Source organism: Ammospiza caudacuta, chromosome Z (assembly GCF_027887145.1).
Source record: "Ammospiza caudacuta isolate bAmmCau1 chromosome Z, bAmmCau1.pri, whole genome shotgun sequence".
In the NCBI taxonomy this organism is placed as follows: domain Eukaryota; kingdom Metazoa; phylum Chordata; class Aves; order Passeriformes; family Passerellidae; genus Ammospiza; species Ammospiza caudacuta.
The window spans coordinates 29,898,651-30,036,504 of NC_080632.1; the positions used below are offsets into that span (position 1 = coordinate 29,898,651).

A 137,854-nucleotide genomic window follows, 5' to 3' on the forward strand; every position below is an offset into this window, starting at 1 on the left:
TGAGGCTTTTGTGGTTCTCTGAGTGACACAGAGAATGAGCAAACCATGATAGGGGAGGAAGGATAAGCTCTGCTGCCCTTACTTGACTAGATAACTATTTTATTCACAGGCATGTAAGTTGCCAGTTGCAAGTTAAGAATTAGAGAACTTAAGAGTTACAAACGTCATTAATGAAGCAATGAATGAGTGAATTAATATATTAGACTAGTCTACAAAGGGGATAGAGCCCTTATTTAACATATTTGTACGTTTCTTTCCTAGAAAAAATTTCTAATTTATGGAATACCTTTGTATCTAAATTTGAGATACAAATGGACTGTGACAGCTGTTATGATTTTCTAGAACTGCTTCTATAACTGTTCTATATGTCTGTGAAAATATTTCCTGAAGTATTTAGAATCATAGAACCATACCACATCTCAAGTTTTAAGGAATCCATAAGTACCATCAAGTCCAACACCCTGCTCCTCACACCACTACCTAACAGTAAATTGTACTACCAAGAGTGTTGTCTAGACTCTCCTTGAACTCTGACAGGCTTGGTGCCATGACCTCTTCCCTGTGCAGCCTGTTCCTGCCTCTTCTTCAGGCAAAGAATCTCTCCCTAATGTCCAGTCTAAACTTCCCCTGAGTCATATTTGTTCCATTTTCTCTTGACTTACTGCTGGTGGCTACAGAGAGGAAAATCACCACCTCTCACTCCACCGCCCCTCTGAGGAAGCTGTAGACTGCAATGGGATCACTCCTCAGCCATCTCTTCAAGCTGAATGATGCAAGTGACCTCAGCTGCTCCTCATAAGTCTTGCCTCTAGACCTTTGCAGTGCCTCAGTCACCCTCCTCTGGACATAGTTTTATTTCTTTATATTGTGACACTCACAGTTGCCCCCAACACTCCAGGTTAGGCCACCCCAATGCAGAGCAGAGCAGGACAATCCCCTCCCTTGCCCAGCTGTGATGCTGTGCCTGATGCACCCCAGGACAGGGCTGGCCCTCCTGGCTGCCAGGACACTGCTGACCCACGTTCAACTTGTCATCAACCCAGGATCTCTTTCCCTGGGGCTGCCCTTTAGCCTCTGATCCCTCAGTTTGTATTTCCAAAATATAATGAAGATTCCTCCACCCCAGGTGGAGGATCCAACACTTGTTAAATTGCATTCAGTTACTGATTACACATACCTTTTTTCTATCCAATTCTCTCCACCCTCAATGGAGTCTATAGATCTTCCTAAATTAGTATCACTGGCAACCTTACTTAATGTACATTCAATTCTGTCATTTATAGAAACTCTGGGGAGCACTGCCCCTAAACTCAAGCTCTGAGGAACTCCACTGGTGACTTCACCACAAGCCCATTGAAACTTCCTTCACTAAAACATTTTGGACCAGACCTGTTCACCAATAGTTCAACCATTCTGTTATAGACTTGTCTGTTTTATGTGCTTTGTGAGACAGTATCAAAAGCTTTGCTAAAATCCCAAACTACCAATCTACTGGCTTCCCTTGGCCAGCTAGATGGGTGGCCTAGTCACAAGGAAATTATGTTGGTTCAGTAAGACTTTCCCTTTGTGAGCCTGTGCCGTCTATGACCACTGAAGACTGCATTGTCTCTCAAATGTATATCTATAAATCTCAGGAAAACCTTCTCCCTAATTTTGCCATGCAATAAAGTGAAACGGGCAGGAGTGTATTTACCAGGGTCTTCCTTCTTATGCTTATACTTCTTGCTTGAAAATTGGGACACTTTATAGAATCATAGAACTATAGAATGGTCCTGACTGAAAGGATCCTAAAATCATCTAGTCCAAAATCCCTGCCATGGACAGGGGCATCTTCCACTCAAGCAGGCTGCCCAAAGCCCCATCCAGCCAGACCTTAAACACTTCCAGGGATGGGGCATCCACCACTTCTCTTGGCAACATGTTCCAGTGCCTCACCACCTCTACAGCTACCTCACATTTGCCAGCTGAGCCTTCAGACTGTTGAAAAGCAGCGGAGAGAGGTCTTCTGATGACATCAGCCAGGTCTGTCAGTACCCTGGGATGAGTTCCATCAGGCTCCATAGACTTATGTGCATCCAGCTGGATCAGCAAGTCACAAACAAGTTCAGATTTAACTGGGAGTTTATATTTCCTCCGGTTATTACCTTCTGGGTCTCCCAGCTCTGGGACCCAGGGGATGTTAATGCTGTTGAAGACAGGGGCAAAGAAGGTGTTAAACCTCTCTGCTTTGTCCACATCCCAATTTGTGAGGTGATCAGCCTCATCAAGTAATGTGTCAGAGTTATCTTTGCTTCTCTCACTGTTAACATGCATTAAAAAGCTATTGTTTTTGTCCTTCACTGTGCCAGCCAGCTGTAACCCTAACTGAGCTTTGGCCTCATGCATTTTCTCCCTACAGTGGCAAACAACATCTCAGTAGTCCTCCCATGTTGCCTGTCCTGGTGGGCCAGTGTCCATACACTTTCATTCTCCTCCTAAGTTCTAGAAGATTCCTCCTGGCCCAAACCAGCCTCATGGCCCTCTTGCTTGATTTCCGATATTTTGGAATTACCTGTTTCTGCACTCTTAATACAGGGCTCTTAAAAAGTTGCCAGCATTCGTGGACTCCAACACTTTCAATCTTTAGTTGTTGTGCCGTGCCTTTTGAGTATCCTTTGGCAGGGCAGGAAGAGCATTTTGAACGAATGTGGGTCTTTATACCCAGTATGTGTGTACACTAGTGGGATCTGTAGGATGGAGGTGGAGTTTCCACGACCACGGCCTGCAATCTGTGTGGACCCCTCATACCATGCTCTGACAATCAGAGTGGTGTTCATGTTAACAGTAAAGTTCCTGTTGACGTCATTTGTGTCCAAGCATGTCCAGTAAAACCTGCCTGGCTGCTGGATGGCATTTCACGCAGACTATTGCCAGGAGCAGCCCAGTGGTGGTAGCCAGGACAAGACCCTGCAGCAGACCTCCCTGCTGAATCTTCTGAGCTTGAACTTGGTCCTGTCATGGACAAGGTGAAATCAGCTGCAACAGGTCTGGCTTCTCAGAGAATATGGTGAGATGTTTGTCCTTCACCAAGGCCTTGTCTTCTCCAGACCTGGTTAATCTGATTCCTCCTGTGGAGTCGCCTGGCACAGACCTAAGGTAGAGCTCCTGAAGTCGAGCATTTTTTCTCTCCTCACACAAAATTCTCCTGAGTACAAAAAAATACAGTTTTGCCACGCTTCCAAACATACAATTACCTAGTAATTAATGAAAGACTGGTTTTCTCATGTTGGCCTTCAAACTGAGTGAGTAATTAACTCTCCTTCTTTTGCTAAAAGGAGTATTTTCTCAGCTTCAAGTCAGACTCCAGACTGTGATTCATTTAGGGTTTTCACAAGAAGCCAGTGAGAAAAGAAGGATCCTAGAGTCACTGTAAATACATTTCCCAGATGTCTTACACTTCAGTTGGGATTTGTACAAATGGCCTTTGAGACTAAACGAACCCCACTTATCTGCAGTGCAAAGCTGCCTCTATTGCAATTTTCTGTTTGTTACCACAAGCAGTAGGATGACAGTTTGATTACGTTTATGATGTTTAAGGAGCCAGGACTTCCCTTCTGTTACCAGAATAAGAGAAATCACTTGCTTTGAAACAAAAGAGCCTGTAAGTTCATTTTTTGAGCCTTAATCAATACCTCTTCATGAATGTTTTATTTTAGAGATTAGAGGAAATTATCTCAGGCTAAAGGTATGTGGTTATGCATTACCATGAAAAAAAAGTTGTATTCCACACTAGCACACCATTCAAGGACTGCAGTTAAAACCAAAAAGAGTAAATGTCACCAAGCCGTAATTTCTGTTCACAACTGCAAACTGATTGAAATGCATGACCTTCTTGTACTACAAGTAAGAGTCAGCCTTTCTCCAGAGGACAGAGCAAATCCAAGCAGTAAGACTCACATAGCATGTAATTCGAGAAAGAAGTAATGAACTTAAAAGGAAATGTAATTCAAATAATGGCTGCAGTGTATTTTAAAATTAGAGTCTGCCTTCACTGCAGTTTCAGAGCTCCCACTGAAGTCTCTAAAGTGGGCAGTAAATAACAGAAGTATGGGGCTTGATCTTCAAGTGACTGCTACAGAAGACACAGAACCTCTAACTAAATTCGTAATGACGTGGGTATGTTCAGCAGGATCTTTTCTGGAGAATGAATGACAAAGCATGTCATTTTGTACTGATTTTAAGTGGTTAATCATATCAATAATTCTATTAAATAGTCCTTCTGCTTATCAATCAGATTAATAATTTTTGGTAAAAAGAATAAGTTCTGCTGGAATCAAAACAAAAATTCTCATCAGGAGAGGTAAGGCTGTGTCCTTTAATAGCTTAATCCAGACAACCCTATCCATTTTATTTAGTATTTGTAGCCCCATGTCAAAATTTCTTCATGTCTGTGAGAAGAGAGGTAAGGGTTGGAGAGGACTATGGAGGAGACAATCTTTATGAAAGATTCTTGAATCTTTTCCTCATTTAATAAATCCAGCAGTGTCATCTCATAATGTCCTTTACTTTAAAATGTCTTTCAGGGTTTATCAAGCTGTTCGTGATGGATGCACTCTTTCTGAGCATATTAAAATTATATACACATATTAAAATGCAGTTTAGTTATGATGTAATTCCCAGAGCAGGTAAGAATTTATTTGGTAATACCAGTGACATCGGTCTACTTATTTCCTCTTTTAATTTAACTCACAAAGTACTCCTTCCTTCAGAATTCATGAATGAGTGTTCAGCAGTTTAGTACTTATTTTATTAAGCAAAATAGTTTCTTAATAAAGAAGAAGAGTTAGTACTTCTAATTAGTTCAATTAGTTTCTAATTGGAATTAGTTTCAATTGTGATAAAACTTCAGATCTCCAAAAAAAGGCTCCCTTACAATAAAGTCCTTTAAAAACTTTTAAAATTTTTTAAAGACAATGGCAATTTATCCTGTTTTACATTGTCAAGAGTAGAGAGGTGAAGAGAACTTGCAAAGGTACATCAGTTATACGTTAACCTAATTTTGGTTTCTGCAGTCCCTGGGTCTACTTAAGCCAGTTGTCTACTGGCGTAAGTAGGGATAGGTATCAGACATTCATGGGTATCTTAGCAAATATAGACTTACATATTTGAATGAAATATAATAATATAATAATTATATATCTAAATATATTACATATACGGTTATATATGTAAATATTGTTTCTGTAATGAAAAAATATATAAAACATTGTAAGAGAAAAAACTCAGGTTTTCTTGGAAATTGTGAGGCAATGCTGCTGCTTCTTCAGGCAAAAGCAAAGAAGGCAATATGCAATAATTCTTTATTTTATATTTTTGCACATATTTTCATTTGAATCTCAAGTAACTAACTATTGCAAATCTATCTATTTCTAATGCCATTATTTTAATTTTCAGAGGTACTATTTTTTTTTCTTTGACTTATTTCCAAGCAAAAAGAAGCAGGATTAAAACCATCATTACTTCCATGTGCAAATAATTGCCTCTGTTTCATATTTCAACTCCCTTTGAAGGTTAATTTATTATTTCCAAGATTGTCTATTTTAAAGATAATGAAGTATATGATAAGAGATTACTTTGGATTTAGCAACAGATAGTCTCTACCAGATCTAATTGTGCAAGTTAAAGATGACTTCTCCTTTTTTACCCTCTGTTTTATCCTAACAGGTTTTGCCAGAATTTACCAAATGTGGCAAATGTCAGCAGCCAAGCTATCAGCACCACCCCCTCATTTCCCCACCAACAGGGTCAGGGGGAGAACTGGAAGGGTAAATGCCTTTGTGGGCTGAGATAAATACAGTTTAACAAAGAAAGCAAAAGCCATGCAAACAGGCAAAGTAAAACAAGGAATTAATTCAGTGCTTCCCATGGACAGGCAGGTGTTCAGCCGTCTCCAGAGAGCAGGGCCCCACCACACATAACAGTGCCTTGGGAAAATGAATGCCATCATTCCAAATGTTCCCCATTTCTTCTTCATTCCCTCAGCTTTATAACCTGAGCATGATGTCATACAGTCTGGAATATCCCTCTGGTCAGTCCAGGTCACCTGTCCTGGCTGTGTCCCCTCCCAGCTGCCTCACCATTGTTGTAGCACAAAAAGCAGAAAAGGCCTTGGCTCTGTGTGAGCCCTGCCGTGCTCAGCAACAACAAAAACATCTCTCCATTATCAACCCTCTGTCCAGCACAAATCCAAAACTCAGTCCCATGCCATCCACTGAGAAGGTTAACGCTACCCCAGCTCAAAACAACACATGTCCTTAGTCTATTCTGGGCAAAACCAGGCAGATAAACACCACCAGTTTATGAAAACTTGGCAAATAGGTGGTAGTGAAGAATGTGAGATTATTATCATCACTTGAAACTGTTGTTTGTGAAATGAGTATTCAACCAGGAAATGAGAAAAAGAAAAGGTTTAATATGTTTAAAGAAAAATGTTGTGAACACAAAATCTTGCAATGATGCATTTTCTGTCCTGCAAAATGCATGCATGGCTTAGTGAAATTTAGCTCCTGCGTTTTGCTGTGCCATATGAAAAAGCAGGCACTACAGTATCTCAGCAAATACAAAGCATCATAAATTGTGTGTATAACTTGGGTTATCATAATAAAATTTTGACATGATATCAACATAAATAATATCCAATAAAGCAATCTTCCTGAGATGTGCTAAACTGTTGTCCTTATTGCACAGTGTATGAGTAGTCACATTTTTCTACTCAGAGTTCAAGTGTCTTTTTTCTTAATGGCCATGCCAAAATCAATGACAGTTGCCTTCTATTTTCTAATGTTTTTAAATTTTATTTCAAGATATTAAAATATTTTATAAAATAGGTACAAACTGTGATTAGTTGAGTTTTTTATTTATTCAGTAATAAATCACACATTAAGGGTTTTTTGTGGGTTTTTTGCTATTCTAGTTAGTTTCAGTTAGTTCATATCACATTGTTACAGGTCCCAGATTATTTGAGCCTGCAGCAATATTACTGACAAGCATACTTAAAATTCCAAATGTAAATGCTCATCTCCATAAGTAGCTATGAATGAGACTTAAAAAGTTATTCTTTTGGACTAACGTAAGTTAGTTATGTGAGTGATAATAGTAGGTAATAGAGACGAAGGGGAGATAATATAGACCTAAAGTAGGAGTTGCATGGTTTTATCAACCATTTATTTCAGTACAGTAGAACTATATGGTTATTTTAGAAACATTTGCTCCTTGTTCTTAGAATTGACAACTCTATATAAGGACAATCTGCAAAAAGGAAAAGTCAATCTGCAGTTAAGGAACATTGCCTTGAGCATGCAGGGTTGATGCTATTCCTGATTATGAGCCACAGCTCAGAGCTGGCTTGTAGAGTGGTTGCTGGCAAGGGGTGACAAAGAGAGATGCTGTAGCAACTTTGTCAGTGCAAAAGTAAAGCAGGAGAAAAAATCTGGGTAACATCCTGTGAAACTTGCTTTGGGCAGGCTAAACTGAATGATCTCCAAAGCCCCCTTATAACCTGAATTACTCTGTGCTGCTGTGAATGTGCAAAACAAGCAGCAGTAGCCTTCCTCAAAACTATTCTAGACAATTTTACAGCAGAGCATTCTTCATTCCAACTGTTTTTGTCAGCAGGGAGGTTTTGTTCTTTGAAAACTTTTTGTGTTTGAAGTTGCTTTTTTAGCCAAATTCAACTTTCTGTTTTGCAAGCTCCATTCCTTGAGGATATCACAGTAACCCTTTTAAAGGGTAAAACATTCTTAAAAGCTTCCCCAAAAGTGTTTCTAATTACAGCATGCAGCAAGTAACTTGAACATGTGTATTATAATCTCACTGAACTTTAAACAACAGAACCGTTCAGAAGGTGAGAGTTAAAACCATATTTAGGTGTTAGGTTTGGATTACAGTTCAGGAAGGCAAAGGGAAACAGTATCATTGGCCCCTTTTTGAGTCTGAGGAATTGCAGTCTTTATTGTAAGGTAAACAGTTTGGCAATCTTAATACCTGAAAGTTTGGTAGTCACAGACTAGAAGTCCAGAAAGAGTCAAGAGGAACTTCTGAAAGGTTCTCTGAATAAGATACAGCTCTTTGCCCTCAAAGATATGAGCTTTCCAAGCCACCAGGAGAACTAGGCATGAAACTGTATTAGAAATCTTGTTGAATTAACTAAGTGAAAGAAAAAATTTACACTGCTAATACAATGACCTAAAATACAAGTTTACAGTATCCTAAGACAAGAATGGAACTTGTAACCAGGAAATTAAATGAAAAAGACAGGCTGAAAGATGATGTAAGTCCTCAGTGAATCCTTAAAATTTGAACAAATAAGATTAGGCCTGTGAACAGCCTTATCTGGAATCATACAGCTCACATGCCTACAGTGGTACAGAAAGTAATTCAGAGAGCTGAAGTAGGATGTAATGTTTTGGGGAATGTGGCAATCAAAAGCCCCAACTCACCCTTCCTCAAGAGGAAAGGTAGGACAGACTGTATTCACACAAAGTATTATTGTTTATTAGACTATCAAATTGTCTAAAAGGAACACGGCTCTAGAGAAATTAACAGTGTTGTAAGCAGTTAATCCCAGCAGGTCCCAAACTGCTGTTATGCCAGAAAGAGTAGAACTATGACAGAGGTTTAGCAGTCTTCTGGTTAATCTCCTCAACATTTCTGAGTGAGCAGTTGTTTTGTTTCCATCTGATGAGGGCAGAAAGTTGTTGGTTTTCACACTCTAAATAGGTTATCAATAAGACAGAGGATTTCCTGGGAAGGCTGAGGAGCAAGACTGGGAGTCCAGATTTGGTGTCACTGGATGCAGGATCGAAGGAGAACTTTGGGGTCTCTGGAAGGCCTGTGACCACTCAAAGGTTCAATAGGGATGGGTTTGGTCATTCAGCATCTCATAACAAAATGTCTGCCTGTCCATCTTCAGTCTTGGACCACGGTGAAGGTTAGACACCATATGTAGGAGAAAATCTAGGCTACAATTCCTGAATTTTTACAAACATGGTTTTCACTTATAGACATATCAAAACTTCTTTTTCTTGAATTTAATCTCCCACTTCTACATGAATAAAGGAAAACAGAAAGGAAAAGAAAAAGGAAAAATTTCAGCTCACATAGCATCCACATGGCAAAAACCCATCTGGCATTTATCTTTATTATTGATTGACTTCACAGCTAAAGACTTGAAAGAGGAGCTGTGTGGGAACTGGTAATAATGTTATTTCAAAATTTGTTTTCATTTAAACTCAAATCAATGTGCTATATTTAGAAATTTTGTATAAAAATGGAGTTAAATAAATAATTTCAGTCTCGTAGCATTACTTTAAAAGGCTATCAAAACAGTCCTTAAGTTTGATAGGTTTCTTCTGTTTTCTTGTTTAGTTGCTGAAGTCTGTTTCAAATGGACTTTCAAGTTTCTATTTAAAGAAAAAAAAATCAGAATAATCTCTTCAGACTTTTGAAATATTTTATACCAGCTTATTTCATTCTTCCTTCCCAGTCATTACCTTCCCATGTTTCAGGGCAAACTTTTCTCTTTCAGTGAAAAATTTTGTGAGATCTGTCTACAAGGAATCAGCTTTCTAGAGGGTGCTGTCAAACACAAATCTCTGATAAAATAAAGATAAATTCTAGAGATATTAGTCTGGACAATTATCTCTAGATATTTGTGCTGATTTATGCCTCATCTTTATTGGTTGATATCACCACAATTTCTTGTCCATATCCTGTGGGTGTTCCATCTGATCTGCGTTCCTGCCTGCTCAGTTATATCTTCCTTAGGCACAAGTGATTCTGTCCTGCCAGTTTCTTTGAATGTGGTTGTACGTTATCTACAAAATATATCTTATTTTGAAATGTGCTCAAAAGGTGATAGTATACACATAGCTTGCTTTTGTAAGCTTGCCTTTACTAAAGTAGGCTAGTACTGCTTGTTTTCATTGCTTTTTTCTCATTTTGTTTCAGAAAGTCAAAACATGCCATTTTAATAATAACAACCTTCACTTCCAAACGTCAAATTTTTAAAAATATGTATTTCCTAGGGAATTTTTGCTTTTACAAGGAAAGAAAAAAAACTTCTTGAAGGAAAATATAAAAATTTCCAGGTCATAGCTTTACTGGAAGTTAGAACATGCAAAATTGCATTAGAAGTTACTGTGCATTTTCAACCTTAGTGGAAGCATTGCATTGCAACTGCAAAATTCAAACATTTTATGTGATGCAGTGTTATTATACAGTAAATTTTATGCTTTCCACTTTACAGATTTGAAATTTAAAAAATTAGATTCCAGTTTGTTCCTGTGACAAGAATTACTCACAGAGCTTCTAGAAGTGTATTTCACATGTGTCTGTGATGCATGCCAGAAACAGTAAATGAATGTCATTTATGGTGGCTGTGTTGTTATCTACAGTTACAGAGACCAGAGGATGAAGCTGTGTTTTTGAAAGTTTGTGAAAGGCATACTTATCGTTAAAGTTCTGTTTTAGCTAGAAGGGGAAGGATAAGGAACAGGTAACCCATGAGAGATTTTACAGGACTGGGATGTAAATGTAAGCTAGAATTCAGAAAGAAAAAGCTTCAAAGGATTGCAGCCTGTACAGTAGCTGTTGCCAATACTGTGGTATATAAACCCACACTGATACACAAACCTAGATTTTCAAGAGACTGCCCAAGTTTGGGACTACATTTTTTACATCATCTGATCCCAACTGTCAGCATCACACGGGCAAAAATCTGGCCCCATGGCAAGGAGGCAGCACACACACCACTCTGTTTATACTTAACTGCAGCTCCCAGATTAATTGATAGTAGGGCGTTCGGTTGTGATTATGCAGATCACACTCATTTTTAGCAAAAGTTAAGAAAAAAGATGCTAGGAAAATCCAGCTGAGTCCCAGTGAATGTCTGAGGGCAGTGGTCACAGCAAATGCGGGTGGGCAGTGGCAAGCTGTTTATGTATGCTGGCCAAGAGACACCACCAGGAGTGCCAGCTGCTGGAACCCAGATGAGAAGGCACAGCCAGCTCTGTGGCACAGGAAGTGTTTTCTCTGAAAAAAAACATTACAAGAAAAAGATACAGGTCAAAGTCCTTTCATATGTAACACTTTTAGACCTTTCCTGTACTTTTGACAGACTGCTTTCAAAAAATATGATTTGTTCCAAATTGTAGCGATTAACAAAATAGCTACAGTGCAGCTCAGTACCAAAGTAGCATAAATGGGGATTGGGGGAAGTCTCCCATTATTTTAAAATGTGCTCATAAAATCTTAGGGAAGAAAGGCTAAAGGAGCTGTTTCTGGGGCTAACACATTTCACAATGTTTTTGAGTTGCTAACTTTTTCTCATACACTTCTTCAAAGAAAAAGGGGAGGGGCAGAAAATCTCATTGAAACTGTGTATTTCTTCACGAAAAAAGTAAATAACAAAACTTTTCTCAGAATTCACATGAAACCAACTCCAATTGGGCATCTTTGAAAATTTCTTCTCTGGCTAATTAGGCATGAAGAAAGGAAGTGAGCCAGCATTCTTTTGTTGATAGCATACCCATGCGGATGAGAGCTGCAGCCCCCAGTCAAAGGCAGCTCTCTGGAAAAAGGACTCACAGGAGGGGACAAAGAACAAGGGATGGGTAGGAATTTACTCTGTCACAGTACTTACACACTGGTATTTTGGTTCTGACATTAACATAAAGCTAAACTTTCTAGAGAACAGGAGAGATAAAAGGAAATCTATCTCCAGGATGTTAAGATTGCAGTCATAGTTGAATTTATTATTTGACAAAAAAGTGAGGTTTATTTCTTTTTTTTTTTTTCTGTTTTCTTTTCCTTTCTGTGGGATGATGTTGAATGGTTAAGGATTGAGAATCAGAAAGGAAGACATATTGGTGGAGTCAAACTCTGGCCTCCCTGAGACAGGAGCAGCCACCAGAAATGGAGTGACTTGCTCAGAGGACAAGGAAAGGATTACAGATATAATTTATCAGCACTTCTGTAAAGTCTTTGACATGGTTGCCCACAACCACCTCCTTTGTAAATCAAAGAGAGATGGATTTGGTGGGTAGACTCTTAGATGGAGAAATTGGGTGGATGGTCACATGCAGAGGGTAGCGGTCAACAGCTCTGACTGCTTGTGGACACCAGTGACAAGTGGTCCCCCCACAGGTCTGTAGTGGGACCAGTGGCATTTAATATCTTCATTGATGACAGACAAAGGGATCAAGTGCACCCTCAGCAAATCTGCAGGCGACCTCCATTTTAAGTGGTGCTATTGACACACCTGAAGGACAGGATGTCATCCAGAGGGACACATGAAAAAGCTTGGCAAGCGAGCCCATGTGAATCTCCTGAGGTTTTGCAAGACCAAGTTCCAGGTGCTGCACATGGGTTGGGGCAATGCCCAGCACCAGCACAGGCTGGGGATGAGCAGAGGGAGAGCAGCCCTGTGAGAAGGACTTGGGGGTGCTGGTGGGTGAGAGGCTGGACATGACCCAGCCATGGGCACTCCCAGCCCAGAGAGCCAAACGTGTCCTGGGCTGCATCCAGAGCAGCGTGGGCAGCAGGGGAGGGAGGGGATTCTGCCCCTCTGCTCTGCTCTGGGGAGAGCCCACCTGGAACCTGCATCCAGCTCTGGGCTCCCAGCACAGGGAGGACGTGGACCTGTTGGAGTGGTTATCCAGAGGAAAATCCAAGATGATTAGAGGCATCTAGCACCTCTTCTGTGAGGAAAGGCTGGGAGAATTGGGATTGTTCATCCTGGAAAAGAGAAGGCTTTGGGGTGAACCAATTGTAGCCTTACAGTTCCTGAAGGGAGCCTTCAAGAAAGCCTACAAGGGCATCCAGTGACAGGACAAGGAGCAATGGCATCAAACTGAGAGTAGATTTAGATTAGATATTAGGGAGAAATAATCTTCTATGGGAATGCTCAGGCATTGGAATAGGTTGCCTAGAGAAGTTGTGCCCCATCTCTGGGAGCTGAGCCCCATCCCTGGGAGTGTTTAAAGCCAGTTTGTATGGAGGTCTGAGGAACCTGGTCTAGTGGGAGGTGTCTCTGTCTACACCAGTGAGGTTGGAACTAAATTATCTTTAAGATCCTTCCATCTCAAGTCATTCTATGATCCTAAGTTCCGAAGGGAAGGGAAGGGAAGGGAAGGGAAGGGAAGGGAAGGGAAGGGAAGGGAAGGGAAGGGAAGGGAAGGGAAGGGAAGGGAAGGGAAGGGAAGGGAAGGGAAGGGAAGGGAAGGGAAGGGAAGGGAAGGGAAGGGAAGGGAAGGGAAGGGAAGGGAAGGGAAGGGAAGGGAAGGGAAGGGAAGGGAAGGGAAGGGAAGGGAAGGGAAGGGAAGGGAAGGGAAGGGAAGGGAAGGGAAGGGAAGGGAAGGGAAGGGAAGGGAAGGGAAGGGAAGGGAAGGGAAGGGAAGGGAAGGGAAGGGAAGGGAAGGGAAGATGTATTTTTTCATAGGTGATATAATGTTTATATTGGATCTATATCAATATACATTTTAAGCTAGGATGATTCTAGTAGACAGTGGCTTCAGATTAGCTTAAAACTATTCCTCATCTCCTCTCTCTTTGCCTTTAAAAGTAATCATTGGTAACAAAAAGTTCTACTTGCAGAACCTGAGCTCCTGTTCTGGCTGAAATTCTGTGCAAGATAGCTGATTTGGCTAATGCAAGACCAAAAAACATATTTATCTGTGCTGATGCTGCAGTGGTAGTTGCAGTAAAATGAAAGAGGGAAAGTTTTCCTCAAAAAAGCAAATACATATTTCCTGAAGCACTTACTAGATAACCAGATACATTAAATTAAGAATATTTTTACTTTCTTAATATCAAAAATCTCCTTAATTTCCATTATTCTACAGCCACATTTTGTTCATTTTAAAGAAACATTATATTCACAAAAGATAAATTATATTAAGGAGTTATAGGGAAACAGAACAAACAGAACTCTGCAATTCTGAACACAAAAAAGCTGAAGTGGACTTCTACACCCAGGCAAGAGTAGAATCATCCTGTATCACCAAAATGTGCATCAATGGCATTTCTTCTGGTGGCTTATTGTCTCAGGCTAATGTAAGCAGTTATGCCACCATCGTGCATTTACAAATTGGGCTATGAATAAATAACAATTAAACTGTTTTGGAGAACTACTTTCTCAAAGTAGACCTGCCTTATAAGTACTGTGGTCAGTCCTCACAGCCTAATGAGCTGTTTTGCAATAAAATAGGTACTTTCAAATTATAAGGCATACCAGGATTGGTGTGTGTGCAAAATGGCGATGAAAGAGTAAAGATGCTGTGAAGATGACCATAGCAGGATGTTAATCACCTATCATAGCAGCAGTTGAAGTCTCAGTGAAAGTCTGATGGAGACCACCAAGGGGAGAGGAAAAAGAATTGTTCTTGATGAAAACTTAATGGAAATAGTAGAGAACATATTTAATTTATAGTGATTGGAGATAGGATGAATTGAAATACTAATATTTACTACATTAACTTTTGTAAACAGCAATAAAACATCACAACAGGGGTTCGACAAAGCCTGCATATTTTATTTTGCCTTTAAAAAGAGTATAGTAATTTTATATTTGTTTATATTTTCATTTGTAGAAAAAGGCTTTAACAAGAGACAGACTTTAATCTTCCATAATTCTGGAAGCAAGACATTCTTTGACAAGCAGCGGGTTTTCCCCCTTAATATTCTTATTCTTTAAAAATGTAGCAAAAAAAATTAATTGTGGGAGTATCTGCAATGATAAACATAAGAGGTCTACAGGGAAAAAATTTTGCTCAATCATTCTTTTTCTTCAATCTTAAACCAAATGCTTGCTTGTGAACACCAGGTAGGAAGACTAGCCTAGATCCAGTGCATGGAAGTCATCTTTCTAGAAACTTCAAGGAACACTGAATTCTGAAGAAACATCACAAGCCTCCAGCAAAAGTCTGGACCTTGTTTCATCACCAAAACCCAACAAGAGTAGTCTAATTTGAGGCAAACAGCAAGCCCCCTCATAGCCTCTTACCCATAGGAATAATTCATGCTCTGGAACGTGGAATCACTCCACAGCCACTAACTGTGAATCTAACCAAAGATGCTGCGAGTGCAATTTGGCTAGAGATGCAGTTCTGCAGGCAGAATGTGCCGTTGGAACCAGGAGTGAAACATAAGATGAATGTCCTTGTGCCAAAGGCTGACAAGGGAATAAGCCAAGCTGAGGGAAGACCATGGAGAGCTGAGTGGTGGCTGTTAGGATGAGAAAGGTGGGAAGGGTGAAATTCATTGTGTGGTCTTTAAGAAGGAGTTGCCTCTGTCCTGTGGAGGGTTACCCCTTGACTCAGACCTCTCTTGCAGCCACAGAAGTTCTTAATTACATTTTAAAGACTCAGAATTAATCTAAATTGCTCTTTCACTGCTCTTTGCTATCTGCTACAGTGGACTGTTGCCTGGTTTTCTTAAAACCAGGTGTTATTTTCTTAAAACTGGGCATTTTTGTAAATTCACAACACTCTGATTCATTACAAGATGACACTGCAGAATGATGTCCATCTGCTCCTTTATTTTTGAAATAAAGGTTTAAAGAAGCATGATCTGTCTTCTAAAGTCTTCTCATGGAGACCCAGGGGCTTGCCCTCATGGAATGGTTGCCTGCTTGCATCACACAACAGAATCTACTGCTGTTGGATCTGATACATGAACCTGGTGTCTGCATCAGTCTTTCTGTTCAGAAAAATAATGAAATGTAGCCACACCCCTGCCATAGTGACAGGGCTTTGCCTATTTTCAATAGCGATGTCCAGGACAAAGTAGATTTTTAATTGCATAAGACTTCCATGCTGGGTAAAAGATAGTGAGGTATTTAATATGAGGTTTACATGAGACTAGAATATTACCAACATTTTGGTAATAGTTCTAAGCAACATATTTTTCTAATGTCCTTGATATTAGCAATCATGCACATTTATGTGTGATTCCATGTTGATTAAAAGCAACACTACACATATCAGTGGGTCATTTTCTTTCCCTTCCTCTTTAGATGCTCTTCATAGAGACTTCAATTAATTAAAAGTTCAAAGTATTGTCAAATTACTTAAAATGCACAGCCACATAGGTAATTTCCTCTCTTTTGAGTAATTGTCAATAGCAGCACTTTTTTCCTAATTTTATATGAGATAGATAGTATATTGTAATTATTTAGCCAGAAGTTAACATTGTTGCCAAGATGGTGTTACTGTCATACATCACTTCCACATCTCCCTGCTGGAAATGCTCCCACAAGGACAGTGCTTGGACCGAACCTGTCCAGCCCAAAAGATTCAGATGTTTAACAATGTGAGCAGAAGTCAGACTTCTACCATTTACCAGTCAATTAGATGTATCTCTATTACACACAGTGACACAAAGATAGTGTAGATTTATTTGTACTAATTCAGTAGAATTCAAACCTCAGGAATACTAAGGTACAAACAAAGTACTGATTCAGTTCTGAAACAGTAGTATTAAAGAGAAAATATTGCAGTCTCACAATAAGCTGAAGGTGATCCCAAGAAAGAAATTTGTTTAAAAATAGATGTATCATTAAAAATGATAGGCAGATAATTATTTCAAAGGACCCCAAAACCTGAATTTCAGGTTAAGCACAAGCTTAAACTTTTATCTAAGAGTTACCTCACACAAAGCTGATTTAATAATTTGAAATATATAGTGTACACATCTCATACAAAGTGATACCATATCTCATATATAGCAATAGCACATATATTCAAGCATGCATGAATCATTTTAAACCACACACCAATATTGTAAAACTCTGTTCTATCATACTCTTCTTTAAGTTTGCTTATATGTGAGAATAATAAGATCCCAGAGTCTCCGTTTTAAATTACACTGCAAGTAAAATGTTGGTTTAAAAGATGTTATAATGAAATGAGATGTAAATCTACAGTTACAAAAATCTAAACATTAATTCACTGAAGAAAAATCACAGCATTATCTGGGATCAGAGAGGGCTTTGAATGTACAGTAGTTCATTTGTTAATGAATGCAGAATAGCCAGGAAATAAGAGACCTGTTTCATTATGGCTGCCCCACAGTTACTCAAACCCTTATATTGCAAGAGCATGAAGAGAATAAAAACTTCTTAAGCTGGTTGTCCTTTACTCTGAGACAGGATAATCTTTGAGAAACATTTTACGGTGCATCTTTTGAAGAAAAGTGCATTAGTCTTTACTGAAAAAACATTTGGTTGACCTCAAAAATAAAGCATTCATGAGAAGTATGAGCAGAAGTTTTCATTATTCCTTAAGCCCTCCCTTCAGAGAGACAAAAAATTCCTCCCTCCATTGCAGCTCCACAATACCCAGTTGCCAAGCAACTGATCTTTTATGGTGGGTCTCCATGACAACAGATGTAAACAAAATCATAAATCCCATTACCTAACTAATGCTAAGGCTGTGCTATAAAAGGAGAAAGAATCATGCTGAAGTTTAAAGACATGATATGTAAGAGTGACAATGAGATTAAAAAAAAAAGCTGTTGCTGAAATTACAGTTAATATGATTCTTCTTACCAAACTTTCTCATTTTGCAGTTTTCTGAAAGCCATTCCAAATAAATTTAGTCCAAACTTAGTAAGTGCATTTTCAGCATAATTGTGCTGCATGAGGAAACCACTACATTTGACAGGTAAACCTGCAGCTGCCATTAAGACCAACCTGCGCATGGTAGAATTGCGCTAACGTTGTTATAGTGAGTTGAAGAGCCTTTAGGTAGATAAAACAAAGCTGATGTTGACTGGCAAGCCAGAGTGGCTAAGCAGGTTCCACCATTCTTGCCTGTGAGAAAATCAAAATAGAAGTTAGAACGCAAAGTTTGTCTTAGCTGGTCAGAACCAGGTCAGACCTGAACACAGGTGCCTGGACTCTTCCGAAGAGTCTTGCAGCTACGGCAAAAAGACCAGGACAAGGCAAAGACCTGAACTATTCACGCAGCATTTTCTTTGTCTCAGTGGTTGTAGGACCCACTTGGACACCCTCATCAACAAGTCATTTTAGCAGAGTCCTTTAAAGTCAGAAACAATGAAATTTTGTCTCTTTGAGTGGAAATAAGCTTCATTTGCATTTCTTTGTTCTACTTAGTCTCTATTTATATGTTTTCCCTGTATATCACAGACAGCAAATGTCTGGGGCTTTTCTCTTCTTAAAGACCTCTTTCTGGATAGACTCTGTCTTTTAAATATCAGTTGGGCATGTGCACTCACAATCTCCCCTAAGACAGAATCTAGCTAGATCCCTAACTTTGGTTACAAGTCCTGCATCTAAAAAATGATCTTTTTTAGATAGCTGGCACTTTTGTGACTGATTCTACTTTTAAATATAATCAGCTTGCAATACATACATTCAGATATGTGTATTCTCCTTTAAATCGGATCATAGCACTTCCTTCTTGAGCAGTGTGTGTTCAAGTTATGCTTCCAAGAAAGAAAGAAATTTTTGTACCCAAAATAAGCATCACACTTTTCTTATCTGAATCTATAGTGCAGATGAACTGTTCAATTTTAGAAACAAGTATATGATTTCTGTTACATATTTAACAAATTTTTTAAGTATGCAAACTAATAATAGTGGCAAGGGTGTTACAGTTTTGAGTATATACAAATTATTCTAAAGTACTGTGTGAACACTTTTAGTCTTTTAAAAACTACAGCCCACATTAAAGGATTTTGCATGGAGCAAGCAATAAAAAAAAAGGAAAATTGTTATTTATAGACACCTTCACTGGAAGAATTTGTGGATTTCTTCTGTCCCTTATCAGCTCAAAGCAGTATCTTTTAAAATTAATTACTGAATACTGAAGCAAGGATTGAAGAACCCGTATGTTGAACCTTAGGTGTGTATAGTCTAGGTCAAACAATATACTTTTCAGATACATGTTACTGTATTATGGCATTCCACAGTTCAAATAGGACTAACCGATACATTTCTTTTAGGAAAAAAAAAGAGTTATATACCTGTCATTGAACGTTTCTTTTAGAGACAAAAGCCCTTTCAGAAATGTTAAGTGAAATTCACAATAGTCCTTGTCAATGATAATAAAATCCTTTAGCAACTCTCTAGCCTCTAAAAACTTGTTTTGATAGTAAGACAAACATACCTGAGATTCCCCAAAGTACCTCTCTATGTCTGCCTGAGAACCTCGAGAAGAATGAAGAATCTGGGTCTTTTTTGTTAGAATGTTGTGGACTTTATCAGTTAAATTACCCTCTAATTGCTCCACAAATACAGTTTGAGCTAGAAAAGGATTGGAACAGCAAATCCTTGGAATCATAGAAAAATAGGATCACAGAAACATAGAATGAGAGAATGGTTTGTGTTGAAAGGGACAGGAAAGATCATGTAGTTCCAGCCCTCCTGCCAGGGGCAGGGACACCTTCCATTAGATCAGGTGGCTCAGAGTCCTCTGCAGCCTGGACTTGAACACCTCCAATGATGGGGAGCCCACAGCCTCCCTGGATAACCTGTTGCAATGCCTCACTACCCTCACTGTAAGGAATTTCTTCTTAATAGTAATCTAAAACTGCCCTCTTTCAGCCTTAGGCCATTCCCCTTTTCCTTATCACTGCATGCTCTTGTGAAAAATTCCTCTCCAGCCACCTTCTAGGACACTTTTAGATTTTGGAAGGCTGCCACAAGGTCTTCCTGGAGCTCTCTCTTCTACAGACTGCATGACCCCAACTGTCTCAACCTGCCTCCACTGTCCAAGTGGATACCAGTGATGAGTGGTGTCCTCAGGGGTCAGTATTGGGACTGGGACTGCTCCACATCTCTGTTGGTGACATGGACAGTGGGGTCAGGTGCACTCCCAGCAAGTTTGCTGATGACACCAAGCAGAGTGGTGCAGTCAACACACTCAAGGGAAAGGATGTCATCCAGAGGGACCCTGACAGACTTGAGAGATGGGCCCATGCAAACCTCATGAGGTTCAGAAAGGCCAAGTGCTGGGTTCTGCCCCTGTGCTAGGGCTATCCTAAGCCTAGGCTGGGCTGAGAATGGCTCGAGAGCAGTCCTTGTGCTGCTTGTGGAGGAAAAGCTCAATATAATTTGGGCATTGGCACTTACAGCCCAGAAAGCCAATTGTATCATGGGCTGCATCCAAAGCAGTGCGATCAGCAGTGTGAGGGAGGGGACCCCCCCCTTTGTTGTGCTCTGCTGAGACCCCACCTGGAGTGCTGTGCCCAATTCAGGGGCCCCCAACACAAAAATGACAACAGCCTGTTGCAAGGAGTCCAGAGGAGGCCACTAAGCTGATCAGAGGGCTGGATCACATCTCCTGTGAAGACAGGCTGAGAGAGTTGTGGTTGTTTAGCTTGGAATAGAGCAAGTCTGTGGAGACCTTACAGCAGCCTTACAGTTAACTGGAACTCTTTGAATATGACATCTAGCAAATTACTAATTGACTAAGTGGTCCACCCAACAAATCCACATTTTTCCATTTTAGAGTAAAGGATGAAATGTGGGACAATGCCCAGTGCTTAGATCAAGACCAGGTAGATAACATCCTGTTGCCCTTCTTTCTTCCATCATTGATGTAACCCTGTCATAGAAGGCCACCAAATTTGTCAGGACATGTTGGCTGTCACCTTCTTATTTTTCATGTGTTCTTATTGCTTTTTTAAAATTGGGCTTATATTTCCCCCTTTTAAAGTCAATGGGAACTTCATCAAATCGCCATGACTCTTCAACTATGATGGGCAGTAGTTTAGCCACTTTCTTGGCCAGTTCTCTCAAGATCCTCAGATGAATCTTATCAGGTCCCATGGATTTGTGCACGTTCAGGTTGCTTAGATGTCCTCGAGCCTGATCTGCTCCTGCACAGGGCTCTTCGTTTTCCCAATCTCTGCTCTCCCCTTCTGTGACTTGGGCAGTGTGCATGGAGCACTTGCTGGTGAAGACTGAGGTGAAAAAGTAATTGACTACCTCTGCCTTCTCCATATCTTGGGCAACCAGGTCTCCCGTATCCTTCCTGAGAAGATTCGCATTTTCCCCAGCCTTTCTTTTATTGCTAATATAGCTAAAGAATGTTTTTTTTATTAACCTTGACTTTCTTGGCCAGATTTACATCTGCCAGTGGTTTAGCTCTCCTAAATATCTCCATGGCTGTTCAGACAATTTCTTTGTATTGCTCCCAGGCTACCTTGCCTTGTTTTCATACTCAATAATCTACCTGTTTGTGTTTAAATTTGTCCAAGGTCTCTTTGCTCATTGTCCAGGCCTTTTGCCTGATTCTCTCTTTGTAGGGATGCATTGCTCACAAGCTTGGAAGCTCCAATATCATACAGCTCTCTTGGGCCCCTCTTCCTTTCCAGGCTCTGTCCAATAGCACACTATCAAGGAGATCCTTCAAGAGGCCAGATGACAGCCTTTCTTGTTCAGGTGTTATAATTAAGCAAAATTACCACAGTTAAGTATAAGTAATTACACTACTTTTTGGTTAGGAAGTCTATCAGCTTCCCTGCTTCTTCTCAAACTTGCTGGAGGAATACTGGTACACAAGGTTTTGTCTACATTTTCCACCTGTAGCATGTCATATAGTGAGATAAGACCTTTTTCTTTAGTCTTCTATGAAGAAAACCTCTCTCTATGCTAAGAAGAAACAAAGTATATTGACTAGACTCATCTTAAGCGCATACATCTCATATCAACATTTTAATATGATTTTAAGTTTAAGAGAGAAGCCCTAAATAATTGACTATTCAGTAAATTACACCTCTGTACTTGCTTTCAAATGCTTTTAAGGGCAAGAATCTTTGCTTCTCTACCCCTCTTGCGTAGTTCTGTAGTGGGAGAAATGTTGGGATATGGCAGAATAATAATTGAGCATGAGGCTAAGAGCTTAGCAGGATTTAAGAAAGGATTATACATTTACATGGATAATCAGACCATCCAAAGTAATTTTAAACAATGCCAAAATTAAAGGAATATATCTTAATGCTTAATTTCTGACAGCAACACGTCCCTACTAAAGACCCATGTAAAGGTTTTTACCCATAATAAGGTTACAGCAGAGTTGTGTAGCTGTAGGTTACAGCCTGCTATTGCAGCAATGCAATTCCTATATTCCTTTATGGCTGTGCAATCAGGCCTGCTTTAGTTCCACCAGTGCCTGACTGCAGTTTGCCACCTAAAAAAAAAAGGATACAATTCTACCTTGAATAGTTGTCATACTTCGGAACTACTAAACCAGTAAAGTTTTCTGCAGAAAAAGTGGCAAAAATGAATATGATATGTATACTGCAGATATAACAATACTTGCATTTCTTGCAAAGGAAAATGAGTCCTTCTGACATTTTTGGTGTTAAATTCTAAAAGCCTCCTGTTTTCTTTTATAAACCGTCAGATTATAAATAGGATAAAAAATAAAACAAGCAACAGAGTTAAGAGAAATTCAGTGTGGAAAGGAATTATACTCTTTCTCAGAGTCATAAACAACAATAAATATTTGGTGTTTTTTTCAAAAATAGTTCTGCTTCAAAGATGTTCTGTGATTTCTGACTGTTGAAACAAAATTACATTGCAAAATCTTTTTTATTTTTCTGTACTCCTTCTGTAAAGAAGAGGGAAGCCAGAACAAATGAAAACACAAGTCACAACTACCTCCAAAAAATGCTTGTGTAAGGCTTACTTATCTTTTAACTAACATTTGTTAGCCATGGATTAGTGGAACAGCCTCTTGTAATTATGGTTGCTGTTCCATTTGTGGCTATCTTCATGAGGCCAGTGAATCTTTAAATTACAGGCTGACCACCCGGGAGCACAAGTATTGAATCAGCCACGTCCCCATAGGCACCACATTTGGATGATTATCCCGAAAGATGACATGCTAACACACACATACACAACAAAGAAGGTTTATGCTCACAGCTTCAGAGTCACTTTCAGTCCCTGTAGTGGCTTTGAGTTCAATAAAACCAGGGTGGCCCCTGACATAATGTGTTCCAATTTAGTATGGGGGAAATCGCTGTTGAAGATAGTCTTTGTTAAACACCCGGCATTCTGACAGCTATCACAGCATCCTTCAGCTATAACTCACACACTGAGCTGCAGTGGGAGTTAGGAAGCTGGACCAAAGAAAAGAGGTTTGTTTGCTTAAAGGTTTGTTGTACACATTTAATTTGCTGTATACATTTGAAAGACACTTGAAAGACACATACATTTATATTTCTTGTATACACATGTAGATATACACATACACAAACATATACACAAATGTATCAATTAGAGAGAGAAAAAGAAATCTTTTTTGTTCCTAGGAGTCCGTATAGTCAAAGAAATTTTAATGTATGTTTGTTGTTTTCTTTATTAATGCTTCAGGTCTTCCTATTCAAATCAAGACTTCCAAGACAAAAGACTTCATGATCTTTACTGCATGGAAATTCATCTTTCAGCCTTAATCTGTAGTCTCTTAGGATCAGATCACAAATCTAGTTCTCAAAAATCTGAGTCCAGCCAGCAAAGAACATCAAGAGACTGTGGTGAGCCAGCCTTCTTTTCTCTCATATCTCCACAGAGTTGTGCTGGCTTCAGAGATGCACCCAGATGTTGCCTGAAGGACTTATAAAGAATGTTGTTCCATCTTAAACTGAAATTTATGACGGCCACTTTGTAAATGCACTCAAATTCTTGACTGAAGGCCTTTCTGCAAGCTGTACAGCAGATCTGGATACTTTGCTTTTGCCCAGAGTATAATTATAGGCAGATAAGCAACATCATTCAAAACCAGCTCTCCTCTTCCAGAAAATTTGTTCTCATATATTCATTGTCCACTAAATAATTCCTTTTGAATAAAATGTCAGAAAGAGACCCAGCATCCTTCCAAAATCCCACCTCATGCTAACAGAAGCAAGAAATCTGGCTTTTACTTAGTTTTTCATTCCTTGTTTACTATATTAATGATATGTATGCAATATATACACACTTATAGATATATTTTGGTGGCATCTAAGAATTCAAAGAGTATTTGGCTCCCCCTTGTAGAAGTCACCATAGAAACACTCTTTTATAAGGTGGTCCTTTCCCCAGAGACCTTGCAAAATAGTGCTAGGCCAATGGATGCTTCTTTGTCTGTGCAAAGTCAGTCACCAAGCAACTGCCAAATTACATATGAGCAATGCACATCTGAACCAAAAATGTTTCAGTGTGGAGAGTTCCAGGTAGAAAGTGTAGACCTGCTCTTATTTTGGAACTGCAACTTGTATTCCAAATTACTTCTGGAATGAGTAAAATTTGTCTGCTGAACTTTAAACAGAATCGTCTGTACTGTGAGTGAGGATTTGGCTCTTTGGTTAGCTAGTGTTTCTCCTATTGAAGGGGGTAGGAAGGGGAGTCTGTTTGTTTTGCTGTGCAAAAACTGTCACAGGAACACAAAACCTAGGGTGACTCTACATAATGTAGAGTAGATCACCCACAGCGTGTAGGGTAAAACTTGCCCAGAGCACACCTCCTGTTTGCCTCCTCACTCTGCATCAGCTTGGGACCTGAGTGTGTTCATACAACACCGTACACCCAGGCTCTCTTTGGAATGAAAACCTAGGTGGGAAACAGACCTAGTTCACCTCAGTGGTTCCTCTGGTTTGGCATTCCTTTAGCAGCAGAGGTTTAGTCAGGTCACAGTTTCCTTTCAGCTGGAGGGCTGCGCACTTGGAATCAACTGCCCCAGGGGCAGAAACGCAGCCCCACCATTTGCCATGGATCGATCCAGACTGCACTGGAAAAGGATGAGGCTCCAGAACACTTGGAGTACATTGATGGCATCGCAGTATGGGGCAGCACAGCAGAGGAAGTTTTTGAGAAAGGAGAGAAAATAGTCCAAAAGGCTGGTTTTGCCATAAAACAGAGTAGGGTCAAGGGACCTGCCCAGGAAATTCAGTTTTCAGGAGTAAAATGGCAAATTGTACATTGCCAGATGGTATGGTCAACAAAATAGCAGCTATGTCCCCACCAACCTGCAAGAAGGAAAAACAGCTTTCCTAGGCACTGTGGGTTTTTGGAGGATGTGTATTCCAGATTACAGTCAAATTGTAAACCCTCTCCGTCATATGAAACAGAAGAAAAATGGTAACCCCTGGGTCAGTCAGGACAGGACAAGATGAGAAAAATATGCCCTACACTGTAGACAGGGAGGACAGGACAGTCCTTCCTGGAGCCACTGGAAAAATTACCCAGGGAGACGCAAGGATGACTCCCAGGATTCTGCAGCTGGGGATACAAAGAATCCAAGGCTTGCTGCACCCCAAGAGAAAAAGAGATACAGTTTATGAAGGGGTTTGATCTCTTCCAGAAGTGATTGATACCCAAGTGCTTCCTGGCATCCTGACTTCCAATGTTGGGCTGGATGCTCAAAGAGAAAGTACCCTTCAAAAATCATGACACTGATAATATGGGAAGTAAGAGGGATCACTCTGATCACATAGTGAGCTTGAATAGGAAACCCAAACCCAAAACCAGGGATCTTGTAGATCATCACTAACTGGCCCATAGGTCAACATTTCAAATCATTGTCAGAGGAGAAGGAGGAGGAAAAGGCAACATGCTGAGAAGATCCCACAATATAGCCAGGTACTGGCTTGTGGATGGTGTCAGATGCTCTGTGGACGTGGCTACAAGGATGAAAAAAGACCAGTTGGGAGTGCAGAGACAAACCCACCTGAGCTGCTGAACTGTGGCAAGATGTCACTGCCTGGATAGAGAAATTGGCTGTAGAAGTTCATAATGAGATGTACATGAGATGCACAACTCATGTGCCCAAGAGTTGGGCTGCTGAAGAACATCACAACAATGGACAGGTGGATTGAGCTGCCAAGATTAAAATGTCTCAGGAGAAGCTGGACTGGCACCATAAGGGTGAATTATTTCTGACTTGGTGGGCCCATGATGCCCCATCAGGGAAGAGATGCAACACCCAGATGGGCTTGTGATGAAAGGATGGGCTCTTTATCCCAGGTTGTCCATAACTGTGAAATGTGCTGGGATCAAGTAGGCCAAGAAAAACCTCTGTGGTACGGTAGACAGTGGTCAAAGCAGAAATGAGGCCTGGCAGATGAGTTACCTCACACTCCTGCAGGCCTGCCAAGGCAAGTGCTATGTGCTCTTGGAAACAACCACTGGATGGCTGGAGAAGTATCCTGTGCCTTGCACTGCCTGGAACACCACCCTGGGCCTTGGAAAGCAAGTCCTGTGGTGACCTGGCACCCCTGAGACAACTGAGTCAGACAAGGGGACTCATTTCCAAAACAACCTCCTGGACAACCAGGCCAAGGAACGCAGTATTAAGCAGCTGTATCATGTTCCCTATCACTCACCAGCCTCTGGGAAGATTGAACAGTGCAGTTAAAAACCACATTGAAAGCAAGGGGGCCTTCAGCCACTGGGACCTACGTTTAGCCAAGGCCACCTTGTTTAGTTAACACACCAGGCTTTACCAGTGGGGCTGTCCCTGCCCTATCAAAACCTCCATGTACTGAAGAAGGGGATAAAGTCCCTATAATTCATACAAGAAAAGTGTTAGGGAATGCAGTTTGGATTAGTCCTGCCTCAAGCAAAGGAAAACCCATCCTTGGGATTATTTTTGCTCAAGGACCTGAGTGCACTTGGTGAGTAATGCAGAGGGAGCAGGAAACATGATGTGTACCTCAAGGGGATTTGATTTTGGGGTGAGGAGAATGTGTAATATTGAATTGTATAATACTGGTTGCTGAATGACACTGCCAGTGTACGCCAGAACTAGCACGGACAATGAGTATGGACTGCTCCAGCAGCCATGAGCTCCTGATGCAGACTGCAACCCCAACAGTACACCAGCTCTCCTGCCCTGGAAGACATCTAGGATGGATAGAATCCACAATTATGGACTAAATGAACTCAATAGACAACTTGGAGCGATGGGTCTTGACTACAGAAATTATACCTGTTCTTATGTTTGTGTGTATACATATTTGAAAGGTGTGGGTCTGAGCAGGATGTGTATGGTATAGAATAAAAGGTGAATAATATTCTGGTTTTCAGCCAGGATGAAGTTAATTTTTTTGCAGTAAGAGTGAGAGAGGGGAGCCTGGAGCCACACAGGTGTGTCAATGCATTGGGTTGTTATTTTATACCACCTCATGTCATTGCTGGGGGCAGAAGTATGGGACTCTTGCTTCCAGGAAGACAGTGGCTTGTGGCCAGGTGAAATTGTGATGGCCAGAGGGCCTCTATTCCAATGTTTGTCATTGTCCTGGGCTTTGCTGAGCATTTGTGCATGTAAATCACCCTCTCCTTGAACACTTTTGTTATTAGTATTATGTTATTATTACATTGCTCTTACTGTCAATTTCCTTATCTCATTGCTGTTTCCAGTAAATTGTTCTTATCTCAATCCATAATTTCTGCCTTTTTTTTCTCTCTTACCATAGCAAGGAGGAGAGCAACTCCTAGTTATCTCTCTAGCCAAAGTGCTAAATTTGAGAATACTGTTCCTAAACCACAACATCCAGGACCTTCAAGAGCATAGCAGAACTTGCCATGGTTATTCAGCAGATTACAGCCATCATTTTACTCACTGGCTGTTTTCCCGAGGGCAGCAGGGATGTAACGGGCAGCAATGAGAATTTGGTTCTCCAGAAGAATTGGCTTCCCTTCTTCTCCTTACTCCCATTGACCAGTCTGTGAAAACGTTGATGTGAAATGTCACTGCCTGTTCCCTCATCTCATGTCAAGAGTGCACAAAGATACAAAATAGTAATAGTAATAGTAATAGTAATTCCTCTAATTTGTCCTCTGCTACCATTATAATTGCATTCCACCTGCCTGCTTCTCTGAACTTTTGGATCTGGGTTCAGGGTGCAGTCATTCACAAGTCATATCTCAATTTCTACATGACCTCCCTTTAGAACAGATTTGTTGGCAGTTAGTAAACAAAATATTGAGGCTCACAACTTCATCCTGTTTATTCCTTGGTCTGTGTAGCCACAAGCATATTTATCTAGCAAGAATGTTACTTCTTAGACTGTTTCACTCTGGCAACAAAATTAGGTGTATGGAGAAGAGCTCATTCTATTGTTTCCCTATCCAAAATAATTTGAGGGAGGGACAAAATATGTGGAACAGTTACAAGATGAGACAGCCATAGCTGTAATTGTGCAGTAGTCTTTTAAGGCTGATGCAATATTTAAAAGTAGTTTGCTTTGGATACCAAAAAGGTTGAAAAGCATTATCATGGCATAATTTACACCAAAAATTACTTCTGTCTAACAGGAGAGATTAACTAAGAAGAGCCAAAACTAAGGTTGCAATTAGGGACAGAGGGGAGTTCATCATATCAGTGGATGAGAAATTAACTGTCCCATTTATAAAAATGCATTTGAGCATATTGGTGCTTTGACATGGTCAAAATATCTTTCAGCATGATTCAAAGGCAGTTTCCTTATCTTTTTTGTCATGTGAGAGTGCCCAAATGTATTAGTGTCACAGATTCACCCATACTAAAGCTACAGTTTGGACTATGGCCAAAGACCTAGCAAAAAAAACCACCACATTTTAATATTCCAGTGTTGTTGCTGTAAATATTTTATCAGATAACTGAAAACCTGGACTAGTATCCATCTGCCATTAAAGTAGCAGGAGAAGCTGCATCCTATTAACTTTTCATGTTGAATTGGGAATGGACAATCACATACAGTAAAATATGAAAAATCTGTATTTTCTGGAGTGTGTCGTGTCCAGCCTTGGTGGTGTAGGGAGTCTCAAAAGCCAGAGTACATCCCTGAGTCTCAGTGAGGTAGTGGTGTGGGTAAGCAGGAGAGAAGCTGTTTGTGGAAGGGTATTTTCTGCTCTGCTTGTTCCCCATTTTGTAACTGAGAGAAGGATGGTTTGAGTGTCAGCAACTGGCAACTGCTCTGAAGTTGAAGCTTGAACTAAAATTAATCTTAGAACCACAAACTGTTTCATAACATCTTTCATAATAACAACAATTTATTGCCTTATGATGCTAAGTCCTTCCCTGTTTCTCCACTCTGCAAAACCTCTATTGTACTGGTTTCTTCCTGTTTCATTGAAGGGAACAGCTTGAATGAATCAGTGATGAACCACTCTCCAGAGTTATGAATACCCAGCTATCACTCTCTGTCTTGACTGTCCAGAAAGGCCAGAGCTGCATCTTCAAACATCTTTCCATTCTTCCACTCTTTTCCCTCTGTGTAAGGGAGACATGGCTGAAACCAGGGCGTTAGCCAAGCCTGCCTGCAACGGAGATTCAGGCTTCCTAATGGCATCAGGACCACATAGCTGTCAGTGTGGGCTCTATAGTCTGTTAAAAGCCATTTCTGCTTGTAGTGTTTTTGAATTCCTTTGAAAGAAAATTGAATTCCCTGTTGAAGACAGGGTGTAGTTGAGACACCCTTACCCAACCACGGGATTTTTCACTGAAACTTTAAGGATCATCTGAAGATACCATTAAGTCTTGCAATACACAAACATCAAAGATATGAACTTAACATCTCAAGAAACAAATGGAAAAGTAAGCTGATAACAAAAATTGTATCACTTATGACCTACTAGTCTTCTAAGAGATTACTCAGTCTGTTTCCAGACTTCCTGGTTCATAAGTACTCTGGAAAATTTTGTCTGGTTTAGCAATGTTCCTAAATTCTTCAGTTCCTTCTTAGGTGGTGCAGAACCTCCTGTTAGGCCTCTTTGGCTCTTACCATAACCATTGTTTTCACAACCAAACTGAAAGAGCTAATGAGTGAACCTTATAGCTTAGCATAAATATGCAATTTAGAGCATGTATGTATAAAAAAAATGTAACTCATTACTAACAGTGCTTTTCCACTCAAACCAAAGTAAAACCAAAAATGTTAAAGAGAGAATATGACAAGCTCATCTACAGAGCTTTCACAGTTGGTTAGAGCCTAATACAAAGAGCAAAGCATTTGTTACGTGCAGTGCTGGACAGTGTAGTGTTTCATTGTGAATCTGCAAGAGAATGACTGTTCAGCACTTGGATGGAGTACATAGCCAACTAAGATTACCATCCCAGAAAACATGGGACATGAGAAGAATATTGTTTTCTGACCATGAAAAGACCACACACAGAGTTAATGTGGAATGCACACTGGACCATCTTCAAAAACACAGAAGTTGCATTCTTTGTTATGCTCACAGACTGGTTTAATTAAATATAGGCATTAGGCAGTGAATGTGTTGGCAGTTTCACACTGAAATGCTGCTGTTCTACAAGTGCTGTTCTACTTCCTCACTATAGTTTATTATTTTAAAATGGTACCACATTTTTTCATTTTGCTTAAGACTGTAGAGGCTTGCAAGGAAACATATTTCTGTAAATCAGAATCTTTAAAAACACAGCATGAAAATAATTAATTTGTTAATTTAATTAATAAATGCTTAAAACTTAAGTAATCAAAAACATAGGTGTTTACAAGGCTTGAGCTTCAAAAAGAGTTATGGGTAATATTATAAATTCAAGTGTTTATTGTTTTATATTTCAACAATTAACTTTCTGAGAGTAGGATTTTCTCATTTATGCTATTACTTTTATATATGTGTATATGTTTGTCTGTATACTTACACAAATATAATTTATGTTCTATTCAGTTTACAGTATCAAAGCTAGACTGTGCCTGAATAACTTAGGTTAAAATATCTGTGACCAAAAATGTAGCTAATAAAAACTTAATAGATGAGCTTTTCAGAACAGCTTTTCAAACCTGAGCTACTTGACAGTGCATGAGTTTTTAGTCTTGAAAAATCAAGATGTTTATTGATAACACTGATTTTGTTCTCTCAAAGCATCCTTCCAGGGATAAAAGGAATCACTGCTAATAGCTTTTCCTTCTAAGGTACTTTTTCTCATTGCAAATTAGATATTTGCCTTGCACACTGCTACAAAGTCATGATCTCTACAGCTTGTTAACTTGTATAGCTGCAAGTTTAAAATTATGTCAATCCTGTTTTGCATAAGCATTTAGAAAGGGTTTATGAAGGTAATTTTTTCCATTTTATCCCCATTAAAAGCAGGAGATACAAAACCTGACTGATAGATGTGTGCAGACTAAGGCCACAATCACGAGCTGGGTTGCCCATTGAAATGATGCCTTGCCTTGAGAAACCTTAAACTCTGCATTTTGAAGCTGCTGTTATGTATGCACATCCTCATCACCTAAGCTCACAGATTCCAGTAAGATCAATAAAGTTATATCTGGCTCATGGACTCAGGAAGCAGCAAACTTCAGGCTAGAAAAACTCCTTTTATTCCTGTTTTAACCTGCCTGCAAAGATTGAATAGGCTATATTTTATGGGTGTATATTAGCATGAGCTAGGCAACAACACACTGCTGGAGAGATGTAGGCACCAGGAAAGTGATTATGCACAAGAAAAGATTTGACATGATCAGGGATGGAAGGCTTTCAGGGCCCTGAATCAGTTTATAAACCCTGTAATGCAGGTAGTGCCCACTGAGCTGTGGAGTAGGAGAAATTATAATTTCTTCTATTCTTTCTTCACCCTTGCCATTTGTAACCAAGGAGTTTATCTGTGGGATGAAGTATTGACAGGAGAGATCTTCCCTAGTTATGTAGTTATGTGTTCTTCTAATAGCAAATTTCTGTACAGCTTCTCTTTTGATATTTTCATTTGGACACCTAACCTCTGAATTTGGGTCGGGTCTTGCTAGTAACCTGAACAACAGCTAGCAGCCCTCAGCTTCTACAAGCAACATTCACAGGTGGTTTGGCTTGTTTTCTCTGTAGTTGAGGTTGTAAGTGTTTTGTAAGGCATATGACTTAGGAGGGCAGGAAGAAGACACAGTTAGTTATGTGTTATTTGTATTGTTCTCACTTCACTAGCTCTACTGTGGTTTTAAAACTTGGAATAAAAGTCTCCTAAATTCACTCTTTTTAAGCTGCTTCTTTTGAGACAATTCCTATTAATTCCATGTGGTTGCCAAATCGTATCCAATACACATCCAGTGTGTCTTCACTAGGGATACATCTCTCTGACTTCCACTATATACACGAGGTGACATCCTGTGGGCTGTGGACTGGTGTTAATTCTACAGACTCAGCCCCTCCTTAGTGTATCCCAGAGATCCTGAACCTGTCATGAAAGACACCAGTGTGCCTAATAACGTGTTTCCAGGCTACACTGGTAGATCAACACATTGTGCAGTGCAGTTGGTGTGTAAGCAACTAAGGTACAGCTACGGTACCAGTGCTGGTCTCAATGAGACATTCACCCTCCAGGTGACTGCGGATATACATCACTGTGTAAATAAGTGCTCCTCAGAAGGCACAGCACTGTTTGCTCCTGTTTTGAGGAAAAAGGTTATTTAAATAGATGGCAGAGATGGAGCCAAAATATTTTGAGGAATGGAATGACTATTTCAGTCTTTACAACTTCAGTTGCACCTCTCCTGCAGATCGCTGATCACAGTTTGCATAGTCCTTGGGTCAAGGTGTCCACTGTTTTTTGTGATGATCAGGGACAGGGCCATAGCATAATCAGCCTTTTTCACTATTTGACAGCAATATATTTTTCCTGTTTTGAGCCTGCATCCATGCAGATGTCAAGTCAGCATTTAGTATTGAAAACATATGTTGTTTTAATCTGCTTTATGTCTTGTATCAGTAATAACAGCAACAATATAACCCATTTATTTTGCCTGAATGAAAGAAGCCAAAAGCCACTCTTTTAATGATTTTTCCATTCCTGCTGTTTATATTTTTATAGTGCCTATTAATTGGAAACTATTAGTAAAACAATACTGTGTACACTGTTTAGGAGGCACGGATAAAAAGAACTCATTAGCTGACAAGTTGTTACAGAGAAATACTTTGGAGTTTAAAATAAATAAATAAATAAGTGCATGCACTCCAGCCCAGTCCTCAGTGGCTGACATTGAAAGGATTTCCCCCATTTTCTGAAAGCCCTTCCATGGGGGAGAGTGAGCTTACTTCCTAAGGAAATTACTCTAGAGGTGTCTGTAAGAGAAAACCAGGCACCACTTTGCAGCTCTACAATTGCAATGAGAGTAATCATGAATGAACCCTGAGCCAAAAGAGTGATGCATGTTTACATTATGCTTACTATATTAAGCCTGCAAATGCATAAAAATGTAGCTGCCATGAACGACTGCCATGTATAGCACTTAGTATTCAGGAAAGCATTTGGTTCTGGATATGGGCCTCTGTGTTGACCTTCTGCTTTAAAAAATCCTCCTCCAGTCATTTGCAAGCTTGGAGAGGTGAATGCTCTGAAATGTAGTGCACGCAGCAGCAGATGAGCAGTGCCTGTGGGTGTGTTTCATTTAAAGAAACCCCACTGGCTCTTACACTGTTCTGGGACTTCCAAAGGAGCCAAGTTTGCTCCATGCCAGGCAGTTGCTTTGCCCTGCCCCAGTGGCACCCGTGGCCAGGGAGCAGGGGAGCCAATGGACTGCATGTGTGTTTCTCTTGGCATCTGGAGAGGTTCCGCCTCCTCCCTCCGGCCTCATCTGGCACAGGTTATGCTGGTGCTACTCTTTGTGGGACTGTATGAGTGAAATGAGTCAATGACTGTGTCAAGTTGAAAATTACCCTTAAAAAAACAAAAACAAAACAGTGTTTTTAACCTGGCTGTAGTACCTGATTACTTTATCTCATGGCTCCATGAGCACTTGAACTGACATCACTAAAAGGACAGAAAAATGAGCAAGTGGAAAATGCTTACATGACTTGGCCACTGAGAAACAGGCATGTGTAAACCATACCCATAGTGTGGAAAAGAAAATCAATACACTAGTATTTGTTTTGTGATTTTTTCGGGATAAGTTAATGTTTAGGGTTTTTTATATAGTGAATTCTCTTATTCCTTCTAGCAAGAAGTTCTCAGAGCAATACATTTAGAAGGGCTAAAGAATCTTTAAAAGTTGGTTTAGATGGTTGCTAAAGAATCAAACACATTTACAATTCCTTTCAAGGAATTAACAAATCAGCCTCATAAGGTTGAGGTTGTGCTACCAATCCTGATCCTGTAATACATGGGAATATTAGAGACTATTAAAAGCAGATGAGTTTTGAGAATAATAGTGTCTTCATCTAGTTGATCTTGAAGAAAAAATATTTTCACCATCAATTCCTGCATTCTTTTTTGCACATTCACTTCTTGATTAGTGTATTAGTGTTCCAACATTCATTACACAGAAAATGCACTGATGCATAAATAGGACCAAAAATGCAAGTTGATTAAATTCCTTTGAATTCCCTGACAAGAAAACAACTATTATGAAAGGGTGCTGAAATGAAATTGTTCAAGTAGTGCTGCATTCACGATCTAATTACTTAGGCCTGCCTTCTTCCTTTGGACTTACTTTTAAAACCCTTCCAGTATCCCATGTAGGCTCATAGAGAACAAATTATCCTGAGTGTGAAAATAGATGGCATTCAATCAGACCTGTAAGTCCTGGCACAGGTAGTTCACCTACTGTGAAGGTGGTCAGCAAAATAAGGGTCTGCAGGCAAACAGGAGCTTGGTAAGTGCTGTGCCTAATTTCTGTAACCATTTTGCAACTTGACTGGTCAAGTGCTAACAGCATCCTGTGCTACTGCCCAGGCACAAATCCCTCCATCCACTGATGGCACTGTGGTGGAGGGAAAGGAAAAGCAAAAGAAATAACAGCTTCTGCCTGCACCAAAACCTAACTTAATGCCTGGTATGTAAAACTTAGTTATGTTATACCATACTCCCAAAAAAACCTTCAATTTTTCCAATATTCTGTATTTGCATCTTGTAGCTAATTGTAGACTGAATACATGTATCAAGTGATTTTCAAATATTAGTATTTTGCACCTAGCTGATATGTATGATTTTTAGCAAGTCTCACTGACTTTGTGTAGAAATTCAGAAAGAAATCATTGTAAGTTCTTTGCTGTCGGCTCTCCTCACCATTTTAACAATTAGTCCTGAGGATTTTCACTGACAGTACATTAAAAAAAAATATTTGCAAAGTTAGTCTTGCATGTAGTACTCTGTACTGCATGCTCCATGCTGACATATCAATGATCATGTTGTGAACCCAACAAGCGCCACAGAAGGCCTGGTAGCATCAAGGTCCCTGGTTCCTTGGTCACATTCGGTGTATTAATGTGACAAAGAAATGAGTGGATTGATGGAAAGCTGATGCTCTTCAACAGAATGCTTATAGATCTCTCATCACAGAAGTTTTAGGAGCAGATAATTTTTAACAGTCTCACTTTGAGACAATAAGCAGAAAGAAAATAGCAGCTGGCAGATGTAAAGTTAGTGAGAGAAAAGGGTCAACAAAGGTTTAGACAGCCTCAGGTGGGGAAGCTGGCAGGCTGCATCAATTGCAAAAGGCAAGACAGGGAAGTAAGGATGAAATATATTGTTTATAGCCAAATTCTGCAATGTTCCTTGAAAGACAGGCTGGTTAGAGATTTTCCTGCCAAACATTCAAATCTGGATTTTTTTATATCCACACGGAATGATGTGAAGTGCCAGGTCTAGATCTTGAAAATTTAGCTCAGTGTTCACTTTCAGCCAGTACTGGAACAATAATTTTCGTCGTCCAGGATGCTAGCTCTGAAAATCAAGTATATGGAGGCAAGGAACACTGAGGCAGTTTTCACATAAAAGTATGTTAAATCACTTTAGAATTATCTAGCCAAAGAGCTATACTTGAAAGATTTACTACTGGGGATTTTCCTAAAAATCAAATCAGTCCCAACAAAGATTTTCAGTGATGAGTGTGTGAGTTTTAACAGAGACACAGCTTGAAAGAAATCTAAATATCACCCTATTACACCTTTCTATTTTGTTTATTTTTTAGCTGTATCTTCCATATTTACTTCACAATAATAAATCATATTGCTTCTAAAGTCTGCCCACAAAACCTTCCATCCACTAAATAGATTTTTTCAGCTCACACTATGTAGAGATGATCGTGGCAAAAAATAATAGGCTATGACTCAGGCAAGATGAGACTACTTTTGCCCACTTTGTTATTTGGATGGGAAGTCATCAACACAGCCTCAGCTGTCAGGAAGACACACAAAGCCATCTGCAATGAGGCAGCTTGTGAACAGAGAGCCATCCAGAAACTGAATTAACCATCTTCTGTCCCGTGACTGCACTTGGGTGTTGTGCAAGTTGTGTAAAATCTGGTTTTGCCCATTAAACCACACTGAGACCTGTGGTTATCTTACCATAAGATGCACGTGCCAGTCCATTTGCCACCTGTAGCTTGCTACCTGAGTCCACAGTGGTACTTGGGATAGTAAGCCCACAGAAAACAGGAGACTGAGAACAAATATCCAGAGGCCTTTCTTTGGTGCTGGCACACTGCAGTTCCCAACACCTGTGAAATCCCCATTGGCAGAAGCAGCCATACAGTAAAATGCTTCAGCTTTTCAGCGTGTGTAACTCCTGTTTTTCATGGGGTTGCTATTGACTAAGCCACCACACACACTCAGTAGTCTACAGCTCAGTACTAGGGAAGGTGGTCTCAGTGAGTAGCAGTACTTTTGACTGTACAGTCTGACCACAAAGGACATACAACCATTCTCAGGAATCTTGTTGAATAACATAGAGCTTTTGCAGCTACAGGGAAATCAGTGCAAGAAGGCTAAGTAAAATTTTGTGCAAACAATGGTTCTACTAAGTAGTCTTGTCAGAGACCAAATTGCACAAAACTAATGCTATATCTACAAAGCATTCTTCAATCCCATCTCCTAAGGAAGACGACTACATGATTTTAATTTAGTTTTCTGAAGAAATGGGAAAAACAGATTTATGTAGTCTAGTTGTTCACTGATTTTAACCAGATTTAAGTTTCACTGAGTTTTGCAAAAGAGTGAAATATGTCTGGGAAACCAAGATTCACTAGTAATCAATTGAATAGAGCAGCTTGTTTACTTCCATTTTCAAAGGCACTCCATTTGTCATCTTACTGATACAGTCAGAATGGAGAAGTTTTGCTTCTCAGCTGTAGAGTAAGGCTCTGAAAAAGGATAGGAAAGGCAAAATAGCTTTTGCACAGTCTACATTCCCCCTTCCATAGATGGCAAATAAATAGATTTTATCTCATTTATTTTTTAAAAAGGATAATAAAAATGGTATGTAACTGTTTTTTCTGATAAGTTTCTCAGAAGCACCTGAAGTTTCTCGTTGATTTACTACATTTTGCTGCTTGCATCATTTTTCTCTTCTATCAACTATGATAACAATTGTGATTTTCTAAGCTTTTCCTACAAGACAATTCTCCTCACTATGCTCTGTCTACATGGTCTACTACCTTCTTGTGTTAGAGTGAAACTGCTGATTTTCACAGGCATTCCCTATTTTTCTTAGCACATGATAAAAATGCAATGAGGTGAGCAAGTAGAATATAATAAAAGAATAATGCACTAACTTCTGGGTGATGTTTAAAGCTAATCTTCTGGGTGATTAGCAGAAGCTAATATTAATGAAGCATTCATAAATCTCAGAAAAGAAATTATTCCATTTTGGACTACACTGCAGGTAAGGTAACATTAGGGGGTACTGATGTCCTTAATAATTCTTGACCTGAGAGTGAGTCCTTAGTGGAAAACAGTATTTGGTTTATGAAGGCTTGGTATTTAAAATAGCAGAATTTTATGCAGTTCTTTGGCCATTGGACACAATCCACATGATCAGCTGGTCTACACTGAAAGCCAGCAGAACCATTTTAAGGTCAACAAGACTGGCTCATTTCTTTATCATAGATGATGAAGGCAACATTTCTTTCTCCTCTGACTTCATATCGGCCTTCCAAATATTTAGATTCTTAGCTGTAGCTATTCATCACCATGAAGGCTTCCAGTCTGGGCCATCCTAGTACTTCTTCCTTGCTCTGGACCACTTTTGCCAGCTCTGGGGCCTATATACTTACATAGTGAAACAGATTACAAAACTGATCTGGCTGAGAGGTAATCGTAACAAGAAAAAAACTGGTCATGAGTCCTCAAGAGTTTTGCTTAGTGTGGCTTGATGTCATCAGTTCTCAGGCCTTAGCTGGTTGAAAAGCTAAGCAGTTATACCACAAGATCACATCCCTGCTTACTTTGCTTTAAGCCATGCACTGCAATCAGATAGCGGCCTTGGACTGACCTTTGTACCATAGGACTTCAGGAGCTGCAATGGTTAGTCACATAAGCATTTATTATTTTCCTAACATTTCTTATTCAATGTTTCCTTTTGAAAATAACTTCTTGTAGTCATAACTTTCCTTCAGTCTGCTAGTGAATTGACTTTTCCACCAATGTGTTTTCAGAGGAAGAAACAAATTATAAAGACATGGATACATATTTTATTACCTCTGCTTAGCTCTATTCTATGAGGAGAAATATTTTCTAAAATTCCATTCTAAATTCCCAATCCTCTTATTGTAGACATATTGCAGCAAACTCAGCATGTGTTCAATTTTAGAAATCAGAATTCAGATATCCTATGGGAAAATAAGATGCTCAGGCTGCTGTATGAATGGAAAAAGAAATACAGCTTTGAAACTATATTTAAAACTCTACTGTAACATCAAGAAATGCCAAATGAAATGTCAATGTTTAACCTTCAATCCTCATTTTAGGGATACATAAACAATGATTTACATGTAGAATGTTGTTGCAAACTTAAATAAAATACCTATTTGATTATTTAAGAGGAAATCTCTAGCAAGAATTAAGAATGATAAAACTGAATAAGCTGAAAATTTCAACATTCAGAACTTTCTATTTGTTTTAGATTCAGAAGAAATTTGTCAGATTAAACACAGCCTGTATGCTGTCAGTTTAACAGGATAAATTCTAACTCAACTGATTTTTTTACATAAGGTGTGGAAAGTGAACAGAGTCTTTTTTTGCTTAAAAATAAATACTTGGATTATTCAATGATTACATATTTTTAAAATGTTTCCCTTTGTGTTTAACAATCTTAGCTGGAAGTGGTTTCCTATAGTTTTAAAAGTGCTAACCACACAGAGCCGCACTGAGTGGTCACAGCATTGAATTCAATGATCAGGCAGAAGGAACTGCAGAAATGCCAAATCTTTGAAAATACAGAATTTGGTCTAGCTGTGTAGGCAAAGACTTAAGCACCAAGTTGAAGATACACCAATCTGATCTCTACATAACAACATGCAAGCTATGAGCAATCTTGAGAGTACATTCAATGGAACATTTAATAGAAAATTTAATGCTTGACCATGCTGTGAAAGGCCTTTCCAAAATGGACTTAAGCGCAGAATTTTTACTAAGACAACAGGTCTTTGTTGCTAGAGAGTAAAAAACTCCATTACTTTCTACGCTGTACATCACACCCATTTTTTCCTTATGACTGACTACAGATGAAGAGCCTGTATTCCTGTACAGGAGTTTCTTAACACATAGAAAAATACTTCCTTTTTAGTGATAAACTCCTTCCAAAAAAGTCTTAGAACAATTTGAAAAGTGTTCCATGAGTCCTCAATTCATGCTAAAGAACACTTCCTTCTGTAGTACTGTATGTTTATTGGCTGCTGTCGAAAATTACAAAGCAGCATCTTAGTTTCATGAAGCACAAAACAGAAGCAACCATTGAAAACCACTCAACCAGTGCTAGCCAAATATAACCATTGATCAGCCCTATTTTAGTCTTAAATTTGAGACCTAATCCCTAATGTGATGCCTAAGAAACCTCTACTTTGTTTTGGTGGGTTTTGCCCTTGAAATCAATTGCCTTCTTCACCACAGAAAACAATTGATGTCTCTCCCCCACACCTTCAGTTGTGTCACACCCAAAATTGTAAGCAGAGCTGGAGCTCAGGACAAATACAAGCTCAAAGCAAGCACTCCTGGCAGTTTGAAAGACTGCAATTGCTTTCTTCCATTGTTTTCCTCATCTTTTTTCTATTTTTTTTCCCTATTGCTGTATGGTTCCTGCAGAGACTGTAATTGGAAATAGGGAAAGAACATAAGAAAACCTGTTTACAGAGAGCTGTTCACCTACTCAGAAGGACCCTGGCACACATCAGTTTTTCAGTCCAGTTTACGAACTGAAGACCATTATCAATATTTCAGAATAACATCCACATATCAATGTATTATTATTTTTATTTGTTTATGCTGTGGCAAGATGAAGAGATCCCACAATATTAGGTAAGTCAGAAAAGAGTCTCTTTCACCCTTCAGATTAGCAATTGGTTTCAATATAGTTGTCATGTATTCATTTATATTGCAATAGCTTAAAAGTGTAGGGAGAACTGTAATCCTCCTAAAGAAGATATAAGAAAAAACTTGATTAGAGTTATAGTAGGAAAGCTGTCCCCAAATAGATTCCAACTCTTTGTTAAGCTGTGTTCTACAGCATCTTAATTCATCCTGAAAATCTGTAAACTGAAAGAGACGAAGGTCCATCTGCTCTCCAGTGTGATTGTGCGCAGCTAAAATAAGCCAGAAAAAGCTGAAATGCCATAAACTCATATCCTTTCATCTGAATTCACCTCCTGATGTTATCAAACACCTGTAGACAGTCCCTATCCTACACCTCCATTTAGTACCTAAACACAAAGATGCTTGTTCAAACTGGTGTCTTAAATCTGAAGATTCTTCACTTGACCGCCATTCACCCATCAGGTTACCACAAGAACTCCTAGTGTCTTAAAATCCTTCCCCATGGTATACATCTGAAGACTTACATGCCACACTGAATTCAGCCCCAGTGAATTTTTTATGGTTTTTAGGTATTCTGAAGAAAACTATTTATGTTTTTAGGTATTCTGAAGAAAAATAAGGGCTATTATACATTTTGGGGATTTATTTTTTCCTTTGTAACCAATTAACATTAGAAAACACAAGTTCAGAACAGCTTCCTTTTGGTCTCATACAAATGTCAAGGTGATTCAACCAGCCAAGAGGGCTGCTGCCTACTGTAGCAGCTAAGGATGAAATACCAGGAATTCTGATATCTGATTTGAATGCATTTTAGTTGGTGTATTTCCTACTTTTCTTTTTCATATAAGAAAAGCCTGTCTGAAAAAGACATTTATTACTTAGCAAGAGTTAACAATTATTCCCTTGTGATGCATATATACAACTTCCATGACAGCTTTGCTCAGTTTGTGGGTCAACAGCGTATTCCTTCATGAAAGAAGGAAAAAACAGAGTTGCTGTTATGATGCAGGTGCTGAAATCTTGGTAACAGTTCCAGAGCAATATGAAACCCCTGTAAATCATTACTGCCTCACAAGGCAACCAAGGCAAATATTTTCCCAAACTACTCTTATTTTGCTAAGAGTGTCATCTTGTGGAATTCTTGGAACATTCTTTGGCCCTGATTGGCAGCTGAAGAGGAGGATTAGTTTTCCTCCTGGTGGAGTAATCCGTTATAGCTGAAGGTGATTACTTTTAAGAAAGCAATGTGTCAACAAAGCCAATGTTCCCTGACATCTACCACTAATGAGACACCACTCTTTTGTTTGCTTTCCAGTGGCATTTCCTAATGACAAAGTCTGGGGTAGTAGGAGTGGGGAGAATAGAGAGGCGTTTGGTTTCTTTAAGCCACAGCAACTGCACAGACTTTGATATCAAACTGTTGTAATTTCAACTCAAATGACACTTAGCGCAGATAGAACTGTACAGACTTCATTACATCTGATGGGTCAGATTCCCCATTCCCACTACCACAGTTATTCTCACCTACAAATCTCTGTAGTGCTGATAGCAATTACCTCAGTCAAAGCATAAGTTTTCCTCTTGATGTCACACTACAAGAGGTGTTCTTTCAGATTGCCTAATTTTACCAACCTTTCTGTGATGATTGACAGTATTTTAGGCCATGGTACTTTCCAATTAACAGCAGAATTAAGGAAAAAAATGTAAATTCTGAGAATGAAATTCTGAGAGTTTATTTCCTGCAACCAAAGCTATAATCTGTATAGCAGTATGCCAAAAGGCATTTACATTTCTCTTTAATTATCTAAAGCAATTCACGTTCTAAAGCATCCTTTTGAAGTAATACGCCAAGAAAATATGGTTTGGAAACTTTAACGATTTTATGTATGCCAGCAGACAAAGGCAGTTTTCAAAGTACAGTTCAGCACAATGCACTGTTATAGTTGCTTAAAATTTCAACTGGTGTCATTCAGCCAACACAGCTTCTATATAGAATATATAGGTAGCATATAAGAACCTGGTTTGCAAAAAAACCAGCAAATCCCCATGAAAAAACCCAGCTCCAAACCCCAAATAAAATATAAGAAAAAGAATAAAAATCCCCCAATATTTGAATTGTTCCCCTTGCAGGATCCATGAGCGGGTCAGAATACTTTATTAGTTTTGAAAACAAGCAATGAACTCTTTAATTAGCTTGTAATACTAAGACACACAGATGGAAGAATTCTGTTGAATAACTCAACAGCACCATGGTATTCAAGAGCAATTAATCCTCAGAGAAGTCAACACAGTTGGAAATAAGCCCACAGTTCTAACAGTCTGCATTTTTCTAAGCTCTTCCATCCAAATATCATGTAGCCTCAGTTTGCAATGGAATTGTTGCACAAAAAATTACCACCACATAGGTATTTTAGAAGCATTAATATCTACCTAGATATGAACACTCACCTTTCCTATATAAGGTCCCAGGATTTTAAAGTAGATTCTTGTTTGTTTGTTTGTTTGTTTGTTTGTTTGCAGAGGGGCTCTTGGCAGCATGGGAAGTGGGCGAAATCAAGCATTTCCCACAATCAAGAATATTGTGCATGAAAAGAGAATAGAAGTCATAGGTCTTTAGTGAACCAGAAGAACTGCTCTCACTACTAGCAGTACAAGCTGGAAATAGCCATTCGCAAAGCGCCAGCCACCTGTCCAGAGAACGAAATCATGTTTTTTCAGAGAAAGCACAATGGCACTAAAGACAATATGCAGAAACAGGAGCAAACATTAAACATAGATTCATAAACACTCACAAGTGTGTCTTTGGGTCGTGAATGCTAGACTGCTTGTCCAAACAATTTGTTACAGATGAGTACAGAATTCTCAATAACACATCACTGAACATCACTAACACAGATGTTTCTATTGAGTTTCACACATTAAGAAAATATTTACTTAGTGTAATAGCATAGTGAGTGCTAAGATTTCATTTATGCATTTACTTTAGAGTAAATATCATCAATAAAGAAAACAAAACTGATAAATATAAAAAAATGTAATGTGATGCATGATTCTTGGAGAAAGAGGGAAAGAATTGCTCTGTGCATTCCTTCCCTGCTTTGCAAAATAATAGGCAATTTTTTTCCATTGTTACTTAAGAGAAAATATACTCTACCAAAAGAGTGTCTTGGGTTGCAATTTGCAATGCAGTGTTTTTACCCCGCGTCATTAAATGTAGTAGAGAAGGCTAACTGGCTGCTCTTCCCCCCAGTGGAACATGAAAGTACTTGACAAAATGAAAAGGCAAAGAAACCATATGAAACACAGCTTCATCATGATACTGGGGCACATGTATCTGGGCAGAAAAAACCCTATTGCTAACCTAGCTAAGATAAAATGTCAAGAGCAATCTAACAATTCCTGCACCTCAGGGCTTAAGCATATCAGCATAGGACAAGACAGATTTCTGTCCTGACATCTATAGAAAAGCAACTAAAAACCTAAAGAGAAGAATGTTAGGCTTCCTGACCAGTAGTTTGGCATTCAGAAACACTGTACTTCCTTGTAACTGAGCCACTAGTTTGTTAAGATGGGAAGAAGTAAAGGCAGAGATAATATTTTTATTAGTCCAGCTTGTACAGCTGGAGAAAAAAGGATAACTTTTGGGTGCACAAGCCCTTTAGTTATGAAAGACTCCCTTCAAATTATACACTTGGGAGCTGAAACTCATAAAAAGGGAAGACATTAGAAATCCTGGATTCTTTAGGGTTCAGGGCATACTTAAGTGTATATATAAGATGCATAAAAAGCCCTCTTCCATTTTCTCCTCCAGCTCCCTCCAAAAACCTCTGTGTGCTCCCTAGGAAATAAATTCCTATTTCTCAACTATATTAGAAGATAGCACCTCTTAACTCCTCTCTATTTCAGAGGCCCAAATACCTTTTCTCTCATTTCTTATTAAACTCAGCATAATTAGATTCATGAGCACTGTTCCTAACATGCACATGACTTTGAAGTCCATTATTTCTGTTTTAGAGCTGACGAAAGACTTGTGCACAAATTACTTTGCTGAGATTCCAAACAATTCCTCTTGTTGCAATTTATTTTTTAAAAAATTGCCACAACCTACCAAACCACCCTTTGGTTTGTTTTTGCCACGTATGATCCCAACATCCCCACACAACTCTCACTCTGTTTTAAAGGTGGAGTCAAATATGGTTAGTGGCAAGTGATGATGTAGGAAATCATCTCAGTCCTGGTGATCACCAGTGTTCTAGGAACAGGGAGAAGAGCAGATGTTTTAGCCCTTGTATAACATTTCTTCATGTGGCAGACAAGTAGAAATGACTTGTCAGCAAAACCATAGCAGAGTTCCATGGCTTACCATGGCCATTAAAGCTCATGTTCCCAAAGGATTTTTCACCAGATTCCACGACTCTCTTGGATGAGGTGTCACTCTCCCACAGAGAGGTATAGAACTGGGAAACACTGCAGTAGAAACAGGACGTTTGCAGACTGGTACACACTTCAACACCTCCTCCTAGTCACTAATTCTGTCATTAATCACCATGGTTTCAGTAGGTACAAGGTGTGATTCTGTCTCTTAGATCTAGATAAATCCTTACTAACCACTCAGACACACAATACTGCTTCTGTCACTTTTCTGCACCACATGAAATTTTTGGTCTCATGGAGATGTCTTGCACCATATTTAGAATGATGTGTAGGATCAACAAAGAGTCACATACAAAGGCACATATATATGAAATTTCACAGCTCCAACTTTGAGTCTGATGGAAAACAGACTATACAGAAGATCTGTTTCTTTTTTGCCCTCTTGCATTTTCTCTGTACTTCCTGTAGGAACACACCAGAAACCAAGTGTGCTAGGTTAATTACACCAATAAACATGAGAAACTTCTTAGGCCAGGGATGCCATTAGCCCAAAGATGACCTAAGATGTTTCTCAGGTTTATCAAGCTCATATCAAACCAGGGATGGCCTGAGAATGCAGCTTAAAGACCCAGTTGTTTATTTTCTGCAGAGTTTTCTTCAGCTCTACATTTCTGTTGGTATGGTGGGAATCCTTGGTGTGCCATTGGGTCTTGTGCCCTTGATGTGACTTTCTGAAGTAAACTGTCAGTCTTAGTCAATGAATTAGCCATGTAAATCACATACTGTTGAAATCTTACAAAAGATGGGCTAATTTCTAACAGCTGAGATTTAGTATTTACTAATCTTTGAAAAACTTTCTATCAAAAACTTTTTAGCAATATTTTTAATTAAGTCAGTGAGTTTTGAGTTCACTTGCAAGATTAACAACCTTGGGTTTTTTTTCCCTGAAAAGGCCCAACAGAGCTATGGTGTTAATGCGCTCATAAATGATGATTAAATTTTTACTGGAATGTTTATTTTATTGCACTATGATACCAAGGAAAAGCAGATATGAAAATAATGATATTTCATAACAACTGAATATCATACATAAAGGCAAAATAGAAGTGTTTTCTAGTGACATACAGACATGCTTGAAGGCAAGACTTCAGGGAAGGTTAATGCAGAAAGGGATCTGGAGATTATAGTGACTTCTATCCTGAGCACAAGCAAAAAAAAAAAAAAAAACAAACAAAAACAAACAAACAAAAACAAAAACAAAAAAAAAAAAACCAAAAAAACCAAAAAAACCCATCACAACTACAAATAAGGTGAATTCCTTATTGGAATAAGGATCTGTTGGAAGAGGTTCTATGTATAAGCCTTCATACCACAACATTGGAACAAGCTGAGGAGCATCATGGAGAAACAGGTAAAACTCATTAGGGTTTTAGAAAATATGCCAGTGGAGAAAGGTAGAATGAATTGCCTGAAGAGTAAAGATTGAAGAAAGACATGGATAATCTAACTATCTTGTTATGTAATGAGAAAGGAAATAAATTTTATGATCAATGCTAAAATGGAAAAGAAGCAATATGTCTAAACAATAGAAATGGAAATTTTGGATTAGACACTGAGAAAATATTAATAACTTTCCATTAGCCAGAACCATATTCCCTACTGTTTGAGCAGAAAAACTGTGGAAGGAGATTTTAAAGGTCAGACTGGGCAACCATCTTCCAGCAATATCATAAGAACCAATCCTATTTTCAGAAAAATAGTCTAACACTTCTGGTAGTAGGGTTTTCTGAAGTACACTTCGCCATTTGAACATCTTTTTTCATAGGGTTTCCCATATCACCAGCCATCCAGAAGATACATGTGATAAAGTAGCAAAGGACTATCAGACTTGTATCCATGGCTTCCACGTCCTTCCTCTGCCTAACAAATGAAAACAAAGCAAACAAAGTAAATGAAAACAGTGTCTCCCTTCTTTCTGCTTCAAAGAAGAATGTGCTTATAGCTGAAAACCATGTGCATTTTAAAGTGCTCCGGTGCGGGCTCCGGTGTGCTGTGCTGCCGGGTGATAAGGACATGGCGCTCATTTTCTTGATAGCGCAGGTCAGGACTGGAATAATAAGGGACAGTTTTTATATAAAACAAGCAAAAAACCAAAACTCAGAAACTTGTTCAGATCTGAAGATGCTTTTTACAAGATTCACTTGTCCAGGCATGAGGCTCTCTGGCCAGGCGAAGACTATGAGATAACTCTCTTAATCTTAGCTAGCTGTATGTCTAATTGTGTTTCAAACAGAGGTGCAACACATGGTTATTGACAGGATGGACTTGTCACATGTTCAGAACAATTTTCTTGGCAGAACTACCCCATAGCTGCAGCAAACATAACTTTTAGTGAAGACCTTAAACGGTGGCTTCAGAAGGAAAATACAGAATTGGATTGAAATATGGTCTTTATCCATATAGGAGCAAAGGGGAATAAAACAGGATAAAACTGAAGCACTGAAGCGTAGTGCTGCTTAGAGGGAGGATATCTGGTCTTCAGCAGCAAAGTCAGTTTGGGCTTAGTTTTCTCAGTTTCCCTTTGCTTCCCTTCCATGTTTTTCATGTATGTTTTAAAAATCCTGTAAAATGTATTTTCCCATGCTCTTCCAAGTCTTTGTCATCAACACAAGCCCCTGTCGTGTAATTTCTATAGGGGAAAAAAATGTCTTTCTTACTCACTATTTTGATACTAGCCTGGTTTTATGCAGATCATATATATGGAGTACAGGCTGCTCAATGCAATCGGATTATAAGAGGTTTCGTTACAGTTTTTCTTATACAATCTTTTTATACAGTTGATAATGAACACATGACTGTAACATACACATTATTTTCTATTGGTGGAACTCTCTAACAGTAGAGTGATATAAAATATGGCTAAGAAGTATACAAAAAAGTCATGTGAATCACTGAACACAATCATGAAGCACATTTTCAAAATATAACACAAACAGAATTTTCTGGGCAACTTGGACACAGGACTGCAGCAATATAGAAAGTATTTTATTCTCAAAATATGTTCTAGAGGTGCCAAATCTAATAATAAATCAAATGTTACTGACTGGAGGAAAAGGATCATCCATAAACAGTGAGTGACAATCATCTTCCAAAGACAGGTAATTAATTCCTTACAACGTACCCTAATTCAGGAGGAACACTTGACAACACTTGTTTCAGATCCTGTAACATATCAGCCACCACAAGCTCCAGAAAAGTAGTAGTAAATTTCTGCTTGTATATTCTGCTTGTAACTATTCAAAAAAATGTTGCTTTAAAAGTAAAATCACTGTGGTCTTCACCAGTAAAGTTCAGGAGTTATTCACTGATGGTAACCCCTTGCACTGCCCTGCTTCACTTGAAAGATGTCTTTCTAGTGGATTCTACCAAAACTGACGAGGACGAGCATAAAGGTTTTAGGAACAAACATGCTGCTAAATCTGGTGCAGTCTGGGGTGCCCAGCAGCCAGAAGGAAACTCCTTCTCTCTCCTCTCTGTACCCATCCTGCTATGTATTTCTTTTGACGAGGAAACCGCATGCCTCCAGTCTGGTGCCTTTCGCACCCTTCCTCCCCTCGAGAGCCCAGGTGGGAGCAGGGGGAGGAGGCAGGGGCTGCAGGAGACCCGCGGGCTCCGGTGTGCTATGCTGCTGGGGGGAGCGGCGGGGCGGGGTGAGCGGCGCGGGGCTCTCCCGTCCTTCCTTCCGTCCTTCCTTCCGTCCTTCCTCCAATCCTTCCTCCGTTTTTTCCCTAAAGTTTATTGTAAAGGGGCAACGCTCGCAGGCCGGTCACGTGACCCTGACAGGTCCTGCTTATTGAGATCCAGACCACCCACGTGGAGGACGATGGAGCTGCTTAATAGAAACAGGCAGGTAATTGTGAGGCTTTCCAGCACTCGGCAGACTGTCTGCAACCTAGGAGGGTTGTTTTTTTACGTTTTCAGTTTCTTCGGCGTAAACGGGGGGAAGGAAGGAGGGAAGGAAGGAAGCAGGGAGGGAGGGAGGGAGGGAGGGAAGTGGCGGAAGGAAGGAAGGAAGTGTCGGAAGGAAGTGTCGGAAGGAAGTGTCGGAAGGAAGTGTAGGAAGGAAGCGTCGGAAGGAAGGAAGTGTCGGAAGGAAGTGTAGGAAGGAAGTGTCGGAAGGAAGGAAGGAAGTGTCGGAAGGAAGGAAGTGTCGGAAGGAAGTGTCGGAAGGAAGGAAGTGTCGGAAGGAAGGAAGGAAGTGTCGGAAGGAAGGAAGTGTCGGAAGGAAGTGTCGGAAGGAAGTGTCGGAAGGAAGGAAGTGTCGGAAGGAAGTGTCGGAAGGAAGTGTCGGAAGGAAGGAAGGAAGGAAGTGTCGGAAGGAAGTGTCGGAAGGAAGTGTCGGAAGGAAGGAAGGAAGGAAGTGTCGGAAGGAAGTGTCGGAAGGAAGGAAGGAAGTGTCGGAAGGAAGTGTCGGAAGGAAGGAAGGAAGTGTCGGAAGGAAGTGTCGGAAGGAAGTGTCGGAAGAAAGTGTCGGAAGGAAGGAAGGAAGGAAGGAAGGAAGGAAGGAAGGAAGGAAGGAAGGAAGGAAGGAAGGAAGGAAGGAAGGAAGGAAGGAAGTGTCGGAAGGAAGGAAGGAAGGAAGGAAGGAAGGAAGGAAGGAAGGAAGGAAGGAAGGAAGGAAGTGTCGGAAGGAAGGAAGTGTCGGAAGGAAGTGTCGGAAGGAAGTGTCGGAAGGAAGTGTCGGAAGGAAGGAAGGAAGGAAGGAAGGAAGGAAGGAAGGAAGGAAGGAAGGAAGGAAGGAAGGAAGGAAGTGTCGGAAGGAAGGAAGGAAGTGTCGGAAGGAAGTGTCGGAAGGAAGTGTCGGAAGGAAGGAAGTGTCGGAAGGAAGGAAGGAAGGAAGGAAGGAAGGAAGGAAGGAAGGAAGGAAGTGTCGGAAGGAAGTGTCGGAAGGAAGTGTCGGAAGGAAGGAAGTGTCGGAAGGAAGTGTCGGAAGGAAGGAAGGAAGGAAGGAAGGAAGGAAGGAAGGAAGGAAGGAAGTGTCGGAAGGAAGTGTCGGAAGGAAGTGTCGGAAGGAAGTGTCGGAAGGAAGGAAGGAAGTGTCGGAAGGAAGGAAGGAAGTGTCGGAAGGAAGGAAGTGTCGGAAGGAAGGAAGGAAGGAAGGAAGGAAGGAAGGAAGGAAGGAAGGAAGGAAGTGTCGGAAGGAAGTGTCGGAAGGAAGTGTCGGAAGGAAGGAAGGAAGTGTCGGAAGGAAGTGTCGGAAGGAAGGAAGTGTCGGAAGGAAGGAAGTGTCGGAAGGAAGGAAGTGTCGGAAGGAAGGAAGGAAGGAAGGAAGTGTCGGAAGGAAGGAAGGAAGGAAGTGTCGGAAGGAAGGAAGTGTCGGAAGGAAGGAAGTGTCGGAAGGAAGGAAGTGTCGGAAGGAAGGAAGGAAGGAAGTGTCGGAAGGAAGGAAGTGTCGGAAGGAAGGAAGGAAGGAAGGAAGGAAGGAAGGAAGGAAGGAAGGAAGGAAGGAAGGAAGGAAGGAAGGAAGGAAGGAAGGAAGGAAGGAAGGAAGGAAGGAAGGAAGGAAGGAAGGAAGGAAGGAAGGAAGGAAGGAAAAAGAAAAGGAAAGAAAAGGAAAGAAAAGAAAAGGAAAGAAAAGAAAAGAAAAGAAAAGAAAAGAAAAGAAAAGAAAAGAAAAGAAAAGAAAAGAAAAGAAAAGAAAAGAAAAGAAAAGAAAAGAAAAGAAAAGAAAAGAAAAGAAAAGAAAAGAAAAGAAAAGAAAAGAAAAGAAAAGAAAAGAAAAGAAAAGAAAAACGAAACGCACTGATGTTCCATTTAAGCCGTCAGTAGCAGTGAATGAGGACGCACGCAGACCTCCAGCATGGCTCGCCCCGAGCGGCTCCTGCCGGGGCAGCGATGGTACGTGCCTTCCCTTCGCAGGGCGGCAGCGGGGCCCGGCGGACAGGGCCCGGGCCCGGGGCGGTGTTGGAGGGGCTACACGGGCCTTCGCCGGGGCCCGGAGGGGGCGGGGGGATCCTCCCTCTCGCAGTCGGGGGCCGGGGCTATCGACCGGGCACCGGGTGCGGCCCGAGCGGGAACGCTAGTGCGGGGTACGGCGGCGGGATGTGACGGGGCTCGGTGTGGAGCAGGGGCTGCGGGGCTCGCCGGGGCTGCGGGGCTCCCCGGGGCCAGGCCAGCTCGCCCGGCTTGGCGCTGAGGTGGCTCAGAGCTGCGGTAGCTATGCGCGGGGGACAGGCCTCTGATGGGAGGCAGCTCCTGAGGTGACTGCGGTGCCGCAGAAGACGGCCGCCTCTGCATTTCGCACCTGTGTGAGCTCTGGTCAGAACAAGCTGCCTTGTGGGGAGCAGAAACTTCTCTGGGGCTAGGTTCTACAGGACAAGGGCCGCCTTAGGTTGAAGACAATAGTGGCTTCAGCCTCCGGCTTCAGGACTGGACCCCTCGTGTGGCTGGTACCGGCACCATCGGCACCGGTACAGCGCTGCTGTAATCGGTCTCGAGCGTGCTGTCCCACTGCTTCCAGGGACTGGAGAGGGGCGGATGTTCAGTGACAGATCTCAGCTCTCCGCTGCCTTAGCCCCACTCCGGGAGGTAGACCTGGGGGAGGCAAAAGCGCGGAGGGAAATGGGGAATCCTCTGGTATCGTCGGATGGTTTTAAAAGAAGTGTTGGAGCCAAAGTGGGTGTTTACAGCTCCTAACCAGATAGCCTTTACGACGAGCTAGAGAGAGTCTCGCCTTGTTTCAGCACCAGTCTCATAGATGTATCTAATTTCTGGTTACGGCTACTGGGGGCATTGTGTGTCTGAATTGTAACATGATATTTTATCTGGACAGCAGGTAGTGTTGTTTAGAAATATTAGGGCTGAGGAGGAAGGGGAGGAGAAGGAATCTTTTAAAATCTGTTTAATTTTAAGAGCCTGTGGATATAAAACTGGCAGCTCACTCTGAATTAAAATGTCTTAGGCTTCTGTGTTTTTATCCTTATTTCACACACACATGCACACGCACGCACACACTCACACACACACCTTTTATTTTGTTCTGCCTTTGCCACAGTGTATAAAGCCCTATTGAGACATGTAGGCGTGATGTGTAAACCGGATTAGCAGTATGAAAGAAAGACATACAATGAGCCTGAATTGTTTTACTTCCTTTTCATTTCTCACGCCTATATCTCTAATAAATTTGTTGCTCCAGCAGTGGATCAAAGAGATTGTGTCGTTCAGCTTTTTTTTTCTTCAAGGCCCGATGGCAGAGATCATGGAAGTGAATGCCCTGCTTTCTGGCACATGCAAAACTTGAGCTCTATCTTTACACAGACCCAGTGTTGTGCAGCCTGGCTAAAAAAGGTTCAGTGTAACTTTCCCCTCTCAATGCACATTAATGTCCTGCAAGTGGCGGGGCATTTTGCCAGGAAGAGAATCTGATTTGAAGACTACTTGGGTTTATAGAGGTAAAACCCCTCGTGGAATATGACAAAGTGTCCTAGGGCTGGGATGTCCTCGTGGTTTTGGACGGAGCAGGCTGTTCCTCCTTCCACTGTCTTCTCCAGCTCCCCGTGCGCTCTTCTCCTCTGGGAGTCCGCTGCTGTGCGGGAGGAGCTCAGAAGCTTCGGAGACTCCTCTGGAGGCACATTTCCCCGCAGCCCTCCGCAGAAGAAAATGCCAGCGCTCCTGGGTTGGTGCTGTAGATCCCTCATTTGCTCCTTTGTGGCGTGCAGAGCAGCTTTCCATTAAAGGAGATCAGGGGTAATTAGCCGCATTATTTTGACAAGTTAGCTCGAGCAGTTCCCTTTCTTCCAGGGCTGAGGAGGGGGAGAGGCCGCCCGCCTCCTTGCCCAGGCGCGGGCGCTGAGCGGCGGCGCTGCCCTGCGGAGCGGCTCCCGCTGCGCGCCGCCGCCCCCCGACGGCAGCCCCCGCCGGCCCGCTGGCCAGCACGGCTCTCCGAGTGCTCGAAAAGGAGAGGGAGGCTCAGGCCGCCCTGCAGACCCCAGTGACTGTGATCTTATGTCATAGCCAGAATCAGGTGTGCGGGCGGAGCACAGGGCCGGGGCAGACCTGTGCATTTGTGCGATGCAAAGCTGCGTGAGAGACAGAAATTTGAGGGAATAGAAAAAATCTGATTATTTTTCCACCAGTCGGTCTTCTCCCAGGACCAGCACTCTTGTAAACCGTACAAAAGAAACCCAAAGTGGCTGTGCTTAATTTCTGTCTTTATTAGGGTAATCAGATGCTCCAGCAGTGCAAATGTTTTTGGCGGGTGTCTGCAGATGAAAAGCAACCTGGAAAAGATGTGTTAAAGTAACATCACTGTAAATATCTGTTACCGACTGTTAATCTCTATTGGATTGATCCCTTACCTGGCTGGAGAAGTGCTCTGCAGTATCAGGGGTTATGAACACAAAGTGAATGTAAGTAAGAGACAGAGCATTATAAATGAAGCCACTACGACTACAGTCAGTGCTGAAATTCTTGTACACCAGCCTCGGCTGTCTAGGCATTGAAAGCTACATGTGTGTATAGTTGTAGATTGCAGCCCCTGTATAAAACGAGACAATTTCCAAGGCCTTCACCACATAGCACGTCCTAGATAAATCTGGGAGATCTCTCCGAGTTGCTGACGATGGAGGGTAGCCCTTGGTGCGGAAGAGCAGTTGCACAGTCAGGGCATGCATATCACAGTCGGCAGTGCTTACAAATGTTAATAAGGGCAGATTGATAAGGAACAACATTATTGCCAGGAATGTAGCAAGCAGGCATCAGCTATGAGGCAGACTGGGGGCAGCCATTGCTCTGACCACCCAAGTGGAGACTTTTACACTGACATTTCTTCCTTGAGGGAAAAAATACCCCAAACATACATACACACACCCATCCCAGACCAATTAGATCTCTTCAGTAATTAACCTCTTGTGTATGCTTAAAAAAAAAGTCTTTCCAGACCACAGGGAGAGAGGGGTGATTAAGACAATGCTTGTTAAATTTGAGTCTTCAGATAGAGTTTTGGAACCAGCAGTGAGAATGGGCTTTAGGCTACTGCGTGAAGACTAGCGGGCCGGAGGCCCTTAGGACAGTGCTGGGGCCTCCAGGTGCTTGAAAGGACACTCTTCCCTGGTTTTGGAGCCTACCAGGAGACTGAACGAAAATGCTTCTGCTTCTGAACCAATCCTTTCTTTCTCAATTCCCCTGCCCTGTTACCCAATCAGACACGGTGAGGGTGAGCACTTCCAGAAGCAGTGTCACATCACCTCCTAGCTAGATGGATGGTCAATTTCGCAAGTGGAAACTTGAATTGGAGGTGGCCGACTGCACCCCAGGAATAGGTTTCAGCCTCAAACAGAAAACAGCCTCCAGCGGCAACTGCTTCAGGTTTCCTTCTCCCATACGTATGCACCTATGTGCGCATGCATGACAGCTTGCTGCCCCTAGCAGCTTTCCTGGAGAGAGTCCTGTGCGAGGCACAGGACAGGGCCTTCACGGAGACAAGTTTCCCAGGGTGGGAAAAAAGGAGTTGGGATGAAATCAAAGGAAAAAGGGATCCCCTAGCCGGCGGGCCTGGCCCTTGAAAGGTCCTGACAGTTGCTGCCTTTGGGCAGTCTCACGGAGAAATCGGTGCGGTGCGGTGCGCAGCTCGCTCCCGCCGGCGGCCCCGGCACCCGGGACGCTGCCAGCCCGCGTTGCCGGCGCCGGGACGGCCCCGCTAAGGCGGTCGTTAGCCCGCCGAGGGGAAGAGGACGCTTGCAGTGACCAGGGGCTCAGGGGTTTTGCTCAGGACCACTGCCCCAGGTACACGCACGGCGGGGCTGAAGGGAGAGGTGAACAGTGCTGGCGGGCTTGTCGAGCCGGGCACGGCACCGGGCAGGGGCTGCACGGGGTTCTCTTCTCACCTCGGCTCCCCACGCCCCTCTCTTCTTCGCCGCATTTCTCCAACCCGCCCTGCCGCTCCCGAACAGTTTACAGCCGCGCTCCTCCGCGGGCGCGCAGCAGCCGTCCCGCAGGAAGGCAGCCCCCCAGGGCACCTCCCCGGCCGGGCCACGGACAGAGGGAAGGGCTGCCGGCTGCCCCCCGCCCCGGTACCCGTGCGTGTCCGCCACGGCCCGTAGCTGCCCCGCGGGGAGCCGCGCTGCGGGCCGGGGCCCGAGCTCGGGGCTGGGGGGGACGCGCGCAGCTCTAGAGGCAGCAATTAATGGCTGATTCTCAATGGAGGGAGACGCGGAGAAGCGGTGCCAAAAAAGTAAACAATCGCATGTAGTTCGAGAAATGTTTAGCGCGGCCAGGAAGGCTGCGTTTCATGGACTTTTACACTAAAAACATTAGAATTGGCTTTCCTCAGGTTTCAGTTAAAGAATGAGTCCTAAGTTGAAACAGCTAGCTACCGCGCGGCTTTAAATCCCTTAAGTGTCAAATTTTCATTGTGTTTTTCTAACTGGACGGAGTGGTTTTCTTGCAAGGAACTAAGTCTCCTCTTTAGTTAAAAAGAGAGGAGGAGAAAAATCTGGCACTTTCTACCGCAATATCCACCACCCTGTCATTATTCCTGCAAGCCTGGGAATTCAGCTCGGACCTCCCAGTATTTGTTGCAGCTCGAGGCCAAGGTGCCTCTAAAAGGATTTTCTTTTAAGGCCTTTAGAAATCGTTTAATGCTGCTTTTTTTTTTCGTTTCCCTCTCTTTTTCTTAAAAGGGAAAAAATGTATTTCTGTATGTCCCTGGCGAGAAAGTTCCGCGCGTGTATTTGCAAGCATCCCGGACGGGAGTCGGGGGAGGGGAGTAAGGGGAGGGGGGAGTAACGCTCATGAAAAGAAAACGAAGAAGAAAGAGGGAGAAGGCATTCCTTAATGGAAGTATTGCATGCAAAGAAGACTGGATCTCTTTAAGGCTCCCCCTGAAGCTGGAGATGCACACACAAGGGTTGCCGGCCTGGGTGGTCTCTCTACTTTGGTGAGCTGTTGCTAAGCAGCTAATAATAGTCATGTTTGCTGAGTAATTTCTGCCCTCCCCGAGCCAATCACCTCGCAGAAACCCAAGCCATCTGACAGCCCCGGGGGCGGGCCCTCAGCCCCTTTTTTTTTCCCTCCCTCTCTCGCTCTCTCTCCACTCATACTCCCCCCACCTCCCCCCCCCCACCCCTCCTCCTCCTCCTCCTCTTTATCCAAATGGAGAGAGTCCTTTTTTTCTTCTCCATCTCATCTCTGGAGCCGAGGGGCTGCAGCTCGGTGCTGCCGCGCACACACCGGGGGAGAGCGCCAGGCAGCCGCCCGCCCGCCGCCGCCGCGGCGGGGCCAACCGCGGAACCGCGCCGGCCCCGCGGCCCGCGGGAAGCACCCCGGCCCTGAAGCAGAATGGTGCAGCGCGGCGAGGCAGCCCAGCAGCAGCAGGAGCAGCCGCGGCCCGCCGCGCCGCCGCCCCGCCGCCGCCGCTGAGCGCCGTCGCGGACAGCGGCTTCCCCGAGGCAGCGGAGGCCGGCCGGAGTAGGCGATTTCAACGGGAGCGGAGGATAGCGCGGCGGCGGCCGGGGGATCCCGGGGGTCGCGCCCGCCCGTCCGCTCGCCCTCGCCGGGCGCGGGGAGCGGCCGCCTGCAGCTCGGGGTCCGCGCGCGATGTGGCAATGGGAGGCGCGGGGAGCGACTCGGCCGGAGCGGCCGCGGCGGCAGCCGCCGCCCCGCGCCCCGCGTGAGGCGGCCGCGCCGCAGCAGCCCCAGCAGCAGCCCCGGCGGCGGCCCCGGCGGCAGCCCCGGCGGCAGCAGCCCCCGCAGCAGCAGCAGCCCGCGGCCCGCAACGCCGCCAGCCCCCCGCGGCCCCGCCGCACCCCCGGGGCCCCGGGCCCCGCCGCGGCAGCGCCAGCGGCAGCTCTCCCGTCCCGCCGGCGGCGGCAACATGGCCTCGGCCGGTAACGCGTCGGAGCCGGAGACCAGCAGCAGCGCGGGCGGCGGAGGCCACCCCGGCCGGGCGCGGAGAAACGGCGGCGGGAGGCGGCGAAGGACTGGAGGGAATCGGCGCGCCGCGGTGCCCGACCGGGAGTATCTGCAGCGACCAAGCTACTGCGATGCGGCTTTCGCCTTGGAGCGGATTTCAAAGGTGCATTCAATCTCTCACTCTTTTTTCCAGAGATACACGCTAGTGGTAGTGCTGCTTTTTCCGCGGGGGAGGAGGAGGGAGGTGGTGTGTTTTCTCGCGGGGGTGGAAGGAGGAGATGGAAACGAAACGGCCACCAATAAAATGCTGGGAAAAAGAGAGGGACGTCTGTGACTCTTCAGTGCGGGAGAGAGTGCCCTCCTTCCCTCCCTGCTCGCCTGTGCCTGCCCTGGTGCGTGCCTGTGCTGCGGAGCACTTCTCCTCCTAAACTTCCGAAATAGCCTCTGCACGGTCCCGGCCTCCCCATGGCTAACCCCAGGCCCGCTCTCCCGCTCCCCCTCTCTCTCTCCGCTTCCTTTCTGCTTCTCCATCCCCTCGCAGCGCCCTGCGATCTCGGCAACACCCGCTCCCGGCCGGAACGGGAGAAACCGGCCGGCTTCTTGGCAGAACTGGGGCTTTTGTGAAGTTTTCCGCTGAGAGCCGAGACGGCGGGTGCCCTGGGAGAACGGGGTCCCCCAGCAAAGAAGGCAGCGGTTCTCTCCCTTGCCCAGCAGCCGGAGGGGGAGCGAGGGCCATAAACAAATTGCCACCTTAACCCTGCCGCGCCGGTCCCCGCGGAGGACTGGAGGTGCCGGGCGGGGCGGGGGGACAGCCCCGGCCGCCAATCTCCGCTGGCCAAAAAATGTTCAAAGTAAACAATCTCCAAAAGCTGCCTTGCTGCAGGGATGGTTTCACTTCAGGGAGCGGATTTCTAGGCTTTGTAAGAAGAGGGAAAGGAGGAGGAAAAAAAAATCCATGTGGCTGCCCTCTTCCGTTCACAAATATTGTCGTAACTTACAGATGGCTGCTCTACTTCCTAATTCAGATCACACAGCGTCTCCAAACTCTATGGAAATGAATTACTGCAGATGTTGCAGCGCTGCTCACCACGTGGGTCTTGCCTCAGCACCAAGCCCCTGCTAGGAGCTGGGAATGGGGGAAATGGCCAGTGCTGCCCACTGTCTGTCACACAATCCCCCCCCCCGCCTCTACTCCCAGCCATTCTGGGGTTCCAAGGAGAACAGGAAAAGGGACTTGTCTTTCTTGTGGCTGTTGAGGTTTGTCAGAAGTGGTTCCTTCTTCCCTGGAGCTACAGGTCTCTTTGCAGCCTGAGCTGGTGGCGACGCCTCGGGCAAGAGATGAGTATGGTGGTGGCCGGCACAGGCGAGGGCCCGGGGGCCGACGCAGTGTTGTTACCCCCAAACTCGCGTGTAGGCCTGGGGCAAGGATGGCTGACAGCAGGTATATCTTGTCCCTGTGTGCGTGCTCGAGGGTGGCTGCTCGGCAAGGCCGCGGGGCAGGGGCCCTGCTGGAAGGATGCCTGTTTGAGCTGTTGACGGCGCTCCGTCCTTCCTCCGGGGACTGCGCCCCGAGAGCCGCGAGCTGTCCGGCTCGGAGCAGGGCTGGGGGGCTCCCCCTACTTCTGCGGCTGCGGCAGCCCGCAACTACTGACCTCTTCTTGCTTTGCAGGGGAAGGCGACGGGACGGAAAGCGCCGCTGTGGCTGCGAGCAAAGTTTCAGAGACTGTTGTTTAAACTGGGCTGTTACATTCAGAAAAACTGCGGGAAGTTTTTGGTTGTCGGCCTCCTGATATTTGGGGCTTTCGCTGTAGGATTAAGGGCAGCTAATCTCGAGACCAACGTGGAGGAGCTGTGGGTGGAAGGTAAGTCCGGGGGGGGTGCCCCTGTTTTCTGCTGGCGTCCCTGCCCGGCCGGCTGGAGCGGCCCGGGGCCGCTCTGCATGCCCGTGAGGAGCGGCCGCCGACGGGGAGGGCGGGCGGCTCTCGGGGCGGGAGGCGGGCCCTGAGCTGGGGCGCGCAGCCCCGGGCGGCGCGTACCACTACTCCGCTCGTGGGGGGCAGCGGCGGCCAGGCCGTGCACTCGACGGGGGGCCGCCGGGACAGCCCGTCTCCAGCGCCCAGCGCCCTCGCCTGTGCCCCGGCTCGCAGTGCGGGCGAGTTGCGGGCGGCGCGTTTTCATGTCCCCGCCGGCGGCGGGAAGCGGCGGCGCTGCCGGGAGGCGCCCCCTCCGCCATTTTGGGAGTGCGCGCGGCCGCGGCGGGGGAGGGGCGGGCGGCGCGGCGGGGCGGGAGCCTGTGTGTGGTCCTGGCCTTGGACAGGTTTCAGCTGTGGGGAGCGCGGGGCGCAGCGCTGGAAAAAAAAAAAAAAAAAAAAAAAAAGGAAAACAGGAGAGGGAGAAGAGGGAGAGAACGAAAAAAAACCAAAAAACAAAAAACCCCAAACAAAAACCACAACCACGAAAGAAAGGCAGAAAGGTAGCCGAGGGGAAGGGGAGCCCGGAGTGGGGCAGCCTGCCGGGTGGCGCGCCCCGCGCTGAGTGCCATGGCACCAGGCTGCCGCGAGTTTGGAGTTTAGGTGTAGTCCTTATAGGTGTTTTTTTTCTTAGCTTTTTTTCTTCTTTCTCTCGTTTTCTTTACTGTTTTAGTGTTTTGTTTCCCCACCGTCCCTTTTTCTTTTTTCTGTGGAGGAAAGTACTGTTTATTAAGGATCACGTTCCCCCGCTAGCTGCTGGGTGGACGTGGAAACAGAGTTCCTTGTCTCTAGCAATTACTACTCTAGGTTTATGTCAAAGTAGCTTGCAGCAGTATTTGGCTTATAAAAGTTAATATGAGAGGCTGCATAAATAATAATTTCTAAATAGCTCTCTGTATGTGCATGTGTGGAAAAGCTAAGGCTGAGTGCAAACAAAGTCGGTGCCTGTTCTGAAGGTGGTCTGTCCTGCCCGAGGTGAATTAGAGCGTATAGGGTCGGAGTCCACCCTTGCAGATGACAGCCGCATTGGGGTCAGGATTGGATTCGCCAGTCATTTAGTAGGTGTTGGTTTTTTCTGTTGTGGAAAGTAGTGATCTTTTTTTTGGTCCGTGTAGAGTAGTCCAGGAGCTCAAAGTATGAGGAGATCTGCTGCCAGCAGTTCTGCCTGAGAAACAGAACAAGGCACTGCTGGGTCCCATCTGTAGGCAGAGACATGCCATCAGAGTTTGCACTGATCACTAACTACAGTACCTTAAATACTAATGGGAATGACTATGAATCTTGTTTTCCTTCGCTGTTAATTTTTCCTCCAAATACGCTGTGAGGTTGTTGTGGAGAGGTTTCTTTTGTCAATTTGTTTCTGCTTTTCTGTGTTAGATAGATAATACGTGATTGCAGCTCCATCCCACACGCTCTGGTGACATTTATTATCCTGATCTTACTGGTGTTCGCTTGCTTGGAATGGTGATCCTATTCAATTAGTGCCACCTGCTTTTTGTATTCTTGTAATTCCAAGAAACTACTTGCTGATGATGCCTCAGTGACTGGCCTGTCAGTGAAAATACAATTCTCAAGGGGAAAAAATAGGATTTGCAAAATAGTTGCTACACTGGTTTCTTCTCATGTCATTATTGTTATGGGGAAGAAGTGAGGGGAAGTCCTTAGTATAGAATCTAGTGGAAATTGATCTCTGCAATTTTTATTGACAATATGAATTCATAAAGCAGCTAGTTTGACAGTGTTGACGTATTTTCATACCTATTTAGTTTAGTTTTTTCATTGAAAAGAAATTAAAACTCTGCATTTAAAAACCCTTGCATTTCAAAACTAACCAGCAAAAGCTAGCAGATTAACGTGAAGTAAAACATGGATTAAATTTAATTTTGTTTCTAGTTTTCCCATTCTAGCACTACATGACGGTCCACAGAAAAGAGCTTGTTATAATGTGCTTTCTTGGTAGAAGCTCTGTAAATGTTCTGCTCATGAATCGGGGTGTTGTACAATTAAACCTAACAGATAGCAGTTGCATATTTTTATTGCTAAGCTACAAACAGGAGTACAAGTTGAGAGTTTGAGATGGAACAGATAGCATGGAGAATGCCTTTCTTCCTAAGCAGAAGCGCAAAGCAGCACCAAACTTCTTCTGCACTTACGTGGAGCTGGTCCTAACAGCTTTAAAGTACCTTCCATGGAGGTTGGTACAGTAAGGGACTCTTTAGGTCAAGATTTCTTAGTGAAGAAGCAGTGGCTGAATTGTCCTGTTTATTAAAACAGCTGTCTCACTTTACCTTTCGTTTATTGAGTGTTTGGATGAACTAGGCAGTGCTGGCCAAATATGGAATCATAGAATTGTTTAAGTTGGAAAAGATTCGTAATATCATCAAATCCAACTGCTAAGCCAGTACCATTATGTTCACCACTGAACCATGTCTTTAAATGTCACATCTAAACACCTTTCAAATACCTCTAGGGATGGTAGTTCAGAGGTGGCCTCTTCCAGTGCTTAACAGTCCTTTCTGTGAAGAAATTTTTTGCTATCCAATCTAAACCTTTCCTGGAGCAACTTGAGACCATTACCTCTCATCCTGTCACTTGTTGCCTACATGCTCCATTCAGGTAGCTGTAGAGAGGGATGAAGTCATCCCAAGGGTGCACTTCTCCAGGCTAAATTACCCCGGCTCCCTCAGCTGCTCCTCATAGGACTTGTGCTCCATTGCCCTTCTCTGGACTTGCTCCAGCCCCTTCATGTCTTTCTTGTAGTGAGGGGCCAAAACTGAGCACCGAATTTGAGGTGTGGCCTCACCAGTGCTGAGTACAGAGGGACAATCACTGCCCTGCTCCTGCTGGCCACACTATTGCTGATCCAGGCCAGGATGCCATTGGCCTTCTTGGCCACCTGGGCACAGCTGGCTCATGTTCAGCCTCCCCTGGTCCATTTCTTGGGATAGCTTTCCAGCCACTCTTCCCCCAAGCCTGTAGTCCTGCCTGGAGCTGTTGAGACTTAAGGACAGGACCTGACACTTCATGTTGTAGAATGTAGTATGAGCCTCATACCATTGGCTTTGACCCATCAATCCAGCTTGTCCAGGTCCCTCTGGAGAACTTTCCTGTCCTCCTGTAGATCAACACTCCCATCCAGCTTGGTGATATCTGGGAACTGACTGAGGGGGCATTTGAACTGCTCATCCAAATAATTGATAAACATTTAAAAAAGGACTTGTCCTGTTGCTGAGCCCTGGAGAGCCCCTCCAGTGTCTGGCCACCAGCTGAAAGTAACTCTCTCTGGGCCCTGCCTTCCAGCCAGTTTTTAACCCAGCAAACAGTGTACCTATCCAAACCATGAGCAGCCAGTATTACCAGAACAATGCCGTAGGAAACAGTGTTAAAGGCATTATTAAAGTTCAGGTAAACACTCTCCATAGCCTTTCCCTCATCCACTAAGTTGTAGAAGAAGGTAAGATTGGTCAGGGAGCATCCTGCCTTTCCCAACTGCATTACAGCTAGGCCTGATCCCTGGACTATCTTGAATGTGCTGTGTAGATTTATAGGTTACTTGAAACATACTTCAAGAAACAGTTTTGATTTGCTACTGAAATTGTTTACAGTTATTATTGCTGAATAAATTGGCAGTATTTAAAAAGACAAATTTGATATGGTCTGTTTCTGAATACCATGGAACATAATACAGCACTGAAATTTGCTGGAAGTAAACGGTTGCTTTAAAACCATAACAGAATTAACCATCAAACAGTGAAGTGAACTTGGAATGTGGATGGTCTTAAAACTCATTCAAAGTTAAATGACTAGTAGTCTGAGCCTGCAGCAGCTATGGTTGAAATATTTACATGAGTTTAGAAACTCACCTTGTAGGTAAACTTTCCAAGAGAGAACTTCAAAACATCATTCTTTCAGATTTTCTCTAGTAGTCTTCCTCCTTCAGAATTTATGCTAGCATTCTTGGCCTTCTCTGTGCCTCCTGATACCAAAGTGGCTTTCCTCTCAGCTTGTTTCTTGCTACTAAGTGTTGTAGAGTAGCTTTTTGTTTTTTGGGGTTTCTTTTTAAATATAGTACTCTTCTGGCTGGTGTTCAGAATGCTTCAGTTATTACACTGTGTCCCACAGTGGCTCCATCTATGTTGCTGTCTTGTAGAGTTGCTCTCAGTCATATTTGCCTAGGACATACACCTGTATCTTTTCAGCACATGAACAAATCTCTGTTCATGTGCATACTTTGCTGCTGGTGGTGGGGGGAAGGGGTTGTCTGCCAGGGCAGACTAATTCTGGACTGGCATTTTAATGGCAGTTCTGTTATTCAGCTCGAGTTGAACTGCTGTATGTGGGTGTCCATGCATTCTGGAGTTGCGGAGACTGTTTAGCATCTTTATACATTGTACACACAGAGAGGAAAAAAAAGAGCTTTGCATTGATTTCCTCAGTGACTGAATTTTGTTGGACACAGATGCGCTTTTAGAATCCTCCATTCATAGCTAGCGAGTGCTCTGGATGGAAAAGAAATCATGCTCATAACTGGATACGTTTATGTGCGACCACTCTAAATAGGCAGTCTAAGATCCAGTGTGTCAGCAGCAGTCACACATGTAAATTCACAGCCTCTGCTGCTGAAAGAAGGTAGTTTTGTGGCTCCAGTGAAGGTTCTGTTAAATGAAGCTTGAAATTTGGCTACTGCAATGCCTTAAATGATGTTAATTGGAGCAGCTTATAATGGGGGAGATGGTCTACTCTTGTGCTTTGGTATTTCATTTCATGTCATCATTGTCTTGGGATTTTTTTCTCCTCACTTTTTTTCATTAGCTTTCTTCCTTAGGTGGCCAAAGATCATGCTGTTCTTCCCTTCCTTTTTTGTTTTCTTAGCTGAAGCTCAGTCAAGCTATTCCCTCCTTAAGTAGCCCTCTTCACAAAGCTTTGTGAAGCTTTGTGAGCTTGAACTGAGCTCTAACATGCAGAGCTCCTTCTTTAAGCCAGTTTGAAGGAAGAGGGTAGATGATACAGATAGGTAGGACATCTTGCAGACAATGCCTCAGAAGCTGCATACTTCAGTTCAGGTATGTGGAATAAAGTGAGTATGTTCAAATGGTAAGTGCATTAGGATTGAGTGTGTACAGCAGAAATACTTTGTAAGTCAAGATTTGGGATATGTGTATTATTTCCTTTCTCTCTTAAGGGACAAAAATCAGGTTGCTTTATTGTACTTATGGCTGATCCTTCTTAAAATATGTTAATCTACCCCGGCAATTTACAAATGAGGTGAATGAGGAAAGTCTGCAAATGATGCAGGAACCAGTATTATTTCCGTAGATTCTCAGTTTTCTTAACTCAGCGAGATTAAGTGCAGGTGGAAAGTTATTCTTAAGTTCTGCCTAAAGGCACCAGTTAACTTTACGCTAGTGTTCTTTGGAGAAACAAAAAAGAGTAGTAAGGGAACAGATCTGCATTAATTTGTTCTTTCAAGGAGACAAATTTATGTAAGTGGGCTGAAGTAACATGGTTTGTTTGAGTACAGTTAGCAGGACTTAACACAGTCAAGTGTAATTCCTTTCTCCCACAAACATATGCATTTGTGGACAGCAGCAGGGAAGATGTTTTAGATGTGCTTGCACCTGTATCACCTGTGGCACAGTATAGAAGAAGTTACAGAAGTTACTCTGCTCTTCGGTCTGTCACAATGGTTGTTGGCAAGCTCTGTGGCAGTCAAGATGTTGTCTCTGATCACATCACCAACTTCATTTGTTTCCTTTGAATCAGGTAACTTAAGAGCTTACTTATCCTCGAATGTTGTCTTACACTATGTTGCGTTCCTCAGCGAATATTGAAAGTTCATTGGAAGGTGTTCATGTGGAAAATTTCCAAGCCACTATTTTGTCTGACTTCAGTACGATTATTTATTACATCTCTTTTTTTTTTACATGATAGCTGAAGGATGGTCATCTGAGCAACGTGTTTATTTGTTTACTGATGAAGCACAAAAGTGTTTCCATCCATGCCACTGTTTTTAAAAGGAACATAAAATTCTAATATTTACATAATATTTGTGGATAAAAACATCAGGGTGTTATGTTCCTTTGAATTTGAACTCCCTCTGCAAGTTGTTAGGAAAAGATGTTTAAAGGTTTTACTTATACATATATTTAATTGATTGTCAGCTTTCAAGAGCCTGCTATTAAATTCAAAATCAGTGGAGACCTCTGTTAAGTTCCATCTTGACAGGCATCCACATCATTGCTAGGAGTTGGTGTTCCTTGATGAAAAGCTTGTACATGAAAAAATTCCTGCAATTTTAGGTTCAGTACCTAAAATTTCTCTTTTGTCTGTAAGAGTCTTAATAAAGGTATTGCCTTTAATAAAGAGCCTTAATAAAGGTATTGACCATTCTTTGGTCAGTAAAAAGGTAGAGGGTGAAATCCTGAATTCACTGAATGTGGTGACAGAACTTGGGATGACTCTAGCGTGACCAGGCCATACCCATGTACAAAGCCAGAGCAGACTAAGTGTGCCCATATTTTAGCCTCTTCAGGGAAAGGGAAGAGAAGCTCCTCCTGTAGAATTGGCACCCCTCTAAGCTGTAAGTGCATTATTGCATGGTTCCTTCTCCCTTTCAGACATCAGAGGCATTTAATTTACTCAAGGCTGGAGAAAATTCATCTTCACTGTTATTTCCAAACTTAACAGTATTGCCAATGCCCTGCTAGAATGTGCCCTAAAGATCATTGTTTGGAAAGATCAGTTTTTTTCTCTGTTGGAATGTGTATTTAAAGAGGGCGGCACCTGGGCTGTGCCATTGTCCTCCTCTTCTGAGCTTGTGCTCTGGGGATTTTGCTGCTTATGAGTGGGGTTTGAAGGCATTTCTGTAGCTCTGGACAGCTTGCAGATTTTGGTACAGAAGTCCTGGAGTGAAATAGAATGGTTGAAAGCAACATTGCTTTATTGTTGTTCCCCATGCTGCTGTTGCTGAGCAGGAACAGGGAAGTGTAGGCAAGCAAAAGACCTAAATCTGCTGTAGGGCTGGCTGCTACTCAAGTTGTGGATGTGGTGGTGAGTGTTTTGGGCCCTACTTACTACCAGCTGTTGCCACCTGCCAAGTGGCCTGGTTTTATGTTTATTTGCTTGTTTTTGTGGAGAAGTGGCCTTCCTTCCTCATTATTCATCAGCAGCCAGTGGGTTCAGAAAAGAATGAACTCTAGAAGCCATGGATGCTCAAGCTTGCTTTGAGTATAGAATGCATTAAGGTAAACCTGAGCTGCTCACCCTGAATCTGTCTATTTTCATGATTTTTTTTCTTTTTTTCATGGCAAGAGGTGGTCCAAGCCCTATCATTACATAATATTTTCGATATTTCCCCAGAAAGTCATAATATGATGTAGTGTATGCATGTAACTGTTCTTGACCACTCAACAAATTTAAAGGCTGTTACATCCAAGTGAATGTTGCACTTACACTTGACTGGTAGGAGGCTCCAAAATATGACAGCTTCCAGATGTATGAACCAACTGATCCCTTTATTTAGATTATGTAGCACAGCTGATGCCTAGATTAGTGCTGGCTGGACAAAGCTATGGGAGATTTGTCTGGTTTCCATAATGCCATGTTTATATTTCAGTTGGATTTTTCCTTAAAAACTGACCTCCCTATGACCTGTTGGGGCTGTGTCCACTAGGATGCTGGTTTTGATGTGTTTGCAACTGCTTTTCTTTTGGTGTCTAATGGAACAGGTTCTCATTTTCACACTGTTGGATTGTTATGCACAATCTTTTTAATTTAACTGTGAATTACCTGCTTTAACATATAACCACTCTGGTAAAACCATGCTTGTAAAGTTCTTTGCCCCACAGCTAGCTTTTTTTCTGATTGGTTAAAAACAGCATTTTGGTTATAGATTTTGTCAGACTGTTACTTGTCAGGTATCTTCTTCTGTATACAGAATAAAGTCCAATTGTTTGCACAGTGCTTTTTCTGTTTACAGATGATGTAGATGGTGGTGTGTGTGTAGGTGGCTCTAGCTGTTCTATTTCAGAGTTCAGCAGGATCTGAAGTGCAGAATTTTATCAAGAAGTTCACTCTTCTTTGTATATACTATACAGTTATATCTGTTTTCTCAGCCATCCTTATTTTCTTCAGTATTTGTCTTATTTTTCTTCAGTATTTCAGGCTTTGGTTCTTTTAATTTCTCAGATTTCTGCTGCCTTGTAACATGCAGGAAGTGAGTTACTCTTCCAGGGAAAACCTGGAGAAATCAGTAAAACTTCTTAAGGTCTGCATGACAGTTCTACTATAAGAATGTAGTCACCTATCAGAGTTCAGAAAAGTAAATATGTGCAGCATTCACTAATACTTAAGAAACCATAAAATTTTCTGCCTTGTTCTGTTGATGCTTTGCTGGAGTGGCAGATTCCCAAGACGGTGCCTCATGACAGAAAACTCTATGCTTTAAAGTGTCATATCTGTGCTGAGAATGTGTGCCATGTTATAATGGCCCCTTCATTTCTGTGTCCATGGATTAAGGAGAATGTGAAAATATTTTACTCCAGTTTTGCATAATCTGTGCTATTTCATTATCCACTCAGATTGTGCCAAATATGACTGATGAATACCATATACAATGAATTATGTTCACCCTTGCTCTTAATTGAGTTACTTTTGATTTGGAGTAGTTTTTTACTGTACAGTACTGTATAATAGATAGAATGGAGTTGAAAGGAGTAGTTATTAATTCAGAATTTAAAAAAAAAATTCTTTATTCTTTTTTTATTGTGTAAACTTTGTTTCATATCTGTAAATACAATTTACTCGTTCTTGGTTTTGTTCTGTTATTTTCATTTACTATCACCTCAGTTACTATAAACAGACTGATTTTGGCAGCAGTAGCAGTTTCATGAGGTAAAAAGTTCTTTATGGAAACTGCTGACCGTATACATGTTTTGATGTATGGAGAATTTTAATTTTGGTTTTTAGAATGAATGTCTTGGCTTTAACTTCTGCTTGGTTTTGGAAAACTTAGTTATTTCAGTGCTTGAGCAAAATATACAAGAGGTAAGGGAATGAAGAAAACCATAACCTGATTCTTTCTGCAAAGGTGCTGCTTCTTTAGAGAATTGTACTGAACTTCATTTCAGCTGCAAATATACAAGTAATCATTGTGTATTTGAAACATCTGTATTTTGCTCATGTGCAAGCACATGTGCAGTGTTGTACACTCGGATTACCTGAAGCTCAGTCATTAGACTGTAATACAGTCTTCTTTTATTAATAGTAAGATAAATTATAAGAAACAGTCTTCTCTTGTTTACCAGTATGATGCATTTCTGCCTTTCAGTCAGTAATCAAAAGTTAAGTGCAGCAAACTAGAAATGAGCACTGTTGAGTCAAGTTGTATGATTTTTTTCTCCCCTGTTAAATCATTGCTTGAGGGCTTTTGGCCCCTAGCTCAGGAATCCTGCCCAAAAATGCCAGATGTATTACACAGTCAAGTATTGCAATGTAAATAGTGTTCTGTGCCATGAGAGCCGGGTGGTCCATCTCCTAGTCAAAAAAAAAAAAAAAAAAAAAAAGGGCAGAAAAAGGAAAATCCGCATGCTCTGAAATAAACAGTAGTTGTAGTGTTATTTCTGGTTTTGGCTGCACAACCAGTGTTTTGGAGCTGAAAGAACACAGATAAATTAGTGCTTTGGACTAGCAGAGAACTGAAACTGAGATGCTAGAAAGCAAGATGTGTCTTGGCTGAGGGTCTATAGTGTAGTCAGGCAGGCAATGTAATAAGTAAAATATTAAAGTACAGGCCATTGCTGACAGGCAAAGTGTATTACTTTACCTTATTGTGAGCAGCAATCCCTTGCATGTGGAAGCAGAGTGGACAAAGGATGGGAAGCTGGGAAGGCACAGACATAGGGATCTTCTTGACCTCATGCTGTGAATGGGTATGTTATTGGACCTTCTGAGCATAAACATTGCTGAGTTGTTCTTGTTTTTAGTTAAATCCCTTGGCTGTATATTAACAATGACTTACCTTCCAGTGTATTTACCTTATTCAGATGCGGTAGTGGATTTAGAAGGTTTATTTGCACATTTTTCTATTTTGTGTATGAACATGCCGTTTCATAACATTTAAAACTTGTTGAAAAAAAGATTTCACAAATCTAACGTGAAAGGAAATTGCCAAGGGTAATGTCATAATCAGATTTACATTTTGGTTATCTGGGAAATCTGTGAACTACCATAGCTTCCTTGGGTGTGTGCAGAGGAGAGGTGGGTTATAGGAACTTACTTGGGTGATAAACCATATTTAAATAGCTTCAGGAATGTAATCCCAATGCAGATCTTGGTGTAGTCTCCTCAGTATGATTCTCAGTAGAATGATGAGATTTAGGAACTCAATTAAACATCTCCCTTCCTGCTGACACTAAGCATTAAAAAAACCCTTATTCATTACAACTTAATTTTTTTTTTTTATGTTACCGTTTCTGTAATGGTAAAAAAAGTACTTAAAGAAGATACTTTATTGTACCGGTTCTTCTGGTGAGTATCTCCTGGGCATTTTTCTTATTTGCCTCTCATCATGGGCCTTATTCTGATTTCATTTACAACTGTCTTCTCTAAGTTTTCAAAGGGTTCCCATAGTCAGAAGAGAAGCGAAGCCCTAGCTGTTTAGAAGCTGATGCTGTTTAAGCAGTAGATAAAAAAAAATGTAATATTCTAGTGGAAATTATTAAGATCAAGAAACAAAACCTGAAACATGTTTAGTATGACTTCCAACTGTAGATAAAAGATAGCAACTTGAGAGAATTGTGAGCAGATGTAAATATCTATTAAACTGTTCTTTCTAGAGATTTGGGGAAATAGGATGACCTTTTTCTTCTTTTTTCTGTTTTTTTTTTTTTTTTTTTTTTAATAGGCTACAGTTTCACATGGCTTGCAAAAGAAATCTTTCTCCCTTTTTGTTTCCCACACCAATTGATTTATCATTTTGCTTGCAAGCAGACTTAGAATGTTAGGGCAGGAACACACTCACTTTTTTCTCGTAACTTTTTTGTTGCGGACCGAAACCAGTTGACTTGAATAAATTTTTCTGTGGTCTGAATGAAGCCAGCAACGTGGAAAAATCTTGCCATTCAGAGCCGTCTGAATGTACATTTCAGCCACACAGTAAGCTGTATTGGTAGGCAGTGGACTGCTAAATACAACCATTTTTCGCAGCAGAGAGTTAGACAGGTGATTAGCATAATTAGCACAGAGTAGGCTATACATATGGTAATGTTAAGTGTGTAAATGCCAGCTGCGGTGTAAAATTTATGTCAGGGGTCGACAGGGCTGTGCGAAAGTATTGTGTTACAGCTGCAGGTCAAAGCCTCCATTGCTTTAGCCCCTTTTCTCTTGTCGGTGAATGCGCTAAACAGAAGAGAAAGACAGAAATATAACAGATAAGGCTTTGAACAGCCTGGTTCTGTGCAAGAGGGGACTTCTCTTAAACCACGCGCCCCCCCCCCCCAAACTCCCCCAAAACTACACATGCAAAACAAAAGTCCTGCTCTTTCATTATAGATTTTATTTTGCATCATGCTAGCTATAAAAGTGTTGCAGTCTTTGAGTGATGTCATTACGATGGGATGAGGGGAATCTTGCTGGGGGGGAGATAGGGGAAGTAAAAGGTGGGTAATTATGCTTTAAAGAGCAAAAACAAACAAAAAACCCTTTTACTTCACCTTGTCCTTTCTTCAATCCAACCTTTTTTTTTTTTTTTATGTCTCTGTTACTTACTGCAGTTGGGGGGTAGGAATTAAATAGTCTTGAAGGTGACAGCATTAAATGTAATAAAATCTCAACAGTGCAACAATCTTGGAGCTGCATGACTGGTTTTAAACTAAGTGCCAGAAGTTCCTCTGTGGTTTTTGTGTGTGGGTTGCTACACTTATTCCCCAGGTTCCTCCCACCTCCTAAACCACTAAATTCTTTATAAATTAAAAATGACTAGTACAGGTTTCTTGTTTTAAAGGAATGCAGCGTTGAAGAGTAACATCTTTTTAAGCATTCGAGGGGGAAATCGGTATCTTTTTGTTGCTGTAAACTGTTCATTCATATATTTCACTTGCAATTTCCTCCTTCCCCCCCCCCCCCCCCCCCCCCCCGGTCCAACCCACCCACCCCCCCCTTTTGTATTTTTTTGTAGCCGGCTATAAGGAGTGGTGGTGTTGACAGAATATAGTTCACACCACACTGACCTTGTGATGAAACTTCCTCACAGCCGCAGGGGGTCCTTATGAATCGGCCCCTAATCCAGCTAATCCCGCTCGCAACAAAATCGTGAAAGTGGCTCCCAGCGATGTGTGTTTCCCTGCGCAGATGCCGCGGGAAGGAGCGGCGTTGGGAACGCAGCAGCGCGGCGGGGCCCGAGGGTGCGCTCGGGGCAGGGCTGTGGCTGCCGGCCCGGGGCTGCCGGCTCCGCTCCTCGCGCCCCAACCTTGGAGCTGCCGCTCGAGGTCCGGAGGGAGCGCGGAGCCCCGCGCCGGGCTCCGTAGTGACAAGCCACCAGCACGGTCACGGTGGCCCGAAGCAGAAAATAAAAGCCATGCTGAGGGGTGTGCTTAGCCATTTGTTTGGCTTTTTTTCCCGACCTTTCCTGCTTCAGCATAAACCTGGCCATATGGTTGCGCGCTCGGAGTGTCTGACGGGAATGTCGGAGTGCATCCCGCACAAAGTGAGACGCACTCTGTCCTGCTCGCTGTCAATGGCGAGCGAGCGATGAAAAATAGGCCTCCTGACAGATGCAGCACGGCCTCGGGAGCTGGTGGCCAGTAAGAAATATCGAGGTGGGGGAAGCTGTGACAGGCAGCAGGTTCGGTGCTGGGGGAGCGCTGACCTGACCTGATTGTGTCCAACAGTGAGAGCAGTTCTGCTTCAGTGCAAAGCCATTCAGAAGGAAGCTGCTTAGGCAACAACAGATGGTACAGCAAGCAGCTGGTAGGGAAACCTTGAAAGGAGCTGTACCCTGTGTTGTAACATGTTCATTCCTTTCATTTTTCTATGTTAATTTTGCCATCTCCTAAAAGTGCTATTTAGGAAGTGGTATCCTCTAAAAAGTTCTGGATGCTGTTTGCATCTGTTTGCATTTCTGTTTGCTGTTCCTTTAAAAAAGATTGCATTCAAATTTTGTGCTACTCCGTGTACAGATGAAATATGTGCTATCCCAGGAGTACAGATGAAAAGACCTGAAAATGCTGTTTTTAACCACACAGGAAAACAATTACATATTTGAGGAAAGGGCGCTGAGAGGTTAAATGAAAAGTTTGGCCTAGAGGAAAGCTGACTGCTGTGGAGCAACACAGCAAATTGTTTGTAACACATTACCCAGCAGAAGCTCTTCAACCTAAAGTAACTTAAAGAAATTATATTCAGCTGTTTTGAAATCCTTAGCTTTAGACCTTGAAGCCCTTTACATACCCTTCTCAGCAGAACTGCTCTAAACTTTGCCACTTTTGTGTACAATTGAGGATTTTTGCTTCTTATGAAGCATGCTTGGCTGTTATCTTAAATTACTGAAGAGTAAGAATTCAGTTTGCTCCTTTTGGGGTATATACCGTCATGTGACCATAAACTGTTGGGAGAATTGCAATAATCTGTATTAGCTGCTGAAGGCAGTCTCCTTGATATCTAGGAAAAAGCATAGTCTGAGACACTTTTGCTACTATTCCTTTGCTGCTTGAACCATAAAATTCAGTTGTTGGGCTTCTCCACTGAAAGCTATGGTTTAGTTGTGATGTGAAGGGACCATGTCTTTGGAAGGAAGTATAGTTTGCTGTCCATGCCCATTCATTCCTCAGTTTCTTTGCTGGATTGGTCAACAAGGATGCCTGTTGTGACAGTACTGTTTTATAATGTGGACACCTGCCCTGTAGGAAATGGACTGAGACCACCAACTCATTTCACATAAGTTAGCAAACAGCTGTCAGATGGTAAACAACTTGTGGTCACTATTGTTCCTGGCTGGATTAGAAACGGTGACCCAGAGGTGAACAGCTCATATCCTGTTACCAAGGGCATGTGTCGCAGCTCAGTAAGCAGCCACTGCATTTTATGTTTAATTGAAAAGTTTGAATTGTGATGTACCAGTATTGTATATTATTGTATGTTTCATTGCATGTTGGTTTTGCTTTTTTTTTTCCCTTAAGTTTGTACTGTTTAATTTGTTCATTTTGGTGTGCTGTTTTTTTCCCTGCACTTTTCCACTCTCTCAACCTAGATGGACACGAAGCAAGAAATCAAAATATCTCTTTTCCTTTAGCAATCTATCTGTTTTACTCAATTAAAAATATTATTTTTCTGTCTATAGGCAATACAGATGTGTACACGTAAAATTGGATTTTAGCTGATTTTTAGAAAGAAAATATTTCATTTCCTAAAATTGCAGGGAAGGTTTCTCACTACAAGCAGTGGCAGCTGTTGTTGGGCTGTCTTCCTGAGTATGCAGACAGCTTTGTATCCTTGTCACAGCTCTAAACTTTATCATACTGTGACAGAATGAAAAGACAACTTTGATGTGTGTTTTTATTTTTGCTATTCATAATCATGTCAGCATTAACGAAATTTGTAACAGCAACACTGGAGCCATCCCCAGCATGTGTAAGGAGTAACTTAACTCATATCATATGATGGCTTGAGAGATAAAAAGCAGCCTTTTGAAGTCCTTTGTTGTTGGGTGTTTCTTTGTTAGCTTTTTTTTACATTTGTAGGTTTTTATATCTGCCTCTTCCTGCCCCCCCCCCCTCTGCCTCCCACTTTTCTAAAGTAAAATGAAGAGCCTGGTGTTATTTTATTCACAGTGTGATAGAAATGGTTGATACGGTCATACTGCTTTTACATTATCCTAAAGTCTTTGGCACTAAAGAGATATACTGATTATATCTTCCCATTGGGATGTGATGATGTTGTAGATGGTATCCTTTTGTTGGACATCATAACTGGGGAGAGGGATAAGAGTAGAGTGTCTGCCTGTTTGTTGGGAAGGGAGATGGTAGGGTGCAGACTCTTTTAACCTGGGTAGGCGCAACAGCTGCTCTGCGTGTGCTATACAGATGAAGAAATGTGTATTCAGCGATTGCTGTGCAAGAAAACCTAGACAGACACAGCATGCAATTTCTGACTGCCTGTAGTGCAGTGCTTGCAGAGATCATGTCTAGTTACATGATTAATATGATTTTTTTTATTGAGCTTCTGCACAGCCCACTGGATGACCCTGTAATCTCTTTAAGATGCTGATTGTTAACCACTGTGTTCTAGCTCTTGTAAGCTCACCATTTGTCAACAGATTTTTTTGGTAGCTCAGTTTCATTCACTTTCTGTGAAGTCTTTATTTTTGCATTATGTTTTTATAATGTAATCCTGATGAATTTATGACAGCCATCCTTAGCCTCATTAGATACTTTGTTAGATGTATCAGTATCTCACAGTATTTATTACATTCAGAGATTACCCAGGTAGAGCAATAGCAATTGTGGCTCTACAAGCAGAAGACATTTTAAAAGTTTAAAGAAGTGGACATTCCAATCCAATCTCATTTCTGCTACTAACTAAACTTGGACTTCCAGAAGGTGTTTTGCACTTTCTCCCAGCAAATGGTTTTGCCTGTCAGGCCTAAAGAATGATAATTCTGAGGAAGATGCTGTCTTCCCAGATCTTCTGTCAGGATGCTGACTAAAACTGTCCGTGTGCAGAAAAACTATATTCTGTTGCTGACAAAGAGCAGCACCAGACAAGCTCAAACATATGAGAGAACATGAAGACAGAACTCCCTAGAGAGCAACAGGAAGCTTTAAATCAAAAGGCCATTATTTTTCTGTGCCCTGTAAGAGACAGGATAGTCTTCATATCTGCTGTAGAACTTCAGCTCTTTATATCAGTTTCTTTATTGGAGGTTTCATCCCTTTGTGAATAGTATTTGGCTGCTGTATTTTTTTTCTCATGAGGTCTGTGTTCTTTATCAGTAAAACCAGAGATGGTCACTGGTGCCATTAGGTACTGCTTGCTGCTCTGTGGCATATGTGACTGCTTGTGATTGTGGTACCCAGTTAGGATGGGGAAGCAGAACTGTGTCTCACTGGCCTCATCTGTGTACCATTGTGATGAACTGAAACTAGCTTAATTGCTTGGTGTTTGAGTAACACCTGTACACACGTGTTACAGAGATGCACATGGGAACAGCATTCCATGAGGAAGTGGAGTAGAAGAAAGCCCATAATGGCAGTCAAAGCCGAGGGAGATGGGCTGTGCAGGGTATCAGGGAGAGAGGTATGAAGTCCCTTTCTGGTTCCCATCCTGGCAGAGAGAGGGTGCTGAAGGGTGAGAAGGCAGGGTGGAGGCAGGATGTCTGTTCTCCATGTAGGTCTAGCATCTTTCTCTGTACATTGCTGTTTTTTGGGTTGATTGGTGAAGGCTGAGACCCAGGTGAACACATTGGAATATTATTCAGTCTTTGTATGTGATCACTGGGTTGTAAGGGAGTTTTATTTCTTATACCTCCTGCAGTAGTGATTACAGGTATTGCAAAGGTTCCCTGCCTTGGCTATTGCCATAAAATAAACACTGCAAGGGATACTTATCCATATGCCTGATTTATCAAAAATGATAGCATCTTTCAAAGACATACAACAAAAACATTGTTTATGTGAGATGTCCATGACTATTAGAGGCATGATTCTGTTGCTTTGAGTTTTCACTGGCGCAAGGTTGCTGAATTGCTCGAATGCTACACATTTATAGTCCTGAAAAAAATTAAAAAGGTGGTGTTGCTCAAACAAAGCAGAACTTTGTCTGCTCCTCAGGTGCTCAGATGCCTTGAGGTGCATAGTCTTCGGAAGGGAGGTTCTCCAGAAAATTGTTTGTGTTCGTAAAATTTGTCTGAGAATTTAGGCTCCAAAACCAGTATGTATTTGTGGGAAACTTGGCTTTGGTTTCTCAAAGTCTGTCCTCCACTTGGGTAGGCAAACATTTTTGTCCCAAATGTTTGTCTCTCAGGAATTTTCTTTTTTGGAGAGAGCTTGCTGTCTACTAAGCTACTGGTTGCATGTGGTAGTGCACAAGGTAACTATTGAGTGGTTAATAGAGGTAGTGTTCACGTCCAAGAAAAATAAAGAAACCTCGGGCTATGTGATGCAATTCCAGTAACCTGAAATGAAACATTGTAAGACACTGTGAAAAATAAGTATTTAATGCATTCAGAGCCATTGGACAGTAAATTAATAAGCAGTGACTTCTGGTTATCCCTGATGACTTGATCTAGCATTGATCTGTAAGTGTGACAGTGGTCAAATTTACTCCTCAGGCTAGTTGGTACTGAAGGGGCTGCAGTGATGGATTCCAGACTTCTTTGTAAATGTGTTAATGTAATGCCATGTAAATTTTCACTTTGGTTGTGAGAAAGGTGTAGATAAAACTGGCATTTTCAGTGGAATGAGCACATGAGCTGAATGACACAGGAACTTCAAAATGGGTACTAAGTCAGTGAAAGGAAATGTGTCAAAAATTGTGCCGATGAAAACAATCACAGTCTTATTCTTACATCATTGAAGGGTGTATCAGTGTTATGCACCAGTCTTAGTGCAAATTACCTTGACCAGCTGGTTCAAGTTGGTGGGGAGGCTCAGGAGGAGCAGCAGTTTGTTTCATGGTGTAGGATGCTGACTTGCTCAAGGCAGATCTGGAGTGTTCTGACAAAGAGCTAAGAGGGAAGCCTGTGGATATCAGAGAGGGTGGGAAGGAGGAAGACCCTTTCCTCTTCTCTGGAAAAAATCCAGTTTTTTAACAATAACTAATCCTCAGCAGTAGAGATGCTGTCAGTTTCATGTTGAGTAATGGCCTTCAAATAAATCCTTGAGAATTAGAAACAGATACATTAAATGCGAAGTAATAACACTGGTTTTAGTGCTTTGCTGTTTTGTTTGTTTTTTTTCCTTAAAAAATTGTAGCTAAATCACACAGACGGCATAGTATCTCATTTTTCATAGGCAGAAACCCATGACACTGCTGGAAGGGTAGTGTACAAGCCACTGCACTGTCTTATCACCAGTCATGAGACTCTGTGTTGACCTGTTACTTAAATCATCTTTTGATTGTGGGAATTCTTGCCACTAATTCAGCCATCTGTGTACTTAATCATAAGGAATCATGTAATAAAAGTCTAGAATGCGATCAAGTGGCTTTTGGTATATCAGAAAAGGACAGTGATATGTGGGTTTTTTCCTGATTTTTTCATCAGAATATTAAAGTGAGATGGTTTTGTCTCTCTTTGATATGAAATAGAATTGGAAGTATGTGTGCCATACGTAAAATTTCTGTTAGTAGCATTTTGAGTGTAAATTGTTGCTATTACCAAGCTGAAGAAAATAGAGTCCATGAAGGAAAACCTTAAAACACCAGCATTTTGTTCATTGATCATATTTTCCATTATATTGTTTGTGCTATGGTGTGGAAATACTATTATGACTATAATGCCTTTTTTTTTTTCTTAAGTGTAAGGAATGAATTCCTGCAGAATGTGTGAGTCTTGCAGGTAATATATATATCCAGCACAGTGGCTTTAGTACATTTCCGTGACATTTTTTACCTAAGTTTTTGCACTACTTGTGGGTAATTGGAGGAAAAAAAAAAGAGCAACAAGAGGTTTGATTTTAATGCCTATTCAGCTAATTGTGCTGATTGTGTGGGTTGAAGATATGTGAGTATGGCAGGCTCCAGTGATTTTTGCAAACTTTTAATTAAAATAAATTGAAGCACAACTGGTAAAAACTTCCATTTTTTGTTTTTTCCTTCCCTTTTGCTCTCTTTTACTCCTAATATGTTGAAAGACTGCTTCTGGTCTGTCCATATATTTTAACATAACCTGGTCTTGCAGCTGAAAATTCTGTCAATGTACACTTGTGACTTTTTTTTACCTGACTGCTACATTGTATAAAATATTTGCAATAATTGGAGCTACTTTTACTGTGTTTGGCTGAAGAAAGGTAGATAATAGACCCATCAAAGGAATAGTTAAATGGTGTAATGCCTTAAGAAGAATGTGAAGCAGATCTGTTGATAGGTTCTGGAATCTGTGCCCAGCTTTTTGGGTGGTTTTGCTACTCCTGGTTGAAATGTTAGAAAGGGAAAAAACAGCTTCTGTTCTGATGACTGACTTGCAGGATGCAATTTTGATTAGCTAGATCTGCCTTGTTCAGTGAAGTTAATGTGGTTTGACAGGACCTTGATTAGGAAGCGATCATCTCTGTTGATAGTAAACAGTTGGTCACTTTCAGCAGAGGTGGGAATGATGCCCTTTGTGTTGCATGAAGTATGATTTGTTGGTTCAAGTTCTGGTTAAATTCAGAAGGAAAGTGTGGGTGGAATGGGAAAGAGTATAGTACCAGGAGTAGAAGTTTATGGTAGACTCCCCAGTCCTCTTAACATTGGGGCTTTATTGTCTTGACTGGCACTGAGAGACAAAAGAGGGAGAGAGTCACTTTGTCTTTGAAGCACTTGCAGTGTAAAGGTTTGTGAAAGAAAGGTCTGGTTACAAGACATACAGATTAGGATAACTCTGCTCCTTATTTCTCATATTCCTGTAAGATGAATTAAAAATCCAAGTATCAAGGACTACTGATTGGTGGAATACTGTGGAAAGACAGCTGTGAGCATAAACCTGGGGCTGATGAATGAAAGTATTTTTAGACTTTAAATCTTGGTAAGAATTAGCAATAACATTTTGTTACCATGCAAATGCAGTCTCAATGATAGTATGTCCTGTCCTGTCACTGTAGTAAGAGTGATGTTAATAAGTTCTGAAGGGACTCTAGGTAAAAGGTTGTACTTCGATTTGTTTTGTTTTGTGTACTGTGAGCTAGTCTCTGTTCCGTGGTATAAAGGAGGTAATCCCACATGTGACAGGCTGAAAAAAAATTGGGTGTGTTGTGGAAACACTTATTTCTTCAAAGAATTCTTGAACAAGAAATTAAGCAATGCTTCGTGCCAGAATGTCTGTATGGTTTAATTGTTGAGGGTCTCATTCTGACAGCTTTATGCATGCAGGGGCCCAGCTTCTTGCCTGGTGGTCGTTTTAGCCCCAGGGGTGTTACGGGTGGGTTGAGGGCCCAAGTGATTGAAAAAGTATGTCCCTGCTTAGGCTCAGGAATCTCATCTCTCTCTCTGCCAACTGGTTATGGATCAGTCTTTTGTTATATGACCTAGCAAGAAATAAATATATGTGCTTAATTTCTGTTCACACTGTTGCAAGCTAAACTTTGGCAGTAATTCAGATAGCCAGTGTCAAGCTTGCTAGGACTGAGAAAAATGTAACAAATTAGACCAGATCTGTAGCTTGGATTTACATTCTTGTCCTCCTCATCTGGATGTGGTCTTGATTCAGCTAATAGGCTGAATTAATTGACGTTGCCTCCCACATACCTTGGCTAGAGAGACTACGGGGGAGGTTATATGAAGTATATGAACTCTAGCTGGCTGGGATTTTTGTAAAAGGGAAGACAGTTTTCCATTCTTATGCAATGTTTTCTGGCAAGGCAAATTGTGTCTAGCTCCATCTAGAGCCTGTCGACTCTGCAGTCTCCCTCTGCTTCGTTTTTTTTTTCTTTTTTTTCCCCACCATGTTTTAATATGGAGCACACTGTTTGGCTCATGTGGGTTTAGAAACAGATGTTGCATATGAGCAATCTCCTGCATCACAGCATGTTAAGCCAGGTAGTGGGCCACTGGGGTAAATTACTGTAGACAGACCTTTCTGCTACACTCAAACTGCATCTCTTCATATGAACCTGACATTTTTTCTTTTTTTATTTAAAGCTGAAAGAAATACTTCTTCTTGCTTACTCTTTCCCTTCTCCATTTTTTAAAAAAAACCTAAGAGGAACATTTGCCTTCTATCTTTGCCAAGTTATTTAATAGAAGAGTGTAAATTAAAGCCATTGTCTTGAAATGTGCTTTTGGAGTAGACTACATATAAGTATAAGAAATTGTAGCATAGTATTTCTTCTGGTCTGCCAGGTAAAGTTTTTCCTTTTTTCTTTCTCTTCTCTAATTTTTACACTTGGGATATTGGTTATAATATAGAAAAAACAGAGGCTCCAGTTTATGCATTAATGTTACAGTACAGTAGCAGTAAAGGTATTGTAATGAGGAATGTGGGGCTTTTTTCAGATATACTAAAAGTTGTTCTTAGTTTTAGAGTTACACAGTGATCAGATTGAGAAAGAATAGGCCTTGCACACAATCAGGGTTTTCTGACTAGAGTGTGTTGATCAAGAGAATGCAGAATAAGCAGGTATTGGCTAATACAAAGTCCTTAATATTTATCCATCAGTTGGTGGACGAGTGAGTCAGGAGTTAAATTACACACGGCAGAAGATTGGAGAAGAGGCCATGTTCAACCCCCAGCTCATGATCCAGACTCCACAGGAAGATGGTGCTAATGTACTAACAACAGAAGCACTCCGACAGCACCTTGAGTCTGCACTTCAGGCCAGCAGAGTACATGTCTATATGTACAACAGGTGAGGGGAAAATAAAAAATTTTCTTGATCATATGTGGTAGCTGAAAATGGATGCGTGCTTTCCTTAATATGTTTTCAAATAGTTGGCACTTCTGAGCCTTTCCCTTGGGGCTGTGTTTTGATTCGAGTGTCACTGGTTTCTGATAGCTTGTCACTGTGGCATGATAGCTGTGATAAATTGGCATTTAACAAGTAAGATGGGGGAAGTGGTGTTACGTGAGGCATGCCACAGCAGGTGACATTTCTTTAGGTAAAGGTATAATGTCTGTGATCTTAAATGTAGAACCTTATGGGTAGGATTCCTAACAGTGAAAATCCTTCCATACTAAAGTTGAATTCACTTCACTTCACAGTGGCAGAGGCTAGTGTTCTTCCAATAGTTTGGCTATAAAGGGAAATGCAGATGTGGTAGAAATGTCAGCAGGTGGAATAAGAGCTGTTTAATAACACAGACAACAGACTGTGCCTTAAAGAGTGTCTGTGGCCGCATACTGATGGTTGGCAGTTGTGTGTTGTCCCACAGAAAAATAATAAAGTTGCACCTCAGGAAGGTACCAGCACGGGGCTAGGATGTCTCCCTGAAAAATGGTTCTGCCAGGGTTACTACTTACACAGTGATGTGCCTAGGAGTCCTGCCTGTGAGGCACAAAGCTCCCTGTCTTTCAGCAGATCTTTTCAGCACACCCAGCTGGTTCCTCCATGAGCTACTGCTAAGGCTCCAATTATCTTTTACGCAGCTCCTGCCCTAAGTCATTAGAAGCCATGGTAGTGGAAGTTGCAATACAACTGAAATAAGAAGGCTGGAATCTTAATGATTCATTTGCTTCTGCATGTGTTGGTCCGCTGACTATATTTGAGTCCTTTGAGCTGGAGGTGACTTTTCTCTTACTGGTGTCACCAAGTGATACCTTAAGTCACAAGCAGTCTCATAGAAATGAGACTTACAAAAATACAAATGTATTTTTGTCCCATGAACACATGTTGACTATCCTGTATGTACAAAAGCACCTCCCTCCTTATTTTGAATGAGTTTTACAGAGAATAGGGAAACAACTGAATAAAGGCACTTTTTTTTTGGTGAGGTTTAATATATCTCTTTTTAATAACATTTGCCTTACTCAATGATTTGCTGCTTGAGCCCAGTGTGTGTATATGAGTCACAGTTTTAAATGTCTGTTATATTTTCAAAATTACTTCTCAGTAATTGTGCAAGAAGAAAATATTTGTCCTTCACATTTCTTACAGACAGTGGAAATTGGAACATTTGTGTTACAAATCAGGAGAACTCATCACAGAAGCAGGTTACATGGACCAGGTATGTGTAGCAGGCATTTAATTACAAGGTTTGTGTATTTTCATGATTCAGCTTGTGCTGCATTGATTATATTCTCGTGTGACTGTTTTTCCTCTTTCTGTTTTTGACAGATCATAGAATATCTTTATCCTTGCTTAATTATCACTCCTTTGGACTGCTTCTGGGAGGGAGCAAAGCTACAGTCAGGAACGGCTTATCTATTGTAAGCATGTGTTTTTTGTAACTTTCTGGTCTGAATGTTTCAAATTGTATAACTGTGTACAGTGCTTCAGTTTCATTTCCATTGTTTATTCAGATTATGATTTAACAGGAAAATAAAATATGAAGTGTAGTGTATCTGCATAAAAAAATATGCATATTTTTTCATTTAACACAAGGTTTACCTCAATTTAAATCCTCTTTTATTTTTCCTGCGCTGCTAGCATGCAAATTAAAATGTAAATTCTGAGTTGGAGTTTTAAGAATTTTATGCTTTACCTTTTTTTTTATCCCTGGAACAAAGTTGTTTCTGGTGGATTTTTTTTTTTTCCCCGTAAAATACAAAAACATTTTTTTGGCTGGGAATTTTAGACCTAAGAAAATGTCTTGGGTTAATTTCCAAGCCTTTCTGAAGAGTAAAGAACAAATCCTTTGCTTCAGAGACCAGTAAAGAAACCATATAATATCTTTTATAGATGGTTTCTCACAATTTACGAGTGTGATATTAGATGCCCTGAGTTCTTTAAAGAGCAAATTGTTAATCTGTGCAGGCATTTTCTGTTAATTATGCAAGAGTTAGCATTTGAGTTATTGTTTCTGTCCTGGTTTGCATGTCTCTGCAAAAGCAATTTGCAATGGCCATCTCCTAACCTTTAGTATACAGTTTTAGATGGGGAAATAAGGGGGTTTGTGTTTTCTGGTTGGGAGATTCAGAATAATGACTTAAGCCTGGTTAAGCAGATACAGTGTGGTTTGAACCACAGAATAAGGCAGTCAAAAGCCTTTCTGGTCTGTCAACATCACAAATTCAGAAGTGGGGGGTGGGAGACGTGACAGTGATAGTGGTGACAGCCATGGTAGCAGGAAGGCTTGATGGTTGATAGTCAAGCTGCCAGGGCATTTGAAGGAGCACAGTATTGTTACAGATAAACAAAGATCAGTTATATTGATTGATTACATTTGCAAGATGATTATTAGACTAGCAAGAAGTAATCTGATACTATGAGAAAGGCTTTCTTTCCTCAGTCCCCTCTCTTCTGTCCCTTTCCCCTCCCCCCTAATTCTTTGAAGCATCAGTTGGCTGCTTTTTTGTTATTTAGGTTCTTGATAATTTGTTTTGCTTTGTTTGTAAGTGAAAGTATTTTTAACTAGTTTTACAAGAACCAAGTACTTTTTTTGTTCAAATTATAACTGGGCTTTAAGAAAAGTACATAAACAAATCTAATTCAAGCATGCCTTACATTTTACAAAACAGCTTTACCAGAAAAGGTTTTAACTTGTAGCAGAAAATAACTCGGTTATTTGTTCAAACGTGAATTTTAAAGTATGTTTATTTCAGAACTTCTTTTGTCTTTTTTCTATGTGTCTTTCTCTTCTGGTTGCTCTTGCAGAGGGAAGCCTCCTTTGCAGTGGATCAACTTTGACCCTTTAGAATTCTTGGAAGAGTTAAAGAAAATAAACTACCAAGTGGAGAGCTGGGAAGAAATGCTGAATAAAGCAGAGGTTGGTCATGGTTATATGGATCGACCCTGCCTGAATCCTGCTGATCCCGATTGCCCAATCACAGCTCCCAATAAAAATTCCACCAAAGTAAGTTTGCTTCTCCTTGTGCATGTCTTTTCAAGGGAGGCTGGGGGGTGGGGAAGGCTGGGGGGGAAGGTCAAACAGACTAGAAGAAAGTGCCATTTTCTTCCAAGCAGTATATGGCTTGTACTCTTGCGTGATGTCATTTTTCTGTTCCTATTACCACTGTTAGCTCACTGTCATGGATTTTACCTCCCTGTATGATGCAATGCTTAATCCTGTACATTCAGAGTGAAAGTACAGTTGTCAGCTGTTGCTGTGGCACTGCAGTGATGTGGCATTTCAGCAAACTGGTGCCTCAGACAGACAATAGCCACTGCTGGAACACAGCTGCTGCTGCACCCCCATGCCATGCAGAAAAGCCTTTCCTCAAGTATCTCCAGTTTTGTTGATTTTTTGTGATGAATTCAAAGTCATAAGACTTGAACTTATATATCCCTTTATCAGTCACATTAGTCTTTGGAGAAATTGCCATCTGGTCTACAAGCACCTGGGTGTTTTCTTAGCTTGATTTGTTGAATGCCTTTTTCTAGTAGACTACCCAGATGGTTTTTAACATCCATGATTCTAGTTCACTGAGTGCTGAATTAAGGTATGAATTTATAAAGTTATGAAACCTATTAACTGCTTCTTTGTAACTTTTTCTAGCCTCTTGATGTAGCCCTTGTTTTGAGTGGTGGATGCTATGGACTATCAAGAAAATACATGCATTGGCAGGAGGAGCTGATTATAGGTGGTACAGTCAAGAACAGTTCTGGTAAACTTGTCAGGTAAAAAAAATATTTAAAGAAAATGTCAGTTTTAATTGGTTACGGTTCATTTTTTGGGCCACGGTAGGAGGATGATGCAAACTCTATTGCCCTTCACATGTATTATAAATTTCACTTCAGGGTGACATGTCTCAAGAGAGCAGAATTTAAAAGAGAGCTTTGGCTGTTGTTTAAATGTAAAGTGGTGTCATCATTTCCTGCTTCTCATCTTAGAATGATGGTGTATGTCAGTCAGAAAGAAAGTTTTTACTGACAGCTTTGTTGTTTAGAATGTATGTGTAAAGCATTGAACAGTCTGTAAAGCACTGAACACCTTTGATCACATTTTTAAATATGATCAAAGGAAAAAGGAAGGAAAATAATGCGAGTAATGTACTAACTCCTTTGACTTCTCTCAGAATTCCAAAATATTCACTGAATGTTTTTTATTCAGGGTCAATACAGAGAATAGTCTATTTTCATGTCCCTGTGTTGTTAATACAACTTTGAGTAGTAACACAAACTCAAACCCTTTGTTTTAGACTTCTGAACGAAGACATAGAACACTGCACTTTAGTGGGGGAATGAAACTGTGTGATTTACTGTTCTGAAAAATTCAGGCCATACTTAACAACATGAAGCATAATTTTTTCCAGAGAACTTTTAACCTTTTTAGCTTCACATAACACATTGCTAATTCTCTCACGAAAGAGCCAAGTAAGGCATTTCCATTGAAAGAGAAAAAGGTTCCTTCTCTTACTAACTAATGGTTCCTTCTTATTAACCAATAAGAGCTTCTGAAATTGTTGGATGAAGTTGCCTATTGTGGAAATTGAGGGTGGATTGCCTTTGTGTATTCCCCACAGTTTATTAGGCATGAGGAGTTTAATCTACTTCTCTCCAAGGGGTAAAAAGACCAAGGTCTCAAATGACATTTTGCCAGCATTTACAAGACTTCATAGAAATAACTGTTCCTGTGGCATCCTCACAGCAATCTGTCTTATCAAGCATGAACTTAAGAACAGATTTGTAGGGTTATATTCTTTTTTCCTGAAATTAATCCTACTGAAAATAATGTCAAAACTCTTATTAACTTTAGTGAAAACAGATTTAGCCTCAATAGCAGTACAACTGCACCAGATACACAGTAGAATAATTATACTCTGTTCAATTTTAATACAAGCATGTGCCCTATAAAGTCAAGAACTCAAGTAAGCTCCTGTTAGAATTGCGTTGGCACTTCATGCCATGAAAATATTTTCCTGAAAATGCTCAGTTTATGCCTATTTCTCCTCTCTCTTCTCTCCATGTCACAGTGCCCAGGCTTTACAAACCATGTTTCAGTTAATGACCCCTAAGCAAATGTATGAACATTTCAAGGGGTATGAATATGTTTCACATATCAACTGGAATGAGGACAAGGCAGCAGCAATTTTGGAAGCCTGGCAGAGGATGTATGTTGAGGTAAATTGAAAATAACTTAGATACTATACTATAAAGTCCTACTAAGGTTCACTGCCTGCTTTTTATAGTATTTCCTTAAGGAATATGCTTAAAACAGAACTGAGTCATTACCTCCCTGTTTTTAAGAGTTCTTTTGGTGGTTGGTTGTTTTTTTGGTTTGGTTTTTTTTCTTTTTTTTTGTTTTTTTTTTGGGTTTGGGTTTTTTTTGGTTTGTTTGTTTGTTTTTGTTGTTTTTTTTTCAGTAAGAAGCTGCTTGGCTATTCCTGTATGAGAAGCCTTGAAGGTTTTACTTTTTGCTGCCTGGGACACTTTTGTTTAGGTGGAGCTGAGAACAAACCAAAGTGCTAGCTGCAATTTAAAAACTTTTGGTTGGCGATTATTCTAAAGGTGTCTGGAAAATATTAGCCACCCATGGGCTGCTCCCTCAACAGCAGCCCAGGTGAGGAGGCTGTGTGAAAAGGCCTGCCCTCTGTGTCCCAAGCCCTGCCCTCCACTGCACTCCTTCTGACCTCTGCAAATGGCCAGGCAGGGAGGGGCAGACACATGGCTGGCCTGGGTTAAGTGGAGAACTGGTACTGCGTTGTGGGGTTACAGGAAGGGGTTCAAGTTAAGTATTTGTAGTGAGCTGGGCATGCAGTAGGCTTTCCTGAAGGGCTCAAATTCTGTCTCATAATCAGCAGCTTGCCAGAAAAAAATCAGGAAACGCCATCAGTGTTTTATCGCATCAGCGTAATGTCTGTGTAGAGCATGGGCTTTAGCAGGAACATTCAGGCAAATAAGATTTGATTTCAGATGTGTGCTGTAGAAGATGGTAATGACCTTTTTTGACTAAATGACTAAAATAAAACAAAAAAATTCTTTATTCACACAAAGTTTTATTTTTCTTTTCATAGGTTGTTCATCAAAGTGTTGCACAAAATTCTACTCAGAAGGTGCTTTCCTTCACTACGACCACCCTGGATGACATCTTGAAGTCATTTTCTGATGTCAGTGCTATCCGCGTAGCTAGTGGCTACTTACTAATGGTAATAAAATAAATCTTTTTAATTTTCTTGGGTAGTAGAGCAAGGCTTAAAAATATACTTTATTGTTACCAGTTTATAGTCCAGAGTATTTTACAAATATTTAAAGTAAAACCTACAGTTTGTAAACTTTACCTCAGGCTTCTCACCTGTTCCACTTTGTAACCTTTGTGACATGTCTATTCTGATTAAAAATTGTGTAAGGATCTGTAGGTGGATGGGGAGACACAGCTGATAGATGAGGATCCATTCTAATATTTTGGTTTTTTCCCCCCAAATTCCCCTCCCTGCCTCCTCTCCTTAGCTTGCCTATGCCTGTTTGACGATGCTGCGGTGGGACTGTGCCAAGTCTCAGGGTGCTGTGGGGCTGGCAGGAGTCTTGTTGGTTGCACTCTCTGTGGCTGCAGGATTGGGCCTGTGCTCGTTGATCGGAATTTCCTTTAATGCTGCCACAACTCAGGTATTTAGAAGACACAAGTCTGCTGTTAAATTGCAAGTACTCTGTTAATGAATGAACGCAAGTCAATCTTTGAGAAGTAAAGTACTGAAAAAATATTTTGGCTCTAGATTTTTACTTTACTGTTTTCCTATTTCATAGTTTATGCTGTGATAAATTAAATTATCATGCTGACAAGTGATACTGAAGAAAAAACAGGTATTATGTAATCTGTATAATTCTTGTTAGGTTTTTCTGTGTCCCAGTACAAGTGGAGGCATCCTAAGTATCTAAGGAGCTGCAGATTTTTTTTTACATCTGAATATACCAAGATGTTCAAATTCTGAAAATATTTGGAATGTAACTTGAATTATTATCAGATATTTGTCTATCCGAAACTTACATTTCTTCTGGTGAGAATTTGTGCCTGTTTATGGTATATTTTAAATTCCTCAGCTACATTCCAGAATAAAAGTTAATACCTGTATTGCATCATTTCCATTTTTATTTTACCCTTAGATTTGTATAGAGTGTAATGTAAAAGTTGCTATAATTAGCCATTTAATGGCTAGCTGCGTGGCAGATCATAACACATTCTATTTGGGCTTTGTTTTGTTTCTTTCCCAAGGTTTTGCCTTTTCTTGCTCTTGGAGTTGGTGTAGATGATGTTTTCCTTCTGGCACATGCATTTAGTGAAACAGGACAGAATAAGAGAATTCCGTTTGAGGTAATGACAAAATGCAGATTTGCAGGAAAATAAAACAAAAAGTTTCATATAGGAACAGATACTAATATCCAGAATTAATCAGTGGAGTTGTTGGGTTTTTTTAATACTTTTCCTAGGGTCTAGAAATTCTTATTTCTGTCAAAATACGAAATTATAGCAATACATGTGGTCCTAGACATTTTTGAATGTTCATATTCTTATTTCCTTTTTTTTTTTTTTTAGTGTCTTAGGTTTATTTTCTCTTGAAATTTTAATTTATAAACTGTTACATAAAGACAAACTTCCATAATCCAAATTCTGCCAAAAATTTCAGTGAAAATTAATGCAAATCTAGGAACAAACTCAAATAGGAGTCTTGACAATGAGATGATAAAATGATTGTAATAAAAGAACACATAGAATAGAAGAGATAAGGGGGAAAGAGAGGGAAGACAGTTACCTTTACCTTTTTTTTATGGCCCTAAAATTGAGTTATTTTCTGTATTTTTCTCTTGTTTTTATTTTCTGAAGTTTGTTATTGACCATGACATTGCAAAGCATAACATATAACTAATAGGAAATCTAAGGCATCATCACTTTTATGATCTTTTACTTTTATTAATATTTTTAGTCTCAGTCCAAATTTTCACATCCCAAGTACATTCCATTTAAAACCTAGTGCATATTTGCTAATTTTGTTTTGTATGAGCAGTCTTCCATGTGCTTTTTCCAGCTGGTTTTGTATGCAGGTAGTGCAACCTCACTCTATAATCTCTGTCTGCTTCATAATAGCCTCTTGTGTTAGGAAAGGGTCATGTGTTTATCTTGATTTCTTGGTGGGTTTTGTGTGTGGTCCCTAGACTTGGTGGAGTTCTTTTTGTTTGTTTTGTTACATATTTTTTCAAGATGTGTGGCTATGTTATGCCTCTCTGCTGTTAATACATGCTTATTTTGTCTGAAAAATGAGAACACTAAGTGATTCTACTGGTAAAAATAAAATCCTTCTCAACAGAGATGTATTTGATATATTGTCAGCACCCATTTAGTTTTGCGTTCTGAAGCTAGAATCGATTCTAGTCATGTCTTTTGCCCTCAAAAACTTGAGCAATTCATCTATGTTCCTACTGAACAGTAAACTTGATATGTACTTTTCTCACATATTCTGAATTTATATTCAGAATTTAATTGTGATAATTTTTCACTGGTACTGTGTTACATCTGTAGGATGACCCCATCATTTGCAGGACATCAGCTTATTCACCTGACTTTTAAGATGCATCCTTTGTTTTGCAGGACAGAACAGGTGAATGTCTGAAGCGAACAGGAGCAAGTGTAGCCCTTACATCTATCAGCAATGTTACCGCTTTCTTTATGGCTGCCTTAATTCCTATTCCAGCTTTAAGAGCATTTTCGCTCCAAGTAAGTTTATAACCTTTATATCCAAGTAAGCTACCCATTGTTAGCTCTGATGCCCTGTGGAAGTGTGATAATGGTACTAGGTGGTGGCACTGAAGCCTGATTTTGGTGCTCCTGTGGTTCACTGAGCCAGAACCTCACTGCAGTAGTACCACAGACCTGGGCAGTAACAACTGCTGTCTGCTCTCCATTCTCCTGCTCCTTTTTCTCATCCACAGAGTCTCTCACATCCTGCTAGCAAGTGAAAGAATACTCTGTCCCACCACAGCTGGGTTGAATGCAGAACCCAAGCTGTATGTAACTAAGAAGAAACAAGTTCCCAGAGGGATTTGTGTTCTAAAGTCAAGAGGAGTAGGCTGCGGTGTAGTGTGTACTGTACTGTTTCTCAGCAGCAATTTAATCCTTTCATTCATGTTTGTCCAGTTTGCTGCTCTTCAAAACTACTAGTGCAATTGCAGCAGTACATATTAATTTGTAATTTTAATAATTGCTGTAGCACTTTTTTACTGCCTTACTCACAGTAATTTTAGCAAACTTGGAGAAAGCTTAATAATTGTGTTCCAGATGGGTACAAAGAAAATGTCAATTTTATGTGCTGAACCATGCATTGCTTGCTCTGCCTTCCTCTGTCTTCTTGTATTTGTTTGTGATAATGTACCTTCATAAACATGAAATATTTATGATATTGGAGAAGGATTTCTTCTAAAAGTGAAGACTGAAGAAAGATTTGGAAGTTTTTCTCCTGACACTAGCAATTTATAGCACTGTACTATTTCAGTAGTTATTTTTCTTCTTCTCTGGCCTGGTTCTCCATTGATTTTTATTCTCATTGAGCCCTTGGCTACCCAGAGGAACCAGGGCTGCAATTTTTCCTAATACATGTGGCAGTTATTGCTGTTCTCAGAGATTTAAGTATGCCTGCATTAAACTGTAAAATGGTAAACTGCTTGTGATTGCAGTTATGTTACTAATAATACAGAATATGAAGAATACAAAAGCTAAAAACTGAAGCATTAATAATTTGTTTACATTTCCTTCTCAATAGGCAATTTGATGGAGAATAATAGAGAATGTACAGGCCTCATGGGTTTTCTTTATCATTTAGCAGATGCCTGTGGCAACTAAACCTAGATGTTTAGCCTTGAATAGTAAGCAGTGTTTAGCTCTGCTGATTTGCCAAAACCTAGATGTCTCTTCTTACAGATCATATGATCATATGTTTTATTTTATAGAATCACAGAATAGCTTGAGTTGCAACAGACCTTTTGAAGGTCATCTAGCCCAACCCTGTCCCCTACACCCTGAGCAGAGACATCTTTAATTAGATTTCTCTGGGCAACTTGTTCCAGTGTTTTCCCACCCAAATTTTTAAAAAACACTTCTTTCTTATATCTAATTGAAATTTACCCTCTTTCAGTTTAAAGTCATTCCTCTTGTTTTGCCCCTACATGCCCTTGTGAAAAGCCCCTCTCCAACCTCCTTGTAGCCCCCCTTTAGGTACTGGGAGGCTTCTGTAAGGTCCCTTCAGAAATTTCTCTTCTTCAGGCTGAGTAATCCAAATTCTCTCAGCCTTTTATCACATGAGAGGTGTTCAATCCCTCAAATCACCTTTGTGACTCTTCTCTGGATCACTCCCACAGGTCCACGTCCTCCCTGTGCTGGGAGCCCAGAGCTGGATGCAGGTTCCAGGTGGGCTCTCCACAGAGCAGAGCAGAGCAGAGGGGCAGAATCCCCTCCCTCCCCTGCTGCCCACGCTGCTCTGGATGCAGCCCAGGACACGTTTGGCTCTCTGGGCTGGGAGTGCCCATGGCTGGGTCATGCCCAGCCTCTCACCCACCAGCACCCCCAAGTCCTTCTGGGCAGGGCTGCTCTGCATCTGCTCATCCCCAGCCTGACCTGATACCATAATACAAGTGCAGGTGCAGGACCATGCACTTGGCTTTGTTAATCCTCATGTCATTTGCATGGTAAAGACTAAACTTTATTCATGAAATACTCTTGGTAGTATATCACTTCTTCCACTCGAAGAAGTTATTTATGTCTCTTAAGTCTGTGTCCCAGTTTCAAATATTTGACAGGTACCTTCAGCAGCTAACAGGAGGTCATCAGACTGTAGTACCTGCTCTAAAGAAGTTGCATCAGCCTAAATGCATTTCATAAAGAAATATTCAACACAAATCGGCCATTTTGTTGTAATCCCATTGCTGAGTTGTTGAGTGTGATCCACCAATATTAATTCTCTCTTATCAAATTTTGCTCATTTTTTACATGTTTTCACTCTTCAACATCAGAATGTGGCAGGTTGTCTTTGGAACATATGTGGAGACAACAGCTGTAATTGATAGTATAATCAGCTAACTTACATATGCCTGTCCTAAAGTAATTTATTAGCCTATTGCCATGCTACAGACTGAATCACTGAAAGTTTAAAATAAAGTCTGCATAGCAAAATGACAAACAAAAAGCTTCCAGTGAGATTTCAACATGCTGTATTAATGTATGAACATGTTGATATTATTCAGAATAAAAATATTGACGTCTTTTATAAGGCAGTGATTAATACGGAATTTATGTGTAGGAACCCACATGAGTGTCCAGAAATTAGGGTTTGAATTACCCAAACTTTTCTCTCTTGGTAATTTCTCTTTGCTGGAACACAGTAGCCCTGTATATAAGAGGTGATGCGTGCAAAGGAAGAGCAGTGGGCAATTTATATTCATTGATGTCAGAGCTGCATATATGACTGATACACTTGTAAGTTAGCAACCACTAAAGTGAAATCCTTTGTTGTTAGGAAGGAACATCTATTAGTTGCTTTGCCTAGCTTCACAAGGTAAAATCAAAATCAGGTGATGCTTTGATCTCAGTGCTTGGAATCAGAGAATCATGGCAGTTTTGGTGGGTCGTCTGTATTTTTGTATGGATTTCTTTATCTACAGTCTCTTTCCTCTCTCTCCCTCTTACTCAGACTTGTTTAAACAAGAAGTCCTTGCTGTCTTTGATGGTTTCCTAGCAAGACTTAAAAAACAATAAAATACTGCTGCATTTACTTTTCACAGATACTACCACCTTCTCATCTAGATAATGAATTTTTAACAGAGGGGCTTGAAAAAGAAGGATTGCTCTTGACCTTGTTTTGCTCTTCATTCACTTTTCTTAAGACATTACAAGGTAATTGTCAACCTTTGCATAATTTTGAGGCCCAGTATTGGTAAAATAACCTGGCTGCTGAGGGAGAATAAATAATTTCCTGCATCTGTAAGATAAACTAGTTAGAAACTCATGTTTTGCACATCAGTGCCTTCTTCTGTCTTAGCTTCTGTCATATTCTGCCAGATAAAGCAGTTCATTGATACCTCTGAGCTGGTTATTTACTTTATGGAACTTGAACACTGCAAGTCGGATGGTGTCTTAAGAGTCTGCTAGGGTTAGCTCTTTGCAAAACTTAAAAAGTGGAATTTAGTTCTTTTGAAAGTGAGATCTTTGAAGTTAATTACATGCACAAGTAGGGACTGTTTTAGTTCTTTCCCTGTTCTATATTTTTTTAATTTGTTAATCTTATTAGCCCCCTTTTTAAGCAGTTTTAGGGCTTTGAGATCGCTGAATATGACCTAAATACTCAGTCATAAGAATCATCTCTAAGAGTGCTCAAGACACTAAAGGAGTAGCTCCTGAATTTCAGACGTGTTTTGTTTCTTAAAATGGTGGTGAAGGAAGAGAGAAATCCACTGAAAGTTTTGAAGTTTGCAATAGGAATGTCTTAAGAACAGCCTTTTGTTTTGAGTATAAGTGAAGGAAGTCATGGTGGAGTCTAACTACCTCTGGGCTGTATTATTTCTTAAGACAGACTGTTCAGAGACTGTCACACAGTAAACTCTTCCCAGGAAAGATAAGGTAAAAAAATTTATCAACCTCTCTGTCTTAGATCAGAAACTACTTTCCCCAACAGCAGAGGAGTGGTGTGGATCCACCAATGAGCAGAGGTGGAACTTTTCCCAAGGAGTGTTAGTAATAACTTTTTCCCTCACCACAAGAATGACAAGTTTTTTTCCTAAATGCAGAAGTCCATTACCAGGTGGCAGTGGTGGGTTTCTGGAGGGAAAGAAAGTATGCTTTTAAGCTCTTTCTATTATCTTACTCTGCTGAAGTGGTTCGTCCCCCACCTTTATCCACACCATTTACCTTTCCCTGCCCCTGACATGAGAATTTAACAAGCAGAATTAAAGCCTAAGGGGAAAGGGGGCAGGGGACGAGGATCTGAGCCTGTACCATATCAGGAGGGAGTTGCAGATAGAGAGCAGTAGGGTGGAAGTTTTCCTGACAGACCTCCTCATCTGTTCATCACCTCTGGCTATACAGCACACCCGGTCTCCTTGGGTGGGCTGCCAGGGATGGCACATAGCAGCACATACTTCAGCGGGGCCCCAGCACATACCTACCAGCTTGGCTCCCTGCTCCCTTGCTGCCTCCAGCACAGACTGCCATTCTTCTGTCTCTGTTAACAGTTGCAGCAGCAATAATATTTTTAAGCTGTGCATTATGAAAAGATGCAAAAACTGTAGCATATTTCTCAGGAAGTGACCAACATAATTTTTGCCTGATTAATGGAATTTTTTTACTGCTCTCTGATCTCATTTCACTGAATGCATTCATTTTACACCCTTGAGTGGGTCCCATTTTATTCTTCCTAGGCTAATCTTACTTTCACTGATTTCCCAAGGAAAAGGTCTGAGGCCTTTTTCTATCCCATTTGGTCTCCAAAGGTGCGAGAGAAGATGTCCAGTTCTCAGAAATCCTAAGCATGCTTTCAGCCTGGGTGCTGTCTGTGCTCAGGAAGCTCAGCTGCCACAGTTCCTTGTTGTCTTTACAGGTTGTGGCTGCTGTCAGGACCTCAGTGCTTGTACTTCCCTATTCTGCAGCACTGTGTGTATGAATGGCATTGGGAGGGCAGCAGTGGCAGATGCATCAGGGCAGGGACTGAATCACTCTTCAGTAATTCATCCTTTCCTCTCCTTATCAAGTCAGAGGGTAGGGTTTCTTTGATGGGACACTGTATTAGAATTTGTTCAAGAACTCAGTTGTGAAAGCTGAGAACAACTAATCCTTGTAACACTGAGTTAAGGTGGGTGAGAGAGAGCGTGCAATATATAGGTAGTGCAACATTAAGCACTAGGAATCTATTAAAATTAAAATCAGAACAGAGATTGTTTTGAAATATCTTACTTGCAGGGCAGTTAGTACATCAGCACTAGGATGGCACAGTGGAAAATCTAGTTGTTCTAAAAAGAGATATAAGTAGTCAGATTTACTGTGTGTTGTTGGATTAGTTTTGATGCTTCCTAAAAAAATCAAATGTCAATATACCTATCCTTAATGGCATCTCTACCACACAGTTAAGTATTACTTTTCAGATTCAATAACATTGGTGATTCAAGGATGTTGAGGTCTAGAAAGGGAACTGATATGGCATGAAGTATTTGCAGTTTATAGAGCAGAAACAGAGGACTTCTGTTAGTTTTTCAGCCATGCTGAGAGGAGTAAGAATTATTGACTCAGACCTCAGCTATTTTTTCCAAATCTCAGTAAATCTTAGCTGATCCTTGATACAAGATCTTAGTTAGTCACAACTAATTATTCATTTTATATGGGTGATTCAACCTCTTTTTGGTTTAGCACCAGCAAAGAAAGCAATTGTAAGAACGAGGTCCAACAAACACCTTTCTTTCAACAGCAGCCTTTTGTTTTTCTGACAGATTGAATTAATTCTAGAACAGATCAAAAGCAAATCACTTAAAGTCTTTAGTGATTTTAAAGTTTTAAAGTCTTGGCTGTGACCTTGCATGCCTTTCTGTGTGAATATTTATAAATCATTAAATAATCATTGGATCTTTTCTCGCAAAGATGACTAAATACTAATTTGGCTTCAAGTACCAGGTAAATTCTGTTTTAGTAGCCATGTCTGCAGACAACCAGCAGTACTAAAATCTTACTTCAAGCAGGCTGGAGGTCAGGAAAAAGAAACAGCAATAAAACCAGCTTTTGTACACACTATATTTATGATTGAAATTACTAGAAAATATTTACATAACTAGTCAATTCTGTCATTTTAAGAACAGTAAAAACAATATCTAAGCTTTTTATTATATTCTGACTATTTCAAAACTGTAAAAATCATTCAGAGTGTTATTACTTTGATTTTTGCAGATAAATTTGTTTGTACTGCCAATTTTGAGGTCTGATCTCTCAAGATCAAAAGAAACCATATATTTCTTTCGGGGAAAAGGACATCACATTTATATTGGGTCATTTTTGTAGCCTAACTTTTGCTGCTCTTTAAGAATGTATTAACCCACGTAGCCATTATTTCAGAAGTCACAGGTGGAGGAACTTGACAGTTTATATATAGATAGCTGGTCTATCTATATGTATGAAACTGGGCTAGCATTGAGATTGCTGCTGCTTACCAAATGGGTAAAACATAAGGCTTTCAAAGGGTTTTTTCTTTTCATTGGTTGGTGGCTGAAAATTTTTTTTCCCAGTGTTTCTCCTACTCTTACAACCCTCTTCCAGTTCCCAGTGCCCAGCTTTCCCTTTGTGATGGGTAGGGCTCCTAACAATTCTGCATTACAAATAAATGCTATCAATAATAATGATAGATGCTGCACCACATATGTTTATGGAAATTCTCTGGGAATCTCTGTGTGGGAAAGGGTTTGGAGTATGGTTTGAAAGGGGGTGGGCAGGGAGGTTGTTTTTTTCATTATGTGATACTTGCTTTACAAATTAAATCAAGTATTCTTGTTCCAATTTAAGACTCATTTTGGTAGACTGGCTTATAAATCAAGCTCTGTTAAACACAGACATATTAATACATATATTTGCTGTGTGGTGTTGATTTAGTTTTGATTGTACTTAAAAAATAATCCCTGATAAACTCAAAATATTGCTCTTTCTTGGCTGAACTTTTAAGTAAGACTATCAAGTCCACGGTATTTCACTAAAGTGATAGTTTTTTAAAATTTACTGAGATCTAATTCTCTGATTTAATAACATGCTTTAATATTATTGTGATGCTTAAATTGCTTCAGATCCCATAAATGTAAGACCTTCAGTTCTAGTTTCAGGTTATCTTCCATTTAATTTTGCTTTGAGACTCAAAATATGTCAGAGTTTTATGTAAAAATATGATTACTGAGTCAACAGGCTGTTTTTCCTCTTTAAAAATAATCACCACGTATCCAGGCACAGATGTGTTATAATAATACGAGGTTGAGTATTAAATTAATTCATCACAATAGTCCTTCCATAATGAAATGGGAAAATATAATCTCTCAGTTTGCTCAGGCAAAAGCTTGAAAGCATCAAATGGATTGCAATGGTAAATGAGGATGAGAGTTGAAAGGGATTTTTATGCTTTGTAAAGCTGATGCCCTAGATGAAGTTTAGCAGCGTTACTTATCCTGTGATTGTCTCTAGGCAGCTGTTGTGGTGGTGTTCAATTTTGCTATGGTTCTGCTGATTTTTCCTGCTATCCTGAGCATGGACCTTTACCGTCGGGAGGACAGGAGACTGGACATATTTTGCTGTTTTACAAGGTGAGAGTTAGCAGCAGCTTTGTCTTCTCTGTGGTTACCAATCAGTGCATCCATTACTTGTCAAGTGTGGGAGTTCTTCACTAAAGTGGGATCAGCATGTTATTGTTACCATTTCATTGCTAGTGACTGGCTTACATTTGCTACCTTGTTTTTTACCTGCCTGAAGGGAAAAGCTGAAGCACATCTGACTCCCTCTCTTCCCCCATACCCCCTTTCCCCCACACTTTTCCCTTCATTTCTATAGATGTTCATTTTGACTGTTGGAGAACAGCTTTCTGAAAGCAGATGAAAGACCCACTATTTAGGAATATCTTGAAGTATTTTAGAAGGTTTTGACTTACTGCAAGGTGTCCAGTGCCAGTACTAGCTAATCTTGGAAAGGTGTACATAACTCAGGATACTGAGAAGCCTGACTTACAGTAAATTATGATATGTTAAATTTTATGCATTTATGCCTTTAAACTTAAATAAATAAACTGTGAAATTACTTCCCCTTTTCATAGCACTATAAGGAATAATCACTACCATTACAGGATAATGCTTGATAAAGTGTCCTTTGTGGCTGCACTAGTAATACAGAATGGTAATACTGCCATTCTAAAGCACGTACAAACATACTCTCACCTGATACACAGCCAACTCTGAGCCTATAATGGGGGTTAGGAGTCTGCTGTCATCGGTGGAGCCACTGCTTGGAAACCAAACATCTTTTCTACCTTAGTTTTTGCTTTTGACTACAATGAAGAGGATGAGCTACACTTCTACACATGTACTCATACTGCCATAACCAAGATGTAGAGAATCTTCATTGGGACATTTTAACCCTTTACATGCATCCAGGACCCAATAGTTTAATATTTAATGTCAAAGGAAGAAAACATTTTACTAAATTTGTCTCTGAGATAATGGTTAAAACAGGGAGTGGATCCCAAGCTATTTCTTATTCAGTCATATTTCCAGAGAACAGCTGAATGTATTAGGGTATTGGAGCCCTGATTCTCAAGAATTCAGGACACTCAGACCTTCCCTTTATTCCCTCATCCAAAGCTACACCAAATGTGGATCAGAATTCAGCCCCTTTGCATCTGAAGAAATGCAGTTATTGAGAGCTTGCTTTGATTAGGTAGGCAACATTCTGAATTCCTCTAATTTTTGTAGGATTTGTGCACTTGATGAAAAATATTTGATACTGTTGAGTATCGTCCATTTGTCATTTCTCATGTACAGGAATAGGCTTGTCTCTGATAATTATATTTTTTTAATATAAACTATGTAACTGCTAGGGTCTTGCATAGACTAAAATAAAGGGAATACTTCAATTACTTCTGTGGTTTTGTCTCTTCATATGGCCCATCCTTCCTAGAAATTAATCCTTTCATTAATACTTTACGTTTTCCTGATTTATAAAATATTCAGTCAGTATATGGCAAATAATTTCAACCTGCCTCCCAAAAGTCTGAGATCTTATCCAGAATGTTCAAATATCATTTAACAGTTACTTCATTTCTTCTAAACACAAGAACTAGCTATGTCATGCATTTCCCTCTTCATCTAAATATCTTAATTCTCAGTGTGGGTACAGAGATGCAGACTCACAGACTTAGTGTGCATTCAGACTGTACAACTACCTGATGAGCATGTGTAATTATTGGAGTGATGTGTGTACATGTCAATGTCTTCAGACAGATGCTGTTTCCTTCTTCCTGAAGGACAAGAAATTAGCACATATTCTCAGGAGCTTACACTATGAACCATAGCTGAGAGATGTTTCCTAAATGCGCAGAATGCAATTAATATCTAAGTGGTACACCTAATTAGTGTAAACTGTCTGGTAGAAGCAGAAAAGAATCTCAGATGAAAGCATGTTACCCTATCTAGCCCGATTAAAATAAAGATCTGTCTCAATGCGATCAGATGGCTTTTTCTTCTCTTACAGCCCGTGTGTCACTAGAGTGATTCAGGTTGAGCCTCAAGCGTATGCAGAAAATGACAATACCTGCTACAGTCCTCCACCCCCGTACAGCAGCCACAGTTTTGCACATGAAACCCAGATTACAATGCAGTCCACAGTGCAGCTGCGCACAGAATATGATCCTCACACGCAGGTGTACTACACCACAGCAGAGCCCCGCTCAGAAATATCTGTGCAGCCAGTGACAGTGACACAAGATAACCTGAGCTGCCAGAGCCCAGAAAGCACAAGCTCGACGAGGGATTTGCTTTCCCAATTCTCAGACTCCAGTATACATTGCCTTGAGCAACCCTGTACAAAGTGGACACTCTCATCTTTTGCAGAAAAGCATTATGCTCCATTCCTCCTAAAACCAAAAGCTAAGGTAATCGGGGGAACTATTTACCTGGGTTTCAAAATTAGATTTCTGCCTTGCCCGGTTTTAAAAAAATATCCTAGCAATGATTTTAAATATAAGGAATAAATACAGTTCTTGTGAAATAACAGTTTTTAATAATTTACAGCTGGTTTCTTATTTTATAAGTTTTATCTTGCAAGTGCTATGGACACATACTTAAAATATATGTTACGAGTGAAGGTGCTGGTGACTTTGAGTAACATAAGCTTGTGAACAGTGAAATTATTGTCACTTTCAAACTTTACTACAATAGAAATTTCTCATCCATGATGCAGAGCCCCTTCAAGGAAGAACGAATGACTTTAGTCTTGTAGTATGTATATGCATGAAAAAAACACCAGAAAAATAAAAGCTTGAAAGTACTGATGGATGTTAATTTTGAATTTGGTTCTGTAATATGACATTATGAATTGTTAGTTCCTTTAGAAGCCTAAAACCAAATACATCTCTGTTCTCTGTTGCAGATTGTGGTTATTTTTCTTTTTCTGGGTTTACTTGGGCTCAGCCTTTATGGAACTACCCGGGTAAGAGATGGACTAGATCTCACAGACATTGTACCACGGGAAACACGGGAATACGACTTTATTGCTGCACAGTTCAAGTACTTTTCATTCTACAACATGTATATTGTGACACAGAAAGCAGACTATCCAAATGTCCAGCAGTTACTTTATGAACTTCACAGAAGTTTCAGCAACGTGGCATATGTTTTGTTGGAAGAGGATAGGCAGCTCCCCAAAATGTGGTTGCACTACTTTCGAGACTGGCTGCAAGGTAAGAGAGCATTACAGAAACTTTTCGTAGTTTGTTTTGCTCAGAAAGAGCAGTTGTTCATAATGGTATTGCTGTAATTCAGTCACACAGTTAAAGGCTCTGAGCAGTAGGGAGAATGCCTGGGTGCTGCTTTGAACCCATGTGTGGGCCCACTCTTTGTCACTTATTTTCTTTGTGTTTAAGTTTGCTCCCTAGTAAGACAGTTATGAAGCTTTAAGGGATTCTATCCATGCCAGTCATGTGTAAGCAATTGATGAGGTGTTATGCATTATGGCCAAATATGGCCCTGTGTCTTGGGTAAATAAATATTTGGTGAGTGTTTTCAGATCAGTGAATGAAAAATCCCTATCCGGTGATGTATTCTGACACAGACTTAACTTTCAGCTCTTGAGTGATCTTGTTGGCTACCGCTGGGACTGCTGGCATGAAGAAAACTCAGTGTGGCTTGTGTGTTTTATTGGACTAGGAACTTACTGCATAGTCCAGGTTTCTAATCAACTACACTCACCCTTTCTGTGGTGCTGCGTTTCTGTGCTGAAGTGTAACAGGGTGGGGAAAAACAAGAGAAGGCATGGCCTTTCAGGTACTATGATAATAATTATATTGAAACCAAGTAATTGAATATTGAAGATACTTTAACAGCCAACATACCTTGCCCAGGATTGCTTTGGTCCTATCTATATCTTTTTATTGGGAAAATTTCTAGGAAGTGTTTGCAAAAAAAAAAAAATTGTGCCGACCTGGTGAGACTGTAAATTTCTGTGAATTTTAAAATTAATTGTGTACAGATGACCACTGCAGCCTGTGATTCTTAGAGAACATATAAGTAACTGTCAGTATCTGATGTATTTTATTCCCTCTGAAAATATGTTGAACAATATTAGGAAAGCAGACGCATGTAAGTGACAAATCTACACAAAATGAGGTTTCCCATGTGTTAATACATTCCTAAATAATGCAAAGCAGTATTTCAGCTATTAACTTTGGGGTTTTTTAATGTTTTTTAAATACATTGGATCCATTCATTGCAGTCTACTTACTGGAAGCTTTATTTAAAATATTTTGCTCGCATAAGCATATTGAGCTGTAAAGGATGGCATTACTGGCGGGAAGAAAATTCAACGTAGCTAGATGTTTGCTGGATTGGAACCTTACTATACTTGCTAGAATTCTAAGCGGTCCTTCTACATGCTTTTCCAAATTCTCTTAAACCTTTGCTGTTTACTTTGTTTCTTTTGTGGTTATTTTTGCTGCTGTTCCAAAACAGTTGGAAAAAGTGTATCTGGTGTCCTGATTTTCTCTTTTTCCCCCTCCCCCATGAGGGAGATGGAAATCTGAGATTGTGTTCAGGAAGCTTTATTAGTGCTGAACCTCAGCACAGTCTGCCAACGATAAAATCAGAAGGAGGTGCCCTTGGATCTGCTCCCTTGCAGGCTGCTCAAAGTGAAATGCTGGAGGCTGGCCCACTTGTTGCTACTCCCAGGAGTACTCCCGTTCCCAGTGCCCCTCTGTCAGGCGCACCACATACTTTCCCAAACCTCTTTCACTTTGGGTGCCTCCCTGTCCTCTTTGCAATCCTTTGCGTCCCTCTTGCACTATGGATTGTTTGTGTGGCCAAGGGCCTGCATGTCCCCTCACACTGTATGTCCGTGCTCGTGTGTGTTCTTTGCAGACATGCTCTGATCATAGCGGTGTTCCTACTCTGTACTTAGCTCAGCACATAGTTACTTTTCCCCTCCAGTCCACATTAGCCAGCCTATCCTTATTTGTCCTCTGCTTTTCTTCCACTAGAGGAGCTGTGTGTATTCCTGGTACCCCGGGGCATACTGAGGGGCTGCATGGAGATAAAATGTTACAGTAGAGTAGTCAGGGTGACTCCAGGGAGCTGTAGTGACTTGCTGTGGTCCATGTGACATGCCGGTCTTGTGACAGGCCATGGATCAGTCTTTTAATCACACACAGCTTTAGAATTAAAAGTTATGATTATTAATTAGCTTTTAGGTCTGTATCCTTACCCGTCCTCCCTACCTTTTCTGAGGAGGTCACAATTAATGCAACACTGCTGCTTTGTAAAGTTGCAGGCACAGGGTGTGATACTTCATTCACAGGGCTGTAAAGGAGGATGTTGTGATGTATCAATAGAAAGAGATTATATTTTCGAGTGGTACAGGGAATTGATGTTACAGGGGGGAGCTAGACTGTTGGACTAAAAGCTGCCATGTTTGTCATAGTTGGGGAATTATTGTAAGGTGCAGACTAACATGCAGAATAACACCTGATAACACCTGATTGTTACCAGCTGTGGCTGATGCCAAAAGAGTCAAGGGAAGATGAAGAGAGAATTTGCAAACAAGGTGTAGGTTTAGGCTGGATTCTGTGAGGTAGAGCAGTTCTACTGGCATAGTTTTATGTGTTGGAAGGGCTGGATAATCGAAGCAGGAACAGCTTTGACCTGCATGGCTAATTCCTGCTGACTTGACTGTGAATCCAGTGCCAGAGGTTAATGGCTCAAGATGGCCTTCTGACACGCACACATTTGTCCAGCAGAATGAAGGATGCAACAACATGTGAACAACCATTTTTCACCAACAAGGCACCCTTGGTTTAGCTGTGCATTCTTCCTCATCTAAGAGCAGTGGAGTGTGCCTTCTGCCTCATGCACTTCTCTTTTCAGAGATCCCTCTTATTTTGCTTTCTAGTATTGTTTATGTTACTGTATTTTCTGTTACTGATAATGAAATAGAAGAAAAGTTCACACTAATCATTCATTTAAGCTGTAAGTGTTAACATTGTTTTTGTTAGTGACCAAATATAAATGAGGTAGCTTGGATTCCCTGATGGCTTCTAATTAGGCTTGTTTTTGCAAAGGGAAATCTTATCTGGTGTTTCAAGGTGGCAGCTGCTCACATGAGCCAGTAGGAACTCCTTCCTCACCCCCACTCTCACCTAATTTTCTATATTGTCACTTTCTTCTGAAGCACTAAGCAAAAGTGACTGCTTATGTGAAAAAATCCCACATATAAAGTTTTAAAAATTCCTTTAATTTCTATAACTTTTCTACAGAAAGATGTGAGCAAGATACTTTCATCTTTCTGCCCAGAAATGTATAGTTTATCCCATTTATGATAGATTGAATATCTACTAAAATAATTGTTATGAACATGTTTGCTTTGAAGGCAGCAAAGTCTACTACAAACTTCAAGTGTAATGGCAAATTTTACTTCTTGCAAGTTTGAAATTCTTCAGAAGTTAAGTACGATTGCCAATGGTTTCTTAAGATTCTTTCTGTAGACTTTCAGTTTCAGCAAGGTGAGTTATAAAATGATCTGAAACATAGTGTTTAAGCTAGCTGAAGAGTAAAAGTGTAAAAGGGAGCAGGGTTTGAAGGATGGCCAAACTTTTGAGAACAGGGGAGCAGGGGGATGTGGTGGAGACGTAAGAGAGTTTTCACCCACTGCAGTAATGTTTCCAAGTACATGCCCTTTTTTGCAACCTCAAACTGGTATGTCAGATGCCAATGAATTTATTTATTATTGTGTCTGTGGAACCCCCTGACAGGGGTAGGATGTTTATGTGAAAGCTCTGCTCTGAGATGTTGTGCATCATAGCAGTTTGTGTGCTCCTTCTGTGGAAGGGAGACATTTCTAATGGAAGTTACACTGTTCTTAGGTCATCTCCTTTTCCATGTGCTTTGTTGACTGCATCCTCTTCACTTTCCAAAGTCATTGTGTTTCTTGTCACTGATATGATAGCCCAAATACTCTCACCTGGCCACTTTGTGAGAAACTGATATGGAACTGGTCATGGGACAGAAGGGATGGATTGGTATTTTTGCATACTCTTACCAATGTTTCCCCTGTCTGCAGTGCCAGCAAACAGTGCTTTTTTGAAAGGGAACCTCAAAGTCCTTTGGTGATGTCAGAAAACCTGATGGCAAATTGTCATCCTCCCAGAACAGTGCTAGAGGACTGCATGCAGAGATCTGGCAGGCTTCTTTCATAATTTGGTTCTCAGCCTGTTGGCTTCACATGATTTGACATGGTTTAGTGAGACAGCATGGGAGGCAGTTTTCTAAGGAAGAGAGGATGAGTTTGTCAATGGGAATGGGTACTGTGTCCCGGAGACAGTGTCAGCCGGGTGCATTTTCTTTTCCAGTGCTCTTATGTCAGTACAGCTGTAGCTAACCTATCCAGCCTGCAGCGATGGTTTTCATTACAGCTTCTCAGCCCAGCTGTGAGGTGGGTCGATGATTTCCTCCACCGCCACTCCCCCAGCCTTTTTATTCCCTTCCCTGGACATGCGGTTTGTCATCTGCTTGCACAGAGCCTCCTTGCACTGGGATGTGGCTTCCTGTACTAAATCTGATCCAAATTTCTGCTGTGAGGTATTCCCTCCCCCTTGAAGGGTGGCAAGGAGGAAAATAACAGTTCAGAGTGAATAGGTGTTGGCTGTGATCTTTACATATGCTGGCAGCAGATCCCATGACTTGTATTAGCTGCACAAGTTGAACAGATGGAACAAATTGACAAAATCCTGTTCACTCACGCTGTGCTTGAGGAGCAGCTGAGTTGCTGTTTGAAGTTGAAAGTTTGAGTGTGTTTTTCTCCCTGCTTGTAGTGGAATTTCTGGTTATAGTGTAGAAGCTATTGCCCCAGTGCTCTGCAGTAGCTCCAAACAGTAATGAGAGCGGTGTGTGTCTTCTTCTGTGGTTCCATGCACTCAGCCAGGGCTTTGGTGAGGCAGAGGCGAGTGAGGAGAAGGTTTCCCTTCTAGGTAACAGACTTATGCCTCCTCTGGTTGTAAGATGGTGAAGCCGGCTGAGGGCTGAGCTCAGCCCTTCTCTGTTATAGACAAGATTAACGTTTTCCCATACACTTCTCCAAGTGGAAGGCTTGGAGAAGATATTCAATTTCCCTTGAGGGGAAGCCATTTTTGCCAGTTCACAAGGCATTTTCAGCTTGCTACCTTAACTTTGCTGGTCTGCACAACCTGGAGACTCCTGGGGCTTCTCTCTTGCATTTTCTTGCTTCCCCTGCCTTTCTTTGGGCAAAATATTGGACATGCAACTGACACTTCCCACACACTGACAGTGTGGAGCCCCAAATTTAGGAGGCACCAGGTCAATAATTTTCATCCTGATTCGGTTATGGAAAAGCATCATTATTCTTTCTCCTTTTGAAACTTGTTTATAATAGTGATTATTCACCTGCTTATTCTGTCTTCCCCTTGTCTCTCTTAACTCCTCAGGACTTCAGGATGCATTTGACAGGGACTGGGAAACCGGGAAGATCACTTACAACAGCTATAAAAATGGTTCTGATGATGCTGTTTTGGCTTACAAACTCTTGGTACAAACAGGCAACCATGCAAAGCCTATTGACATCAGCCAGGTAGTGTATCAGAGTTCATGCTGGTTTACACAACAATACGCAAGTCTTCAGGAGCGGAGGGAGGTGCAAAGTCTACAGAGGTTGTAGTATCTTTTTTTCCATCTCAAGGAGCTGAATGTCTGAATTGTGCCTTTCTTTTATGGCCTTGCTGATGTTGCTGAAGCCACTCCTCAGATGCAGTATGGCCTGTGTTGTTAAGTGTTTAAATCCACATGGCGAATACCAGTCCTAGATTGTTACTGGTGTGCATTTTATGCCCCCGTGCCAGACATGTTCAGTTTCCATGGAAATTGTTGTGAAAATACCTCTCTGCATCCGTAGGTGTATGGAGTTTAGTCCTGTGTCGGACACTTGCAATTATTTGTTTTGTTCCTACTGATTGGTTCAAAGAAGAGCATTCAGTATCATATTCTTGTACCAACATCACTAAATACATCTACAGTGCTGTAGAACTACCAATGGCAGTTGTTAAAGCTGACTAAATAAAATATGCCTGAGGTTACCACAGCATATGACTGCATTTGCTGTAGCCATTTGTAAGTGAAAATACATTAGGAATGACTCCTTACACTAAAATTAGATTTCAAATGCTGAAGAAGAAATTCTTCAATAACATACCCTCTCTTCTCTGAGAGTCATCATCAACTCACTGTGCTTTCAGGCAGAAAAAAGTGGTTTTAATGAGCTTCTTGGCAGTTCTGCTTACTGTCTTTCTTTTTTCTTCCTGGCATTAAAGGTGACAGATTTACAGAGTACATTGTTCAAAGTTACTATAGTGTGTGAAACACACTGCCGTATAGCAACATGCAACATGCTGTCAGGTCTGAATGAAGCTTCAGCAATGAATTAGGCAAAGAAAGGGAGTAGAAGAGAAAACCTTCAGTGAGACTTTGTTTAGCAGAGTGTACCAGGTACACTGTGGAACAAATGCAATTGGACTGCAGCTGCTGATATAATTTCCTGTGCCTGGGAGGGAGAAAAGTGTGGTGCACCCACAGGGGTTGAGTGCTGTACTGTGCAGTTCCAGAGACAGCTTGAAGACATACAGTTGTTGCATATCCTGTGGACTAATTGAATCCAGATCCTTGGAATCCAACTTTTTTTTTTTTTTTTAACTGCTGTCACTGTTGTTTTTCATTTCATTAAAAAGACCTGGAACTGGAGCTCAGCCAGAATTTTAAATAAACAAAACAAAAAGCCCCAGTAATACTTTTCACCCATGGAGTCCTCTGCAAGAGCTCTAGCTGTGCAGGATTTGGCTAACAGAACCCTGGAAGTGTACCACTGCTGTTTACTCCACAGATGCTTTGCCCACAGTGACCCAAATAATATGGGGCAGTCGTCTGCTTTTTTGACGCTGGGCATTTTCTGAATACATAGGTCATAGGAGGCAAGTGTTAGCAAAATTTATACAGATGTTGTTTTATTTTTATAGCTCTCCTCCATTTACTGGGTGGCATTTCCTTCAGTGTTAACAACAGAGGTTAACTGCACACAGACATGTATAGGGACTCTTGCCAGGTTTTCTTTCCCTGTCTTTAAATATGTTTCTCCAACTTGGTTGTTTTTCATTCTTGGCTGCAGTCTTTCAGAATTTGGATTTAATTGGTTCAGTGTATTCTGGAACCTTCTGTTGATTTACTGGTTATTGTAAATATTATATGAGCACTAATTTATAAATAACCACTGTCACTGCATTTTCTTAGATTTTGTTTTTGTTGTCCAACAATAGATAAGTCCCTTCAAGTGGAGATACATCTTCTCTTGCTTTTACCCTTCTATACGTGTGTTGCATCTCCAGGCCATTTGTTGAAAGCATTATAGCAAGACTGCTGAAAGCAAAACTTACTCTGAAAGGCTTCTAATTTTTTCCCCATTTTGCAGTTGACTAAGCAGCGTCTGGTGGATGCGGATGGAATCATTAACCCAAATGCTTTCTACATCTACCTGACAGCCTGGGTTAGCAATGACCCTGTGGCCTACGCTGCCTCGCAGGCCAACATCCGCCCGCATCGCCCAGAGTGGGTGCACGACAAAGCAGACTACATGCCAGAAACACGGCTGAGGAGTAAGTAGTGTTTCATCTTAACTTCCTACAGTTTACATGAGTGCCCCCACTCCTTCCTTCCAGAACCAGTAACCCCTGATGCTGCACAGGGCTCTGAAGCATTAGCAGGAGAAGACATTGTGTTATGCTGTAGTTATAGGAGATCCAAGCACCGCTGAGACTGTGACACCATTGCAGGGTTTTATCATGTTGAATAATGGGTTATAGAACAGTTTAAAGCTCTAAAAGTTTATAGTAAGCATTGCTTTTTAAAGTGTTACTTGATAGTTCTGTCTGTGTGAGAAACCTGGGCATTTGATGAAATTCCTGCCTCAGTTATTCTGAAATTTCATTACTGAAATTCTATCATGGCTGTTCTCAATTCCTAATATCTCAGAAATTTTTACCAAGGTAACTTATACACTAAGCTACTGCACTGATATCATACAAGAGCTAGAGGGACTAGCGGAGAAGTTCCACTTCACACCATTCACTGTTTTCTGGCACCAATACCAAACACTGGCTTTGATTCAGCTTTCAGTTGAGGATTGCTAGTTGGACACCAGTAGGGAAGGAGAGAGGGCATACAGGGGACAACTGGTGCACTTGGAAATGTGGTTGGATAACCATGCTTCAGTGTATCCAAACCCTGGAGCTTTGTGGCAGTCAGCCAAGTTTTGTCTTAATGAAAATTTATAGTTGAGATTATAATAGGGAAAATCATGTTAAGCAAGTCAACTGAATGAAGGTGCAGGGTTGGAACACACAGTGGCAGTAACCAAAGTCTTGTTGAAAAAGCCTTTTCTTTTCTAGTCATAGAGTAGACCTTGCATTACACTCAAAAAGAAGTATGGAGAGTGTTGGTTTGTCAAATTATTAAGGGATAAAAAGTTATGGAAGTAAGTCAGTAAGCCATTACTTCTATGTTATGGGGAATTTTCCTCCACTAATTTCCATCTGAATGTGGATTTCTGCATCTGAATTTCCAAATATTCGATGGAAATCTTTAAAAACCAACCAACCTGCTCAAGCCTAATTTTTCTCTATTTTGTGTCAGTGGATCTCAGTTAATCTTAGGGAAATGATCTTTGAATTTGAAGAAAATGCATAAAAGAGGAGCATTTGGGTAAAATTTTTAATTATGTGATTGTCCACTCATGTCACAGTCAGGGATTTTTGACTAGGTATTCAGTAAGAAGCACTATAACACTGATTAGGATTAAATACATGGATTGAAAGATAACTGTTAAATTATATGTAACTGTTAGGGAAGTTGGTGGAGGCTGTGTTCATCCCGTTACGCTGCATGATAAAATACAGTAATCTCATGTACTGTTTCCAGTTTCTCTTTATTGGTGAGTTTTAAAACTATCATTAATTCCAAACAAGTAAATTCAAATTCACCACCTTTTATGCATTTTGCTGTGAAGAATAAAATATTTTGCTAACCTGTATATCATGCTCTTCCCAAAAGTGCATTTTAACACTGCTGTAATTTTCCTAGTTCCAGCAGCTGAGCCCATAGAATATGCTCAGTTTCCTTTCTACCTCAATGGATTGCGTGAAACTTCTGACTTTGTGGAGGCTATTGAGAAAGTGAGAGCTATCTGTAACAACTACACCAGCTTGGGGATCTCCAGCTACCCTAATGGTTACCCATTTCTCTTCTGGGAGCAGTACATTGGACTTCGTCACTGGCTCCTCTTATCCATTAGTGTGGTTTTGGCTTGCACGTTTCTGGTGTGTGCCCTCTTCCTCCTAAACCCCTGGACAGCTGGGATCATTGTAAGTTTATTATAAGGGTCTTTGTTGAAGTCAAATTCCTTTCAGCATAGCTCTTGCTGTAGTCGGGAAGGTTTTGTTTATGTCTGGGCCTCTGGTGGAGTATGTATATTGCATCATTCATTATATATTTATTCAACTTGAGAGGGTAGGGTTCATGCTGAAGGTACAAACCTTAATAACCTTAATCTTTTGGCCACCTTTTTTGCAGGTTTAAAGGTTTCTTAGAAAGGTATATAAACTTTTACCCTTGCTCAAATGCACACTAATATAAGAAATAAAGACACAGAAAAATTAGGAGCTTTATTAAAACAATTTCTAATTCTGTATTCCGTCTCTTCTTTTGTCACGCATAATTATTTTTTAAGGCAGTTGCTTATGACTAGCTTGTCTGTAAATTTTCCCAGCCATTTCTGAATGCAATTTCTGAAAAAAACTGAAATGCTTATGTTGTACGGTACAGACTGTGGAAAGCCTGTAACCAAGTGAGGAGAAAGATCATAAAATTGTAAACTGCAGAGAATACTCCTCCATGCTTTCTGCAAGGCACCAAAAGCTTCTCAGTAAACATTCAAGTTAAATTGAATGATGATGTCCCTATGTTTAAATTCCATAAACTATCATATGGTTTATAAAAAGCCAGAAGTAGAAAAGCATAAAACAGTTACTAGGGTTTTTTTAATGTACATTTATATGACAGGTATGTTAAAAGGTAAATGTTTAGTCTAGAATATTTTTCATAGCACCTTATCAAGCAATTTATGTTATTATGCTTGATTCATTAGCTTATAAAATAATTTATTGTAGTGCATACTTTTTCTCCTTTGGAAAAAGAGTTTATTTTCAGAGTACACCATTGCTTTTATAAGTGTGTCTATTTTTTTTTTCTTCTGCCTGGCTTTAGCTACTTTTAAAGTTAATTCTCCAGATTTCCTTCCCTCCCTTTTCCTCAGTTTTTTTACAAGGTAGATGAAAGAAAAATAAAAGCTTCCTCTTATATTTAACTGTTCACTTTGTCCATGTCAATCCCCCCCAAATACTTTAAAAGCTGAGAGTCCCTCTGTAACCTGAGACACATCAGCTGATTATGGCATTCAGTTTCTTCTGTGCTTTAGACATCTTTGCTTATATTTGCAGTTCTACAAAAGTGAGTTCAAATACAGATAGTTGAAAGATTCTTTTTCTGGAAGGACTGTCTGAAAGATGGGTGAAAAAGAAAAATGTACCTTTGGGGAGTATCCATGATAAGGAGGAAAAAATGTTTTTTCAGCTTACTGATGGATTGTAACCAATACAAAGCTAGTGCTTCATGTGTTAATGTTTCTTAGGGTGTAATTTAGACTGGCTGTGCAGCATTTGTTGCCATTGAGAATAATTAAAAAAGAGCAGCTTGTCTTTGGGAATATAGGGCAGCTTTGAGGAATATGTCCTATGGTAACCACATTATTTTGAAATCTCTTTCTCCTCATTGTCTGGAGTATAAGAAAATACTAACAGATGTTTGAAATCATCTAGGTGGTGGTGCTGGCTCTGATGACTGTGGAGCTGTTTGGCATGATGGGTCTAATTGGAATAAAGCTGAGTGCAGTGCCTGTGGTTATCCTGATTGCTTCTGTTGGCATTGGTGTGGAATTCACTGTTCATGTTGCTTTGGTATGTAAAATCAAGAAGCATTTCAAAAACATCTTAAAATAAAATGTTCAGATCACAAATCCTTACAGTTTCTTGTCAGTGACGTGATTCTCAGAAGGAAAATGGTCACAGTTTTATGTACCTTTCTGTTTGTCTCAATGGAACAAGAGGTGATCTTCATGAGGTGATTCCTAGCCATTGAGTCAGTCTCCCAGGAGCCAAGAGAGTCTCATTATCAGACTAACAGGTATCATTAGCTATGATACCTGTTAGTCTGATTAATGCAATTATATAGAGAAAACAGAGATCTTAAATCACCTTGCTTCATTCCAGACTCTCATGATCCTTGTCTGATGCCCCAGTTTTGTGCATCAACATTACATGGCTTTCTGTTGCCTCTTGCTTGTTCTCTATCTCGCAAAAGAGAATTCTTCAGAAGAGTTTTTCAAGATCAGATATTGTGTCATTTGGTATTTCTGGACTTTTTGAATGTGAACATGTTTGAATTAGTGTTCCATTTGTAAAATCTTCACCTTCTTTTCAGAAGCCATTGGCTACTAATAGCGGGCACAAACATGCAGTCTGTAGGAAAATATTTTTCTACTGTTTATCTAGTAGTTTAGATGATGTACAGAGTTAGGGCACATAAAGTCACCCTAAATGAAAAGAATCATTTTGAGAAAAACCAAAGTGGAAGTAGGGTAAGGTTAAAGAGGAGCAATTGAATTCCTCAAGTGATGACATCTTTTTTCCCCTGCTGCTACAGATCGACTTTTGGAGGCAAATGAACTTGCTAGGACTTTGAATTATTTGGGAAGTGTTAGTGTAGATGAGGAAGAAAGAAATGACAGCTTCTTAGTATTGAAGACTTAAAACAGGAAAAATAGAATAAAAAAATGGACAAAACAGTTGTTTCTAGTTGGGAAGAAACCAATTTAATTTACAGGACTTTATGGGTCACCTGTGCCTGAAGGTAAAATGCCAAGCAAATTGAAAATACTGGTTTTCTACATTGACACTGGAGATGAAAACTTTGGAACACATAAATAGTAAAATCAGTGTTGTATAAACAAAAAAGGTAGTGCTTTTAATGCCAAATTTAATTGAGTTTAAAAGTGATTCACAATGCAGTTGTGGGTCAGTTTTCTGCTATTGCTTGTGAATTGTGACCTTGTTTTTTTCTAGTTCTAGAGAAGAGGGACTTAAATTCCAGGACTGTGAGGAAGATAGCTGCTTCAGCACATATCTTAATAGCCAGTAGGGAATTAGTTAAAGAGAGCCCTTACAAACCACAGTAAGAAGATCAGTCAGGTTCTTGTTTTCTTAAACCATTAAGTCATACAAAGTAGACAAATTTATAACGAATTTATAACACCAGTATTTGCATGTTCTTGATAAAGCTTATTCATACAGAGTTGTAGGGATGAAGACAGTTCACTAGTGATATTGTTGCTCAGGCATTACCATGTTTAGCATTATTCCTAGGATAATTTTTTATGTATAGAACTGCTAGCTTTGAAGTTCTAAAAGTTTCAAAAACTTTTTTGAGTGAAATGAAAATGTTAAAAAAGTCACAGAGGCCATGGACCCACAAGAATGAGAAGAGCAGCCCTGCAATTTTCACACCTGAAGTGCATTCACCAGGATATGGATTCTTTTCAGGTGGAAATAGGCAAATCCAGAGACAAAAGGCTACTGTTGCAAGTAGGAATTGCTTCCAGAATTATTATGGGCTGACTCTGTTATCAGTGCTTACTCTGGTTGTGTGACTTCAGCAGCTGCTGTGGTAAATCTGCAGGATCAAGCCTTCTCTCAAGGGTTAGGCAGCTACAGAGATAACTTTGATAAACTGTAGTTTAGAGTAATTAACTGATGGAAACCTGTGTATGCTAGGAGAGAGGCTGTTTGGAAGGTTGTATACATCTGCTTAAGGAAATGGATTTTTTTGTTTTACAGGCGTTTTTAACTGCCATAGGAGACAGGAACCATAGGGCTGTCCTTGCATTGGAACACATGTTTGCACCAGTGCTGGATGGGGCCGTGTCCACTCTGCTTGGGGTGTTAATGCTTGCAGGATCAGAGTTTGATTTTATTGTCAGGTAAAGCATTTTTGTGTTTTGACTTTCTTTCAAAAATAAAAATAACTGTGCTTTTAATTTTTATTCACTTCAGTGAATCTGTCATTTTATTACTGTGCATGGTGTGTCAAGTATGCTTATGTCATGGTCCTGCTTTCCCTCTGTTTTATTAACTCCTTGTTACTTGCTAGACGTGGTAGTGTTTCCATTGCTGACATTAAAATCTGTTCCAGGAAAATCTGAGACTTAGCATAAAGGAACACAAAAATTTTGCTCTTTAGAAAGTTTGCTGATTCTGGGTTTGAATTAGTTCAAAGCATCTTGTATTGACCAGTGTTAGCTGCAGCTGACCTTTAGCCTTGAGGTCCTCCAGATTTCTTGTATGCACAAGAATTTGTATGCAAAAGACATGTGAACCTACAAACATTCAACTGTGCTGCAAGTGACTCTCTCAGGGCCTTCCCCTTCTATCCTTATGTTGGTTTTACATAATGAGGAAAAGAGGTGGGGGATGTGGGGGGACAAGGTGCTGTTTGGGAGCTGGGGAACCATAAATATGAACACAGAACTTCATACTAAAATTTTGTACAGCAAACCTGAAGGCCCTTCTGTTTAGAACTACAAGCAGGCTGTTTCTTGTGAATATAATTAAGAATGTGTGTTTGTCAAGTATCGAGGAAAGCAAGTCTTTTCTTGAGGGGAATTTGAGAAGTGCAATGAAACAGATCCTCTTCTACTCCAAACAACCTGTGGAGCTCTGCAAAATGGCTAATCTTAGAAGTAACACAGGCTCTTTGTGGTAAACTATAGCACACACACACAAAAATAATCCAAGCCCTAAAATGGAACTGAGGTAGAACTGGGCCAAATAAAAATGCTCTGAAAGATGGCTAAACTACTTAGGTAGACATAAGCTGGATAGATGACTAGACTTAACTGACATCCATTTGACAACAAGAACAACAAATGTCAGGGGCAGGAACTGGGAGAATGACTGCTAAATCTCATCAGGCTTTTTGTTTATGTATGAAAGAGATTTGAAGAAAGCAGGCGGGTTGCAGTTAGATCTCATGAAACCTGCATGAAGAATATTACTATACACGTTTTCTATGTTCTGAAATAATTTTTTTTTCCCCAAAATCATTATTTTTTTACTTTATTTAATTGGTATTGAAGAAATAGAATTTTTCTTTTAGGAACTGGTTTTGTAAGGGTCAGAACATTTTGACATACTGGTTACTGATAAATTTAACCTAAATTTACAGGGGTATATTTTTGGTGTGCTACTTTCCTACTTAACAGATGAGATTTTGGCACACATTTTTGTGTCATAGCAAATGGAAGACTGTAGCAGCCCTTCACACCAAATTTGGATTGGATGTGCTCTCAGTTTATAAAATGAGCCTTTCAACTTTTCAACTTATGTTATTTTACTTTTTTTGGCCATCAGTTTCTGTTTTTATAGCACAATCTCACTTCAGTTTGCTGTGTTTAAAAAATATAATAAAATAAACTATGGGGAGCCTGAGCATTGTTAGAGTGGGCGAAGAAGATCCTAAACTTCCGGAAAGCGACAGATTAGTCCAGCAATGTGGAAGATTAAGTAAATTAACAGACACTGTATACACCAACTGGTCAAAGCCATAATCCTCCTGTTTATTCTAACATTAGATGGATGAGATGCAAATGTTTTTAATGTCTGTTGTTGATCTGTGTCCCAGTTTAAAGTTCTGGTGGTTTATGTTAGTAGAGTAGATTGGCTTGCTGATTTTTGTTAATGCAGATCAGAAATTCCCAAATGTTTACAATAGCAGGATATTTATAGTTTTACAGGAGTCTGATATATTTGATCAGATGTGGAAACAGGGAGGCAGTAAAGTTTGTTGCCAGCTAGACAATGTAATCAGCAGACCCATTAGCAAACTTGCCCTCTGTTCTTCTCCTTTGCTTTCTCCTTCAGGAATTTACCAAGACTGAGTCCTTGAAATCATTAGTTACAACGCAGCCTTAAGTTTAGTCTGAGCCCCAGCTGTGCCGAATACCAACTAGCAAGACTTTCCTTTTACTGACAGGTTTACCTTGGTATTCATGAAGGATCCCAGACCTTAGCCCTCAGTGGTGGGAAAGGACAACTACTTGTGCACTTTTCTCTTCTTCCATAGTATTTCAGCCTTTATGTTTGAATTGGCTGACGCAAAACAAGAGTATTCAGAGATGCTAAATTGTTCAACAAAAGATTAGCCTGCAATGCAGCTCTGCCATTGTGGAGTGCCCTTACTCAGTACAATGCTGAAGCTTACTATAGAATGGGCATTTTCTTTGCAGAAGGCGGGTTCCTGTGTTGTAAAGAGTTGCAATTCAAGCTATTTGGTAAAACTGGAACTCACAGAATTCTAGGCGTTAAGTTTGATTAATGAACGGCAAGGAAAACCCTTACCTGATATACTGTAGATTTAATTAGACATTCTGCTGTAAGTTGCAGAAGCATTTCACAGTGGATTAGCTGCTGGGAGAAGAGGGCTTCTTTTCCTTCTACACTAAATTGTTTAAATTCTACACCCTTCACTTCATTTGTTTGCTTCTGCTGGGTTTTCACTAATGGGGGCCCCTTTTCATTGTATTTGTGCTTTCAATCCATTCAGCCCTTCCCTGCACATTCCATATTTTTGTGTTTGTGTAACACATTCATAAATAACATTACATGCTTTCAAATTCTGGGAAATTAACAAATTTAATTTTTTTCTTTCCTTTTCAACTAACACTTTGTGGAACGTAGCTTCTCTAATGCAAAAGGTAAAAACCCCAATATTTTATATGGAAAGTGATATAAATGTTTCCTTTGATGTTAGTAATAAGTTAGAGTTAATTTAGGATCTTTATTATTTTAACATATGTTGGAGTAATTTGTGATCCCTTGTTTCTAACAGTGGCTATTCTCTCCCCCAAACTATTTAAACTGTACTTCAGGTATTTCTTTGCTGTTTTGGCAATCCTAACCATTCTGGGAGTTCTCAATGGATTGGTGCTGCTTCCTGTTCTTCTCTCATTCTTTGGACCATACCCTGAGGTCAGTAAAATTAATAATGAACAGAAAAATAATACTATGTCTGTGTTGCTGTCCCCCTCAATCACCCCCTGGTTTTAGGAAATATTTTTAAAATTTTCTTGGATTAAGTTTCTTGCTCTCAGGCGTCTTTATAAATTTTTATTAAAAGTGCTGTTTGGTACATAGTTGATACTACGCCTTTTTAATTTTTTTATTTTTTTTTAAATAAGTCTCATTTTAGAGGTCACAATAAGCAAACCTGATAGGGTTATTTATACTACTAGCGTAATGTGATCTGCAAAGAAGTTTGTAAAATAAGGATTTCCCTCAATATTTTGCAAAAGATAGTTTGTTTTATACACATAGCTTCTGCTTTCCTACCTCAGCGGCTCTGTTGCATTCCTCAAAGTGTTTAGCTGAGCAGACCACCAGGAAGGCCCCGTGTGGACCAACACACACAGTGGTGGTCGAGAGACCACACCTTGATAACCAGGATTGGTCTGCCAGAAGGTCCCCACTGCCCAGCCACCTCTCCCTGTGGCATTCTCCTGCCTCAAGTAGCATTTTTGTTGTGGGGAAGGCTTCACTTAGGCTTTGGTTGTGGGAAGGCTTCACTTAGATGTTGGAGACTTTACAGCACAAACTCCGAGTCCAGACTCCAGGATTCACGGATACCAACTTTATATTTGGTTGTTGGTCATTTATTACCTACCCTGTAGTTAATACAATTACTGTGTTACCTGGGGTTATCTTTATCATGTGTCAATAGAATCAGTGTGCTATGTTTCATATATCTATATATATGTATGTGCACAAGAACAAAACACAAGGTATGTATTCAGCACTGGTATATTTCACTGGTATATTTCACAAACAGTTTTGACAACAATGTGTATTCTCCTAATTCCTAACAGTATGCATGACCTGTCTATTACTCAAATAATGTGAATGTGTGTGTTATTACCATATATGTTGGTGTGATGTGTGTATCCATCTCTCTTTGCAAACAGATATGGAGTAACACTGTCCCGACCCACTGAGGTGATTTTGTGGAATCACTGCTAATGCTTGCTGAAAGGGGAGGGGAGCCCAGATATTATTTTTGTTTTTATATTTGCAAGTGCATGCACATGCACGCATGTACGCTCTTCCTGATAAAATGATATCTGTGTAGTCTTGTTTACATATGTATCTGCAGATGGAGGTCATATCTTTTCTACTTCCATTAATTTTTTCAGTTCAGTATCTGTGTTCATCAGAAAACTGTTGCTAAGCTTGTTGTGGCACGGCAGGGTGTATTTGGCAGAACATTGCTTGTGTCAAGCTCTAGTGATTAAAAGGCTAAAGCTAGCTGAATGTAACTGAAAGTGTTGCTGTCACCAGGTTTCTCCAACCAATGGACAGGACAGACTGCCCACACCATCTCCTGAGCCACCCTCCAGTACTGTGAGGTTTGCACTGCCACCTGGCCACACAAATAATGCTTCAGATTCCTCTGATTCTGAGTACAGCTCTCAAACCACAGTGTCTGGAATCAGTGAAGAGCTGCATCAGTACGAGGCCACCCGAGGTCCTGGGGCACCAGCCCATCAAGTAATAGTGGAAGCGACTGAGAATCCTCTCTTTGCAAGATCCACTGTAAGTATCTTTCATATCTATTAGCAGGAGGGCAAGAAGAAGTTTTTTGGTGTGTTTTGGTTTTGGGGTTTTTTTAAAAAGATCTATTTATTTTCATGGAAAACTCTTTATGACGGATTGTGCTTTGTGACTTCGTGCCAAAACCTGTTCGCAGAAGTGAAGGTTTTCCTGATTCTCTCCTTTACAGCTGAGCTGGGAATAAAGTGGTGGGCCAAAAGCAGGCGTTTGGCATGGGTAATTGCTATTACATCCTATTGGCACCAGCCACAAGAGAGAGCTCTCAGTCTGTTTGATGACTGTTTTCAGAGAGAGAGGGAGGCATTACAAGATACCAGCCTCTTTCACACAGCTCCTTGTGGATTGCTGTAATATACCTCTCTGAGGCAGCACATTTTGGAGAGAAAGATTAGAGCCAGAAGAAAGCAGTTTAAGTGCTGTACCAAATCTTGGGCCTAGTTGCATCTTGCTACTGGGTTGGCATAATTGCGATTTCAAAGGAAAGTGAAAAAGCTCTGTCTCCTACCCCTGCTGATGTTGCATGCTGAGCTGCAATGCGGATCTGGTTTTGTTCAGCAGAGGCCTAGAAATAGGTACAAGCACAGCCACATTTGAAGTTGGTCACGGTTTATTGACTGATGTAGCTGCTGTGCTTCACGCTCTTTATGGAAATCAGAAAACAGATTCCTACAGTCTATACAAAGTACCCTACTAACATCCTGTGTATGTTCCCTGCATGGAATGGCCTTTTCCAAATGCCTGCAATTCTGCTTTTTGAGTTAAGACCAAGTGCTTGTCACCCATCCCTTTGAAAAGATGGACCAGCATGTACAAAGCTTACAATAATGTTTTCAGCTGTCATCCTGTGTTTTCTGAAGATGTGCTTTCCAGGTTTTAAAAACTTCAGACAAAAACCATGGAAAAATCAATTATCAGATTCCACCACATTGCCTTTGTAGAGTCAGAGCAGTATTATAATTATTCCCAGCATAAAACATAAGCAAGCATGGTATTTGCTTGCTTTGCTGTGTCAGAGGTGTAACCGTGTGTGTCTCTCTCAGGTGGTTCAGCCGGAGGCCAGGCATCAGCCGAGCCCTCGGCTCCAGCCGAATCCAGAGCCCAGCACGCAGCAGCCATGGCATCAGGGCAGGCAGCCCAAAAGGGAAGCGAGGGAAGGGCCGCGACCACCTCCTTACCGCCCTCGCAGGGACGCTTTTGAAATTTCTACTGAAGGGCCCTCGGCACCGAGCAGCAGCAGCAGCAGGGATCGCTTGGGCCACAAGGCTCGCTCGCACAGCGTTCGGAGCCCGGCGTTCGGGGCCGCGGGCGCCGCGGGAGCAGCCTACTGCCAGCCTATCACTACTGTGACTGCCTCAGCCTCAGTCACTGTTGCTGTCCACCCTGCCCTGCACAGCCACAGCCCTCGGGGAGCGAGCTTTCCGTCCTACGAGGGACACCACGAGGCTGGCCATGCGCCATTTGAGGACCCCCACGTGCCTTTTAATGTGCGATGTGAAAGAAGGAATTCTAAAGTGGAAGTTATAGAACTGCAAGATGTTGAATGTGAGGAGAGGATACCTGGCAACAGCTCACAATAAGGTAGGTCCATCCTGCGTAACTGTAAGCTTTGGCCTGTGTCAGGCAATGGTGTGATCAAAAGAAAGAGGAAAATTCAATTTCTCAGAGGTAACTTTTCACAGACAGCGCTACTTACAGGTCACATCTTCAGAGCTGTGCGACTGCATATGCCATTGTGTAAGTCCTGTCTTCTGATCCCTGAATCAGGCATGCTCTAAAACATTATATAAAATGACATTGTCTAGGAGAGTGTAAAAATTGTCAGCTACTTGAGGAGTTGTCATCTCTTGAATAAAATAATTTGTGAAAAAATTTTAAGTCCATAATAAGGACTGAATCCCTCTGGAAGATGAGCCAGGTGAGAGGTGGGAAGTCCTACATGCCTAGTGCACTTCTGCTCAGCAGAGTGTTCCCTGCTCTTTGGAGGGGCCTTCAGAGACCTCCCCAGTGACCTCGTACACTGGAGGTGTCTGAGCTGACCTCTGCCATGCCAGGGGCATCTGCAGTGGCAATTGCAGGTTTGCACAGGATAGAGCTGCCCATTGAGTTTTTACACTGAAAACTTATTGGGGCTCTTACATGAAGACTATTTCTCACTATTTTTACTATGTTCTCTTGCAGGGAATAGAATAGTTACTTATCTGTCGATTACTGATTTTTCTCTTTGCTTGTCTGAGCTTTTCAGTGACAGACAACAGTCTGAACAGAGCAAGTAATTTTATTTTGATTCTAGAATATTTTGCATGTACGCATGCATGCATGTGTATGCACACACACACAGAGTTTTGACAGAAATTTCTATGATAATTCAAAATGAAACCACTTTCTAAATCATAAAATGTCTCTCCAAACATCCCAAAGCGTAAATAGGAGTGAATGCCTTTAGCCTTGCAGTCTAGAAATATGACAAATAACAGTATCCACAGAATAAGGAAATACTTGGGCTTAGTTTTTTCAAGCTGAAGTGTATGTTAATGTGAGACTCTTAAGTAAACTCAGTATTCAATGTAGCATACTTCTTCAACTGTTCATTGGTTTTGACTGAATTTGTCACAGCTATCTAAAACTGGGAACTTAGAAATTAAAGCATCAACATTTTTTTAATTGGCATCAGTATTTCTTCACCAGGAAATTAATAACTGAGATGAAAGTAGAGCCAGCATTTCCTGACTACTAAATCTAACCACAAGAATCATGAAATGAGTTGGTTTCATTTGATTTGTTTTTCTTGAAATTCAGTGACTGTTTGCTTTTTTCTCTCTCCTTTTTTGTACAGGGTAATAACTGAAGCAAAGAAGAGGCCAAAGATGGAAAACTGTATTCCAGAACTGCTTGAAGAGAAGAACTGCTTGAAGTTGTCGAAAAGGACATGCTGCATCAGGACAACAGTTCACTGTTACTGTAACCTATTGTATTATTTTGTTAAATATTTCTTTTAAGTATTTAAAAGATGTACACATATGTAATATACAAAAGAATGATGTAAAGTAGTATAGTCTGGAGTAATTTGCCTTTGGGCAATAGAATGGGGACAAAATTGTGCGCTCTTTGTACTTTTTGTACATTGGTATCTGTGCCACAACTAAGCTTAATCTAGTTCTAAATTTCAGCATAAGTTGCTGCTGCTTAAATATTTTATAATTTACTTGTATAATTCTATGCAAATATTGCTTATGTAATAGGATTTTTTAAAAGGTACATGTCTGTTTAAAATATTTTAAATTTGTGTATCACAACCCTGTGGTAGTATGAAATGTTACTGTTAACTTTCAAACACGCTATGCGTGGTAATTTTTAAAATAAGCAAATATGAAGAAAAGCGAGTTAATCTGGGAGGCTTAAATAGACTTAGCTATGTGCAGGTTTTGTTTTGCTGTATGTGTCCAAGCGTGCATCTGGAAACATGCCTGCTTTTGTGTGTATGTTCCTGGTGTACTCTAGTTTCTCTTTTGCTGTATGTTAACACTTGGTGGGCTTGCAAACCCACTCATGCTGATGTGAGTCTGGCTTTCCCTGTTAGTAGGCACTAGTGAAAACTCTGTTGTTGTTTACCAATATATACAGCTATAGACTGCCATCATCAAAGGCCCAACTAAAATACTAGAGAAGACAGGGAGTTGAGGTTTAGAATTATATTTCAGTTCCCAAACCCTTAAAGACTTGTTTCACATTACTTTAGTCAAGTTACTTAACTGCCCCATGCCTCAATTTTTCATTCTGTAAAATGGTTATAATTACACTTACCTACCTCCCAGGAATGTTGTGAGGCTTAATTACAGTTCATATAGTGCTTCGAGTTTTTTTTTTTCCCTTGCAAAATATGCCAGGTAAGTGCAAGCACTATGACCATTATTTTTTCACTTCCGAAGGTGCTGGATATTGACAGGTGCTGGTGGTTATAGAAATACAATGAGCATCTGATCTGCCTTATTTTGATATTGTTAATTTTGAATGGGATCAGAAGCTGGATAATGGATTGTTTGATGGTGAGCCACAGCTTAGCTGAGTCATTACAGCATTGAAAGCAGTATCTCTGGTCACCTTATTTTTGTGGCAGGAAGGAGTTAATAGTAAGTAATATAAATCAAATGGAAGGATTCAAAAAAAAGTACATTCACTTTTAAATATAAATGGCTTTCTGGTGGGCCAGGATGGTAATGACACTTAAGGCCTGGGTAGTTATTTTCTTTATTGTTTGTGTTTTCCCATGCTGCATTGGCACTTTTAATTATAACAGCTAAACTGGGATCTCTTTGCGAAACTAATTTAGCTTTTTGTACTATTATTTTTAAACTAAAAGGGGATTGCTGCAGGTGAAGGGTCTGGAAAAACACTGCAATCTGTGTTCCCACTGGAAACAAAACGTAGGAACAAAGAACCTTAATTTAAAATAATGCAACACAAGTTTTCGTTATCTCCGTCTTCTTTTTTTATCTTTTTCTGCCCTTCACCAAGCTGTTTTTTAGAGCAGGTAGATGTTCAGTTTTGTATTCAGAGCCAAACACAGCCAATATTCAGTTTCTAAACACAGCAGTGGTGGGGCTTTTCTTTCTGTATACCTGAATAGCAGTGGCCAATTCTTTGATGGGAAAGTGTTTTTCTCCAGTGGCTTCAGGGAGTCTATCTTTGCCTACAGACCTTGCCAGCAAAACGAATGGGGATAATGAGAATGCACAAAATTCCATGCCTTTTTTGCTCACTTGAAAACACTTTGATATGAGGCACTTGTTTACAGATCTCCAATGTGAACGCTCAAAGAGCAGGTGGCGAGAGCCTGGTGTCATTCCCGTGATACATAAGCTACTGTCTCAGTGCACACCAAGGGTTAATGTCGCAACTGCCTACTGGTCCAGTTCACTGTCTAACATGAAAACTCTTGATGACAAAAAGATGAGGGGCCCCAATTTAGCACGAGCAGCATAGTGACCTCAGATCATACAAATCTGCAACAAAACTGTATGATACCAATTGGAAGCTGCCTTCAACCACCAAGCTTGTGCGCTCACGTGTCAGAGACCGGCAGGGCTCCCACTGGCACCGCTCCGTGCCGCAGGCTGCCTTGCTTCCTGCTCTTCCTCGGCAGGCAAGGGGCGCAGGGCAAGTTGCAGTGTCTCCCACCTGCCCCTGCCCCGAGCCTGCCTGCGTGCTTGTGTGTGGGTGAGCTGTCTGCTGCTTTGTGCACAATGTAGACCTTCTTCTTCGATAGTCACATTGGCAAGGGGAGAACTCAGTGGCTGGCAACCTTTGTTTTCTTTTGGTTTTTTTTCTTAACTTTTTTAATCATGGGTGATATTTATATTTTTGTATCATAAGAATGTTTTTCTTACAGTATTTGTCATGCCAGTTTATAACAAACAAAATGCAGGGATTTTATTTCTATTGGAAACACTATTACAGTTATGTTTTTACTGTTTAATGGATTTTTATTTGTATAGAGTGCTTACTAATGTTAAATAGGAAAGAGTATATAACATTTACATTATGGACTTGTAGCTTTTAGTGTAAGGAGTTAAAAGGAAAAAAATATTCAAACTGGGTCTCATTGCCTGCCTGTTTGGTAGGAGTGGGTTTGTGTCATTTCAGTTACAAAGATAAAATTATGCCATATAATTTATTTATATGAAAATTTATTTTTGTAGTGTACATAGTAGTAATCAAGTCTTTCGACAGAAGTATATTTTTAAAGAGTTTATATGTAATGATGATACCATTATGTTTTGGAACACTGCTGAGATACAATTACAGTGCACACTTTTCCTTGTAAACCCCCTGGAGAAAAGAAAGTGTTTAACAGTGTTAAGAGAGAAAGAGAGTGTGACTATTCGTACAATTCTGAACTGTGTTTTAGTTACCATTTGTGATCTAGCGTGGTTCTCATTTTAAGCTTTGAATGGAAATTGTAAAAACTCTCTAAATATTAATGTTCAAACACTGATAGAAATTCTAACATGAATAAAAAAATATTATAACTTACTGGCTATGGATTTGCTTGTTTATGGAATGCTTCTTTATTTACTGCTGGTATCTCTGCAGATGCAACCATGCAATCATTCTGATTTGGAGCATGAATCTGAGATCTTTCAGTGTTTGGGATGTGTGGGATATTCAGATTTGCCCATTTGCAGCAGGAGCCATTTGCTGCCCTGTCTAAAGAGTGGCATGCTGGCCCTTGTCTGTTGATTCTGTTACCTTTGCATGTTGGGGGATAGGTTTAGCACTGGGTTATGCATGTCCTTCTCAGTCTGAATGAAACAATTTGTTGACTAAAGCACTTTATATAATATAAAGGTTATTTCTTCTTAGACATGGGAGGAAATTCTTTGTCTTTTTCCCATCTCTGTGGGAATTTGCACCCTAAATTGGATAACAGAATCAGTCCGGTATTTCCACTTTGTGGAAGAAAAAATAAATGTGTTCTGAGTTCTGAAAACTACAGCTGTCCCTAAGAAGGGAGACTCTTGACAAAATTCCCTCTGGGAAGCGTGCTACTGCTTGCCAGCCAGGGTGCAGGTCCCTGTGCCCCACACAAGCCCGACTAGGCAGGGAGGAGAAGCTGCAGTGGGCAGCAGGGAACAGAGTAACAACATCTGTCTGAAGTCATTTGCATCGCAAATCGCGGGGTGGTTTTTCCTGTGCAGATACTCTGCCCAGCATCCTTCCAAGTGCCTCAGAGCCCTCAGTCCTTCACTTTGTCCTTTAACCCTTTGATCTTTTTACGTGAGACTTCTAAACGTCTCATAAGGAAAAAGCCCAAACCTGTCTTGAGATAATTTATAATTCAGGCTTTACTTTCCATGGCCAGAGTAAATACAAATATAATTTTCAATTTTATGTTTTCTGGAAGTTTAACCACAAAAGAGAAAAGCAGAGTTAAAGGGCTTGAACTGCAAAACTTCAACACGTATATTTTTACTACTCAAAATACTCTCCCTCACACCCTCAGGATTAGCCAGCCTGAGTCAGGTTGCGGATTTGGCTCTTGTGGATACAGCCCATGAGAATAGTGCTCACTTAGGCCTTGCTTTAGCTCAGCTCACTCACTTCATCTTTTATGTCCAGCGATCCATGGGAGCTGCTCCATTCACACAGCTGGAAACCATGTAAATAAATCAATACATTCTGTCTGTCAGAACATGGGTTTTTTTCCTTTCAACATTCTGTTTTGCAAAAACAATAGTTATTTACACAATACTACTTTTCATGTTTAGTTTTCTTATCATTTTGCTGTCAGTCTGATTAACCCCAGGTAAGAACTTGATCTGATTTTTGCCAGAGATTGGCCATATTTATTCAGGCCTTAAGTAAACATGTGGCCAAATTTTTGTTGGCATAATGCATGTATTTAACAGCTTCAGGAATGCTACATGCTGCTAAACTGCAGCAGCACTGATATATGAACAGGTGTTTCATTTTTGTTAACTTTTACTCCCAAGGAGCATTTGAGACACTGACTGTTTATATCTGAATGTACCATTGCCAAATTGTAATTATTTTTAATGTCTGCTTCAAGCAATGAGAACAATTACTACTTTCCAACTGCATTTAATCATTCTTGTCTTTTTTGTTGCAAACATGTTGAATCTTATTGCTCGAACAGGGTGCGTGCCAGGCAACAGCACTACCTAGCTTGAGTGGCTTGGAAAAACACATGCCCAGTTTAACTGGTTAATTTCAGCTAATTAAGCACAAAAATGAAGCAGTACTCTGTTTCCTAGTTACCAAACTTATGAACCGTCTACAATTAGAGTTCACCTGTGAGACAAACAGATTATTGTTTCTCATTAGACAAAGAACCAGATATTTTTTCAGCTATTAAAACTAATAAGGCAAAATATTTGAGCACCTTATTTCAGTATAATATTGATGATAAATAGGAAACTCACAACTTTCATCCTGAAATAGTATTTGCAGGAAGAGAATTCAAGCCCTCTTTCAGGATTACGCAACCATTTTAATTAGGCTATTCATTTTACTTCAGAATATTTACTTTGCTAGCCAATTAATATGCTGTTGTACCATGTTGCAGCATTTTAGAAGGCTAACAGGTAAAACTTAAAATTATTGTAAAGGCTAACGGCAGGTATTATAGCACAGGATCACACACCTTGGTGTAGCACATCTGGTTGGTGGCCTGTCACTAGTGGAGTTCCCCAGGGATCAGTGTTGGGGCCTCAGGGATCAGTCCTGGTTAACATTTTTATTAATGCACTGGATCAGAGGATAAAGTGCCCCGAGTCAGTTCCCAGATGACAACATGTCAGGTAGGAGTGTCAATCTACAGGGATCAGAAGGCTCTGCAAAAGGATCTGGACAGGCTAAAGCCAATTGCATGACGTTCAACACAGCAAAGTGCTGGGTGCTGTGCTTCAGCCACAACTCCATGCAGGGCTACAGTCTTGGTGAAGAGAGGCTGGAAAGCTGTCCAGTGGAAAAGGACCTGGTGGTATTGAACATGATCCAGCAGTGTGCTCGGGTGGCCAAGAAGATCAATGCCATCCTGGCCTGTACCAGCAATAGTGTGGCCAGCAGGACCAGGGCAGTGATTGTCCCCAGTTCTGGGCCTGTTACTCTAAGAAGGACATTGAAGGGCTGGAGAGTATCCAGAGAAGGGCAACTCAACTGAGGTAGGGTCTGGAGCACAAGACCTGTGAGGAGCAGCTGAGAGAGCTGGGTTTGCTTAGTCTGGAGTAAAGGAAGATCAAGAACAGACTGTATTGCTCTCCACACTCTCCTGAAAGGATGGTGCAGCTGGGTCTCTTCTCCCAGGCAGAAAGCGACAAGAGAAAAAGGCTCAGACTGTCAGAGGGGAGGTTCAGGCTGTCCATCAGGCAGAATTTCTTCACGGTTGTTAAACCTTGGAATGAACTGCCCAGGGAGGTGGTGGCGTCAGTCTCTGGAGGTGTACAGGAAATAACTGGATGTGACATTCAGTGCTATGATCTTGCTGTTAGTGCTGATCAGTCAAAGGCTGGACTCAGTGATCTCAGGGTCTCTTCCAACCTGAATGATTTGGTGATTCTGCGACTCTTCATTCAAGCTCCCCAGCACCCCTACCACCACCCCACTGCCCTCCCATCGCAAGCTCTGCAGGGTGCCCACCAACGCTGTTTGCTGTGAGGGCACCTCACAAAAAAGCTCTTCTTTGCTAAACAACAAAAATTAAAGCAAAATCAGAAAATGAAGCAATATGCACTGGGAATGTCAGCCCACAGGAAAATCTGAAATCCAAGGTGCAACTTCCTGCATCTGCGCTCCCCAGGGCTCCTCCCCTTCTGCAGCCAAGCTGGCCATGCAAAATGAGCCGAGGGACAGAGGGCAGCTGCTGGGTTTCATATCAGGAGTTGCTGCTAAGGAAGGCCCAATCCCGTGCCAAGAGATGGCTCCAGATGGCCCCAGGCACGCAGCTGGAACAGGCGGGAGAAGCAGAACCTGGTGAGTCTCTGTGGGCAGGCAGAAAGCTGCGAGGGCAGGCCAGGCACCACCACCCTGGAGCTGCACAGAGGCACAGAGGCGTGTCCTTGGCTGCAAGGCATGGGGTATTTCTGGAGCTCTCACAATATAGAAAGGTCAGGCCTGACAGTCAGAATTTCTTTCCTTGAGAGGATAGCCAAACAATGGCACAGGATTCCTAGAGAGGTCCTCAATGCCCTGTGCCTGTCAGTGACTTGAAAAGAGGCCCTTAATGATGGGATTTAACTTTTCTGGTCAGCCCTGTTCAGGCAGTGGGATCATTGTAGGTCTCTGCCAACTGAAACAGTCTATTGTATACTGTTCTATGCTGTGCCATGCCATTCCATTCTGAACATTTGAACATTTCATTACTTAAATAAGTATACATGGAGCACGGAAATTTCTGAAAAATCTGGTGGGAATAAGCCATGAGTCAGCAAAGGCATTTAAGATCTTTAAGGAAATACAGCTTTTAAATTGTCATCTGTGGTAAATCTGCAAAGGTAAATCTGCAAATCTAACTTTGTATTTATCTTTAATGATTTGGTGTACAGTGAAAAGCGTCATCCTAGTTATGCTGTTCATACCCTTCCTTTGATTCACAGTATATAACTTGGACGCTATGGGTCATCCCTATGGAGGTGTCCTCTGCTGTTGTTGAGGTACAGAGATTTCTGACTGCTGAGGCTTCAGCTCATTCTTGAGCTAGTTGCCTGTAGCTCAGAATCAAGTAAAAAGAAGTACAGGGTTTTTTCCTGATTGTAACTTAGTCAATGGTACTCTGGTACTTCATGAAGGGATTCACATACTTCAGGAGCCTTTTTGAGCTGCATCTGAAGCAGAAAGTTGCATAAGGAGAAACAACAAGGAGCTGATTTTGTTTGTGGAAGGGACCTGTCGCACTCACCTGAGATGTGCAGAAGAACTATGCTAGGATAGCCTTGTGAACCATTAACCTAGACCTCTAGGTAACTGCCATTATAACTGGTCTTTTTCTTCTTATTGCAATATTTTATAATTTTGTTCTGGTTTTGCCATTCTGTATTAATTTATCACCTTTTAATTTTTTTCTGTTTAAATCTTAGAAAACCTTCTAAGTCAAGGAAATTACAGCACCATTACCTCTGTGGAACTGCATCTATGTAGGGCAGTATTTGAGGTGTGGTTCCTTTCAATTTAAATATTATTTTACTCACAACTGCAACACCTTTTCCTTTCTTTAGCCTTCCTCTTCTTTGCTTTCCCCCTTGTACACCCTTACAGGTATGTCAGTCAGCATGGTGTACAGAATGGCTCATGGTTAGCTTGTGAATGGAGCTCTGCCCACAGATACCAAAGATGCAGTTTGAATTGTTGCAAAAAGCCAATGAAAAGAGCTTGTGCAGAGATACAAGGTCTCTTGGGCATCAGTAAGATATTACAGTTTTGGTTTGAGGCTGGGCAGGCCTGAGGAATCCCAAAAACTAAATCTCTGTAAAAAGCCTTCAGAGTGTATCCCCCGGGAAATGATTACCTGTACTTCTTCTGTTTTGTTTACTTTTTGTTTTGTGTATGTTTAACAAATTATTTTATGATTCAGATCTTGCATTAGTCCAATGGAGAGTTTACATTTTTGAAAACCATTTTTATCAGACATCATTAGAGGAAAAATTACTGATAGAGAAAGCCCAAGATTCCCCTAACAAAAAGTGACATGGGCTCTGATCCTTTGAACAGCTAAGTCCTTTGTTTCACAATCACTGCAAATAACTAGGACTGTTCAAACTGGAAAAATTAATTCAGAAATCAGGTGTGACTGCTGTAAATGATAAAAATACATACAAGAAAGGTTGAGTTTTACTGCTAATGAGACTTGTTTCAGCTTGGCAACATGGAACTTGGATATTCTGTGAGCAGCAGTACACACAGACACAGTGGTGCTGGTTTGTTTGCCTTGGTAGATGCGGGGTGAAGGGATGCTGAAACACAGAGGAGCAAATAGGCTTGTGAGCTGTACAGCAGAAAATAAAGGAAACAGCAGAAAGAGAAATAGAGAGAACTACAACTGAGCCCATGTAGGAGGACTCACAAAAATTTCTTTAAAAGGTGCATTTGAAGTTTGTGTAAAATGACGAGGGGTGTCATTCTGATGGACAAGGAGGTTTGGCTGTGCTTGCATGCTGAGCATAAGAGCCCAGTGTTCCTACTCAGAGGTGAGGTGATAACTTGCTTTGGGGGATATTTTTTTATAGTGTTGATGCTGGCTTTTTGAATGTTTTTCTATGCAATGTGTGTGTGTCTATGTGTGTGAGTGTGTATGATGGGAAACACGCGAGTGTGTAGTAAGAACTGTGGTTTCAGTGTATGGAATTTGCTACTGGCAAGTTATTTTAGCATTGAGTCCAAGATAAATACCAGTTAGGCTTATGTTTTTGCATGTGCTTTTTTGTCTTGAAATGTATTAAAAGTTCCAAAATGCGGGAAGTTGCACCTTGGATTTCACATTTTCCTTTGGGTGGACATTCCCAGAGCATATTGCTTCATTTTCTGATTCTGCTTTAATTTTTGTTGTTTAGCAAAAGGGAACCATAGAAGAAGAGGCTCCAGACAAGTGTTTATCTTAGGTCTGGGGGCTAATTTCCCTGACTTTCCATGAAGAGTTTTCTTCTGCACTGTTCTACACACCATGGGAGTCTCTAGACCTCCTTTCCACACTCCTGTTGTTCTGATTTATTTCTTTGTACTACAAATAGGATTAAACAGGATAGAAGGGTACTGACTTACTGGAAGAGGCCTTGTTAGCCTCCTTAATGTACATGTAATACAAGGAACAGACTTTGAATTGAAGACACTCTGCTATGTCATTTAAAGTTATTTTCTCTCAGAGTACCTTTCCCTTTCAGGTCTTCTTTGCATGGATACTTGGAATAACACTTAATTTTTTTCCCACTGACATTGTGTGTCAGACCCAGAAGTGGGCTGTGCCCCAGCTGGTGCTTTTTTCCAGTTCCAGAGAACACACGTGCCCTTAATAAGCACCATATTATTTCTCACATGCCATGTGACAGACTAAGAATGTGAAAAAGCAAAGGCTCTGGAAGCCCTTGTGAAGACGCACTGCAGTAGGACTGCTTAGGAAGCCATCGCTTATGAATCAGCTGGGAATCTGGTTGTTATGCTGGCATTTCCTGGGGATTTTTGGCTTTTCTGTGGGAATTTGCAATATGTGCATCTTGGTGGGTGTTTTTCAATCCCTAAACTCTGGTCATAAAATTATAGAATTGTTAAGGTTGGAAAAGACCTCTAAGATAATCAAGTCCAACCAGTAACCCAGCACTACCATGTTTGCCACCATGTCCCAAAGTGCCACATCTACACACCTTTCAAACACTTCCAGGAGTGGTGATGCCACTACCAATCCTATTCCAGTGCCTATTCCTATACCATCCTATTCCAGTGCCTGACTACCCTGTCAATGAAGAAATTTTTCCTAATATCCAATCTAAACCTCCCCTGATGCAACTTGAGGCATTTTTCTTTTGTCCTGTCTTCTGTTACCTGGGAGAGCAGACCACTCCCCTACTTTGCTACAATCTTTCAGGTAGTTATAAGAAAGTGGTGAGGTCCCCCCTTGCCTTCCTTCACTCCAGGCTAAACAACCCCAGCTCCCTCAGCTGCCACTCACAGGACCTGTGCTCCAGACCCTTCCCCAGCTCCATTGCCTTTCTCTGGACACACTCCAACCCCTCAATGTCTTGTTGAATCGAGGGGCCCAGAACTGAGCACAGAATTCGAGGTGTGGCCTCACCAGTGCTGAGTACAGAGGGACAATCACTGCCCTGCTCCTGCTGGCCACACTATTGCTGATCCAGGCCAGGATGCCATTGGCCTTCTTGGCCACCTGGGCACAGCTGGCTCGTGTTCAGCCTCCCCTGGTCCATTTCTTGGGATAGCTTTCCAGCCACTCTTCCCCCAGCCCGGCAACCCCCTTCATGGGGCTGTTGTGGCCAAAGGGCAGGAGCCAGCACTTGTCAGTGAATCGCATACCCCTGGCCTTGGCCCATCGATCCAGCTTGTCTAGATCCCTCTGCAGAGCCTTCCTACCCTCTTGCAGATGGACACTGCCACCCAGCTTGGTGTCCTCTCGGAACTGACTGGGGGCACTTGGTCTCCTCTTCCAAAAAATTGATAAGGATGTTAAATAGGACTTGGACCCAACACTGAGCCCTGAGGAGATCCCTGAGCAACTGGACATCAACTGGATTGAATTCCAGTAACCAAAAATCTTTGGGCCCAGCCATTCTGCCAGTTCTGCATCCAGCAAAGGATACGCTCACTCAGGTGATGAGTAACCAGCTATTCCAAGAGAATGCTGTGGGAAATGGTGTGAAATCTTTATTAAAGTCCATATAGACAACATCCACAGACTTTCCCTCTTCCAGTTAGATGGTCACCTGGTCACAGAAGGCGATCAGATTGGTCAAGCAAGATCTGCCTTTCACAAACCCACACTGGCTGGGTCTGATCCCTGGGTTGTCTTGCATGTATTTTGCCATATAATGGCACTCAGGATGACCTGCTCCAGGACAGTCCCCAGGGTCAGGCTAACAGGTCTGTGGTTCCCTGGATTCTTCTTCTGACCCTTGTTGTGGATGGTAAATGGGTCATATTTGCTAACTGCCAGTCAACTGGATCCATTTACCAGTCAGGACTGCTGGAAATGATGAAAAGTGGCTCTCTGAGAACTTCCACCCGTGTCCTCAGAGCCCTCGGGTAGACCCCACTCAGCCCCATAGACCTGTGTGCGTCTAAGAGGCATTTCAGGTTGTTGATAATTTCCTCCTGGGTTGTGAGGGATTATTCTGCTCCTGGTCTCCATATTTCAGCTCAGGGGCTGAGTATCCTGAGGACAACTGTTCTTTATTAAAATCTGGCTATTAAAATCTGAGTGAGAAAAGGCATTAAGTACATCAGCCTCTTTTACTCAATGTTTGTCATGGAGTTTCCCTCTGCATCCAGTTAAGAATGGAAATTCTCCTTAGATCTGCTCTTGTTGCTGATGTATTTGCAGAAACATTTTTTATTTTCTTTTATGGGATAGACAGATTAGAATCTCACTGGATTTGGCCCTTTTAATTTCCTCACTGCATAACCTCACAACATCCTTCTAGTTCTCCTGAGTTGTCTGTTCCTTTTTCAAAAGTCCATAAACTCTCATTTTTTCCCTGAATTCCAGCCAAAGCTTTATATTCAAGCTGGTCTTCCCTGGCTGCTTTTGGCATATGGGAACAGCTCCTGTGCTTTTAGGATTTCCTTCTTAAGCTTCTTGGACTCCTTTGCCCTTCAGGACTGCTCCCCAAGGGAGCCTTTAAACCTGAACCTCTGTCCTCCAGAAGTCCCAGGCACCAGTTCTCCTGTTCCCCTTCCTTATATCTCTGAGAACCAAAATCTCCACAACTTTGTGATTGTTGTGCCCAAGATGGCCTCTAGTGATCACATCACCCACCAGACCCTCTCTGTTTGCAAACAGCAGGTCCAGGAGCTGCTGTCCCTAGTTGGCTCACACACCAGCTGTGTCAGAAAGTTCTCTGCCAAAAACTCTGGGAACCTCCTAGACTTAGGGATTGTTTGAAGGCAGGGCCTTCACAGGGGTAGGTAAAGCACTTGCAGTTCATAGAACTGAGAGAAATAGTCTTGTTGGCAGACTTGGGTTATATTCTCTTATAAATGTGCTTCAGTTTGTCATTTTGTCTGCTTTGCTATCATTTTGTAAAAAATTTTCAATGACACAAGAAAACCCCCAAATGTAAGAGTGGCTAGTACTGTTCTCTATTGGAACCCAGGGCACAGGGAATGTTTCTCTGCCTGTCCTGGGAAGTCCTGATCCCCAGGAGAACACTGCTTTTACTGTTCGTCCATGGAGAAAGCTTCCAAGACTTTGGGATGAATCGGAATCTATGAGTGTGTGAAATAGATAGGAGTGTAGTTTATTAGAGGGTGAAAAACTTAGAGTTTTGGGTTTTCAGTATGGACATAAATAAAAGACAGAATGGAGGATTTTGGGCATTGTCTGATCTCCTTCTTGCTCTTTATCTACTCCATTTTCTGCAGTGTTGATAGCACAGAGTGATTGCTAAGCAAGAACCGCAATACAGATGTTGTATGAAGGGAAAAATAATTAGTTATTACTTTTAGAAGGGTAGAAAGAAAGGTAGAAAGGTAGAAAGAAAATACGTTCTAAGAGTTAATTGGACAAAATAATTTTAAAAGACTTTGAACCTGTGTGTCTTGTGACTTTTGCTGCCTTCTCTTTGTACGCTAAGTCTGGTATGTAGACAGCATGCTGAACTGTTGATAAGAGAAAAAATAAACAGCAACCTGAACACCAAAAAAACCAAAAGTCCCATTCGTCTCTCAATCCTGGCACAGAACTTTTCAGGGGTCTCCCCATCAGGGAGTCCATGGTGGGATTTCCACAGTTCTAGATCCTTTTCTTCTGAAATTCTGCAACAACAAAACCAGCAACTAGGAAAAATGCATTGTATTATTGTATTTTTTTTCTGTTTTGCCTACAAGGAGATTCTTTTTTTCAAGATCAGATCTGTAATTTTTAGTGGTTTTGTTTAAATAAAATTTATTTAAAAGGAAAATAGGATTTTGTGATTAGCTGTATATAGAGCATAACCTTACTAAGAATACACAATAAATATTATTTAACTTCAAAAATTCTGATTGCAAATTCATAGATTCACATCTATGATCAAAGAACCTTTCTTATCAAGATAGCATCTCAAATATTTGTTTCTATAAAGTTTTGATAACAAAGTACTCTTTAAAAACAAGCAGGAAAGAGCCACAATAAAAAAGACTGACATGGTATAATGAAGCAAGTGAGAAGGGAATTCTGCCTTCCTACAAGTCCCCTCTGGCTTTGGTTTATCCCATGGTCCTCTTCAGTATAATACTATTTTATTTAGGCACCAAAAGAGGTAACTGAATCTTCAGGAGTGCAGATAGCTCATCTATGTTTTCTCTGTTGGATGGATGCTGGCGCCTTTGTTTCACCCTACAGAGGTAGGAAAGAACTATCAAAGCTTTTTTCTCTTTTATTTCTTGCTATACGCTGTTCCAAGGGAAGTGGGTTCTGGAAACATTCACCATTGTAAATCATGGCTTAAATTCAATCCTTGGTCATCTGTTTAACTGCTGCTCTGTTTTCAGATTTGCACCCAGTGCTGCATCACTGGGAGAAGAGAGGGTGCTGTATTGTCACTTGAAAATATATGATAATCATAATGGATAGTATAATCTACAGTAAAATTACAGTAGTAAATTGTCAGGAAAATACTGATATTAGAGTCCTTTATGTTTCAAAATTAAAAGTGGCTATACATTCTATTTAATGTGTTCCATGAATATTTTCCCATTCCTTTATGATTATACCTTTCACTAACTGATAAAATCTAAGCCTTTCATCCACCACAGATGCTTGATATTCCAGCAGGCCTTTGATCCAATATGATTGTCTTAAATGGCACTATAGGGTCAGAGCACTTTCGCCAGAGCTTTTTGAGATGCAGCATATTTCATAAGGGCACCCTTTTATTAAGATCTCTTCCACTACTGTAATGGAAAACATAGATTTGTAATCTGTCCCTTACAGGATATTAAACAAAAATTATGCCATCATTATTGGCGTAGTTACCTCAGTGCTTTCAGAGACCAACTTGTTATCATTACATTTTTCTAAATGGCTTATTGCTTCTTTAATACAAATGGATTTTGAGTGGCCCTGAAGTAGAAAATTAATAAGGAGACAAATTGTGTAATCCTTTAGACTAATTAAAAAATGTGTGACTCTAAGCTTCATACAATTAAACTTGATATAAATTCTCTCCTATTCTCCTGTACCTTTATCAGGGTTTAAATTCCCTTGTGCACTTCCATGGAAGGAAAGTTCCACACTTAGTAACTCAGGAGGAGGCATTGAGGAAGGATTTCTCTTTAACTAGTTGAGATGAGATGAGCTGAAGTGAATGTGGAAATATGATACACAGAATTTACTGTGCATGCATAAATGCAAAGAATTTAGATGAGGTAGTCTGGTCAGGTATCTACTTCATGATCTTCATATGTGTCTCAAAACATGTTGCTGAAAACAGATGTTCCCTGGGTCAGCAGAAACAGCCACAATGCTGGTCATCACAAACCCTCTGATAAAAATGGCATGTCTAGGTGATTGCCCATTTAAGCAGTTCGACATAGCCTGGGAACAATGATGTACAGCACTCCATGGCATACAAAATTTGAAACTACATGTTGTTTGCGAGCAGCTGAAAGAAGACATTGCCTCTATGAAATGTGCAACTTTGTGCAGAATAATTTATACACATTCCAGAAGTTTATGCAAAAGCATCTTTGTTAGGTTCTCTCTAATATCTCTACGGTACATGAGATCAAATGAAGAGGAAAACTCCTGGAATAAATAAAAGGATACCTGCAATCCTATTAAAGAGAATCCATTGCTTTCACCATAAAATGCTGCCTCCAAGAAGTGTATAATACCTTCAATAAATCATCTTTCTAAAGAATAAAATGCACCCAAATAGTTATTGTGGGAATTGTCATTAGTGGTTCTGGCACAGCAGTAAAACATTGCAACTTTGCGTATAGATTAGTTTAATCTTCCGTGGAATCTGAACACTATCATGTGAATATCTACTATGTCAATTGGCTTGACTTTAGACTTGTGAACAGAATTCGATGGATGTTGCTTACTTGGATTTGCGACTTCTGAATGTTGCAGCAGTGGCTATGCCTCTTTTATTAAAATACAGAAATTTGTGGTTGTTTCTGGTTCCCAGGTTTCTGTTTTGGAGCTCCATACTGCTTATACATGTTCACTTACATTTTTCACTTGGATGTTTACTTGCATTTGCTCCAATTTCCCCCTTCTTTTCACATAAGAAAACAGAGACACTTGAGTTAGGTCTTCTAAACAGGTGTCAGATAATGTAGAAATAATAATTGATAAAGCCCCAAGAAATTTTCCTTTTATTTTGATGCAAAAATTTTCTGTTCAAGAAAAATGTCCTTTCTACCCAGATGAGTGATATCTAGGTATCCTCACAAGATAAAAAGTCTGTAAATATGAAGAAGAGCTAATTAATGGAACAACCCAATGGAAAAAAATATTTCCAAAGGTTTGGGGGGCTTTTTGTTTTTTTCCAAGTACTTGTCCACAGGAAGACAAGCTGCATTTTAAAACCTGGGGCAGATCTTTTTGCCAGTATACCTTCTGACCATCTGATATTGATTTCAGGACTGAAGCTATCCATTTGGTGAGAAATTTTTGTTCAGGGTAACGTGCAACATGTTGGACAATCAGATACTGCTAAATTCGGGTATACATCTGTCGTGCTGATAACTATGTTTTGGAATAGTGGTTTTATTATTAATTGCCTGGTTGAAAGACTTAAACCATTTGGTGCTTGGACACATTGGAATCCTTTAAGTAAATAGTTTAGTCTTGGCATCCTTTCACTGTAACTGCTGCAACTTATCCAGTTAATGTTGAAGGGGTGGATGTTTCATCTCGAAGCACATTTAGAAGGACAAAATTTGGTTTTATACACACTGTCTCGTACGCTAAAAGCACTGATTTTCAAACACTTTATAAAAGTCCATAATTCATGCCCAGCTACAGGCAGGATTTGCAACTATTTCAGCCTAAGTTGGGAAAGCACCTTTTTCTTTGTTGGAGAAACCTGCATTTCTTAGACTGCCTTGAATTCAGGTTAGGAGTCTGACATCACAAACTGCATTCAAATATTGCTATCAGGATTTGGTGACACAGAAAGAAAATTTACATTTAAACAGGTAGTACAGTCATGTACTAAGCATACTCCAATATGAATAACAATATATTACAATAAAAATAGTCAAGCTATAATCCTGCAAATCTTCACTGAGTGCTTAACTCTCAAAGGACTCCTAAGTTTGTAAAACTAAGCAGATGTGTAACTATTTGCAGGATTTGTGCCTTAGGACTTTTCTGTATCTTATGAAGATCCATGAAGGTCAAGTCTGGAATATTTAAAAGTCTTGTTGAGGTGTTGAAATATTTTTGAAAGTAGAAGATATTCATATGCCAGTGGAAATAATTTAACAATAGGATGGAACACCTCTCAGGATCTGTATGTGTATCTATGCATATGGAAAGCAAGCAAGTAACTACAGGTGCGCTTCAGAAAAGATACATGATTTTGTAGTGCAAAAGCACATCAACAGTATTCCTGGAATCACCTTTTACTCCATAGCTCCGAGTACCTTAAGAAAATAATTAGTTTCACTGCTGCAATATAGTTTGCCCAGTAAAATTTAGAAACTTCCCCATCTACTGATAGGAACCCAGCAGTGGCTGCGAGGGATGTGCTGATACTTAGTTTTGTCTTATTAAAAGTGGTGAAGTCAAATCCCAAAGCCCTGTTTCTTCCCTCTAAGTGTAATCACCCAGGGAGTTAACTCTAGTGAAAAAAAAGTCTGTAATTTGACAAGATCAGAACAGGTTTTATGTACTGACAAAGGTCACAAATTTCAGGTAGGTCATTTCACTTCTGAGAAAAGTCAGTACTGAGGTAAAAACTGCAAATATTAGAGAACTGGCAACGTAAAAGGCTTTATCTGTAGCTGGACTTGTTTGTATTATCACAGTACAAACACATTATAGGCAGTAAAAAATAATAGTTTTTTACTAAACATATAAAATGTCTTTTTTTTTTAACCCCCGCAGCAATAGCAATTTTTCAATAACAGTGTCTTTACTGTGTTTTATTTTTTAAAATCTGAATATCACAAAAATATAAGCCCACGTGCAGATGATTATTTTGAAAGATACCTGAACTATCAGATACGTAAGTTTCAAGATTTATTTTGTAGAGTTTAAATCAACCCATGGTTTATTCCTAACTGTGCCCATCTCCACTTCTGAACAGGAATAATTCCAGTGAATGCTCCTATTCCATTCCAGCAAATCAATTCCAAATGTATTTTCTTGACTTCGTGTTTTGCTACTACACTGTCTCCCCAGAA

At 41.0% G+C, this 137,854-nt stretch overlaps 1 protein-coding gene across 1 annotated transcript; it reads left to right on the forward strand.

Annotated features, from left to right (window-relative positions):
* The first annotated feature begins 56,474 nt into the window (after window positions 1-56,474).
* On the forward strand, window positions 56,475-120,375 carry PTCH1 (patched 1). The gene is made up of 24 exons (XM_058823774.1): window positions 56,475-56,675; window positions 58,182-58,374; window positions 79,829-80,018; window positions 81,264-81,333; window positions 81,444-81,535; window positions 82,923-83,121; window positions 83,764-83,885; window positions 85,181-85,328; window positions 86,222-86,353; window positions 86,655-86,810; window positions 87,415-87,513; window positions 88,786-88,911; window positions 96,385-96,503; window positions 98,440-98,839; window positions 99,337-99,646; window positions 104,894-105,036; window positions 106,921-107,104; window positions 108,588-108,868; window positions 110,381-110,518; window positions 112,454-112,596; window positions 115,543-115,642; window positions 117,005-117,259; window positions 118,318-118,855; window positions 120,111-120,375. The coding sequence occupies exons 1-23, from the start codon at window positions 56,475-56,477 to the stop codon at window positions 118,852-118,854; spliced, it is 4,338 nt and encodes a 1,445-aa protein (XP_058679757.1). The 3' UTR covers window position 118,855; window positions 120,111-120,375.
* The last annotated feature ends 17,479 nt before the right edge of the window (window positions 120,376-137,854 follow it).

Excerpts from the sequence above, each read along its gene's own strand:
- PTCH1 (XM_058823774.1), top strand. The coding sequence starts at position 56,475 with ATGGCCTCGGCCGGTAACGCGTCGGAGCCGGAGACCAGCAGCAGCGCG. Across the intron at positions 81,536-82,922 it reads TCAGGAACGGCTTATCTATT|AGGGAAGCCTCCTTTGCAGT; the intron begins GTAAGCATGTGT and ends TTGCTCTTGCAG. Across the intron at positions 88,912-96,384 it reads TAAGAGCATTTTCGCTCCAA|GCAGCTGTTGTGGTGGTGTT; the intron begins GTAAGTTTATAA and ends GATTGTCTCTAG.